We start from the raw sequence: 138,628 nt of genomic DNA on the forward strand, positions 1-138,628 counted from the left end.
AATCATTTGACATAACCTTGCGTTCTCCCCTCCCTCCGCCCCTCCCTCCCTTTCTTTCTCCCTCCCTCCCTTCCTTTCTCTCTCCCTCCTTTCTCCCTCCTTCCTTTTGTCCCTCTCTCCTTTTGTTCCTTCCTTCCTTCCTTCCTTCCTTCTTTCCTTCCTTCCTTCCTTCCTTCTTGTGGATGGAGGCTTCTATTGCTTCCCCTACATCTTGAGTAGGATGTCCACTCTTTCACTGTCATTGCAGCAGACTGTGAATCCTGCTGTGACAGTGTTGATGAGTGTTGGATCCATGCAGGATTTTTGCACAAGAACCCCTGAACTAAGGCATCAGTTGAGAAATACTGAACTGCATTATTTGTACCCGTGATCACATCCAGAGAAATGCATAATCATGTATTTACTATCATACTCTCTCCCTCCAGAATGAGATTAGTGTTGATTAACTCAAATAGGTGGGGAGTGCCATCTCTCACTCATTTGGCTGGAGCGACCAGTTGATGTGCCATTGTGGGGATGGCCACACCACTCTAGGGACAGATAGAAAGAGCAACATTGTGATTAGGAACTGATGGGCACTCAGGGTCCATACAATCTGTAATTAATCTCATAGTGAGTCCAGTGGTGTGTGTGTGTGTGTGTGTGTGTGTGTGTGTGTGTGTGTGTGGTATGTGTGTGGTGTATGTGTGTGTGGGTATATGTGGATGTGTGTGGTATGTGTATGTGTGGGTATGTGTGGTGTATGTGTGTGTGTGTGTGTGTGTGTAAGGCTGCATGAATGATGAATGTGTTTGTGTGTGCATGCCTGTGCATCCTGGTGTATGTGTGTGGGCATGAGTATGTGCATGCATGAATGTGTGTGAACTTCATTTTACTAGGGTCATTAGAGGGTCTCATGTACCAAGTCTAGCCTTGTTATGTATCTGGGGATCACATTGAACTTCTGATCCTCCTATCTCCACTCCTTGAGTGCTGGGGTATGCATATACCAGTCTCATAGAGTTCTGCTGGTGGAGGCCAGGGCTCCTGGCATGCCAGGCTAGCATTCTATCAAGTGAGATACTTTCCCAGCATTTTCAGCTACCATGCTTTGATGCCAAATCTCCTTCCCTGGGATTTGGAGACAACGCCAGACCTTGATTGGTTGAATGCCTCCTCTTGCTCACGTATACGTTCTATACGACAGATTGTTTCGTACAGATGACTTCATAGCAATGATTAGGACTGGAATAAGAACAAAAGTTTGGGCACAAAAGCAATGAGAATTACTTGTTACTATGTGCCCAGGTTCTAAATGCCATGGGCTAGAGGATGGAATGGAGGCTCTCAAATACAGGAGATGATTTCTGTCTGGTTTGACTGATACAGGTTGCTATTGCTACTGCGCCTGCCTGGGATCCTCATACCATGGGCCGTAGCCCTTTACCAACAACTTGTAGTGATATGGACAGTTTATAAGCAGAAGAAATAAATCGAAATAGTAAAAGCAGAGGGGTTGGCAAATGGGCAGTGACTGTGCAAATAGAGGAAATTCAAAGGCCCCACGGTTACCTTTCTCCTAAATGGTCATGCCCGGTTGTGAGCCACTGTGACTGAGATGGACAGTGCTTTGTGTGCAAAGCCTTCATTGTGCTCCAAAAGAAGGGCTGTCTTTACCCTGTTGCCATGCTCAGTGGGGCTCTTTTCACACACCGTTCCCGTCAGCTGGATGGGGACAGGGAAGAAAGGGAAAAAAGAGCACAAAAAACAAATCCAAATGAAAACACCCAGTCATTGCGGATGACTTCTTTAGACAGTGTAACTGAAGAAAACTTGTAGGAAGAGGTGATGTGTAAGTCGGAACATAAGAGTGGGCCAGGGGCTATAAAGGGAGAGCACGCTAAAGCAGTGGTTCACAGCGTGGGGGTGCGTTGTTAATGGGTTCTAACACAGAAACCATTTTTTAACTGCTAGCCATAGAAAACAACTCATACAAGGTGTGGATGACTAAAGATACCTCTGTCTCTATCAGTTTAGTTCCCAGCCCTTAGGACGTTTGCTACGTTTTAACTTGGAGCTAAAGAATAAAGTATCCGGTTTATGCCAGTATGCAGAGTTAGCCCTGTGGTGGAGGTGCTGGTCTCTTTAACTTCCTGCTAAAATAGCGAGAAGTCTACTGTGACTAAGCGATTGATCCTGACAGCTTATCCAGGGAGACCTTTCCCCTGCTGCAAGCAGGGCTCAGGAAAATGAGTCGACAGCTCGCGGCGTGTGGGCACACTGTGCTGAGCTGACAGAAATTGCATAGTTCAAACCGCAGTCTCAGAAGTTGCAAAATTAAGTTGCAGCCAGTCAGAACCACACTGACAAAGAGGGCCATGTTTAACTCAGCGTCAGCTGTTGGAAATAGTAACTAATAAAGACAAAGCCGGGCAGAAAAAACAAACAACAAAAAACAAAAACACCCCCCCCCCAAAAAAAAACCAAGCCTCAAAAATCAAGTAAGATGGTAAGAATTTGTCTTTTAAGTAAAACACTTTATCTAACTGGAAGATGAAAGGCAGGAGGTTCCCCTATTTGGGGAGGGGGGCTCTGTTCAAAGGTGGCTGGTAAATGCCTAAGGCCATGGAGAATTGCAATCCTGCATCCCCTGCCTTTTCCTGTGTGCATGCCCATGGTAACATTAATTTATTGTTTATGCATAGCTAACTAGTTTAGTTTAATGTAAGCAGGACATTTATAACAACACACTGTAATAAAAGTTATGAATATGGTTTCAAAATATATTATTATAACGGGCAGAGATCTCAGTAGCTTCAGCATACACAGTGTTTCTTCTCTTTGATCTTTTTCTTTTAAACTTCTTTGGAAGCAAACACGTTATGGTTTCTGTTCTGAATACCTTAATTGCCACGGTGACCACTGTAGGATCCATACATAGATGAGGTCATTTGAATATTAGCATTTCAATACTGAGGCGGTTGACCTGATGACTGAGGGTGGATAGAAGATTGACAGGTGGATAACCTACAGCCTGAATATGCCCACCAAGTCTACCTAGCCTGCAGCCTGGATACGCCCACAAAGGGCATCATTTGAGTCCTGGGCAGAGTAGATTAGAACAGGGTGGGATTTCATCATCCTATCCAATGCACAATTTATGAATTGTTGCTTCTAGAATTCTGCATCTGATAGTTTCAGACTGTGTTTGACCTTGCATAACGGAGCTAATGGGAGAAAGTGAAACCTCAGATGGAGGAGGGTTGGGCATTGCGCAATGTTTAAAAAAAAATAGTAGTAGCCTGTCGATCTGGGTACTGGGGGCTATCCCCAGAGATCTCTGGCCCAGCCCGGCAGGGAAGTTCAAGCAAAGGGGAAAGGACACAAGCAGGGGTAGGGAGGAAGTGCTCCTACTAGCGTTCTCTTGCTGGGCATTGTTACAGTTCTTACGAGACAGACGCTTTCAGAAGATGGAGTTATTCTCATATCTTTATTCCTTCTGGATAGGACCGTATATACAGTTTTTGGGTGGGTTGGGGATCTGACAGCAGGTCTGAGATGTTAGGGGACCCTCATCTACGTGTGGAGGGGCTTTGGGCATTGCTCCTACTTGACTGATGGACACAATTCTCTCTGTGGGGGGCTGTGGCTATGTGACAGGGGCCTGGTTTTAAGAGCAGGCAGAGCTCCTACCATCCCCTCTGGGTCCTGGGACTCCAAGCCCAGCTCGACCTTACCAGGCTTTCTCCCATGGTCCATCGCCCCACAGTAATCCTCTACTGCAGTAATTTGTCATCCCCGTTAAATGACCATGTGTTTTAGAGATGCGAAAGAATTTAGAGCGTTGAAAAATGTTTTATCAGTCTGTCTTTAATTTTTAGCATCTTCCCTATTAACATACAAGGGTGTTTAAAATTAAGTGGCTCTCGGGACAAAGATGAGTGCCAAGACTCCACTCTAGGTGTAATTTGATTGTCTAGTAAGTGTAGGGGGACAGACGTAATGCGCGGCATTAAATTCGTAAATTCCAATTTTCTGCCCACATTTAGCCAGCACAGCACAAACTGTTTATTTAATAGAAACTTTTCTTTTTAATCTTTTTTTATTTTTCCTTCGGAGCTGAGGACCGAACCCTGGGCCTTGCGCTTTCTAGGCAAGTGCTCTACCACTGAACTAAATCCCCAACCCCCTTTTTAATCTTCAAAGAAAAAGAAAAAAGAAAGAAAGAAACGTGTGTGTACATGCGTTTATGCACGGGCGAGTGCACATGTATGCGGGTGCCCATGAACGTGGCAGGCAGAGGCCAACATTGTATGCTATTCTGCTGCAGAGTACTCGACTTTGTTGAGGCAGGGTCTTTCACTGATCAGACCAGACTGCTTGCCCAGCAGATTCTAGGGACCCACTTGTTTTTGCCTTCCAACTGTTGGTATTCTGTCTAAGCTCCACCCTTACAACTACAGTCGCCTAGCAACAGTCAGCGGTGCCTGACTATATAAGGGGCTGCTTGCCCCCTCCTCCTTCTCTTACTCTCTCTTACTCCCCTCTTACCCCCTCTTGCTCTTTGTTCTTCGCTGCTCTTACCCCCTTCCCCATCCCCCTCCACGTGCCCATGACCCGCTGCCTATCGACTCTCCTACTCTTCTCTCATTAAACCTCTCCACGTGGAACCATGTTTGTCTGGGTATGTTCTATCTGCGCAGGGGGCTGAGATTCGAAACCCTAACACCAACTGTAGAATCATAAGAGTACCATAGGCTTAGCGTGTGTGTGTGTGTGTGTGTGTGTGTGTGTGTGTGTGTGTGTGCGCGCGCGCGCGCGCGCGCGCGTGCGTGTGTCCTGTAAGTTGAACTCAGGTCCTCATACAAGAATTTTAAAAGTTGTGCCGTCTTACAATCCTCTACATTACTAAATTGTAACCCGAGCTTGATTACAAGGTGTCCCACCCAATTGTCTTACTTAAATGCGAGAGCTTCAGAAAATGTCCCGGACCTTTATCCACTAAGCCCCTCCCTCTTTCCTTCTCTATTTAGGACAGGCTCTTGCAAATCTGTCTGGGCCTCTCAGGGGGCACTCCTTCTGAACCTTGCAGTGACAGCAGGGGCCCGGGAAGCTCTTCCTCCTGTGGCTCCTCCCTCTCCGGGATTTGGCACCAGCTCAAGTCTTCATTTTTTCCCTTTCCTTCTTGTTTCTTGCCAAGTATGAACATTCTTCTAAATCATGTTGTTACACCCTGTTCAATGCCTTGATTCCTTCATCAGCCAAAATATAAAAAACACACCTCATTAACCAAGTTTGGGGTTTTTAAGTAGAATCGTGGGACTGCTGACTTCCAGACAAAAGTTAAAATTTAGCAAGAGTCATCCGTGTTCTACCACGGCAGGCACCGCCTCCGGATGCGCCTTTCCATTCTCCCCACCCCTAGCCCCACTCCGCCTCGGCTGCTGGTGCTGGTCATCTGACTCATTCTGTTGTTTGCTGAATAAATCTTGGAATGCCAAAACAAAGGACAAAGCAAGTGGCTTAAATCACTGACATTTATTTTTTTCATAACTGTGGAAGCTAGCGGGCCAAGATGGAGATGTGGGGAGGGATGTTTCTCTTTGTCGTGCAGATGGCTGCCTCCCCCTTGTGTTTTCTTGGCCCTCTTTTCCAACATGCCTCTCTGCTGTTTTTATCTCCTCGTTCTGTAAGGGCGTGACCGACATGACCTTACTTCACCGTAATTACCTCTCGAAGGTAATTAAAATCGGAAACAGTCTCATTCTGAAGTACAGGGGATACGACTTTAACAGGCACATTTTTTTTTTTTTTTTTTTTTTTGGAGAGACAGAATCCATCCATGACAACTTCCAAGTCCTCTGTCTTTCTCTAGCCTTCCAATCCTTCAGCTCAGTCCAGCATCTCATGCAGAATGCGTAATCATTGGTTACTTCTCTATATGTTGAATTAAAAACGATGCCTACCTCAGACCTCTACACTTAGAGAAAAGCTTGTAGTCTCACTTTCTGATAAATGCATAGAAGTCAGTCCTACAGTAGGTCTCACTTCATGGTCACTTCATGGTCACTCCACGTGCACGCAAGAGTCAAGTATGGGGTCATGGTCTTAAAGCTCCCACAAAGCCATAGGGGAGACAAAGGTTCACTTTTGCATCTATGAGTGTATTTTTGCTTTTACTTATTTGAAATACAACAAGAATTTTCGGGGGCTGGAGAGATGGCTCAGTGGTTAAGAGCACTGACTGCTTTTCCAGAGGTCCTGAGTTCAAATCCCAGCAACCACGTGGTGGCTCACAGCCATCTGTAATGTGATCCATGCTCTCTTCCTGGTGTGTCTGAAGACAGCTACAGTGTACTTATATAGAATAAATAAATACAAAAAAAAAAAAGAATTTGCAATGTTGCTAATTTAACGGTAAAGGAAAATAAAACTTAATTTTTAGCGTTTTTATTTAAAATTAAATTTCATTCCATTGCACCAATAACCTAGAGAAATGTACTTGATTTTCTAAGTCTCTCCCTCCCTAGTCCCTCCCATCTTGGCCACTCTCCTTCAGTGTCCCTTTTGGGAACTTGTTGAGGTAACTTCTCCAACCCAAATAAGCCTGTGCAAAGGAAACCCAACTCAATTTATATGAATACAAGCTGTGCGCCTCGGGGGGAAGAAGCACCAGTACACTGCTGTATTCCGGCTTCCACTTCCTGCTCCTCGTCCTCTCCCCCCAACTCGTCCGCTCCACCTTCCCTTCCCCTGCCCAATCACTGCTTCTAACCTTTATTTAAGAAGTTAAAACGGGGAGATGGTTCTGAGTATGTGATTCACTCCTAGGCAACCCCTCTAGGGGAAGCAGAATTAGCATTGAAATACAAACAGCACCAGGGCAATCCACAGGAACCTTTTTTTTTTTTCAATTCAAGGGCACTCCCATTAACTCATCATTATTGAGGAATTAGATTTTCTTTAATCTTTGACATTATTCCTACAAGATAGATATCACCAAGTATTTTGTAGATAGGCATTGGTTAAGTCCCCAGTTACACTGTATTGACAAAAATCTGTATTTGACCCATATTTATTAGGTTCTTAGATTTACTATCCAAAACTAGTAAATGTACAATATGTTTTCTACTTTGAAACTTTGGAAGCTTTAGAATTCTTATGATTCTTATTCCTGCCCTTGAATGTGTGTGTGTGTGTGTGTGTGTGTGTGTGTGTGTGTGTGTTTCTTTCCCTCTATTCTTTTAAAATTAAAGAATGGGGGGTTTTCCTTGATCTCACGATCCCGTAGAAAGGCTCTTATTAATTAATTTTTCATTGTACCCAGACCTCCTGGTTGACACTGGTTTACATATTATCCAGCTCTTGGCCAGCCCTTTCTGCTTTGGAAAGGAAGAGAAGTTGTTCTTGCCAGTTAGGGTCATAAACAGTGGGCGGAGATGCTGCGCAGTTGGTGGGAAACAATGAAGGAAAAGAGAGCTGGGTCAGTGCCAACAGAGTCAATGATTGACATGCTGTTCCAGGAAGCAGGGAGCCATGAAGATGCTGGGAAAGCAAAAGAACATCCCCCATCTATGGACTAGTTCAGTAGAACATCTGTAATCTAGGGACTAGTTCAGTAGGACATTCACAATCTAGGGACCAATTCAGTAGGACATTTGTCATCTAGGGACATGTTCAGCAGGACATCTGCAATCTAGTGTTCAGAGGAATACTCATAATCTAGGGACTAGTTCAATCGGTAAACCAAGACCAGAAGCCTATTAGGAAAAAGGAAAAGAGAGTATAGGTTGGTATTTTTCGATTCAACTCTTTATAATAAGATATGATAAATTATAGGCTCCTAAGGTGAGCCCTGTTTAGTTTGAGTTTAATTTTGTTTTTCCTACCATTGTTGGGGAGATAGAAACAAGCATAAGGAGTGGGTGATTTGTATGCTGTACTCCTGAAAACGCTGTGGGTAATTATATTATTGTTGTCTCAACAGAAAGAGAGCACAATGGCACAGAAGTGCTACGTTCTATTTCCCCACCCCACCCCCGGCCATGCAAGGGTAAGTGACACAGCAAAAATTCGAGTTGATGCAGTATGGTAGAAAGTGACACAGCAAAAATTTGAGTTGATGCAATATGGTAGTAAGTGACACAGCAAAAATTTGAGTTGATGCAATGCGGAAGAAAACGAATGACACAATGTTAACAAATGAACACACAAACTCCACTTAATAAGGAAGCCAGCAACAGCCAGCCGCGATACATTGTTATTCCTCTTTACAGGTTATTCCAATATGAGACCACATAAAGTTTGCCCAGACTGCAGTCTAAATTCAGCCCAGATATTGCTCTTCTTGCCTGGACACCTAAAGGAATACATGAGCAAAGCCTTTTACCACCAGTTTTCTTTTTATGGAATAGTCTTGTCTTAAGGGCATTCCCATCTTACAGGGCAGTGTTGTTCTGTTCCAGCTCATGCTTTAAAAATTCCAGCTACAATCTATGAGGATTCATTGCTTGAGCTAAAATTTTTATAAGAGCTAATGGGGAGGAAAAATTGAAAAGACATCAGCGAAAGGATAAACTTCAGAGGAAATATTTTTTTAAATTGTGTCCAGAATGAGCATGTATACTGGTACATAGAGAATACAGTTGATTCTATGGAGATTGGGATGCAGAGGGAGATAAATATTCATTCTGGAGTTTACTTTTGATGTGAATGATAAGGTCCTAAAAAATCTAGAGTAATAATGGGTATACAATTGTGATTGTGCTGCAAGTTATTGGACTTTCCTCTCTAAATAGGTAAATAATGTGATAAATGAATTATAGTTCAGTAAAACTAGAAACAAATATTCATAGTTATATAGAAGTGAACCACTAGTTTACATAGCATATCAAGAGCTGCCCGGCAGTTAGGTAGCTGCTTTTTAGAGCAGGGCTTTCCTGTGACTGTTTATTCCTATGTGTTTAATCCCAGGTATGAGCATGACCTGGAAATAGTAGTTCAACTTCCTTTTCAGTGACTTGGCTCTTTACCATGAACATTCACAAGAGAAACACGACGGAATGAGGAAATAAGATTCACTTCACTCCCAAGGCACTTGTCCGTGAATACAGAAGGTCTAATTTCTCTATATTGTCCACTCTACATGAAGCCAAGGAAAAACTGTGGTTAATTCTGGTGCACTGGGAACATGGGGTTCTAGTTAATGGAGGATTTATTGAAAGTGCCTGTCATTAAAGTCCTAATGATACCTCATTACATCCATCTGTCTACAGTTGTGGCCAATAAAGGCACCAAAGTCAGTCATCAGCCTACTTCTGGTGGGCTTTAGTAAATGACACAGAACAAAAAAAATATAAAATAATTACTTTCATTTAGTGCTTATATTTTTTCTAATAATGCAAAGGGAGTTATAATTTATTATTCCTTCTCTCATGAATTAGGTAATTTTGGAGATTTAATTTTTAAGTTTTCATTATATTTTAATGACATTATAATTAGAGTTGGCAAAAACTCTCTACTACAAGTTTGTCTAATTACATTGAAACTCATCCCTGCTTGGGAAATGGAAGTCAGCCATGTGACTTGTGGAAGCATTACAAAGATAAATGTGTAACAGTGAATGCCATCAGTTCAGGAACGTGGGAAAGGTTTTTTGGATGTGAATTGCGTGTAACATCCTTGTCATGATATAAATGGTATTATGGAATGCAGGCTCTTACTTCCCTAAGTTCAAAATATTGGAACTGTAGTCCCCATGGGGATGATAGGAAGCAGAGGGGGCCATGGGAGGTCATTAGGTAATGACCATGGGGCCCCCTCCATAGGATTAGTGCCCTTCTACGAAGATGCTCCAAAGAGCAAACTTTCTCTTCTTTACTCTTCCCAAAGTGAGGACACAAGAAGAGGATGGGCATCTGAAAACCAGGGACAGATCTGCATCAGAACTGAAACACAGGAACACACTAATCTCAGACACCCCAGTCCCTGAACTGTGAGAAATGTGTTAGCCAGCAAACGTATGCTACTGGGACCTATAGCTTTGATAACATGTCTGTGTTTGGTGTATCCACAATATTTTTCTGGATTGCTGGCTGTGTTCTCCAGTGATAACTGTGGTTGCAGTGATAGCTTGCCTTCCATGTATGCTCCTTTCACGGTGTGATGTTGGCACAATTCTCAGCAATGTATAAACCCATTCTTCTTGGTTGTGAAGGTGTTCCTGGGATTGCCCTGGCTGAGAGTATGGCAGAAGTGGTGTCAAGCAATATGTAATACTAGTGCATAAAAATGTCCCGTAAGAATTCCACATGTGGGACACCTGCTGCGAAGAAATAAACAGTCCATTCCCTCTGAGCTGCCTTCCTAGAAGGAAGCCAAAAAATTTACTCTAAGAGATGGTGATACAAAGTGGAAAGTGTGTGTGTGTGTGTGTGTGTGTGTGAGCATGTGTGTGTGAATGTGTGAGCATGTGTGTGTGAACGTGTGTATGTGTGACTATATATGTGAATGTGTGTGGTATGTGTGTGTATGTATGTATTTGTGGTGTGTGTGTATGTGTGTGTGCATGTGGTGTATGCGTGTGCATGTATGTATTTGTGGTGTGTATGTGTGCGTGTATGCGTGTGTATGTATGTATTTGTGGTGTGTATGTGTGTGCGTATGCATGCACACACATACAGGTTTATATGCAGAGGTCAAGGCGTGGAGAAACAGGACCCGTAGAACTTCAGATCAGAAAGCCTGTAAATGTGAGTCAGATTCTACACTTTTCATGCAAGGATAACAGTGCTTGATCAAGCTTCTCAAAAAATAAATTGTATTTATTAAATACCAGTAACCACACGCAGCAAGGAGACATTATTCCCAATACTCTTACTGTTACTTTACCAGCATTTTGGTGGCGCTGCAGAGCATTTAGAACACTAATTATTACTCCTAACTATGGACCTGTGAAGCCTATAAATACTCCGGTGTAAATTAGTACTGAAAGCGGTGCATACATTAACCAGCTGCCCCAGGTGGTTGGTTACAGTTAACCGAGGCCCCTCCCACTCCAAACCATCACTCACTTCAGTACTGTAAACTCTGCTCCCAGTGATTTAACAGCCTGACTTGTATTCTATAATACAAAACAAAACCTCAAATCCTTTCTCGAACCTTTAATCAGCTATGCGATCTGTCTGGTACTAAGCTCTTAGCAATCTACACACATTCCTGACTCACTGGCTCCAATCACAGGCGTCTTCCCCGGTCCCTTTCTTGTCACTCCAGCCCTTCCCTGAAGATGGCACGTGGACTGCCTTTCACGTCATCGCCTTTCACATGCGCCTCTGGTCTTCTTCACAGATTTTACCGTTCCCTCATATTTCAGTGACATTAGTTAGCTGTCAAGCCTGTCTGTCACTTGAACAGACGGTTGTGTACAGACGGGTTTTTCTTCTTGGCTTTCACTGTATCCCTGGCACCTGACAAACCTGGCTGACGATAGTTGCTCAAAAAGACTTCCTGTTGGATAAGCAGCTCAATGTGCATCCTCAATCCACACACTTGGACCCACGTCCCGTTGTGCTGCATCTTTCCTCTGCACAACGCCTGCGTGCTGTTCCTGACCTATGCTTTATAGCTTTTGAGGCTCACTGAAACTCTGACAGCTGATGCTTAAGTGACTCCTTGACTGGAAACCTGTGCCACAGTCAGCTGGCAAGGAGCCGGGCTATTGGTAGCTGCCCTGACTATTGACAGCTCGCGCTGACGCAGATTTGACCCTTTGGTGTTAGCCTTCTGGTCCGGCTTGGGGTTTTAACAGCCTATTTCCGAGCACAGTGTGTCAGGCACCATTCCGGGAAGGTCTGCCTCAAGAAAGACAGGTAAGCAATTAAAATCAGCCACAGTAAATGCCATTGCTGGACGAATGTAGGATCCAAGGAGACAGCGATGTGATGAGCAGGCCTGACTGGTGTGAGAGTCGAATAATCAACTTCCAGGAATTTTGAAATTTCACTACGCACAGCCATTATGAAGTTGTGCACTGACTTATTATAAAATAAATTATTTTGAAAACAAAAGTAATAAATACTCGAAATCTATCATTTTTCCAGTTATCCATGCTCTCGGGGTTACTTATGCTCTTTGTGCAGTGTAGTGGAATTACCATAACAGGGCCTACTGTACATCTTTCTGCAGTCTTCAGCCAGTGGCCATGTATGGTGTGAGTATTTACTCCAGGAAAAGTGTTGATATTGTGTTTTTCTCCCTAGAGACAAACTTGTATGGTTTGTTTTTTACCAGCACATCATTACTGTTAGAACACACCAAGGACACAGAATATCACTTGCAGACATCAGGCTAAGGACCTAAGAGGCAAAGCAGGTGAGAGCTACAGAAGGAGCAGAAAGCATTTCTCCAGCACCACGGGAGACCAGGCGGTGCAGTTCTCACCCACACACGTGGCCACTTCACTTCTGCACAGTTTCTTCCCTTCAGGTTCCCTTCTCCAGACAATAAGTGACTAACATAGTAAATGGCATCCTTCAGTTTTAGCTGACATCCTTTAAAGAGTGCTGCAGAGAAAGCATATAGTATGCCATCTATGCTCATTGAAGTGTTGGTCAGAGAATACTGCACAGCTAACCACAGAAACACTGAAAACACCATCATTTAAGGCTTTCGCCCCTTTGAATTCCCCATCTCCCATCCTTTGCTCCCAGAAACCATCATTTTACTCTCTGTGCTGTGAGTACAGATAGATGGGTAGATAGATAGATAGATAGATAGATAGATAGATAGATAGATAGATAGATAGATAGATAGGCAGATAGACAGATAGACAGATAGACAGATAGACAGATAGACAGACAGACAGACAGACAGACAGACAGACAGATAGACAGATAGACAGATAGACAGATAGACAGATAGACAGATAGACAGATAGACAGATAGACAGATAGACAGATAGACAGATAGACAGATAGACAGATAGACAGATAGATAGATAGATAGATAGATAGATAGATAGATAGATAGATAGATAGATAGATAGATAGATGTCTTAGTCATAAGTACTCTTCCACAAGAACTTCATTTTATACAATGGCCTGAGCCAAGGAGAAGCATCCTCACGTCTATGTTCACAGATGTGCCAGATAAGGAGTTGGGATGTTGTTCTATGTACAGTGTGTTTAGCATACAGAACATCCTCAATTCATCTGCAGCGCCTAAGGGGAAAGTGCAGTAAACTAAGGGTATTGAAACCAGAAAACAAAAATCTGTGTCAACCAGGAACCAAGAACTCAAATATAGATTGGCAAACAATAGATACCATAAAACATCTCTTTTGACCTGTTTTTCTGTTTCTGATGAATTGATAGCCATTGAAGATGAACTTGTAATAAACATTTCAAATTACAGGCGAAAATGATTCAAACAGAATCAATGTTTCAGTGAACAAGAACTACTGTTCTCCAGACCAGAGGCAACAACGCAGTAGCGTGATAAGATGCATAGTAATGAAAGTGATGGAGAAGTGCATGTTTGAGGGAGAGAAGAGATCACATCTGGTAGTGGGCATAGAGTGGTTTCAGAATCTCTTCTTTCACTTATGTTTTCCATCTTCTTACTAAAGGAGCACTTTTCCCAGCTGTTGAAGTCTTTGCAGGTGACAGATCTCAGTGGAACTCACCCCTAAGGAGGGTGGTGGTTGGGGAGAATGGCTCAGCCAGCGTGTGCATACTTCCTGGGGGTGTCTACATACAGTCACTGGTTGGTTTGAGGTCACAAAGGCGTGGCTCTGTCAGCTCAATTCAGCACTGTTTTGAGGGGAACCGTTCTGTCTCCATGGCTTCCAACAGGGTCTGATGGGACCCAGAATTCCACTGGATCAGAAGGGCTTCTATTGCTCCCTGGCTGCCACCCAAATTCTCCATCTGTCCAGACTTGCTTCCTAAGCCCCTTTTATGGGTACTTAAAACCTCCATAAACAGTATCATCATAGCTCATTCTATGTTTTTGATTGGTCTAGTCTAGTCCTTTCCTTGTCCATTGGTCTGGTCTAGTCTTTTCTTTGTCCATTGGTCTATTCTAGTTATTTCTTTGTCCCTTGGCCTAGGCTAGTCTTTGCTTTGTCTGTTTTTCTATTCTAGTCTCTTTTTTTGTTCCTTGGTCTAGTCTAGTCTTTGCTTTGTCCATTGGTCTGGTCTAGTCTTTGCTTTGTCCCTTGGTCTAGTCTAGTCTTTGTTTTGTCCCTTGGTCTAGTCTAGTCTTTGTTTTGTCCCTTGGTCTGGTTTAGTCTTTGCTTTGTCCATTGGTCTAGTCTAGTCTTTTCTTTGTTCCATTATCTTCAGTTGCTTATAGTTTGTTTGATTTTTTTTCTTTTTGCTACATTGTAATAAGTTTACTTTAAAATCTTTTCAAAAATGCTCATTCTTTCATGTTGGAGAGGTCATTGTTGAGTGATTTGAAGCTGTACACTCTTATTTCAGAGTGAGACTCGAAAGGATACTTAATGGCACCAACAAACACTAGATACTCTTTTCATTTATTTGTTCACTTTACGTCCCAATATCAGCCCCCCTCCCTGCCAACCCCCCTCACATTACTCCTCCCCATCTCCTTCTCCTCTTAGACTCCCTGCCCCCCACCAGGCATCAGGCTACCCTGGCACATCAAGTCACTGTAGGACTGGGCACATTGTCTTCCACTGAGGCCAGACAAGACATCTCAGTCAGGGAAACAAGATCCACAGGCAACAGAGTCAGGAAAAACCCCCAATTCCCTCCCCTGCTCAGCCAATGGGGGACCTATGTGAAGACCAAGCTGCATATCTGCTACATATGTGCGAGAGGCTTAGATCCAGCCCAAAGCATTGGATATTTTAAACCCTTCGATAATCAGCACATTTAATCCTGTTGTGGGCTAACTTGTATCCCCTCCAAATTTACGTGTGGAGTTCATTACTTTTCTTGACACTAGTAGCTCAGGCTGGCCTAGAACTCACAAGGCAGAACAGGCTGGTTTTGAATTCATGATTGTCCTGTCTCAGGTTCCCTGTAGCTATAGGCATAATTCACTATACCAGGAGGTTCCAGGTATGTTCTGCGATTCTGTGTCTGGTTGTTCTTCTAAAGCTCGGGCCAAACAAACTTATTCATATCTTGGGAATATAGCTTTGGAAATAGACCAGAGAATGTTGTTTCCAGTTTCTAGACCATCTGAAATCTACAGAAGTCACCAAAATATGTTTAAAAAATTGAATTTTTATTAGTTTAACCTCTGAAAACCATAGATCTCAAAAGGACTGAGCCCGCTGTGGGATTTGTAAGCTCCTGTTGGCGGAAACGCCTTCACCACAGACTGTCCCGTCATCATCAGCCCACAGGTGGAAACTGAAAATAAACGGAAGTAAACTACACAAACTCTGTTTGTAGAGACTTTTCTTCAGTCATTTCCAGTCTTTTCCTTTCTCTTTAACCCCCCTGAGATGCTGTTGGTACCTAGCCTTCGTGTTATAACCACCATCGTTCTTGAATGCTTTGCGGTCATGAGTTAAATATTATTGGGTTTCTGTGAGCATCTTCCGAATGATGGAACAAATAACGCTTTCTTTCTCTTTTCTCATCGCATTCTTTTACTTCCCCCTCATTTTTCTCCTCCCTTTTCCTTCCTTCCTCTCCCCTCTGTTTGCTCTTGTGTTCTTGCGATGACTCAAAACCCAGAGCTCTGCGTTCTCCCTCTGAGATCCCCACCCTCTAACAGTAATGTATAGAAGAATGTTTGGACAGCACTGCAGTGCCGTACTCTTATTTAAATAATTCTTTAGAGATTCTTACGGTTCAACCCTACCTTCCACTGATCTAAATAAGGTGCATTTGTTCTGCCAACTAGAGAAGGACTATCGAATCTGTCAAGAAGACGTAAAATCCAATAAAGCAGAGCTTCCAATTTCTGCCTGAAGGGAAAAAAAATCTCCTGGTGGTTTTTCAGTCATTACACAACTGGGGAGCGACAGACACAAAATGCTCTCTTTGTGCTGGGGCAAGAATAATGTGGAAAACCACAGCCCCTGGGCAACTGCTCTCCTTTTCGAGCTGTGTTGAGAAGTCTGCATTTAATTAAGAAGTAATGGAGGGAGCAGAACTATTTTTACAGCCACAGTGATTTTTTAACAGCGTTCCTTGTGAAAACATGAAAAAAAAATAGCTTTCGTTTTTGTTAAAATAAGAGTCTACCGATCTTCTATTTGGAGAGTGGGAGGAAGAGCCTTGCAGCAATTTCTCCCTCAGAGAGTCCCCCAAGGGGACAGCTCTTGCAGGGAGATAAGCTGGTAAGATGGCTGTGAACAGACTCTAAAGGGAGAAGCTGAGGACAGAACTGGCAGCGTGCTCAGGAGAAACTCAGGACCAGCCATGGCTATGCACGCTCCCCTGAAGGCCTGCACTGCTCTCCACAGGTTTTGCTTCCCTGGCTGAGGGCGACTGAGCCTGCTGCTTTGCCAGTACATTGAGGCTCTTACCTGGGGTTCAAGAGCATTATAAACAATCTGTACTCTGCGTTCACTCTGAATTCAATCACCACCAGGGTGGGAATGCACCTCTGTGGAACAAGAAGAGATTTTTGGTGCCCTCCCCTTCCCCTCCCCTTCCCCTCCCCTCCCCTCTCCTCCCCCTCCTCTCCTCTCCTTTCCTCTCCCCATCCCCAGTATGACATACTGGCATAGACTTTACATTATATTACAAGCAGTTTAGAGTTAAAAGTGCATGGGGTAAATCTGCACAGATGCAAGTGCTATGTTATCTTATCTATTTCATTTGAGGACTTAGAATATGTAAATAGAACCACTTCCCATAAATATTGAAAAAGACCATCTTTTTATTTTATTTTATTTTATTTATTTATTTTTTTTATTAACTTGAGTATTTCTTATTTACATTTCGAGTGTTGTTCCCTTTCCCGGTTTACGGGCCAACATCCCCCTAACCCCTCCACCCCTCCCCTTCCTTATGGGTGTTCCCCTCCCCATCCTCCCCCCATTGCCGCCCTCCCCCCAACAATCACGTTCACTGGGGGTTCAGTCTTAGCAGGACCCAGGGCTTCCCCTTCCACTGGTGCTCTTACTAGGATATGCATTGCTACCTATGAGGTCAGAGTCCAGGGTCAGTCCATGTATAGTCTTTAGGTAGTGGCTTAGTCCCTGGAAGCTCTGGTTGCTTGGCATTGTTGTTCATAAGGGGTCTCGAGCCCCTTCAAGCTTTCCAGTTCTTTCTCTGATTCCTTCGGGGGTCCTGTTCTCAGTTCAGTGGTTTGCTGCTGGCATTCGCCTCTGTGTTTGCTGTATTCTGGCTGTGTCTCTCAGGAGAGATCTACATCCGGCTCCTGTCGGTCTGCACTTCTTTGCTTCATCCATCTTGTCTAATTGGGTGGCTGTATATGTATGGGCCACATGTGGGGCAGGCTCTGAATGGGTGTTCCTTCTAAGACCATCTTTTAACAAATGCACCAGCAAAAAAAAAAAAAAAGAAAAAAAAAAGAACTGTTTAGAATCTTACTGAATAAATACAATTTGTCTCCTCTGAAGGCGGTCTGCATGCCAGGATACTAAAATCCAGTATGATTTTACGGTCTCTGCTTTCCTTTCTGTGGTCTTGAAAACCCAGCCTCTGCTTTTGCTGGATTCTGACTGCCACGGAAGTGCCAGCTCTCAGCCCAGCTCTCACAGTCTACTCCGGAGGTGATGCCCCCCCCGCCCCCCCCCCCGCCCCCCCCCCCCCCCCCCCCCCCCCCCCCCGGCTCCTGAGCTGAGCCATGAGGGTTCTCACTGGCTTTAGTTTCACACTCCCACCAGAAATCTGCCAACTTCTAAGCAAAGCACAGGCTCTGCTTCCCTAGAAATTAGCACCTAATCATCCTTTAAGCTCAAGGAGTCCAACCCCCTCCTAGAGTAAGACCAGACCTGTTTCTGACCTCAAAACCTCAAATCTGCCACCGACCACTAAGAGGACTGCTTAACCTGACTCCTACCTTAGTTCTGGAACCTATAAGCTACTAACACGTCTCTGAGCTGGCGTGGCCAGCATCCAGGAAAGGAAGCCACACTATTTCTGTTTGAAGAAACAACCTTTCGCTGATGAGTTCGTTTAGCAATGTAGAAAATTCATTAAGATATCAATATTTTGTAAATAATTTTATGTGTGTGTATGTGTGTATGCATATGTGTGTGTGAGGGTGTGTGTGTATATGTATGTGTGTGTGTGTGTCTGTGTGTGTCTATCTGTCTGTCTGTCTGTCTGTCTGTCTTTTAGCTAACTGCATAAAAAGCAGTTTGCTTTCACGTGTCAGGGACAATAGATTACATTGAACCATGTGCAGACTGCTGCAAAGAGGGAGGTGGCTTTCTGAGTCCCTCTGGAGTTAGGAGACTGCACATGTCACCTGTAGAAAGGCGACTCCCACCGTTTGCTGGAAACCATCAATGCTGACAGATTTAAATAGAGGAGAGGCTGAGAAACACAGCAAAAGGCCTTCCCTCTGATTACCTCTTCTTGTTAGCTGTGATGCCCACTCCCACTGAACGCTTCTTCATTATGCAGAGCTCCTGGCAAGCTTGCAATGCAGGCCTTTAGGTGTTTGGAAATAAATACTTGGCTTCCTCAATCAGAGTCTCGATGGGAAAAAGAGGTTAGCGTCATCCTGGGTGTGGCAAAGGCTAAACACATGACCTTGGGATATAAGTGAGCATACAATATAAATTGGAGCATAGACACACCGTTGCACTAAAAAATGCAAATCGTGTGTGTGAGACATGAGACAGTGGCTTTAGCTTCCAGGCTAGATGCTTGTGTTTTATGTCAACTTGACCAAACTCGAGTCATCTCCCTTCTAGAATGCCTGGACATGGTCTGAGTGCACACTGTAGTTGAGTAAACAAACAGTAGTTAGTTATACCTCGCTGAGGTAATGAACTCCCAGCTTTTTAAGACCTGAGTTGTCATGGCTTGACAACTCGATATTCATACACTGGAATCTTTTTCTCCATCTGATACTCTGAACATCGAGATGCTATGAGAGCCACAACTAGGTGAGAAGGAGGGCATACACATGCTTGTTCTCAATGCATGTCGGGTGCCAAGCTTCCGTAAAAGTGATGCTGGCTCTCCTATCTGCTTAGCTTCTGGGTCTGAAAACAATTTCGTTTCTCAAGGCATATCCCGTTGAACAATTTAAGACGGTAGATGTTAGGAAATTCAGAAAATTCCACAACCCAGCAGCCAAACGATGTTGTTATAAGTGCTACATTGAGCACATCCCCTTAGTGTAAGAATCTCTGTAGTTCTTCATTCAAAAATTGATAATTCACAGGTGATAGAATGCCAAGCAAATCTAAACTTATTAGATAGAAAAAGCTTTTATTAGAGTGTTAATGTATCGTTTTCTCAAAGTCTTAGCAGTAGACATCATGTTGACAGACGGTTTTTTTTTTTTGCACAGTTTAATGATGAGTTATTGTTTGTGTGAGGAGAAGAGGGAGGTGTTTATGGCGGTGTCTTCTGAATTTCTTATGTGTAGCTCATTCAGGCTTGTGGGAGTCAATCTTTTTGTCAAGTTCATGTCTGCCAAGTTTTTGTTTCTCCAGTCAAGCCGTATGTTATTTTTGACTCTAGCTATTCTCGAGGGGTTGGAACATTTGAAAGCCTATTACTGCTTTCTTCTGTGCAGATCCAGACAATGTCTAAAGGAGGACGGTGGTTACTTGTCTCCTTGCTGCTGGTACAGTCTGTACTGTCCTTTATAGATGTTCCTCTGTATTATGACTTAATCCTTAATGATCCCAAGGAACGGAGAAGATTGAGCGACAGAGATGTTTTGATGAGCACAATGGTGCCTCGTGGTGGAATGTGAGTAACAAGGATAGTTTTCCCCCCAGTCCCCTGGAATTCTTGTATTAAAGTATTTTCTAGGGTGTAGGAAGAGTTCTACATATTGAACTAGCTGGCTCATTACCATAGACTTAGGCATGGCCGCCATCTTCCTGCTGCACCACCTTCCTTCTGGCTGCTGCAGTTAGGAGCTTCTCTGTTCCCTTCCACCTCCAACTCCACATCGATTCTCTGCTATTCTGGGCAACACAGTTTACAATTACAAAGTTTAGGCTGAAAAGGAAAACAAACAAGCAAGGATAACACAGGAGTCGCAGAATACTGTGCACTTGAACACCATGACAGCTTTTGGATTTATGGAAGGCTGGCCTCACTGGGAGGTGAACATGAGGTTCTGTCCCAGCTGAGAAACTCTGGGCAAATGCCGGCTGCTGGGAGGAAGAGAGAGAGAGAGAGAGAGAGAGAGAGAGAGAGAGAGAGAGAGAGAGAGAGAGAGAGAGAGAGTTTTTGTTAAGGGTGTGACTAAGAATATTTGGGCAACACACACTGGTCAGAGATAGAACACAACACAAAGAAAAATGAAGAGTAGGGAGGTGAGGGGGGATCTGGAAGGAGTTAGGGGCCCGGGTGTGAGTGTGGCCGAAGTGCACTGTGGGAAATTATCAATCAGTCAATCAATGAATCGATGAAACCCATTGAAACATACAAACAACGTGTGCTAATGAAACCCGAACTTTCTTATGAACATTATAAAAAGGGAGTTTTCTGTGAAGATAGCCTAATCTTCCCCCATTAGTTCAGTGACTTCCTGATCCTGCCCTGTGTCTCGGGCTCCTGCCTTCTCATGCACAAGCCTCCCCAGCACCATGATAATCCAGAAATGAAAACAGCCCTTTGTTTTATACTCTCTTTGCCGTACACACCAACGCTCCTTATCACATCACCTATAGCTCAGCCGACTTTAATGCCGAAGTCGAGAATCCCAAATATTCCAAACAAGAACCAACTTAAACTTACAACTACCTATCTAATTCTGGGTAAAGTGTGTGTGTGTGTGTGTGTGTGTGTGTGTGTGTGTGTGTGTGTGTGGTGTGTGTGTGTGTGTGGGGTGTGTGTACATGTGTGTGTATGTGTATGCTTGTGTGGGGGGGTATGTGTATATGTTTGTGTGTGTGGGGTGTGTGTGTGGTATGTGTGTGTGTGTTTGTGTGTGCATGTGTGTGTGGGGTGTGTGTGTATGTATGTTTGTGTGTGTATGTGTATGGGGTGTGTGTTTGTGTGTGCGTATGTGTGGGGTATGTGTGTGATATGTATGTGGGGTGTGTGTGTTTGTGTGTGCCTATGTGTGTGTGGTGTGTGTGTACATGTGTGTGTATGTATATGCTTGTGTGTGTGGGGGTATGTGTGTATGTTTGTGTGTGTGGGGTGTGTGTGTGTGTTTGTGTGTGGTATGTGTGTGTGTTTGTGTGTGGTATGTGTGTGTGTGTTTGTGTGTGCATGTGTGTGTGGGGTGTGTGTGTATGTATGTTTGTGTGTGTATGTATGTATGTGTGTGTTTGTGTGTGCATGTGTGTGTGGGGTGTGTGTGTATGTATGTTTGTGTGTGTATGTATGTATGTGTGTGTTTGTGTGTGCATGTGTGTGTGGGGTGTGTGTGTATGTATGTTTGTGTGTGTATGTGTGTGGGGTGTGTGTTTGTGTGTGCGTATGTGTGGGGTATGTGTGTGATATGTATGTGGGGTGTGTGTGTGTTTGTGTGTGCATATGTGTGTGTGGGGTGTGTGTGTGTGTGTGTGTGTGTGTGTGTGTGTGTGTGTGGCCTTGGCCACATGATCTGCCCACCTATGTTTGGACAACGCAGAATGGTTAGCTTGAGTCAATCTTTTTATTTAGAATAAGTAGATTAATATGTATGTGTATTGTTTTAAAAAGAATAGATGAATAACTTAAACTCTCTCTCTCACACACACATTATTAGAGAGCTAACTTGGCTAACGAATTGTAAGTTTAAGAACCGAGAGAAGAAAACCCACGGGGTGAGTTCAGCATGTCGGGCTCTTCCAGGGACACTGGGAAATATTGGAAAGGCAATGAAATATAAACTGAGTAGAACTTCGGAAGTATTCCAGCGCTGTGACACTCAAACTCTTAGACACTCTGATTGGAGTAAGATAGTCTCAAAGAACCTTTAATCTGAGGTTCCCTGACAACTGAGACGTTGAACATTAAAATAAGCATTTCTTATCCATTTGTATTTTCTCCTTTGAGAACTGTCTGTCCTGTTCCCTAACCCATTTAAACTTGCTCAAATAATCCCAATTATACAACACTGTGGTCTTCCCCACTTTTATGCCCCATATTTGCCTTTTAAATTATCTTGTGGTAAAAGTTAAAATAAATAACACATCTTTAAAAACAAACAACACTCCTGAATGCTCTTTATTACAATGATCCAATATCCTGTTGAGTCAGACATCTGCTCCCCGTGTGCCATCAGAAGCCCGAGAGTTCAATACTACTAAATCCATCCCCCCCTTTCAATTCTATAGCTGTTTTGGTTTTTGTTTTCAAAATGGGTGCAATCATGGGAAAGCAAAATAAACTGTGTACGTTTATTTATGATCGCTAAAGACTTTGTAACTATAAGCAAGCTAGACAGCAGATTTTATTTCATATGTAAGCATTAAACCCGTACCAGGGTACACACTTTATTCATATCTGCCTGTATGGCAGGCTAAAGACAGACAGTAGACATTCACTCAGACAGAGGCAGCTCTCCTGCAGCTGGCAGGGCCTCTAGAGCACAGATTGTAATGTGCTGAATGTATGTTTAGGGCCCGGGGCCCCTATTTGTTGTATTTTCTGCCGCTCACAGTTTACACAAATGCTAGTGTAGGAAGGTTTTATTGCTCTTCTCTTAAGACTGTTGCTTCCCAAAGTTTGTGAAGCCAGGCTGTTCCCTGTACAGAAGAGCAGTGCTTATTCTGAGGTGTGGGACTTGTCTGTCTCCCTTAAAATAAGGAAGAAAAAAAAACAAAAAAGAATGAGGAAAATCAGGTATGAAGGAAAGAAGGGAGGGAAGGAGGGAAGAGAGAAAGAATAAGAGAAGGGGAGAGAGAGGAGGAGAGAGGGAGGAGGAGAGGGAGGAAGAGAGGGATGGAGGAGAGGGAGAGAGGAGAGGAAAGGAGAGAGGGAGGGGATAGGGAGGAGAGCAGGGAGGGAGGAGGAGAAGGAAGAGGTGAGGGAGGGAGGAGGAGAGGGAGGAGGAAAGGGGGAGAGGGGAAGAAGGGAGGGGGAGAGGGAGGAGGGTAGGGAGGGAGGAGGAGAAGAAGGAGGTGAGGGAGGGAAGAGGAGAGGGAGAAGAGAAGAGGGGGAGGAAGGGAGGGGGAGGGGGAGGAGGGAGGGCGGGAGAAAGTGAGAGCATGATGTTGAAGCATACTAACATAAACAATATTTGGGCTTATTTATATTTTTGGGCTCAGGATAAAGTGTCTCATGATTACAAGATGAAAGATGAATATGGTTTAGAAGTTAAAACAACAGAAATTCCCCAAAAGGAAAAGGATCTACACCGTTTGCCATCAGCTGCATTATTACATTGAAATATTGTCTGTATTTAGCTGACTCCAAATTGAACATTTTCTTCACTTCTGAGATAACTATACCTGTGTATTTTATACGACTTTAATAGTTATTTTTCGTTTCGTGTGTTGATGTATTCACTGTACTCGCACTTGGTTTCACGATGTGGAAATACAGTGTGTTTTGGCCATATCTCCCGCCGCATGCTCTTTGACCCCTACTTCCATGCCACATGCACGCGTGTGACTTTATGCAGCTCCGTAAGTAAGATCCACAAACGAGAGAAAATGTGACATTTGTCTTCCTGAATCAGATTGAGTTCCTTTAAAATGACAATCACCTGTTGTATCTATTCTCCTGAAATGGCGGAATTTCATCCTTACGGCTGAACCAACTCCCCCATGCATACACCACACTTCCTTCGTTCTTTCCTCTGTCGGCGGACGGTTGCCGGTCCCGGGACTTGGCTATCGTGAACAGCACTGCAGCATCTGTGTAAGCTTCTCTGTGATCCACCGCCTCGCCATCCTGCAGGGAATGATTGTGTAACGTGTGAGCCGTGGTGAGCTGTCAGTGTGTTTAGTACCTGATGCAACTGCAGGGAGAGAGTCGATAAGCTACTGTACTGAGATACATTAATATATTTGTCTTGGGGTTGGGGATTTGGCTCAGTGGTAGAACGCTTGCCTAGGAAGCGCAAGGTCCTGGGTTCGATCCCCAGCCCCGGAAAAAAAAAAAAAAGAAAAAGTAATATATTTGTCTTGGCTAACAATTTCTGACCTTACATTTTTTTCTTCGGTTAAAATTTGGAGGTGGAATTAGGTCACTGGTTCCCAAATACCATCCGGATTAGTGTCGATTCTTGAGAAAATTCTACTAATCTGCAATAAAGGCACACTTGGGTTAGTTTCTCAGGTATGTACTTTATTTAAAGGTATTTTGATTTTTCGTTTATATCGACACACGGACATTATACATATTTATAGCATACCACCTGATACTTTAAGACATCTGTATGACGTGTTTATCAGATCAGGTAACTGGCACAGCATCACCTCGAATGTTTATTTCTTCTCTGAGGTGGAAACACTCTCGCTCTTCTCTCCCGTCTGTGTAGAAGTTCACAGTCAATGGTGTCATAATCACTCTGCTGTGTTGTAGGACATTACAAGTCATTGTTGCCCAATTAAAGTCTGTATTATGTTTATTGTGTGTTTGGGTGCCTGTGAGAACGGATGTATGCCTCTATGTCCATGAGTGCATCTGTGTGTGTGTGCATGCCTCTGTATAGGTGTGTGTGCCTGTGTGTTGTGTTTGTGTGTGTGTGTGTGTGTGTGTGTGTGTGTCTGTGGAGTGGGGGAATAGATGGATGGATGGACAAATAGATAGAGATGAATAGATGGATGGATAGATAGATAGGTAGAGATAGATAGATAGATAGATAGATAGAGATGGATAGATAGATAGATAGATAGATAGATAGATAGATAGAGATGGATAGATAGATAGATGGGTAGATATATATGGATAGATAGAGATGGATAGATAGAGATGGATAGATAGATAGATAGATAGAGATGGATAGATAGATAGAGATGGATAGATAGATAGATAGATAGATAGAGATGGATAGATAGATATGGATAGATAGATAGATAGAGATGGATAGATAGATATAGATAGATATGGATAGATAGATATGGATAGATAGATAGATAGAGATGGATAGATAGATATAGATAGATATGGATAGATAGATATGGATAGATAGATGGATAGATAGATAGATGGATAGTAGATAGATGGATAGATAGATGGATAGTAGATAGATAGAGATGGATAGATAGATATGGATAGATAGATAGATAGATAGAGATGGATAGATAGATATGGATAGATAGATAGATAGAGATGGATAGATAGATATGGATAGATAGATAGATAGATAGAGATGGATAGATAGATATGGATAGATAGATAGATAGAGATGGATAGATAGATATAGATAGATATGGATAGATAGAGATGGATAGATAGATAGATGGATGGATAGTAGATAGATAGATAGATCGATCGATAGATAGATCGATAGATAGATAGTAGAGGTCACAGAACAACTTACAGATGCCTGTTTTTCCCTCCCACTATGTGGGGTCCAGAATCAAAGTTAATCCATCAGTCTGGTGTTAAACAACTTTCCCAGCTGAGCCCCTCACTGGTCCATGCCCATCCCTTTGCCCACCACCCATCCTCTTTCCGCCTCTTATTCCCAGTGCGTTTTTCTCAACTTATCGCATCAGACAACACTCTTCTGTTTTCTTTTGGGGTGGGACTGGTCACAGTGATGTTTTGTTTTGCCTGGCTTTTTAAAATATTTTGGAAAAAAAGGAGTTATAATAGCTTTAGTTACTAAAACTTGGGGATGCTTACCAATCCTTATAGTTTAAAAATAACACCCTGGAGCTTCTGCTTTAGCTGATCACCCATCTGATGGGAAAATCCAAGAAAATCATTGACCCAAAAAATCATAAGGGCAAAAACAAAAACAAAAACAAAAACAAAAAAAAAAAAACAAAAAAAAAAGAAAGAAAGGAAAGGACGTGAACACAAAGAAGGGACTGTGTTTTAGAAAGGTGGTGCTCCATGACTAACAGTGCCTGCTGTTCTCCTTGTTCAATACAACCAGTTTGGTAGCGACCCAGAAGTCCCAGTTCCCAGCTGTACCACCATCCTGCAGCCTTGATTCCCGGTAGAAGTTAACATTTAACATGACCTTACTTGGGCCTTGACATTTTTCTCAGGCTAGATAAAAGCCATTATTTATTTAAGTCTATTTCAGTTGTCTCATTTTTAATTTGTAATGAATCAGGGGAAGCAGAAAGCGGGCTGTGGAAGGAGGTGGGGCATTTTTTTTTCCTTTTGGATCAAGTAGCTTTGTGTTCTCACATCCAGACAGCACAGCAGCTGCAAAGGCTCTGAAAATCCGACTGCCCCACACCACTGCTTAAATATTTATCTCATAAACCTGTTACTAAGTCTCAAGGAGGTGAAACTGTTACGATGTCTCACTTGCAGGCTCGCACATAGAGAGCTGGTACCCAGGGCTCAAATCACTTTGGGTGGCTGCAGTTCAGTAATCAGACGTCCATTTCCTGTCATGACACATAGAAGAATTCCAGACCAATGAACTAGGATGCTTGTGTTTTCAAAGGAGGATTAATAAAGAGCTCCTCCCTATTATGTATTACTGAAAAGGCAATATCAAGCTCTGGCTGGTGGCATTCTAAGTATTTTCCAGGAAGGAATCAGCGATACCAGGGTACCCTCTGGGAAAGGGACTTCACTTTGGTGGACTGCACTTCTGAATGACATCATGGTCATTTCTGGGTCTAGATATATACCAGCAAAATATAGTCGCTCTTCATTTAAAAGTTACAGGCATCCTTTTCTCATCCAACAGCGATTTCTTATCTTCTTACTGGCTTCTGTTTCTGGGTATGTGCCATTTAGGTTTTGATTTATCACCTCTCTCTTTCAAAATGCAGATGGTGGGAGATGTAAACTCAGTTCCTTCAATCCCTTACTGCCCAGGCTCTCCATCACTATGTTTGTCCATGGGCATGATAGTCACACTTAGATTCAGGGTACAAATGAACTCACTGCCTAGAAATGAGAACAAGGGTTGTAGAACCGATGGTTTGTGCTAAATGACGTCTTTGTCCAGATCATTCTTTTTATGTTTACCTCAGCTCCTGTCCTATTCTCATATCCATATGTTTACCTCAGCTCCTGTCCTATTCCCATATCCATATGTTTACCTCAGCTCCTGTCCTATTCTCATAGCCATATGTTTACCTCAGCTCCTGTCCTATTCTCATATCCATATGTTTACCTCAGCTCCTGTCCTATTCTCATATCCATATGTTTACCTCAGCTCCTGTCCTATTCCCATATCCATATGTTTACCTCAGCTCCTGTCCTATTCCCTGTGATGAAGTTGCAGGGCACTTTCATCGGAGGACACTTCTACAGAGATGAGCAGAGTTCAGAGACAGACTCAGGGGACAGTGAGATCAAAAAGAGTCACACATTTGTGCTCTGGCCGCCACAGCATGCGGGAGGCAGATTCCAAGAGTGGTTCCATTTTATCATCATTTAAGAGAACAAAGAGATGACAGAAATCTCCCCAGATTGGATTTCAAATCTGTCTTCAGTTTGCTTTGTATGTGGTAATGGACTGAGAGAGAGGCATGCTGAAGCTGTCAGCGATAATGTTCTGAGACAGTGTGTTTTGTCAAGAACTATGAATATTTGGGTTCTTGCAAAGAACACTGTCTAACTTAACTCAGATCTGCAGAAGCAGATGGGACAAGAGTACAGAGAGCACAGGAGATCACACCTGTGTTTAGTGTTCTTCTTTCTATTATTGTTTTGTCATGTGACGGAAAATTTTCACTTAGATTGTCTGTGACTTCAGGGCTGTGCTACAAACACCACAGAGTGTTAAACATTCAAGAACTATGTCCCACATGCTAGAAACTGAGGCAGCAGCACCAGAAACGTGAAAGACACACACCTGCCCGTAGGCCAGCAGAGCAGGAAGACTAAGAGATTTAAAGCTGAAATATCACAGAATGAGTGTTGCACATGGAAATGAGGAGAAACGCTTTAGGGAACCCAGTTGTCCTGGTTTGCTTGGCAATTTCTAATTTTTAACAATGAAAGTTCTGTTTGCACCTGGAGTACCTGGCAAATCCAGACAGTTGCCTGTGTGAAGTCCCTGGAAAGAAATTTCTCAGAGCAGAGCCTACATTTACATTATGTGGGAAAAGCTGGGGTAGAAGAAAGTAGATGCTGATGGTTAAACTATGGCCCTAAAGATACGATCCTTTGACGGCCAAAGGAATTCTCCAGGTGTCCTTAAATCAAGGATCTCAGGTAGAACATCCTGAAGGGTCTGAGTGCAAGCATCGGGGATTTGATAAGAGGAAGATGAAGACAGAAAAGGAGATAGGACAACAAAGAGTCGAGGTGATGACCAGAACGCAGAGTTGAGAACCCAGGATCTATTGAAGGAAGAGCTGCACTCTGCTGATGAGAACCTTCATCTTGGCCTGGTTCATGAAACCTGCTTCTCACTTCTCGGCTGTTACGAGCGACAGTGCTGCTTTAGCCCAGTAAGTTTGCTACTTGTTCATTTGCCAGAGGAAATTAATACAGGGGAGAATGAAGAGAAGGGCAGTCTAGGTGAGCAAATGGTGACAGAGGCTGGGAAGAGTAGAGGATGTTCATATACTTTGTGTAGCCAGTCTGGTGTCCCACAGCAAATGTGGGCACCAGAAAAGGAAGTTCCAGAGGCAGGCAGAGGCTGCACCATGAATGATCTTGTAACCAAGTTCTTCTCCTTTGAAAGCAACCACGCAAGTGTGTGTCACTTAAATCGGGACAGTGGTACTGTGACACTTAGTCTGTACAGAAGGCATTTCAGCTACACTGTGGACGAGGGTGATGGAATGGAAGGAGGTAGAGAAGCAAGGGATCCATCTAGAATGATTATATAGTTCAGGCAGGAAGGGAGGGGGTCTAGATTTTGAAAGAAGGAATATGTCCCTGGAAATTCACAGACTGCATTATAACAGATTTGTGCACTGAATGAGGAAGAAGAAAAGTTGAACTCTTTCAAATGCTGTGGAAGATAGAGCAGTCATTGTGAAGATAAGATACTAAAGAATGGTGTGTACATAATGTTTGCACATAGACTGTGTGCACATAGTGTGTAGGACATAGACTGTGTGCACATAAAGTGTGTGCACATTGTGTGCACATAGACTGTGCACATAGAGTGTGTAGGACAGACTATGTACAATACATAGACTGTGTGCACACAGAGTGTGTGCACATAAGAGACTGTGTGCACATAGATTTTGTGCACATAGATTGTGCACATACAGTGTGTAGGACAATAGGTTGACCTAGAGAAGGTCAAACAAGGGGTGCAAATTAAACATGTACGAGTGCATTCTGGCACTGCAATCTAAAAACGATTTTTAAAAAAGTGAGGTTCTCATCTGAGGTCTGGAGAGATGGAGAGTATGAATAGAGCCTAGATGAGTCACTGTAGAATTGACTTGTCCTGCATCACACAGTGCCTTTGACAGTGTGTCTCTTCTGCTTCTTGAGCATTTGATATGCAGGTCGCCACTGGTTGAGGTTCAGCTCCAAGTCCCAGAGCAGTGACATCATTTGGTCTCTTTGTCCTTTCCTTGTTAAGCTCCAGTCTGCTCTCATGACACCACCCCTTAAGGGATGCTGACACCATCCTTAAGAGGTGCAGAAGGACTCGCTGACCTCTCCCTTTCTAACCAACGTTTCCCATGAGATGGAGAACCTCCCTGTTCCTGGGGAAAGATGGTATTCTTCTTACCACATGGAGCCAAGCAGAAGAGAACCTCCTCAAACAGTGTTGGAATCACTTCTGTCTTCAAGAGATTTCCTACTCATTGGTCCACATTTTTTTTCTGTCTCAGCAGCTTAAAATCCTTTAAACATTTGCCTTCTCTTGTTAATAGGTACATAATATAATCTTGCACTCCAAGAATGTGTGCTCAAACTGTCAATTTTAAGAAGTATAGAAATTCTCAGCTCTAATCAGATCTTTCTCTTTCTTGTCAAGTTTCTTGTGGCCACCTGGAAGTGTCCAACAATCTCTGGTCATTTTCTCCTGGCAATCTGTGTTTTATTAGCTTAGTTCTCAGCCCTGCAGAGGAGGAGGGAAGAAGAAGGATCTCCCTACATCCACGTCTCTCAGTCACTGCTCAGTCAGGCTTCAGTGTGCTTTCAGCCAGGTCGCCATGATCTTCACGCTCAGTTTATAAGAATAGTTAAGATTCAATTCTGTTTAACTAGCTTCACAGACAAAAATTAAGATGCTAATACTAATATTAGAGCCATATATTTGATCTCCAAAAATATTTTAGAACACTCTGCCAACATTAAAATCTACAGCTGTCTGACCTTGGCTTTGTAGAGAAATGGTCAGGTACTGGTGACAGTCTCCCTCTCACTAACAGCTGCACACATGTTCCGTTCTCATTGGATATGTTAAATAGTACTTTTGTGACCAATTACCCATTCTTGAAGCAGTTCACTTTGTCTCTTGTCATTTTAAGAATTATAGGTAAGGGAAATATTTTAAAATGAGTCCACCTTTGTCCAGTGCAAACGTTTATTTACCGCTTATAATCACTGGATCCATCTTAAGGCGTTAAGCCTTAAGGAGAGACTACTTCCAACAAGCAGGTCAGTGGCAGTTATCTAAGCTTTGTTGGAAATAAGTACATCTGTTTCAAGTTTCTATTTTATTCTTTCTTACTCTTCAGAGGGGTCCATTTATCCTTTCTGTTTTCTGAAAACATCCTCTCACTGATTTTTTTTTAAAAGTTGATTCACTTCTTTTTACAGACAAAACTGTATGTTCTGCTCACTTTTGAACTTGCCTACTGCACGGTGTCTGCACATAGCTGAACTGGGTAAATGTTTGTGAACTCAACTGTTTGCTACTATTCTTCCTCATAGAAGAGCTGATCTCTGTTTCCCAAGCTCTTCTTGTTCCTTTCTCACCATACCTAGGTGCTGAAGTAACTTTGATATAAAAACTAAGACATACCTTTGGTCAGGATAAAAATTAAAACCCAGTTCAGCTGCATACCAAGAATCCGTGATGCATCTCCAGAGTTATTGGGTTCTTTCCAATGTCATGGAATTTTCCACACAGAAAGAGGAGGTGGAGGAAGAGGAGGAGGAAGAAAATGAGGAGAAGGAGGAGGAGGAAAATGAGGAAGAGGAAGAGGAAAAGGAGGAGGAAGAGGAAGAGGAAAATGAGGAGGAGGAAGAGGAGGAGGAGAGGAAGAAGAGGAGGAGGAGGGTTGATTCCTTTTTTGTTTCCCATTTTCTCACAGGGGAAGAAGTAGAGATGCAAAAAAGATAACAGCTGATGACTTAGAGTTCTGCAGGAGTGGGTCAGTGTGTTGTTAATTTATTTAGTTGCCAGTGTTGCATTTGGAAATAGAGACTACACACACACACACACACACACACACACACACACACACACACACGCACGCACGCATGCATGCACACACGCACGCACGCACACAGCACGCACGCGCGCACGCATGCGCGAGTGCTCTCCTCTTTGGCACTGCTCCTCTCCCACAGTGATAGCTGTCATACATCACTGAGACCGAGGTACGGTCAGATATGATCTTTGGTTTCAGGGCACCTTCAATATTTCAAGGAAGATAAATTAAACTAAATTGCTAGTTTTAAGTATATAATTGATTAGAGTCCTAGATAAATCTACTTTTCCCACAAGTAATCATCAGCACTCTTAACTTCAGCTGTTACTAAGACTGCCGTCAAACTAGTCACCTGAATCTGATGCACTTCCAAAGCCACAGGTTAGACAGAGTGTTTGCCACGTTAATAGTCAGGTTGATCCTTTCTCTGCCCGTAGCAGAAACATCTACACTTCGCTAGCTTCCTTTAATGTTGCACTATTAACATAGGCTTTTACCCTAAAATAGCTTGGACAGCGCATATTCTGTGACCCCCGTCTGCCTGGCATGCCACTAAAATGTCCCACAAGCTGGATGACAGCGGAAAAATAGGAACTTACCTGGACACAATTTTGTGGCCTCCCTCTCAAAAGCCGGTTTCCTCTCAAACCTAGAGTCCAGTGATCCTCCCAGTGTCCTGTCTAGACTTAGGACACCAAAAAATGTTTTGTGGCCCTTGACTTGGAGAAGCATTCCTCTAATCCCAAACTCTACGAGGCTGCCTTCCCTGTGATGTATGTGTCAGTTCTGCGTGAAAATGTCCACTTTTTGTGCGGAGACCCTGGGTGAGTCAGAGAACATACTGCTCTTCTGGAAGACCTGACTTCAGTTCTCAGTACAGTGTCACCTGTCAGTCATGTGCCATGGGTCTGCTACCCACTTCTGACCTCAGTCACCCCATACATAAAGGCGTTGACAGACACACAGACAGGCAGACACACACACTCATTCACTCACATACAAATAAAACAAGTTTTTTTTTTAAAAAATAAATACATCAATCAGATTAGAGCCCACTCCAGTGAGTACATCTCTCTCTCTCTCTCTCTCTCTCTCTCTCTCTCTCTCTCTCTCTCTCTCTGTGTGTGTGTGTATGTGTGTGTGTGTATGGAAGAGAGACAGACAGACAGACAGAAACAGAGACACAGAGAGAGACATAGACAGAATCAGAAACAGAGACAAAGAGACAGACACAGACACAGGCACAGACACAGAGGATTGAACTTATTTCTGCTATTTTCTTGTTACTTTCCCTTTCTTTGTTTCATTTTGAGTCAGAGTCTCGTGCAGCTCAGACTGGCCTCTAAAATTGTCTCCACCTCCTGGATTCTGGAATTGCAGAAGAGTTTTTCTTGTTATTCTGCCACAATAAATGGATATCAGTTCAATGTAATTCTTTTAAAAAGTTAGCAGGGTATGAATGCATGTGCATGTGTTCTGTATACATGTAGAAGCTTGCAAATACCAGAAGAGGACACTTGACCCCATGGTGCAGCTATGAATGCCGGCTTGGATGCTGGGACCTGAGCTAGTACCTCCCTCCTTACCACTGAGCCATGATCCCAGCTACTTCAATTTAATTCTTTTAAAAAAAGTAATATTAGGTCATATTTCAACATTGTTTTTGGCCTTTTTGGAATGGAGGTATTTTTATTCTTCAGGATGGGACTGTAGGCTGTGATGTGATCCTCCCCTTAGAATGTTAGTCATACTTTGCTATTTTTACTTTCTGAACAAAGTGTTCTCATCTGTATTCTCCGTCTTGGCTGCCTCTCCTGGTAAGTGAAGGGAGATATTATGGAAAAACAATTGTAAGCCAAACCTTGATGCTCAGTGGACACTGTTATACTGAAGAGGCAGAGTCCTGGAGAACACCCCAGCTTTGGAGTCAGAGAACGGGCTTGTGCTCGCTCTGCCGCCAGTGGGATTCGGCACTGAAAACAGCTCTTAAGCACAGTTTATCCTTCAAGTAAAAACATTCGACGAGTATTTTACGTGAGTTGCCTAAGTATGTTTAAGGTTTAAGTAGCTATGAATATCTGAGAAGGGATATATTTTCTTATAAGTAAAACAAACAAACGCAGGTGTGGACATTTTCCCTTGGAGATCGGCTTTAAGACAATAACTTCCACGTGCTTTAACACTATGTATATTGAATATCCAGAGAAGATGAAATTATACAGATGAGAGTCAGCCTAGTTGTTGCCAGGAGCTGCAGGGGAAGAGGCAGGCGGATGACTGCTGAGGGCCAAGTGCTTTCCCTTCGTTTGATGAAGCTTGGAGTATGGTGGGTATTGTGCAACATTAAACACTACTGATAATTACACTTTAGGGTATTTAATGATAGATGAATCATATGTCAATAAAATGTATTTTAGAAAAGAGTTCTTCTTCCTCGAAAACAAAATATTGCTTCCCCCACCCCATAGAATCCATTTCCAGAAGAAACCTTGCTCATTTACTGGTTTTAAAAGTACGTTTAGGGGCTGGAGAGATGGCTCAGTGGTTAAGAGCACTGACTGCTCTTCCTGAGGTCCTGAGTTCAAATCCCAGCAGCCACATGGTGGCTCACAACCATCTGTAATGAGATCTGATGCCCTCTTCTGGTGTGTCTGAAGACAGCGACAGTGTACATTAAAAATAAATAAATAAATAAATAAATAAATATATTTTTTTAAAAAGTAAGTTTAAAGAGTTAGGTAATCGGTTCAAGGGTTAAGGCCACTTGTTGCCCTTACAGAGGACCCGGGTTTGATTCCCAGCATCCACATGGTGGCTCACAACTATCTGCAACTCCAGTTCAGTAGGAATTGGCACTCTTTTCTGAACTCCACAGGCATCATCAGGCACACATGGGGTGCACTCACATACATACAAGCAAAACACCTACGCACATGAAATAATAAAATAAATCTTAAAAATAATAAGTAAAATAGGTTCAAGTGTCTTCGCATCCCAGATCTGTTCAAAGCTGTTTCCTGACAGACATGAGGCCGTGTGCCTGTAACCACTCATTCTGGAGAGACCGATGTGTGCGGATGCCGAGGTGGAGGCTTCCCTGGATTCCACAGAGAGAGCCTGTCTCAAAAACGAATCAAGTTCAGAGACACTTCTGAAAAAAATAAAAGCTGTTTCTCTCATTCGGCGAACTGTTTTTGGTGGAATATTGTCATATTCTGGGCACGAATTTGACACTGAAAATGGCTAAAGGTCATCGAAGCAAATAAAACAAGTGAGGTGTGACAGCCACACGGCAGACCCCTGATCCTCATATGACCACTTCAATGTTGACTTGAGGGGTAGGTGGGGCAGAGTCAGCATTTGCGGAGTAAAGACAGGAGAATTCACGGCTATGCTGACTCTGTGCTGGGAAAGAAACACTTCCTTTGCAGAGTGGTGGACTCCTCATAAAAGCCCCACTGCATTTTATCATACTCCTCTCTATGGGAGATGATGTGGCAGCTCTGAGACATCATTACAAAACTGTAGTCCAGGAAGTGAGCTTAAAGCACCCTCCATTTTCAGGCTGACTAGCTGAGTAGAAGAGGTAGTTTGGACAAGCACGGCACATCTTAGAAAAGCAAGAATACATGTATTTGTGCTTCTCCACTTAAGCTGAGCTCACCAAAGCACAGATGGAGATTCTCAGTGTTGGATACCGTGACATACCACAGATACCACAGCCTCTGTGTGAGGCTTCCATAATCCTTGAGGCATCCAAGGCCTCTGATGCAGTTGCCCATATTCATGGCCAGCTAGCTGCTCTCCTAAGTTTTGCAGTGGAACAAGAGTTCATTCCTGGGCCACGGCACCCCACCCCTGGAGAACAGCATTGAAGACTGATGTCCTCTGTGGTCTGAATAAATCCCCATCTCTTCGGCCTGGTTCTGGGACGCAGCTCAGTTCTTGTTTGCACATTTGAAACAGATACCTTCCAACCACCTTTCACCCACCAAACGTTTCCCAGCCTTCAAGTTCAAATCCTCCCAAATCCACACTCTCCTAAGACTCTGGCTCAGCTGACATGCTTAACGCCTCTAGACATTTGGTTTCTTATATCATCTGGATCCTAAGTTGTCACCATGCCATGGGTTTCAGTCTTATCCTAGTGAGTAATCACAGCTATTTGGATACAATTGTAGGATATCCCTCAAAGGTTTGTATCCTAGAAGCTTGGTCCCAGTGTAATGGTGTTGAAGTAGTGAGGCTTGTAGGAGAGAATTGGATGACAGGGACTCCATGTTCACAGTGACTCACGTAGTTTTCAAAAGGCTAAGCTTCACCTGCCCCAGTCTCTTGCTTTTCCTCCTACGACTCAATCCTTCCATTTGTATTGATCACCATTCTCATATCCATTCTGCTGTATTCCATCTGCCAAAGGACCCTTGCCACCACCACGACTGGGCACCCTAGCCACCAGAATTGTGGGCAAAAGAAACTTCGTTATACATTCCTCAGGGTCATGAATCATGTCGTAGCATATGAAGATATGCTATGAACATATGAAGATATCCACAGTATGGGAAATCTCCCTTACACTGAATTTGTGTGTGTCTGTGTATGTTTTTGTGTGTACATGTGTACATGTGTATGTGTATATGTGTTTATGTGTGTACATATGTATACATGTGTGTATATGTTTATGCATGTATGTGTGCATATGTGTACATATATACATGTATGTATGTTTATGCATGTATGTGTGCATGTACGTTTATGCATGTATTGTGTATGTGTGTACATATGTATACATGTGTATATGTTTATGCATGTATTGTATGTGTGTACATATGTATACATGTATGTATGTTTATGCGTGTATGTGTGTATATGTGTAAATGTATGTATGTGTGTATGTGTGTATGCATGTGAGTGTTATACATATATGTGTTTTATTTTAAATTTTATAATCATGTATATTTACTTTCACCATTTAACAAAGTTCTTCATTGAGAATTTCATATATGTATCCCACAAAATATAATCATGTACACTCCTTTACTTCTCATCTTTCAGCTTCATGCCCTATCTTTTCTTAATAGCCTACCAAGAAAAATTAATGTTTTTCCTATGTGCATGGAAGTGGGTACATCCATAAACACATGGCCACATCCACGAGGAAGAATGATTCTTCCTTCCCAGCAGATGTCAAATGTCAACAGCTCCTTGGGGATGGAGAATGCGAGACACACGTACACACACACACACACACACACACACACACAGGACATTTGGTTGGCTTGCTCTTGTGCAGGTCTGTGCATGCAGTTACGGCCACTGTGAGTTCTTGAGTGTCACCCCTCTGCTGTGATGATCCCTGAGGTTTGATGGAGGAGGACAGTTGACTTAGACACCCAGCCAAGTCATTTTCTCTCAGCACAGTCATGGATCTGCATTGACTGGCTCCTGCTCATCACCAGGGGAAGTTCCTCTGAGCAAGTGCGGGCATCACGGGTCTGTTGGTATGAACATAAACATTGAGAAGACAGTTTTATTACATTGTCATTTAGCAGAATAAAAATAATAAACCCTACTCTAAGACCTAGGACCAAGCGATGGGATTTTGACCAGGTTTGCAGTAGCAGACATGACTTCTATCCTGTGGAATAGTCCTCAAATGTGATCAGAAGCGGCTGCTTACCCCATAACCATCTACTTTATTAGATCAGTGGCAGTCTTGCCTGGCTGGTTGGCATAGAGCACGGGTCCAGCACTAGTTAAGACCATGGATGTCCTTTCACTCTCGGCAGCCTGCATAGCACCTCCTCACTGTGAAAGCTCACCAGTGGATAGGACGTTTCCCTGTTGTATGAAAGTGATGACTGGATTTTAACATATGCTTGCATACACTGACCATTTAAATGTCCTCAACATGTGACTAATCTTCTATCAATACTAACAACATATAGTAAATAAGCAAGACTTGCCACATAAGTCAAGGATGAAAGACTGTTCATTTGTAATAAAAGTTTAATGAAGAGCTGGCAAGGTATCTTGATGGGTAAAGGTGCTCAGGGTCAATCCTAACAACCCAAGTTTAACCCCAGGAGTCTCATGATAGAAGAACACCAACTTGAGCAATTGTACTTTGACTTCCAGTGTGTACACACACACACATACACACACACACACACACACACACACACACAAATAAATAAATACTTAAAATATTAATAAAGCACCAATTTCCTGGGAGAGATGTTTAAAGATTGTAGGCCATAGTTTCTGGAACTATGTACCCGTGAATACACACAGACAAACAGATAAGAAAAGATATTACAGTTATTTTTGAAAATATTTTCCCATAAACGTTGCATACCAGAAAATTGTCACACCAGATGGCCGAGTAACCTGTAACCCTTTCAACATCACGTGATCTGCAGAGATTCACGTGCGAATGTCTAACATCACAGGATTTGAGTTCAATTGTAAATCTCATTTTCTCAAGAGGAAAGTAAGCAAGGGAACAGAAGCTCCAGATTCAAGAGCACGGTGTTTTGACATGACATGCGCACGCTGCACGTCATGACATGTGCACTCTGCGTGAACGTGACATGCGCACTCTGCGTCAATGTGGGAAGACAATCCCTCAAGCAGAATTGAAGGGGAGAAAGACAAAGAGACTTTGTGAGTCTCTCACTTGACCCTATTTTAATTACTGCATAGGATTTAGATCCAACCATTCGTTACTTTGTTAAGCCATGAAGATACTACATTTGTTCACAAACTTTCAAAGGATGAGTTGATCAGCTTAATGCGTCTTTAGTGATGCCAAAACCAAAAACAGGCTGAGCGTAGAATACAATATAAGCAAGTCAGGGAGAAAGCTGAGCTTGAATTAATACCCAAATTAAAATGATATATTGAGATTGGTTGAATGGGAAAATGTGCCCCACTGGCTTGTGTATTTGAACACTTGGTTCCCTAGGTGGTCCTATCTGCAGACGTGATGCAGTTGCAAAAGAAAGCGTCCACTAGGTCCACTAGGGACCAGTCGTGAACGTTTATAGCCTCACACTGTTTCCAGTTCTCTGCCTCTCAGTTTCCTGCCAAGGCCCTTGCTGCCCTACCTCTGCTGCCTCTATGGACTCTCCCTATGGAACCGAAAACCCAGATGAACATTTTTTTCCCATGTGATTTCCTCAGTCATGGTATGTTATTGCAACAGAGAAAATAAACAATGCATATAAAAGTTATCATTTTCGTAAATTGTGAGGTAAATACTTTCTAAGTTATTGTGTGGCATAGCTGGCAAAACTCAGACTTCCGGTTCTTTCTTTACGTGCTAATCCTTGGGACAGGAAGGCACTTCTGAGGCACTGTGACCACTCTTTTGTGTATAAGTGGAGTTCATAAACGAAAGAACAACAAACACTGGGAACTCACGCTTACTCCATGGCATCTGTTCAAACCTCTTAAAATCAGGCTTGCTTTCCGGTCTGATGTATAAGCCACTCGTACACAAACCAAGAACAAATGGCCATGGTGTGGAGGATATTTATAGTTCAGTCTATGCTTCCCGACATCTCTGCTCAGCAGAACATCACGGAGGAGCAGAGTATTCTTCAGTGGTGAACAGTCCACTCTGGTACATTAGGATATCTCTGGTTTTTTTTTTTTTTTCTTTTTTTCGGAGCTGGGGACCGAACCCAGGGCCTTGCGCTTGCTAGGCAAGCTCTCTACCACTGAGCCAAATCCCCAACCCGATATCTCTGTTTTTTAAGTTGAGCTATGCATTTTCCTTGGCCGTGAAAATAAAAACGTGTTTTTTTAAAAGGAGCTTAAGTTATTTTTCTTACTACATGAGCTCTGATTATGCATTCACAAGGCTTGGTATGTAAATGAAAAGAAAGATGGAGGACTGTGGGTTAAATACGGAACTCTAGTTCTTGTCTGAAGTAGGGAGAATAGCAATGTTTGCTTAAAAAAAAAAGATTAGCAAGCAGTACTGTTTTAACTGGAATGAATACCCATCATTTGGATTTGTGTATTTTTTCTACCTGTGTGTGCAGTGTGCACGGGAGGTCTTAGGAGGGCTGAAGAAAGACGCACGGGCCACTGCTCTATGACTTCACTGAATTTCCAGAAAAGTAAAGTCAACTAGAAGCTGCCTATGTGTACACAGGAAACAGTAGTTCAGGGGGGGATATCTTAATTTACTCAGGTTTTATTCTTCCTCAATATTAAACACAAATAGTATCCTCTCACCCAGGAGTGGAATTTGAAACAGTGGGCAAGGGAAATGGGTTAATTTAGCTACTCAAAGCTACCCAACACCTTATTCTGACAATGAACACCAGAGGAGTGAGGGCCTGTACTGACCTGCTGTGTCTACTGAGACGCGTCTGCACCCCTCAGCCAGTTTTAGTTTCCTTTCTTCAAAATAGTATTCGCTCCTGCTAGCTCTTGAATGGTTTTGCCGGTGGCATTTTTATTCTTGGAGAAGATTTCTTACAACTCTCCATTTCCTTATTTAAACTTCAGCCCCCTCCGTGAAGCACGTGAAGCACGTCCCACTAAATAAAGGAAATAGCCCTGATCCTCCTTACCGCCCACAAGTGACCAGATGAAATCAGTGTGTCCTTAATTTCCCCTGCTTCCCTCCACACAGATGCTCTTAGAGTTTACGTGGTGAATGTGCGAAGCTGGTTTGTGTACCCTTTGCTCTTTAGTGGCCTTTCCCGTTTCTCCTGGCTTCACTAGCATTTCTGACAAGATACCATGAGTTCTCCAGCACACGGAACATAGCATTCACTAGAGCAGGTGACTGCCTCTGTGCTGATCCAGGATATGAATGAATGTGGTGCTTTGGGATACGTGAAAGCCAAGGTTTATTTTGACATCTAGAAGCCTCGGCCATGTTGAATGAGCAGGTCTCCAGTCTTAAAGTACAACGCAAGGAGTATCTTAAAAGATGAGATGTTTCAAACGTGGTTTCTCCATTGACTCAGGTGACTTGGTACTCTCCAGTGTCTTATTAAGTATGACTCAGTGCAGGAGAGAAGTGGGGATGGATGGAAGCTAGTAGGACCGTTTCCTACTAGCACATGTGACTGAGCACGTGACTGTAGGCCCCACATAACCTCCAGACAGCCGCACTCAACGCCTCCATCAAGCTATGAGCTGTCCTGGAAATAAGGTAGAAAAGTCTTCACAGCCATCTCCTTACCCTCTGCACACCAGAACAAATTATACCCCAAAGGGGTTCATAGAACGGAGAACCTTTGATTTATTCCCTTCTCTTTATATTAATTGTTACTGCTGCACTTGGCTTTATCTGATGACAGTTGCTGTTGTCTCTATCTGGGGCTGCAGGCTGGCTTGGGGGCACAAGGCCTTTGGTGCTATTGAGCCCGATGGCATGGATTTGATTCCCAAGACCTACATGGTGGAAAGAGAAAACCAAATCCCCAAACTGTCCTTGACCTCTGCCCACGCACATGAGCCTTGAAGTATGGGTCCCCTCACCCCACTGTCTTAGGGTTGAGGGGTTGGCTCAGGATCCTTCAGGGCGAGGGTAGAAACAAGTGGATTCTTAGGGCTCATTGGCTGGCCGTCCTAGCAGAATTTCAGCGTGAGAATCTGTTTCAGAGAATAAAAGTGGGGTGCAACTGAGGATGACTCCCAGTGTCGACCTCTGCCCTCCTCAGGGTGTCTGCACACATACAAAGAATTCCCCGCCAACCAAAACACTTGAAATGTTTGCTCTTTGGGTTAGAATCATAAAGAATGTGGATTCAGATTTGTGGGTTGGGTTGTTATTGTTTTGTTTTTTCGGGTTTGTTTGTTTGTTGTTTGTTTGTTTTCTGAATTGTTTGATCCGAAGCAATTTATTTAACCCTGGGCTTATTTCAGTTTTAACCTGTAAAATGGAAATAAAACACCATCTCAACACACACTCAAGGGATCTATGAATTCTGGTTAGTGGGAGCTCTCACTTTGGTATCAAGGATTCTAAAAGACACAGATGCATGTAGGGAACTGCTACAGCCGTACTCATCACTTCCTAGACGCTGCTGAAGCCAGGTGCGTCACTTCCTGGAAGCTGCTACAGTCGCATGCGTCACTTCCGGTGTCTAGCGTTGCTCTTTCTAGAGATGGATGCTTTAGATCTGTCTAAAGTCTCTGGGGTCTCAGTGAGGACACTGGCACAGTTCGATAAAGAGTATATCCAAGACTTAACGTCTGGAGAGTAGAGAGCTGGCGTTTAAATCTATGCAGCTCGGTCTTTGTTCTCACTCTGAGTCTCTAGAATGAACAGCTTCTGTATTAACACGAATAAATGAAATTTATTGTGTGTTTTCTTTGTGTCTGCACTGTCATAAAAGGTTGATGTGGAATGTTTTATTTATTCGCATCACCCTGTGAAGAAGATTATTACTTCTGTTTTTAGTTGAGAAAAATAAGTTTCTTAAAAGTCACATGTGTCTGGTGTGGTTCCATACAGTTTTAATTCCAGGACGCAGAAGCAGGTGGATCTCTGTGAGTCCCACCTGGACTACAGAGCAAGTCCCCAAACAGCTAGGGTTACATAATGAGACTCTGTCTCAAAAAACAGAACAAAACAAAATAAAAATTAAAGATTCAAATATTTTACCCAAAATCCAAGATCTACAAATTAGCAGAATCAATATTCCTAACTTCCCTAGCTGTAATTTGTGTTCAAAATCATGCAAGGTGTATGCTCTTAGCTTCCTCCAAACCGAATGGAAAATTACAATTAAGTCATTTCTGCTGCTTTTTATAACTTCTCCATTAAATCCTATCAAAAAGATAATCATGAAAACATTCAAAGGCAAATATTTTTAAAATTCAAATATTTGCCTTAATCATAACTGGTGAGAAAATATTTCCTGGGTAGAGAGGAATTTGTCATGTTCATAAACTAAAGTTTAGGGCAGGTGTGGAGAACACACTGAGCCATGTGTTTTGACTGCAGCCTTCGGGAGGGTAATAAGTTCTGAAATTGAAAGGCAGTGAGTCAGGAGAGGCAGGATGCAGACAGACGGTGGAGGGTGGAGGGGTACTCAGAGTTGGGTCAAGTGCCCCAGACTGCCAGGCACCCGCTGGGAACCGTGGAGGCAGACAGGTTTCCCAGGTGGCTTGGAGACATTCCTGGAACTATGCTGTGTCAGACTGAAACTAGAGAGAGCAGGGGAAAGCTGGAGCACAACATCATGTGACCCTGAAGGGGTGCGAGGGATTAATAGTACTTTAACCATTGTGGCAGTTTTGTTGATGGAATCCAGAGATTGGAAATATACGGTGATAAAAAGAGCAGGATACTGTTGTCCTCAAGGTGGGTGAAATCTCCCAGGCACTGTGAGAAGGAAGGCAGCCACAGCCAGCAAGATCTGGATTTGGATGGCCAGTTCATAAGAAGGGAAAGAAAGTCTGTTGTGGGGAACGTCAGAGGGGCGAGAACTGTGAGAGCTCCTGGTGCTAATGACTGCTGCACTGTGTTGTGTGACTTCGGTGGAACTGCATGGACACACACACACACACACACACACACACACGCACAGAGTAGATATATACCTTCATACAGAGAGGGTTGAGGTGTACACTGTGAACTACACACTCTCACTAGCCATGTTGTCATCTCATTTTTATTCCGTGAGAATTTCATGCGTGAGTGGAATGCATTTTGTTGAGATCCATGCCTTGCCCTCACACCTTTGATTTCTTCCCATCCATCATTTTTTCTCTCAACTTCATGTGCTATTGTTAACCTTTCTTCTAGGCTCCATCCCACAGTTACCTGGCAACCGCCAGGTGTGCCTGGCTCAGTATAAAAGGTGCTGCTTGCCCTTTCCTCTCTCTCTTGTTCTTGTGCTCTTCTCTTGCTCTTGCTCCCTTAGCCTCTCTCCCCTCTCTCCCCATCCCCCTCCCCCTTCTCTCCCCATTCCCCTCCCACCTCTCTCCACATGCTCATGACCAGCCTCTACGCCTCCCTCTCTCCTCCCCTCCCTCCATCCCTCCCTCCCTCCTTCAACTCCCCTTTCCATGTCTTAAATAAACTCTACTCCATACTATATCCATCCTGTGGTTGGTACCTCAAAGGGAAGGGATGTCTCAGCATAGGCCCACAGAGACACCCCCTTCCACCTCACCATACTGCCCGTCTACCAAACATATTTGTGGTTCTTTTATTTCTTCCTTCCTTCCTTTCTTTTTTTTATAAAACACAAAACTCTTTAAAAACAAAACAAAACACCCACAAAACCAGACACAGACAGATTAAACACCCAAACGAGTCCATTGGGGACTGCCTTTATGTGCATGGGTGTGGGGGCATCCCCCGGAACATGGTAGCTTCTCAGGGCCTGTGTCCATCTCTTAATATTACCAGCTCAGCTTTATGTTCTGCTACTCTAAATATAGAGATCGCAAAGATGTGGAAAGTACCACTGGGATGAGGCTGTGTCGCTTTATGCTCCTGCGAGAGGGGTGCAAGCAGATGGACAGGCAGATGGACAGGCAGAAGGACAGGGTTCTCAGACTTGTTCTCTAAAGACTGGAGGAATAATGTTTATATAAAGAGGCTAATGTCCTGGACATGCAGGACATAACTTATGCTTTTTATAGTCTTGGGGTTTCTACTTATACCCTGTCTGTGCCTCGGGCCACTGCGTTCTGCACTTGGTACTGAGATCTCTACATATGTAACAGCTGCTTCTATGCTTGGCTAGATCAGTCCAGGTCAAGAATACTCTGTGTGTGTGTGTGTGTGTGTGTGTGTGTGTGTGTGTGTGTGTGTGTGTGCAGAAGTTGAGGGAAATCTTGGGGAAGCACCTGTAGCTAACTCCTGAGTCTGATTGTTGGTGCACACATTCTTTAACAGCGCCTTGCATGTGGTGGGAACCCCTAATGGAAAAGTCATGGTCTCCCTGCTTTGTCTCAAATGTATGGCAATGGTAAGACCATTTTTAAAATAATATTATTGCATGAGTAAAACAGCTCTATTAATAACTGTAGAAATTTCCTAAATGGAGAATTCTTTTATTTTTTCCTATAATTTAATACAAATAAAAACATTTCTCTTCTTTGCTTGAGTTCAGACTTTCTTCCTGGTGGGTTGATGATGTGTCTATGACTCACGGAGTCAGTGGCGTTGGTGGTGGGATTCAGTCAGAGGCGGAGAGAGGACAGAGGCTTGCATCTAAGGTGACTGCACAGGGGAGGAAATGATTCAGCTTCCCCTTGTGTGATGGAGGGTAAACGGCTCCCCAGATAGGGGTGGCTCTCTTCCTTTCCAAAGATTTCAACACAACTCCTCTGCTTCCACTCTGCCACCATTGCCATGGTTCACATGAACACCAGAAAGGAAGCCAAGTGATTTCACCCACTTGCACACAAAAGAATGTTTTGAACTCAGAACCATAGGTGATTTTCATGTAGTGCACAGCAGTTTTCTTATAGTTTACAGGGGAGGAAAAAAATCACACACATGTGTGAGATTTATATGTGAGAAGCAAGCTGATTTTCTTCTGGATTTCTGGCCCTGGCAACCTATAGCTCTCACACAAGTGCATGTGCTCTAGAAGGCATGATGGGTGACTTCCTGACAAAGTCATTGCTTAACTGCAAATATTATGAATCAAGCACTGTTAATATGTCTAAGCTACTGAGCTTCACAGCTTAGCGAAGGAGTGCACAATAGAGTGTAGGCTGCTGACCCTCATGATAAATATTTCAAATTCAGCCTCAACTGTAAGCAGCTTGCTTCTCCATCATGGTAAGCTCGAAAAACAGAATAATCCTACGTTGATACCATCATATAGCCGAGAACTTTGGTGTAGTTCGTGGTTAACTGGTGGTGGTGCAAGTGGGTATATTTATTGAGAGAAAGGTGCTGAGTATTAGGGAATTCAGACGTAGATGAATGAAATTCCAACAGACAGAGATAACCAAGGGTCTTTGGGAGAAGAAGGGTTATGGTATGAATATCAGTAGCTACCATTCATAGAATACATAGTACACATTTCTACCACAACTTCATGTGCAATGTTAAAATGAAAGAACACACCCAGAAGACAAGGATGTTATATGTACAGAGCACTTAGAGTAGTCTATGTACGGACAGTATGCTAGTCCTCCGTGCTAGCATTCTTTATTTATTTAGAGACTATCTTTGTAAATTGTCCAGAATGAACTTGAACTCCAGGGCTCCATGGACTCTCCTGCCTCAGCAGACCAGCTAAGACCACAACCATTAACCACTGTACCTGGTTGGAAATTTCGAAGACTTTTTTATGATAAAATATGTATCCCACGGAGAACTGGCAAAAGATGGAGTGAGAGAGCTTAGAAGCCTTAATCCGGATAGGATCAATATATATAACCTCTCTAGCAGTGATGCCCTTGAAAATAGATTAGAAGTGACGGGATTGAAAGCAGCAGGAACAGTGAGTGCTGACAAACAACAGAACCAGCGGAAGCGTGCGTTGCTTACTTACAGACGGTTGTACATTAGACCAACAGGAGTGTTTGCCCTCAGGGCTGGGGAAGGAAGATACTTTGGATGGAGAGAGACAGTAGCAGGTACTTTGAGAGAATAACTCTGGACTGGGCAGGACACATACATTAAAAACATACATACATACATATACATATATATTACAAACATACATATATTACAAACATACATACATTATAAACACACGTACATACATGACAAACATATATACACACATTACAAGCATACATACATACATTACAAACATACATACATTACAAAAATACATACATTACAAAATATATACATTACAAACATACATACATAAATCACAAACATACATACATAACATACATGCACACATTACAAACATACATACATTACAAACATACATGTATATAACATACATACATGATATATTACAAACATACATATATTATAAATATACATACATTACAAACATACATACATATACCACAAACATACATACATAACATACATACATGCATACATTAAAAGCATACATACATTACAAACATATATACATACATTACAAACATACATATATATCACATACATACATGCATATATTACAAACATACACATATTATAAATATACATACATTAAAACATACATACATATATCACAAACATACATACATACTTACATACATTACAAACATGCTTACATTACAAATACATACATCACAAGCATAAATACATACATACATACATACATACACACATACTTAGATTAGGAAGAAAAATCGTTTTGAGGAAGATTATGGATGACTTTAATGGTCTGTTATATAACTGGTCTCCTGAGGATTGACCTCAAAGAAATTTGGCAGAGAAGAACTTGAAGCAGAGTCTATGGGTTTCCTGGATGCTGTGAATTGGCAATATTGGTTTTAGAATTGTTTGCAAGGGAAAAAATGGCTTTAAAAAAGTAATTTTAATAATTTGATTTTTTTCGACTGTACTTTTACATGGAAATTTCAACGATGTCTTAAAAGCATGCTGAATATTAGTAAACTGAGAAATTTGGTATTCTGAGCCAAGAATAATCTATATAAAAAATGATAGGAGTTCTAGTTATGCATCTGAATTGTCCCCTTTTGTATGTTTTCTTATATGAACACCGAGGAAAGAAGAAGCCACTTTTCTAGAGAGTCATGTGAAGTGGAAACCTGAGGGTTCCTTGGAAAGTTGTCTGGACGGTGTTTGTTGGAGAAAACATGTGAAGGAACGTTTCATTAAAGTGGACATAGGTGCGAAAGGCTAAGGCAGGCTCATGAAGGAACCTTTCTCTGAAGCAGACACGGGAGAGAAGACATTCTGCTAAAGCAAGCAGGTGAAAGGACACGTGGTACAAGACTCTTTGCTACTGACACACATGCACTGCTCGCCTTACATTGCACAGTTGAGCTGCATTTGTCAGGACTCCACAGAGAGAAACGCACCAAAAAGCTTCTGGTGGCTGCAGTTGGTTGCTGCTTCCAAGGACTTGGCTGACTGGATGCATGTGTTGAGGGGGTGCTGAGGCAAAGCACATGGAGGACACCTGATGTTTGGGTATAAATAGGACTCCATAGAGCAACAGAGACAGAGCTTGGCTGGGCAAGGCTTGTGGGTCTCCCATCTTTTCTGACCTTCACTTCCCTGAGAAAGGCACAACTGAGAACTTCTCCTGGTGCCCTGGTCCCTCCTGCTGACTGGAGCCAAAGCCGAGGCCCGGCTGTCTCCACTAGGTCATGTTACTGCTGTTGCTAACCTGACTCTACTGGACTGGATTGCTTGGTGTGACCGTGAGGTGTTGTGGGTGGATTGAGCTGCCGTTGTCTGCTAACCTGTGAGCTGAACTCCTGATTTCCATACAACACAGATGGGAGACAGGTCCAATCCCCCATAGCCTTTCTTTTTCACTACCTCTGGTGGGTTACAAGGAAGGTTAAAGTGTTTAAGAACAATCACTAAAAATAGGATTTCAAAAAAATTATAGTTATGGCCATGCTTTTATATTTTAAAATGGACTAAAATGAAAATGAAATATAGGTAGAAATAGTACGTGTGTAGAGGCAGCCAGGGCCACGGTTGGAAGAGGTTGTAGAGTGTTAGAGACATCTGAGTCTCTGTGTTGATAGTGGACACGTCTATATCCAGTGATCTCATGATCTAGTCTCTTCCCTGGGCCAGGGCTCTGTAGTATTTTCTGCCTGGCTTAATCAAACCCAAGTGGTGTGATAAGTCACTTGGAGTTTTGCTGACAGCCGTGCAGTCTTCAACTTGGGCTGCCTGCCTTGTGCCCTCAACACCTCGACGTCTCTTGGCAAGACTTCCAGCTCTCTGGTGGAATCTTTTCTGCTCTATACAAGGCATGTTAGAGGTTTTGAATTCCTCTTACATGTATGAGAACTAGGTGTGGAGAGCAAGTGAAGTTTGGACTGTGCCCAACCAGACCATACCTCGGAATCCCTGCCGTGCACCCCAGAGCATCCCCACCATTCTCGGAGAGCATCCGTATGGATCGTGAGTTTGCTTGTAAGGTCTCGTGCTTCCTTGAAGGTTCCTTGCAAAGCCCAGTGATTACTGCTTCTGCTCTAGGAACTACCGACCCTCCTGCCTCCCCCGAAAATGTGGAGCTCATCGAGGGTTTCTGTCTATGTCTATGCCTCCTACCAGGTTGAAGTCCGGGGATTGAGCTGTGTGAATTTGTTCCTCTTCCTTCTGTTTTTCCATATCACCTTCCTCCCCCCGTCCTCTGAAAGCACAGGTCTGCCTTTGTGTTTCTTCTTGTGTACTCTACCCCCATTCTTAGCTTTGAAAGCACATTTGGTGTGTAAGTGCAGATTAAAGGACCAGAGCAACATAGTGTCCATACGGAAGAGTATCTGTCAAGGATGCTGTTCAGTCAAATAGCCATTCATCACCCTTGGGGGAGCTACAGGACTAGAGACACTGGGACTTCATTCCTGCTTTCCTAAGGCTGGCCAGAGAAGGTGTGAAGAAGGTGAGGGCAGATGGCATCATAGAAGTGTAAGAGGTTTGGGGAGCACTGGGGAGCATATTCTACTGGAGTGGAAGGAGGGTCAATGTGGAGATTTCTAGAAGGAAAGAGTAGATATATGGGACAGCATGGGGAGGGGTGAGCAAGCCAGCAGCAACACAATGTCAGAGAAGGGTGTGTGTGTGTGTGTGTGTGTGTTTCCATGTCACCAGTTTACCTGATACATAGTTCAGTTCCTCATTGATAAGAGAGGACTTACCGCCTGCTGTGTTAACTGTAATTTTGTGGTTCTGATGAAGATGAAGAAGTGAGCTGGGACTGGGCATGGAGGGTCCTAATCATACACAGTCTGGCATGCAGGAACAGGGGGACACACCCCTGGAAATGTCCCTGGCCTGCCACTGACCTGTAGATGTGACCATCTGCCGTGTGAATCCAGCTCTATCTTACTTAATATGGAGTCCTACAGCGTTCTTTTCTGCTGTGTGGTTTCCTTCAGTAACTCATGAGCTTTTTAAATGTTCTGAATGAGCTGCCTGGCTTCTCTTCTCTTCCCTTTTCCCAACAGCAGGCAGCACATTTGTGTATGACCAAAAACCATTACCTTTGATGCCAAATCCAGTGTTTTACCTAAAAGAAAGACTCCTACCATAGACAGTAAACAAGAACTCCTGTGCCACACCCACTCCAGTAGAAGCTCTTGTGCTTCGTTTCGATCCAGACAGAGGCGTGTGCCTGGAATGGCTTGGCCTCCTGGAGGTCCTGGCAGTCTCCCTACAAAAAGATGATGACGAGGGTCTATGCTTGTGGTGGAGGTGCCTTCTGCGTTTTAGACTTGGTGATCTTAGCAACTTTAAGCCTGTCAACAATATCTGATTTTAAGAATATAGCAGTGTGGGAAGATGGTCATGTACCTTTAGAAGTCTCGGGAACTGAAAGTTCAGAGACGGAAACGTCTCACACCACCATGATCCTGATGAACTCAACGGCTGCGATGAACTCAACTACTGTATCCATTAGCTCCCAGTAAATAGGAGAGAAATTAATTGCAGTTACTAAGAACATGACTACTCCAGAAAAGCCTTTCTCCCCTTTTGGGAAAGTTTTGTTTAGCATGATTCAGAATAGTAATGATTCTTTTAGAAAGATCATGGACAAGTTCCAACAAGTTGAACAAACTTATCAAGAGTTAACTATGGTTACAAAAGTTCCCTTATTATTCTGAGGGGCCATAAATATAGAGTTTAAACTTTATTATGACAAAGATAAATGATACATACATACCTGGTGCCCACAAATCTGGCAGTATAACTGCAGTTTTTTAAACTATTGTTTGCAGTTGAGAACTGTTTCCTAGACTGTATGTTTAGCTTTCCTCTCTACAAGGGACATTTGGTGTGGTAATGAATAAGAGCTGGATGATTGCCAATTATCATGTACCTGTTATAACTGCTTAAATATACGCCAGGAAGTAAAGCTTTTTGTAGCAGCACACACTTCGAGTTTGTGTCTGTCTGTCGTGCCAAATCTGTTCTCTACCTGAAATCCAAGCCTTGGTCCCTCTGCTGACACACTCCCCTGGGTGGTCTGCGGCAAGTGGTACCTGAACAGGGACCCTTGGACAGGTAATTCTTCCTTCCCCCCTACTCTTCTTTTTTCTCAGAGAACGGATAGGCTCTCACCGAGGGAACTGCAGTCCCGCCAGCGAAGGTCGGCTGGTTAAGAGTGAGAAATCAAAGTGAAATGGGGCAGTCTGGCTCAAAAGGTAAAAGATTATTTTTATCAGTCCTAAAACACATGTTGGCAGAACGGGGGCTGAAAGTCTCAGGTGACACAGTCTCGGAGTTTTATGACTTTCTTATGAAGGTTTCGCCTTGGTTCCCTGAGGATGGAAGTCTCACTCTCCCTGATTGGAAGAGAGTGGGAAAAGAGATGAGGAAGTACACCTTAGAAAATGGGGGAGGGCTCCATCCCTCGGCAAGCATATCCACTCTGGTTACAAATCAGAGATATTTTAACTCACAAAACAGATTTGGAATTTTTAGTAGAGGAGACAGCTTCGCTGAGCCGTGAAGCTGTACCCTCGGCTCCTGTCACCTCCAAGTCAGATGGCAGCAATAAAAGAAAGGATAAGGAGAATGAAATCTTAGATACAGAAGATGAGGAAGACTTGGAGGAGGAGGCTTCTAGGGATGAGCCCCATGAGGATAGGGATCATCATCATGACAGGACAGCTCTGTCCATGAAGAGGCCAAAGCCCAAGCCCGCTCCTAGGAAGAAAGGTTTACTTACTCCTATAGGAGCCATTGCTCAGGCTAGGCAAGAAGGGGATGCTACCTTTGCCTTCCCTGTGATACATCATTTGAACAGTGAGGACGAATAGCTTGAGTGGGAACCTCTCCCTCTTAAGACCCTAAAAGAATTACAATCAGCTGTTAAGCAGATGGGAGCTTCTGCCCCCTATACAGTACAGATTGTGGACATGGTGGCTAGTCAATGGTTGACTCCGCATGATTGGCATCAGACGGCTAAAGCTACATTGGCCCCAGGGGACTATGTCCTCTGGAGAACAGATTATGAGGAAAGATCAAAAGACACAGTGAAGAAGTATGATAATGCTAAGAAGGGTCCTAAGGTTACCATGGCTGTGCTACTTGGGACTGGGTCCTCCCTAGCACCTAATGCTCAGGTGGCAATACCAAAACAAATATTGAAGGAAATTACTGCTAATGCCGTCTTGGCATGGCAGGCCATTCCTCCTCCTGGGACCAAGGGAATTACCTTATCAGGGATAAGGCAATCTAATGAGGAGCCTTATCAGACATTTGTCTCACGATCTGAGGAGGCAATAAGTAGGATGCTGCCCCCCCCCCAGTGAGGGGACGGACATTTTATTGAAACAATTAGCATGGGAAAATGCCAACTCATTGTGTCAGGACTTGATCAGACCTATAAGAAAAATCAGGGAGTCTTCATGACTATATAAAGGCCTGTATGGACACCTCACCAGCAGTGGTACAGGGAATGGCCTATGCTGCAGTGATGAAAGGTCAACAGTTCGGTGCCTTTGTAAAACAGACATATGGAGGTGGAAAAAATAGACCTCCACCCACATGCTTTGACTGTGGGGAAACAGGACATATAAGGAAAGACTACAAGAAAGGAAAACCCCCTTTCATAAAAACTGAATCAGGGACTATCAGCACAGCAAGTAGAAATAATTGTTGTAATAATGGCCTTGGAAGAGTTTAATGAAGCTTTTAATCTTTATACAGATTCTAAATATAGTTGGACTTTTCCCAGCTATAGAGACAGCCTTGCTAGTTGGAAACTCAGTTATTTCACCTCTGTTGATAAAACTACAAAAGTTGATACAGAGTAGAACTTATAAGTTCTATGTAGGACACATAAGGGGACATACTAAACTACCTGGACCCCTAGCTCAGGGTAATGAGCTGGCAGATTCATATACTAGAATCTTTACGGCCTTGGAACAGACTAAGGATAGCCATATTTACATAATCAGAATGCTCTGGCTTTGAAAAGAGCCTTTGGCACAGCTGGAGCACAGGCCCGGCAGATTGTTAACCAATGTACTACCTGCCCCCCTGTGGGGGCAGTACAGAAAATGGGTGTTAATCCCAGAGGCTTAAAGCCTCAAGCGTTATGGCAAATGGATGTTACTCACATGCCTGAGTTTGGAAGGCTTTCCTATGTGCATGTCACTGTAGACACATATTCACATATGATTTATGCATCAGCAAGAACAGGGGAAGCAGTAAAAGATGTTATTCAACACTTATGTGCTAGCTTTGCTTATATGGGAAGACCCAGAAAGCTGAAGACAGACAGTGCTCCAGCCTATGTGTCAAAATCCTTAAAGAAATTTTTGGCCACATGGGGCATAGAACATAGCACTGGAATTCCATATAATCCTCAAGGACAAGCAATTGTGGAAAGAGCACATCAGACATTGAAAGCTCAAGTACAGAGATTGAAAAAATGCTAACTCATATCTCTCTCCTCACCACTTATTAACTCATGCTTTGTTCTAAATTATTTGACCACAAGTGAGGAAGGAGTAACTCCTGTGACAAGACATGGTGAAACAGGAAGTACAATTCCAGAACCTCTGGTTCTGTGGAAGGACTTAGTTTCAGGAGCCTGGAAGGGCCCCGATATTTTATGTTTCCACAGGATGCAGACTCCCCAATCTGGGTGCCCAACAGACTCATCAGACTGGCCCCGAGTTCAGCTGTCGAAAAGAAGAAGGCACAGACAGAAACAGACTCTGTGAAAAACCCAAGCAGCCTTATAGGGACTTTCCCTAGAGGAGGTCGCAGAGAAGAGAAAGTTCCCAACTCTGATGCAGCTGAAGAATTTAACTAAAGAAGCGAAGGATATCGTAACATCTGCTCATTCTGAAATGATTGCTACTAATATTTTTCTTGTCTTATCATGTAACTTGTGAAGCCTGTATTTTGTCCTACTGTGTTTCCTCTAGATTGGATAAAAAATTTGCTGTTATGTTGATTGTAAAACGACCTGCTTATGTTATGCTGCCAGTAGATAGATTTGGGCTCTGATCCTTGGTTTGATAAATCTGGATTACAAGCTTTAGAAACCATTAATGACTTAATTAGAACTAAGAGATTTGTGGCCGCCTTAATTTTAGGAATTTCGGCATTGATTGCTATCCTAACATCCTTTGCCGTATCCACTACAGCTTTAGTTAAAGAGATGCAGACAGCTACTTTTGTTAATGAAATGCATAGAAATATTTCTGTGGCCCTCTCAGAGCAACACCTTATTGACAGAAAATTAGAAGCAAGAAGTAATGCCTTAGAAGAGGTGATTTTAGAATTGGGACAAGATGTTGAGTCTCTTAAGACCAGGCTAGTCACCAGATGTCATTCTAGCTTTCATTATATCTGTGTGACTCCTTTACCTTATAATGAATCAGAGAATTGGAGTAGAACTAAAGCTCATTTGCTAGGAGTTTAGAAGGATACAAATATTTCTTATGACATACAACAATTACAGGAACAGATTACAGCCATGAGTCAGAGACGTTTAGATGCCTGGAACGAGGATAAACTTGCAGCATTGTTTACTAAAAGCTTAAAAGCTTTGAATCCTATGGATTGGATTCAATATTGCATCTTCCCAGCCGTAGGGTTAGGGCTTGTGATTGTTGTTCTATTAATCTTCCCTATTCTTAGGCTGATCCTGAAGTCCCTCCATACTGTCAGGTGAGATATCCTGGAGCTTCGTCTTAAAAACAAAAAACCAGGAACTGCCACACCCACTCCAGTGGAGTCTGTGCGACATGAAGCTCTTGTGCTTCGTTTCTATCCAGAACAGAGGCGTGTGCCTGGAATGGCTTCCCTCCTGGAGGTCCTGGCCATCTCCCTACAAAAAGATGATGACGAGGGTCTATGCTTGTGGTGGAGGTGCCTTCTGCATTTTAGACTTGGTGATCTTAGCAACTTTAAGCCTGTCAACAATATCTGATTTTAAGAATATAGCAGTGTGGGAAGATGGTCATGTACCTTTAGAAGTCTCGGGAACTGAAAGTTCAGAGACGGAAACGTCTCACACCATCATGATCCTGATGAACTCAACGGCTGCGATGAACTCAACTACTGTATCCATTAGCTCCCAGTAAATAGGAGAGAAATTAATTGCAGTTACTAAGAACATGACTACTCCAGAAAAGCCTTTCTCCCCTTTTGGGAAAGTTTTGTTTAGCATGATTCAGAATAGTAATGATTCTTTTAGAAAGATCATGGACAAGTTCCAACAAGTTGAACAAACTTATCAAGAGTTAACTATGGTTACAAAAGTTCCCTTATTATTCTGAGGGTTCATAAATATAGAGTTTAAACTTTATTATGACAAAGATAAATGATACATACATACCTGGTGCCCACAAATCTGGCAGTATAACTGCAGTTTTTTAAACTATTGTTTGCAGTTGAGAACTGTTTCCTAGACTGTATGTTTAGCTTTCCTCTCTACAAGGGACATTTGGTGTGGTAATGAATAAGAGCTGGATGATTGCCAATTATCATGTACCTGTTATAACTGCTTAAATATACGCCAGGAAGTAAAGCTTTTTGTAGCAGCACACACCTCGAGTTTGTGTCTGTCTGTCGTGCTGAATCCGTTGTCTACCTGAAATCCAAGCCTTGGTCCCTCTGCTGACACACTCCCCTGGGTGGTCTGAGGCACTCCCGGTTCATTACAGTTCATCCTGCTTTCTCTAAAGGTGTAAGTACATCCAGGTCCAGGTTAGGTCCAGTTTCCAAGATCACCAAACCCCACACATGACAGAAAGTCTACTTCTCTCTCTTATTCCTTTGGGCACATTATAGATTACGACATACCCAGGTTTTCTTTTGCTTTGCAGGAGATGAGATTGTATTCCAGAATTTTTAAGTAAACAGGAAACTGTTATGAGGATGGGAAATCTAAAAGGAACTCCATTCGACAGGCCTTTAGAAGTCTTGGACCTCTGCCACATATAGACATAAAAAGTTTTGTGTTGAGGCATTTTTCATGTGAATGACTCAGATGAAACGACCATATGAGGTCCTCCTCTCATGACATCTCTAGGTTTCCAGTACCAGGCAAGATTAATCAATCATTCAGACAATCTTTGCCTTCAAAACTCTGTCAAGAACTTATCCAAGTAGCTGCCTAGAGTGCTGTGCTCTGAAAACAAAGTTCTAGTGACTTTGGAAGGAGTGAGCTTGCGTCTAGCTCACTGACTAGCTGTAGAGCCTCCTGTGTTTTATTTCATTTTCTAGAACATGGTATCTAGTCTTGTTAGTTGAAAACGGTGTATTCCTGGATAGATCACGCCAGCACAGTTCCCACAAGAGAGGTCCTTCATTGAAGGGGGTTGGAGAGCGGGGTGGGCGTGGGTGGGTGCTACGGTTGCCATGGCAACAGAGGCAGGGGGGGGGGTTCTGTGGCCTAGGGATAAAGTCATCACTGGACTCAGAGGCTGGCTGTAAACAGCTTCTGATGCTAACAAGTCTTCCTTGACTAAAGCTACCAATTTCCTGTGTGACCCAAGCAAGTTATTTAGTCCCTGCTTTCTTAATTGCTAATTGGCTACCACTATTATTCCTACTTCATGGTGTTTGCTGTTGAAGAGGGAATGGGTAATTGATTTAAGGCTTTAACCCAATGCTTGATGCATAAAACAAACAATGTTTGAGCATGGATGGAGATTGTTGGTAAGTTTCCTCTGGTCTGGGTCACCAATTGTCCGTGCTTTCCATAAGGATACCATTTCTGGGTGTTCAAATTGAGGTCAATCCCTTTTCCTGCTGCTTTCAAACTGTTTGTAACTTTAGCCAAAGGGCTCAGCTTTCCTGTGCCTCAGTTTACCCACCTGCAAAGCCAGAGTGGAGGACTCCTACCCCACAGAGTGTTAGGCAGATTAAATAACGTAATCCATGCAAGGACCTTCATAGAATGTCGGGTTCTGCGATGCTGCCTCTCTGCTGGCTTGCTTCATCTTCCTTTCTGGTCCCCCGGCTGTCACTAGTCTGAATGGAATCATTATTGTGAAAGAATCGCTCTGCTAGGGGATGAGGAAACATCTAAATGCTTACAAGACTGAAAAAGACTTCCAGGTCAATCAGTCAAGTCCAGTATATCTAACTCTCTCAGATAAATATTTTGCTGAAACCAAAAATTACACGTTTAGGCTAAAGAAGAATTCATGAGGAGAACAGAGACACTCTCGGGAATGTCCACACAAATAGACAAGGATGTGGCTTGCTGCATCACCTACAGAGATGAGCTTTCCTGACCTTCTGGCTGGCTCCAGTCAGCTCTGAGTCACAGCCATACCCTCCCCCGTCCCTGCCCAATGCCACTTCATAGAGCAGCTCCAGTCTCCTGACAGTTCCCGGGATGTAATGACCTTGCGATCTCACAGCTCCCCTAGCAGGAATATGATATTGTGAAAACAGCTCCCACACGGGAAATTGGATATTTGGAGCCTTGCCCTGACTCCCATCCTGATTTACCGGCTGACCTTGGGCAAGCCTAGCTGTGGTTCCAGTTCTGTGAGCGTGAAATAGAGGGAATAATGTCTGTTTCTCCCAGTTCACGGGGCCATTACTGAACACGTACAGAAGTCGCTTGGAAGTTGTAAACACTTTTACCCTTTTTTCCTTTTTTTAGCATGAGAAAGCAAGGGAGTAAAAACAGGAAAACTTGAGATTAAGTTCCCTCTGAACCCTGCTGACCTTGAATCTTGCATAACTCCCTCGTTCTTTCTGAATCCTGGTTTCTTTAGTTAAGAAGGTAGTGTATGCCAGCGATTTCAGGTAAATCAATAACAGTATGATTGCTTCTGTTCTTGACAGACTTCCTAATGTCATTTTACCCTCCTCCTTTCCTCCCCGTCTGTACTTACCTCACTCCCCCTTCCCAAATAAAGCCCTCTGCAGTAGCCCCTCCTCACTGCATGATGTCCCCTCCTCACTGCATGGTGCACCCTCCTCACTGCATGGTGCCCCCTCCTCACTGCATGGTGCCCCCTCCTCACTGCATGGTGCACCCTCCTCACTGCATGGTGCCCCCTCCTCACTGCATGGTGCCCCCTCCTCACTGCATGGTGCTCCTCCTCACTGCATGGTGTACCCTCCTCACTGCATGGTGCCCCCTCCTCACTGCATGGTGCTCCTCCTCACTGCATGGTGTCTCCTCCTCACTGCATGGTGTACCCTTTACTTTCCTGGTACCTATGCTCACTCCAGTTTATATAATCTCATATGAAGATTTGGAGCTAGGGATTATAGATGAAAGAGATGTAGCATTTGCCTCTGGGCATACGTATAGATATAGAAATGAAAGAGAGAGAGAGAGAGAGAGAGAGAGAGAGAGAGAGAGAGAGAGAGAGGTGTACATGTACACATACATATACGTACACAGTTTAAGTGATGTTCTAGTTGGGTTGATAATGATTTACACACACACACACACACACACACACACACACACACACACACACAAAGAGTCATTTGCAGCAACCCCAAACAATACAGGCTATTGTTATTGCCCTTGCCTGCGTCCCAGAGGTGGAAGGTAAGTCCCTATTGCTGAGGACACCATCCATGTCAGACACAGGCCTTAAGGAGTTGAGCTGGATTTGACCTGGAGGTCTATTCCCTGAGGACCAGATCTCTTAGAAATGCAAGGTGCGGTGCAAGCTGCCAAGGTGGAAAAGCAAGTAATAGTCCTACCCAGGAGATACAGCCGTGTCCAGTGTGGTGTGATGCCCCTAATGGTGCAATACAGGCTAGTTACATCACAGATCTTAGTGAATGGTCATTATATAAAATCAGCGCGGTTTCTATCTGAATTCTAAATATGAATCCTTCTGCCCACAGATAAGTGTAGCGCTCACCCCTCATCAAAGAGATTCCTCTTTGCAACAGATGGAAACTCTTACAGGAAACTATAGTCAACCAAAATGTAGAGCCCCAGTTGATACATCTGTAACAGAGTTCCTGAACCTAAAGCCCCGGGCCCATGAAGAAGAGGAGGCAGAAACACTGTAAGGGCTGAAGGACCAGAGAATTAATCATCCTAGAAATAACAGGGATGCTTTACCCTGCAGTATCATTGATACTGCAATAATACAGCTTCCTAAACAAGACTTGGACAGCACAACACAAATAGACATACTAACACAGAAGAGGTAAATCTCCTGGGGCCCCACCCATAAACAATGAATGCTGAGAGGGGAAGAAATAGTTTTTCTCAAGGAAGAAAGCCCTTAATTGGTTATCCAATAATAAGTGGTCAGCCCTGAAATTATATAATACAAGTAACACTAACACTAAGTGGATTGTGCCGTGTGTGTGTGTGTGTGTGTGTGTGTGTGTGTGTGTGTGACTATAGCAAAGAAAATGAGGCCATGAATTTAGAGGGAATTGGGGGTGGGAAGGAGATGGAAAGGATTAGAGGAAAGGGAAGGGGAAATGATTATAATTATAATGAAAAGCAAAATGAATGAACAAGGAAAGTGTATAGTTACTGTTCCTTATGTTGTTTGTGAGTAGCAATGAGATGAAAGTTATACAGCGCTGTGCCTCACTTCTCCTGGGTTGGGAGGAGTCCAACTTCAGGATCCACATATAGTGTCCACTGACATAAAAAAGGTATAGAGCCTCCTTACCGACTGCTGGGGACACAAGTCCTGGCTCTCTCCTGTCTTGCTTACCACCCACCTCACCTGTCCCGTGTCACAGTTTACATGTTATCTGCAGGAAAGGCCCAACTAACCAACTGGCTAGAAGTTGTGTGTTTAAAAGGAAATATGATGAATAGTAGTTAAGCAAAGAAAATACGTTTTCGTTCCTTTGGTACAAGTTGAAGGGTACAGAGAATGAAGTAGAAGAGGGAAAGGACCCTCTCAGGAAGGATGTGGTGAGATGGTGTAACCAGGACAAATTCCATGTGAAGAAGATGACAGATTCTGCTCTGGGATTGTCCACAAGAGCACCCATTTGTCTGGGCCAAAGATTACACGTTTGTGTTGGAGACTATATGCACGCTTCCTTCCCAGTTCAAAAACATTGAGAAAGCTAAAGAGGGCTGTCAGTTCCTTCAGCTAAATTACAGCTTTGGTTTGGCTCAGGAAGCTACTTGTAAGTATGTTTCCCATACCATGTGGCTACTGTTCTTGCGGTTGCTTAAGATCATTGGCAGAGCTGAGAAGCAAGCCCCACCCCCTCATTTGCTGAGTTCGTGGCCATTGCCTGAGAGAATTCGAACTTCCTAAACTCAGCCTCTTGAAATGGATATTTGCAGTTAACAAAGCTCTAAAATGCCTTATTCATTTTTTTCTGTTGTGAAATATTTGATTGTGAATTTCAAATATATACAAAGCATAGACTTCATAATGAACGGTTGTCTACTTCTTGGCCAGCCTCACCAGACAGTTTTTGCTGGATCTTGTTTCTTCCATACTTGAGCTTTCTTGAGGGTTCACTTCTCCCACCCAGATGACTAACACATGTTCCAGGCCTAAAGGCACTTCTGCAATGGGGATTCCTTTAAGATTTGGGGCATTTAAAGAACACCTTGTTGTTGTCCTGAGACTTCAATGTATCCTTCTAACGTCTTCTATTTCCTTCGTTCTCCTTTCTCATCTTCATTTCATGCTAGGATAGCTGGCTCCCAAACCCAACTCCAGAAGAAACTCACCTAACCACAGCTAGAACAGGCAATATGCTCCCGTCGTAGGCTACCGAACCGCACAACCCGTCTAGGCTTCTATCCCTTCCAGACTTCCGGACTCCCCACTTTGGTCCCTTCCCAGCATGCTCCTGGAGCTGCTGTCGGAACAGGCTGTAAAACAGCGGTTATGCAGGCTGCCTCTCTGCCCGATTGACCTTATGAAATGCAAAATCCTTCCTTCCCCACAATTTCTCATTTTGATAAGTAGTCTCTAGATCAGACCTGAAATGGCCAGAGTCAAGCCTCTGTTCTGGGACTCTAGTAAGAGTTTTATTTATATCTTATTACATATATATATATATATACATATATATATATATATATATTTACGAATAAGAACAAGTAATGCCATTGTTATATCTGGAAATGGGAGCAACTTAATTTTCTGAATTACTTAGTAAATAGTAAATTTCTTCAACCGTCTTATTTTCATTCCGTTTGAAATAAGACCCAAATACCACTCCTGCACCTCTGCAAGTCTCCTGATATGGGGAATTTTCTCTCCTTTCCTACTTTTTAGTTTCTTGGGGTTAAAAATGAAGACTTTTTAAAGTCCATGTTTGCTGACTGCATCTTCATGATCTCATCTATTTCTAAATTTCCTGTGACTCTTGGTGGGTTGTAACCACTTGCTCATGACTGTTTGAGCAGAACTCTTCCACGGGTGATTGACGCATTTTATCAAGAAGGATATCCATCCGCTCCTTCACGGCTTTCACACCTATTGATCTACCCAGAGTTTAGAATGGTGACAGTTTTCATTGACCTTTAACCTCTTTGGCAACAATGTAACTTACACTCAGTTTCTCTTCCCCTAACAAGAATTACTCGCATCTCCTTAGTCACTGTGTGGCCCAGTTTTTATCAGCCTTCAACCGCAAATGAATTAACACTCATAGATTTCTACTAAGTTCCTTGACACCTCTGAATGAGTTCAGAGTCAATGCCCTGCTTCTCTAATAGAAGAAAAAAGTAATGTATTTATTCTTCAAGTAACAAATTAATATTTTAACTCATAGCAAGAGTTCATGAATCAATTCAAGTAGCATTCACCTCTAGGGATTTACACAGTCATAGCTGCTGTGCATTCCACTGGTTAACTATGGTATGAAACGTAGACCTACAGTATAAACAACGTTATTAAGACAGCCCGGTGTGCTCTGTCCCTCTCCGGGATTGGAGATGATTCTTAATGGATACTTGGTGTGTTGATAGTTTTTTAGAAAACTCAGGCAGACTCTAATTGGGGCAGGACTATTTTAGTCTTAACCTCTGGGTGTGAGGATCTTCCCACCTTTGTCTGTGAGCACCTGTGGACTATGTGTGTGCAATGTGTTATGTGGATGTGTGCGCATGTATACATACATATGTCAGGTGTCAGCTGTCTTTCTTAATAATCTTCCACCTTATTTCTTGAGCCAGGATCTCTCACTGAACATGGAGCTTACCAATTTGACTAGACATGCTGACCAATGTGTCCCAGATGGTTGCTTGTCGACTCCCTCAGCGTCAGTAGCAAGTATTTTATTGACGGCCATTTACTGACTGTCTCCGCCGACCAGGATCCTCTCCATGCGCTGACGTCAAACATTGTTCTTCTGTCCATCTTCCCTAATAAGTTGGACTCTTTGAAGTCCCTCTTGCAAGTATGTCTGCCTCCTTCTCAGGGCCATTGCATGTTTCCATCTTTCTGGCTGGTTTTCATTCCCCAAATCTTTCTGAAATGCTACTGAAATAAGTTGATAGGTCTCTTGTAGAAGAAATAATTAGGTACTTTTGAAGCAGAGTTGTTTGGCCTATTTTCTCAAAACTGAGAGCCAGGCTGGTAAGAAGGCTTAGAGGGTGGCCCTGGCCACCAAGCCTGCCAGCTACAGCTCAGCGCCTGGCACCTGCACAGTGATAGGAGAGAACTGCAAACTCTCTACTGGTGTCCACATGCACACTGTGGCACATGCCCCTGCACAGGCACACGTATGATAAATACCTTAATGCAAGGAGAATATTTAAAAACCCACTGAAATTCCTATATGCTAAAAACTCTACTTGAAGAAAATCATGTTTCATAGATAGATTTCCGAAAATGCATAAACAGAATGTTCATTTAAGTACTATGTATAATTTTTAAAATTTGAAAAAAAAACTCAGTATTTTTTTTATTAGCAAGAGACTGTCTAGATAATGTTTGATTCCAGACCGTAGGATTTATCCCATGGGCCGGCACCAAACCCTGACACTCTTACGGATGCCATGTTTTGCTTCCTGACAGGAACCTAGCACGGCTGTCCTCTGAGAGGCTCTACCTAGAAGCTGAGTGAGACAGATGCAGATACTCACAGCTAAGTATTGATCTGAGGTCAGGGACCCCTACGGAAGAGTTAGGGGAAGGTTGGAAGGAGCTGAAGGGGATGGCAACCCCATAGGAAGACCAACAAGACCAACAGTGTAACTAACCCAGACCACTGGGAGCTTCCTAAAACTGAGTCACCAATCAAAGAGCACACACGGAGTGGTCCAAGCCACCCCCTCTTCCTGACACATATGTTTCAGAGAGCTGCCTTGTCTGGCCTCAGTGGGAGAGGATGTGCCTAATCCTGTAGAGAGTTGATGCTTCAGAGTGTTGGAATTCCTGGTTGGGGGCAGCCTCTCAGAAGCAAAGGGGAGGAGGACATTTGGGATGTAAATAAAGAAATAATTAATAATAATATATAAAAATCCTTACAAAAGTTTGATTCCTATAATGGATCAATATGGAGCTTCTACACAGTATGAAGTAAATGCCTATGTATTAAAGCTGAGAGGTCTTTTATCAGGTAAGAAGAAGAATTGTCAGACGGTGAGTAGTATATAATTCTACAACTAACAGACAGGGATGGGAGAGAATGCAATTATTTCTTACACAACACTACAATGGGATAAATGTATCTACAGCTTTACATCAGATGGTGAGGAGGAGTTTTATGTGAGTTCAGTCTTTCCACAGGGATCTTCCTGGCGGCTGGTGTCAAATCACAAGGAAAGTCCTTCTCTTGGAGGTGCTAACTGCAATAGACCCGGGTCAGTAGGTAGCGATTCGGAATTTTATATTTTTGACCCAATGACCTCTGTCAGTGGGAAAGAGATCCAACACTGGGCAGGATACACATTATGTAACTGATCCGGGGGACTAATTGGGTCTCGCTGGATCTAATGAACAGCCTGGCAGAAGGGAGACCTGAGCTGTGCTTTGCCAGTTGGGCTGATGAGGGGTGAGAGAATTCTTCAGGTAAAGTTGACAGAATATGAACTGTGTCCTCAGACAAAGCTCTGTGGGTGCTTTTGTTAGCACAAAGACTTTTTATAAGGGAGAAATGTGGGCAAAGTCACAAAGACACGCCTACACACATAATGGAAGCCTGTTCTATAGCTATGCCACAGAAACTTGCTAAAAGATGGCCGTGAAGAATCCCTTAAAGAAGCGACTCCCTGAGCTGGATTAGACTCAGGAAAGGGTCTTGAAATCACATTGGCAAGGTCCACAGGTCTGAATAAGAAGAAAAGGAATCCCCCCTATTGGACTCCAACCCAGCAGGCTTGGAGTTACTACACACACAGGGAGACCGTAAGGGACGTCTCCTGCACTCGCGTGTCACTCTAATGAGCTGTTTTAATGAACTTCGCTGTCACTCAGCGCCTCTCATTGTCATAAATTTTCCACAGAGCAAGGAGCGCGGTCAGCTGACCGTCTTATTCATCGGGTGACGGTGTTGTTAGCTTTCCACCTTCATAATGAAATTCTCCAGTCAGCTGCGAATGAGCAGGAAGCCAGCTGCTATATTTAGCAAAGGCAAGAGAGACAAGTCTCAGGGCCCCGGGGAGAAGGAAACAGAAGCCTGGGTTTCGGTTAGCTCAGCCCGCAGCATCGCTTACGGATTTCCAGAGTTCGTCGTCGCTGGCCGAAGCAGAGGGTTTTGTTTGTTGTTTGTTTATCACAGAAAGCGAAGCCCAATAAATCAATGCTGAGGATAACCTTGTGTGTATTTGGTACCAGCTTTCTGGAAGATGTCAACTCCTTTACCTCTAAAGTCACTTCATTTCTATGACTTCCAGACACGGCAACCAGGGTCAGCGTTTTTTGAGTTGTGGTCCACAAGACTTAATGAGGTTGACAATTTGACATTTCAACTTAAAAGGATGACCCTCTAGATCAAGTAGAAATATGAACTTACATATTAGTCATTCAAACATTTCAAGTTATCGTCCCTTCCACAAGGCCACCTCCCTTCCTTCACCCTAGACTTTCCAGCTCAGGGAGGAGCAGGTATGATCTATCTCAAGTGGGTGAGTATAGCACCCAGATTCCTAACCACACCCCACTTTTGGCTCGTGTTTTTGTCAACTTGCTCCCCTAGATTCGAAATTTAAGAAGACTATTGTACCGTCAAAGTGCTCAGTTGCGGGAACAGAGAAGACATGTGACTTCTTCCTACAGCTCTCTTTTGCTGACTAAAGCACCTGGCTCTCTGCACACTCTCAACCTCTCTCTCTCTCTCAGACTCACTGACAAGAGCTTGAACTCACACACATTTCCTCGTTACTTGTATTTTTTTTCCCCTGCTGAGTGTCCATAGTAAATGACTAAATTGAAAACCAAACCAAAACAACAGACCATATTTACCCCAAGGCCAACAACTGTTAATTGATAGTTTGTCTAGTTATTAATATCTGTACGGATACCTCAGAATACTTTCAGATACAAACATATACTGTGTTGGACTGCAAATGATCCTCCTAAGCTAGGATATGTTAATTCTCCGAATCATTTCCTTTTTGGTGGACTGCAGAGTCCTGAACCTCAGGAGAGTAACGAAAAATTGGATCAAAGGAGAATGCGTTTTTAAAAGTCAGTAAAACGAGGCTAAGTCATTGACTTCGGCTTCTATTACTCTTGTGAGACCTTCAGATGTCGCTGGGGACAAACATTTTTCAATCATTACCCTGATTCTGTGAAGCCCAAAATCTTTGCTGCAGACATTTCTTCTCTTTAAATGTTTTAGCCCAAAGCGAGAGCAAGATTTGGCAGAAACATGTGGAACAGATTTTGGGTCTTATAATAGATTTAAATTATGTTTGTGAACCACTGGCAATTCCACTGTTCGTTTTACTACTGAAACCTCTTCCTTCCTTTGCAACATTGTGTGTGTGTGTGTGTGTGTGTGTGTGTGTGTGTGTGTGTGTGTGTGTGCTTTCTTAATTATAACTGGGTGTTTTTAAACAATCCACCAGGAAAGATTTGTGTCATATTTTAACATGCGTCTAACCCAAAAACAACCACTATATTTAAAAAGGGAGGGAACTCTGTGGAGCCTAGACGGATGCCAGAGTGGCATCCTCAGACTACCAAATATACAATTCTTCTCTGATTTATAAACAACTGGAGGAAGTCCCCAGAAATTCCAAATGGTTTGTTGTCCTATTATGTCCTATGTTCTTCTAGAATCCTAGCTCATGGTGAATACTTAGGAAACCTTTAGCTAAATCCACCTAGAGGAAGGATATCCTGGCTTGGGCCAGACTGTCATGGTCCTTGTGGGGTACTGGGGAGAGCAAGTAATGCTGTATTAATAACTTGTCTCATTGCTATGAGAAGATACCTGAAAAATCCACTTAATGAAAGAAAGGTCCATTGTGGCTCCCTGTTCATCACTGCAGAGGAGACAAGACACAGGAGCTCAAGGTGGCTGGCCACATTGCATCCATAGTCCGGAAGCCAAGAAAGGATCTGGTCCTCAGTCAGCTTTTTTTTAAGTAGTCTAGGACCCCAACCTATGGAATGGTAGCACCCTCAATTAGGACAGGCTTTCCCACATCAATTAACTATCAATTAACTATTCTGGGTAATCCTCCATAGGTGAAGTTTGTATATGCTCGGCCCAGGGAGTGGCACTATTTGGAGATATGACCTTGTTGGAATAGGAGTGTCACTGTGGGTGTGGACTTTAAGACCCTTATCCTATCTGCCTGGAAGTCAGTATTCTGCTAGCAGCCCTCAGATGAAGATGTAGAACTCTCTCAGCTTCTACTGCACCATCCCTGCCTAGATGCTGCCATGTTCCTGCCTTGATGATAATGGACTGAACCTCTGAGCCTGTAGCCAGTCCCAATGAAATGTTGTCCTTATAAGAGTTGCCTTGGTCATGGTGTCTGTTCACAGCAGTAAAACCCTAACTAAGACAGAAGTTGGTACTGGAGACTCGGTTATTGCTATGATAGGCCTCATCATGCTTTTGTTTGGAAGAATGTGGATTTGGGGACTTTGGACTTGGAAAGCAGTAGAATGCTTTAAATGGGGCTTAATGGGCTATCCTAGTAGGAATGCAGAAGACATTGTTACTGAGAGTGATTTGAATTGTGTTGACCTGGCCCAAGAGGTTTCAGTGGAGAATTTCAGTATGTGGCCTAGAGACTGTTTTTGTGGTATTTTGGTAAAGAATGTGGCTACTTTTTGCCCTTGTCTGAAGAGTCTGTCTGAGGCTGAGGTGAAGAGACTTAGATTAATTATACTGACAAAGGAAGTCTCAGAAATGCCCATCATAGACTTCGTTCTCTGGTTAAGTCTCATGAAGAACATTTTAAACAAGTGCAGTAAGCTGAGAAAGGAAAAATATAAAATATATGGTTCAAGTATTAAAGGGATACCAGGAAGTGAAATGGAACTGAATTTTATGTTCTAGGAGATAACAGATTAAGGAATTTTGGAGCAAGATTATACCCAGCTAAATTTAGATCCAGGAATGGTGGTGCACACCTTTAATCCCAGGAGACAAAGCCAAATAGATCTCTGAGTTCAAGGATAGCCTGTGACAAGGCAGGTTCTAGGTGAAAATAAGCTTAAATCCAGGCACGGTGGTATATGCGTTTAATCCCAGCATTACAGGAGACAGAGCCCTGCAGATCTGAGTTCAAGGTCAATCTACAGATCAAATACCAGGAAAGCCATGCTTAGGCAACGAGGGAGTGAGAAAAGAGAAAGCTGGTAATAGAATAAGGAGAGCCATGTTCCAGCCCCAGCAAGCACCAGAACACAATAGCTTTGGCCATAAGGCTCGGGCTTTAGAGTGAGAAATAGAAGGGACTATTGGGACAATTGATGCTGGTCAGCTAGAGCTAAGATATTAGTGGTGATTAAGAAGAGACCAGCATCACTGAGGTGAAACCTTCTGGGAAGTGTTTTCTGAAAGCACAAAGAAGCTGTGTTCTAGAGATAGCCAAGATTATACCTAGTGTTGCAGCTGTACTTGCTAATGTATGAGTTACCCAGGGCCTACTGGTTTTGAAGGCATGAAGAACAGCTGAGACTTGGCACTGTGAGGGGCCATGGAAAGCCACTGGTGAAAATTAAGCCTTAATTGTAATTGATGTCCCAGAACAGAAGGGGTCATGCAAAGGAGTTGAGGCTTGGCACCATAAAGAGAACCCATGAGAGGCTATTGGTGAAGCCTAGTTGCAGTGGAAGACCCCAGCATATTGGAGATGCCAGTACCATGGGATGATCACCTAGAACAGCAGCAGCAGCGGAGTGGACCAAGTTGAGCTTAGAGTGCTACAGAGGGCAGAGCTGGAGAAGTGACATCAACCCTTTGAAGGAACCCAGAAGATCATGTGTGGATCCCAGACACTGAAACAAGAAGTTGCCCTGGAGATCCCAAGATGTTCAAGATGCCAGAGCTGTGGGCTCTCTGCTGAGGGAAGCTACTAACAGGGAGTAGAACCAGCCCAGAAGAAAGAAGTCTGTTGCAGTCAACAAAGACGAAAAGGAGTTGGAGATCTGAAGACCACTTTGACATCAGACAAGGGGACACAGAGTTTGGAGTCTGCCCAGCTGGTTTCCTGTCTTGTTTTGGGGATTGCAATTAAGTGATTAGATGGGTCTCAGAAGAGACCTTGAACTTTCGACTTTTAACACTGTTGAGACTGCTATAGAACTATGGAGACCTTGGAAGTTAGGCTAAATGTACTTTTTATTGTGTAATAGCCAGATATGGCCCCCATAGACTCATGTCTTTGAAAAGTCTGTGGGGGGCCAGGGAGTGGAATGTGATGGTTTGTATATGCTTGGGCCAGGGAGTCGCACTATTAGAAGGTGTGGCCCTGTTGGAGTGTCGTTGTGGGTGTGGGCTTGACACACTCATCCGAGCTGCCTGGAAGTCAATGTCCTCCTAGCAGCCTTCAAATGAAGATGTAGACCTCTCATCTCCTCCTGCACCGTGCACCTGGATGCTGTCATGTTCCCGCCTTGATGACAATGGACTGAACCTCTAAACCTGTAAGCCAGTTCCAATTAAATGTTGTCCTTATAAGACTTGCCTTGGTCATGGTGTCTGTTCACAGTAGTAAAACCCTGACTAAGACACAGCCCAGAAGCTTGTTTCCACGGTGAGTCTAGATCCATCAAGTTAGCAATCTGTAGCCATCACAGGTGTGAAGTCTTGAATTTTAATTGAAAAGCTCTCTCTGGCCATCCTTATTCTCAGCAATCTCTGTGTGCTTTAGGGACTATCCAATGTTGTTCGCAGAACCGTGCGTCCTCCCCGTGTTACCTCTCATATTTTATCGCAGCCTCTGCTAACTCATTTTCGTAGGTACTCTGCCTCTGTTTTAAGGGTTTCTACTCGGGTATTAAGTTCTTAAACAATTTAACTCCAAGTCCTCTGCCATGTTTAAGCACGTGGTGTATAGTTCTCAATTGCAATATTTCTAGCACAACAGGGATATCTGTAGATAGGCTAGATTTCGGTCGCTGCTGGTTTTCTTACTGGCTGTTTTAAATGACTTCATAGCAATGAGCATTCTTCATAGAATGCAGTCTATCTTTTTTTGGGGGGGCTCTTTTATTAGATTTCTGAGAGCAGCAGTCTAGAGATGGTATTAGCTGGGCATAATGGCTCACCCCTGGAATCCCAGGACATGGAAAGCTAATGAAAGAGCACTGGCATGAGTTTGAAGCTGACTTGGTGTCCAGAGTGAGACTATGTTGTTTTTAGGTTGTGTTGCCATTGACCATTTTTGTACATAGGTTTGGAACACCACTTCCTGAATTATGGGGAAAGCAAGTAATGAGCACTTGTTTTTCTAACAGTTTCACTCTAAGTGGCCCTCTGGAAAACACTGTGTTTATATGGTTTGGAGTTCACATATTTTAAGTTATTCCTTGGGAAGAAGAAGTCCATATTACTAAAATGAAAACAAAATCATCTAAAATGAAAGTTGTCCATTATGTATGCAAAGTCACATAAATATTTTCCCTCTCCACTCTCTGGCTTATTTTATGCTATCCTTTTTGCTATACATGACTTGAAAAAAATTAATAAGGGGAGCTGGATGAATACTTTAATAATAACGCTAAACTCAGTTCTGAAACAGAGACTATGCTGTAGAAGGAAAACTCATGGTCAACCTCAGCCTCATACTCCATAGATATCTTTACCAGGACACAGTCGAGAAGATTTGCAGAAATATGGTTATTTGATAAAATAAGAAATAAGTCTAGAACATATTTGGTTTACAGTGAATAAAGACAAGAGTTCCCATTTACTAGGCTGCATATCATATGACTTTGTGAAACCTTTTATTTATGTGCACAGAGAACTGGGTAACAATATAAAACAAGGTGCTTCTTCTGCTTCAGAGGCAAGATTTTTCAAACCTAGAGTCCCGCTGCTCTGCCTACCCTAGAAATCTTAAGTCCATGGAGATGACATGCGGTTTACTTTTCTGAATTGATGGATGGAGATTGAGGACCAGAAGCAAGATAGAATTATTTATGACTTAAAAGAAAAACCCACTTGGAATAGAGAGTTCGGTTTAGATTTACTGACTGGGAACATCCTAGAAGGTATTGTGCTCCGTGCATTGGTTGGCATTTAAAGATAATGAAAACAGCAACCAACAGATTGGGAAAAGATCTTTACCAATTCTACAACAGATAGAGGGCTCATATCCAAAATATACAAAGAACTCACGAAGTTAGATGGCAGGGAGACAAATAACCCTATTAAAAAATGGGGTTCAGAGCTAAACAAAGAATTCACAGCTGAGGAATGCCGAATGGCTGAGAAACACCTAAAGAAATGTTCAACATCTTTAGTCATCAGGGAAATGCAAATCAAAACAACCCTGAGATTTCACCTCACACCAGTGAGAATGGCTAAGATCAAAAACTCAGGTGACAGCAAATGCTGGTAAGGATGTGGAGAAAGAGGAACACTCCTCCATTGTTGGTGGGATTGCAGACTGGTACAACCATTCTGGAAATCAGTCTGGAGGTTCCTCAGAAAATTGGACATTGAACTACCTGAGGACCCAGCTATACCTCTCTTGGGCATATACCCAAAAGATGCCCCAACATATAAAAAAGACACGTGCTCCACTATGTTCATAGCAGCCTTATTTATAATAGCCAGAAGCTGGAAAGAACCCAGATGCCCTTCAACAGAGGAATGGATTCAGAAAATGTGGTACATCTACACAATGGAATATTACTCAGCTATCAAAAACAATGACTTTATGAAATTCATAGGCAAATGGATGGAACTGGAAAATATCATCCTGAGTGAGGTAACCCAATCACAGAAAAACACACATGGTATGCACTCATTGATAAGTGGCTATGAGCCAAAATGCTCGAATTACCCTAGATGCACAGAACACATGAAACTCAAGACGGATGATCAAAATGCGAATGCTTCACTCCTTCTTTAAAGGGGAACAAGAATACCCTTGGCAGGGAATAGGAAGGCAAAGATTAAAACAGAGGCAGAAGGAACACCCATTCAGAGCCTGCCCCACATGTGGCCCACACATATACAGCCACCCAATTAGACAAGATGGATGAAGCAAAGAAGTGCAGGCTGACAGGAACCAGATGTAGATCTCTCCTGAGAGACACAGCCAGAATACAGCAAATACATAGGTGAATGCCAGCAGCAAACCACTGAACTGAGAACGGGACCCCCGTTGAAGGAATCAGAGAAAGAACTGGAAGAGCTTGAAGGGGCTTGAGACCCCATATGAACAACTATGCCAACCAACCAGAGCTTCCAGGGACTAAGCCACTACCCAAAGACTATACATGGACTGACCCTGGACTCTGACCTCATAGGTAGCAATGAATAGCCTAGTAAGAGCACCAGTGGAAGGGGAAGCCCTTGGTCCTGCTAAGACTGAACCCCCAGTGAACATGACTGTTAGGGGGAGGGCGGTAATAGAGGGAGGATGTGGAGGGGAACACCCATATAGAAGGGGAGGGGGAGGGGCTAGGGGGTTGTTGGCCTGGAAACCGGGAAAGGGAATAACAATCAAAATGTAAATAAGAAATACTCAAGTTAATAAAGAAAAAAAAAGATAATGAAGAAGAAATTGGAATTTAAAGATAATGAGGATGGCCTTAGCAACTCCCATCCAAGTTTCCAGTATGTCAGAACAGGGAGCGCTTAAAAAAAAGAAAGAAAGAAAGAAAAAAGGAAAGGAAAGAAAAGAAAAGGTAGGGATGTATTACCTGCATTTCCTATTGTTGTTATCACGTTAGAATATTTGAAGAAATTTTTGTTACACATCACCCTGCTCATTTTCTATGTTGTGTAAACCTTCTCTCCCCAAAGGGTGAAGTCCTTTAAAAAAGGAAGGCGCTGTTTTAATATCCACGTGGTCCTCTAAGGAACACAGCATCAACTCTGAAGTGTGAGTCTTTCATGTACAGCAAGTGCGAGGATTACAGTATTAAGCCGATAGCACTTCCCAGCTCAGGAATAAAAAGAACGCTCAAGTTGGGTCAGAAGAAGCATGTATTATCCGGCGGAGAAAGAAAAGCTTAGATTTACTGACTGGGAATCTTTATAAGTGAAGCCAGTCTAGAGGTCGGGTGTGTGTGTGTGTGTGTGGGGGGGGGGGGTTGATAGTTGTTCCAGTGCGCAGAAACGGAAGCTGAAGGTGAGAAAGAGGGTGGAGTTACAGCTCTGAGGACTCAACCTGCAGTTGGCCTGGCTGATGTTGCTGGCCATCAGTCTTGATTCTTCCCTGCTTATCCTGCTCACATCTCAGACCCCGTGTCTGTATTTGATCTCAGACAATGGGCAAAAAAGCCACAGGTACAGCTGTTCTCACACATTCCCCCAATGCGTACCTCGCAAGCTCTGCTAAGTAGCGCCTATGTGACCACTGAGAAGAAAAAAAAATACTATTTAAATGCAAAAGGTGCAAGTTTAGATTACATAAGTAACTGTTACATCCAGAGGAGCATTTACATTCCAAAACCGCCTAGGAAAAGAGTTTAGATACGTATCAGAATACATGTATTGATTGGTGAGTAAGGGAGCAACCAACCAACGACTGACCCAAACCGAGACCCACGGCCAAGAACCAATCCCGGACACTGTTAATGATACTCTGTTACTCTACCAGAAGTATCCTCTGAGAGGCTCTACCCTGCAGCCAGTGCAAAGAGATACAGACACCCACAGCCATTTATTAGATGGAGCTCAGGAGGTCTTATGCAAGAGTTGGCAGAAAGATTGAGGGACTTGAAGACAGCGACTCCAAAGGAAGTCCAAGAAAGTCAATTAATGTGGACCCTTGGGGGCTCCCAGAGACCGAATCACCAACCAAAGAGCAAGCACGGACTGGACCTAGGCCCGCCACGCAAATGTAGTAGATGTGCGACTTGGTCTTCATGTGGGTCCCCCAGTAACTGGAGCAGGGGCTGCCCCAGACTGTAGCCTGCCTGTGGATCTCGTTCCACTAACTGGGTCACCTTGTCTAGACCCAGTGGGAGAGAACGCACCTAGTCCTGCAGTGACGTTTTGAGGTGTGTGTGTGTGTGTGTGTGTGTGTGTGTGTGTGTGTGTGAGAGAGAGAGAGAGAGAGAGAGAGAGAGAGAGAGAGAGAGAGAGAGAGATTCAGAGGAGGGCTTCCCCTTCGCAGAGGAGAAGGAGAGGGGGAAATGGGGTGAGGACCTGCATGAGGTGGTACTGGGAGGAGAGGGAGACTGATACTGGGATGATGAGTGAATAAATAAATTAATTTTTTAGAAAAATTAAAAAGAGAACAAATGTCCCATTTTAGTTAACAGGGAACGCATTGTCAGCCATAAATACACACCTCCCTGCAATCGGTTTTCTAAGTTAAAGAAGAACTTAGCTAAAAGTTGTAAATACCATCGAGTGCTCTCATGCTTCCCTGAGCGACCTCTGGGCATCAGTAAGTTAGTTGTGGGGGGCGGGGGGGGGGAGTAGCAGGCAGAAGAAGGCATGAAATAACCCTTGAGGGCAGGCAGGCAGGCACTTTCCAGAGGTAGTTTGGAAATACTCCAGTTAAAAATAAATAATGCTTTCTGTAAATTTCTTTCACAACCCTGCTGTAAGTTGCCTGATGCGATCATAACTTTGTCAGCGACTTCTATTTTCAGCGTGACTGGAAAACCTTTCACCTCAGCCTCACTTTGGGAAACTACTTAGTTTTACTGTCGGCCTTCTTCCTCTCTGAGTTTGTCTCACTGCTTTCCCCCCCCCTTTTTTTTTAAATAAGAAGTTTCGTAGAAATTCCAGCTCGTTTGGCTAAGTGCCTGTTCCTCGGGGTCATTCCAAATTTCCACTGGATTAGATCTCCATGTTCCAACCAAGGTTGAGATGGTATTGGTACGGCTGAGGGAGTTACTGGCAGGAGACTTTTATGGACATTAAAGGCAAACTGTTGTTTTAAATGGTTTCATGACATCTTGCTTCTCTCTGACTTCTAAGTGCTTAATATCAATTACAACAAGGCTGGCTTTACTTGGGGAACCTTTAAGAATGCCATACGATCTTTTCAGAAAGTATGATCTAAGAACGTTTTGGTGTGGTAATGGATTAGAAATAGGGTAACACCACTGCAATACAATACAGGCGAGAGGCAGATTTAAGCAGCATTACAAAGACCCTGTACTATAAGAGGGACGAGAAAGCCTCCAGATTAAAACTTAAAACTGAACCCAATGTTACTTCTGAAAAAGGAGGCGTTTACACAGTTCCTCCACCATGCTCCCCATTTGATCGTTTTGGTGCATAGCTAGACCAACTAGTTCGGTTCCTAGTGCTATTGTAGCAAGACATAAATGAACGAGGGAGAATGGCCGTTTTTGAAGTTGCTTCCGTGAACTTGAGAAACTCAGTCAGAGCTAGTATGCACCTTTAAATCACCACACAGTGCCCCAGCAGCACATGCTAAGAATATAAATTAACCATGGGTTGTCTAATAACCGATGTTTTTCTGAGTGTCTATTGAATAAAACGTGGCAGCCACAGGAAGCAAGGAAAATGGGGTGAGGCAGAGGAGTAGGAGTGGGTACTGGTTTCACCCGCTGTTTCTGGGAAGGTTTGTACACAGTGTCCTTTACAGTGTTTGCTGAAACCCACCCACGGGAGAAATACTCTGTTCTGTTTGAATTTGAGGGGGAAACGGGCTGACGTTTCCAGGACTTCCTGGTCTGCTTCTCCAGTCCGGAAGAAGCCCTATCCCTCCGTCTCTAAGCCCTGCTCTGCCTCTGACCCACTGTGGCCATACTGCTTTGCGAGCCTGAAGAGGGGATTCTTTTCAACATTTTCTTATCCTTTTTTTGTAGAAAGGAAACATAATAGAAAAGTATGTTTCCGTTGCAGAGAGGAGGAATGAGGACCAGTGAGGCTGGTCCTGCGCATGCCTGTGAGCCGCGCAGGGCTGCCTTCGGAAGTCTGAGGGCTCAAACCAGGCTCGCACGCGTTTAGAGTTGTGACTCGTGAGTGTTTTAATTTAGAAAGATATTGGAATATATATATTATATATGTATGCTAAAGCTTTATGCTTTATACATGGCTTATGGAATATATATTATATATTTATGCTTATGGAATATATATATATATATATATATATGGAGAGAGTGTGTATATATAAAACTGATGGTCTTATTCATGTTAGCAAAAGTGTTCTTCCAGCGAGCTATACACCAGCACGTCAACTTGAAGTTCTTAATAGTTATTTTGAGCTGTTGATCGCATAGAGCCACAATGGATGCCCTGGACCACGTACTCCTGTAGGTGAAGTGTGCAGAGCATGGGGCGGAGTGGTAGGTATGTAGTGCTTTCCCCAGCCATTTGAAAGTGAAACCCTGCGTTGCTTGTCCCCGGAGGCCCTCATTATACAGTAGGTCCTGTTTCTATGTGGGTTTCTACAGATTTTCATCCCATGAATAATAGCGTGCCTGTGTTAGTCAGAACTTGCCAGAAGAATATAACCAGTAGGAAATATGTAGATTTGGAAGAAGAGGCTTCTTATGGGAACTGGGTCACTTAATTTATGAGATCAGAGAAATGCCCTGGTGTACTTGTACACTGTATATTGTGATGTGATTCAGTCCAGCTCTGAGGGCCTGAGTCTGAAGGTCAGAGAATTCATGTCCCAGAGCATGGCTGGATATCTCAGAGGGAGGGTGCCCATTTCTTACACACTTCTGGACAGACAGGCCACACATATCCACACACACACACACACACACACACACACACGCACACACACACTGGCATTCAGTGTATTTCATTATCCTAATCAAGATTGTTTTTAGCTTGCTCATTTAAATTCTGTTCTCTTTCAGAAATACTTCCACAGACCTGTGATGGCCGTTCTTCGTTGTAAACTTGACGTAGCAGAGAAGAAAACCCCAATTGAGAAACTGGCTCCATTAGGTTGGTTTAGGAGCATTTTATTGGTTGTCCATTGGTGGAGGAGGGCCTAGGCCACTGTGGCTGGTGCCATCCTTCCGGGGTAGTCCTGGGCTGTGGAAGTAAAGTGGCCAAGCCAACCTGAGTGTGCAAAGCATGCGTTGTTCCTCTATGCTCTCTGCTTAGCCCTGATTCCACGTTTGTGCCGTGCGTTCCTTCCTTAGATTCCCTTAATGAGGAACTGTAAGTTGCTTTTGGTCCTGGTGTTTATCAAGTAGCAGAAGTGCCTAAAACAGACCCATTCATCAATACTGTTTATAACCTATCTGGGCGTCCGTTATCCCTGACAAGCTGACATCTAGTATTAATATTTGCTACACCCTTTGAGAGTTTATAACCAAGAAGTGACCATGGTAGTGTGTGTGTGTGTGTGTGTGTGTGTTTGTCTGTGTGTGTGTGTGAGTGCATGTGTATATGTGTGTGTACATGTGTATGTGTGTGTGCATGTGTATCTGTGTGTGTGCATGTGCATGTGTTGTGTATGTGCATGTGTGTGTGCGTGTGTGTGTGTGTGTGTGTGTGTGTAAATATATAGCAGCAGCTATGCTGTAGGAGTTTGTTTATAAAGAACATGAAGTGCTTCTATCAGTAGTAGATACATTAGCGATTCTAAACTGATAAACTTCCTAAGAGAATGAGGAAATCATAGCTGAATGGAGCTGCCATGAGTTCTGAAGGCATTTCTAAAACACTTTCAGGAATGTATCGTTAAACTTTCTAACATACAAATTCAACGAGATTTCACTAGAGTAGGTGTGTAAGTGTTGGTAATAAGCAGTGCTGCAGCATCTATTCAAGCGTCTCCAGAGGCCATGCGTAAAACGCTTGGTTCCCAAGGTAGCACTAGTTGGGGGTGGTAGGCATTAAGACCTGGGGTCCAGTGGACTACCATGATGTGGTCTCAAAGATGATCAAAAGCAATGAGCTCGCTTCAGCATGGACTGGAGTGTCCTAAACTGTAAGCCAACCTAAGCCTTTTCTTGTTATAAGCTGATGGTCCCAGGTGTTTGCCATTATTGGCAGCAAGCATGCACTAATTAGGAGCAGCTGAGACTGAGTCAAAGCGTGCCCCACAACTTTGCCACCATGATGCTATGAACAAGGGAGACCCAGTCTGGCTGAATGTGGCAACACGCTTATCTGACACTGACGGCCAGTCTCTTCCTTTGGGAACGGTGAAGTCTCCATTCTCTGTCCTTTCTTTTTCCCCAACAGACGTGCTGCACAATTCACTCTCCGGCAAATGCAGGAGCTGCTCAATGACAGATTTTCTAACTGTTTCCGTGGGCCAGAGACAGAAGCCTCCATTAACAGGGAGATCAGATAACCTTAGTCTAGAAGAGTGGGTTCTGACAGAGACAGGTTCTCTGCTCAGACAGGAAAACCCACGAGACTTTTGAGCGATTGGGCTTTCTTCTACTTAAGGTTTGTTCTACTCAATAAATATATATTTAGGCCCAGTGTGGCAGCATAACACTTAGGAGCTCGAGACATGTTCAAGGCCTGCCGATACAGTGAAACTTCGTCAAAACAGACAAACAGCAGTAGACACACCCCCTGGATCCTTTGTTTTGAATTGACAGATAATAAGAACTGCGCACATTCACGGGAATCAAGCACGGCTCTTGAATACATGTTTAAAGAGTCACCATCACTCATGTCTCCGCGATTGCCGTAAGCATGACCTCTAGTGTTTATCATTTGCTGATGTTAACAATGTTAAAAAATCATCTCTGCTTGCCAGCTGGAAATTACCACGCAGCTGCCAACTGTAGCCTACCTTGCTGTTCTCCGGAACCTTCCTTCTCAGTCCTAGCTGCATCTGCTGGCCATCCTCTCTCCTTAACTCCTTCCCAGGCCCTGGACAACACCACTTTACCGTCGGTGTTTCAAGGTCAACTGTCTAGCTTCTACATGTTCTAAGTGAGATCCTGCAGAAACTGTGTCTCTGTGCTTGAGTCATGTAGTGTACACACTGGTTGGTTTCGTCCATGTTGTGGGGAATGACGTCATGCTGTTTTTATGGCTTCTTCATATTTTCTGCTGGCTTCTCTGTGGACACCTCAGTTGATTCATGCGTTGGCCATTGAGAGCAATGCTGCAGTGAGAATGTAACTGTGTGCATGTCTTTAACACGCTCGCTCCTTTCAGCTCCTTTGGATACATATATGATCGTGGGATCCCTGGGTCACATGACAGTCCTGCTTCTAGTTCTTCGATGAAGTTGCTTTCCACAATGGCTATTCCACATGATAGCCCAGCGATGGTGTGAGAACTCCCCTTTCTTTGTGTGCTTGCTAGCATTTGTTATGTTCTCCCTTTTCCCCTCCCCTCCCCTCCCCCTCCCCCCTCACTCTTCTCTTTTGCCAAAATTGACTGCATGTTTTGCCCATTATTTCTTCAAATATCTTTTCACCTATGGCCCCTTTTCCTGCCTCTGAAACCTAAATGACACAAACATTAGAGCTTTTGCTATACCCCAGAGGCCCCTGGGCATCTTCGCCTGTGATGGCTTGGGTTCTGATTGGTTTCCACCAGTTTTGCCTGTTTTTCAGGATCTCTCTCTGTTGAGACTTGATAATGTCTCTCATTCTATTTTCCAGGTTCACAGTCCTTTCCTTGACTCCCATCTCTCTTCTTGTCCACTGAGCTTTCAAACTTTTCAGCCATGTTTTTAGATGCCAACATTTCTGCGTGGATCTTCTGCTTCCGGACTGACTCTGTCTATACGACAACACCTTCTCCCTGGAGCCTTTTTATGATTCCCATGATGTTCTGGGTGCTAAGATTCTTCATGTCAGCATTGATGTGTAGTGCTTACTGCTGTCCTCACGGGATTATGACAGCTTTTCATTAGAGTCGTGAATACATATTCCAGAACATATTCTGAGAGTGTGGCTGTGTGTGTGTGTTCGTGTGTGTGTGTGTGTGTGTGTGTGTGTATGGTGTGTATGTGTTTGTATGTATGTGTGTATATGTGTATGTGTGTATGTATGTGTGTGTATGTGTGTATGTATGTGTGTGTGTATGGTGTGTATGTGTGTATGTGTGTATGTGTGTACATATGAGCATGCATGTGAACACACACACAGGTCTTCAGCTCATTGCACATTATCCTTTGAGACAGGTTCTCATCGGATCTAGAACTCACTGACCATTCGTTGCCTAATGAACTCTGAAGCCCCATCTATGTCCACTTCCTCTAAGCTGGGATTATAGAAAGACATATGCTGTCGTGCACGTCTTTTTATTTGAATGCTGGGAATCTGATCCCAGGTTGTCAAAGTTGCACAGTGAGCTCTTTACCAATGGAAGCATCTTCCCAGAAGCCCTGCATTCTGTTGAACTTCTGTTTGGGGGTGGCTTTCAGTGGAATCAATGATAGGTAGGGTTAGGGTAGGGATAGAAGCCTAGGCTCCCTGCTAGCACTCCCTTGACATCCGCGTATGGACATGTGTGTGATTGTGGAGTGAGCTCCTCATTACTCCAGACAGGACTGGCATTTCCAGCTCCCAGCACAGTCCCCACTGGCACCATGAATAGGTGGTATCATTACTTTTGGGCAGTGGTCATATCCTCTATTCTCCACCAGTCCTCCTAATACAGCAGGGTCTTGCCAGGGTGGGTGGAGTTCAGACTCCTCACATGTTCTCCACTGATGCCACACAGCCAGCTCTTTGGCTGGGATAAGAGTCTTGGCCACTTCCTTAGCAGTTTGGCACAACCTAGGTGCTGGTGGTGATGGAGTTGGAGCACCTGTATGGTTTCTTAAGGGTGGAAAGTCTAGACTACCCACAGCCTTGGTCTACATAGGTGGGGTCCCTTCCCTCTGTGGTGTCTGGCTGCAGAGGAATGGTTATGGCCTAAAATTTCCAGTCCTTCTCTGCTGTCCCTTCCCTGTCTCCTTGGGTGATGGGTGTAAGTCTTTGCTGGCTTTTCAGTTTTATTTTATTTCTGTCTGTGCCGGCTGTCACATTAGCAGATGACATAGCTTCAAATCTGGGATACATAAGGGAAAGAAGAAAGCTCAGTCAGTCACTACCTGTCACTCCTGGATCTTAAGGTTCTGGCCAATAATTCCGTTCACTTTCAGGATGGTTCTTCGTTCGTTTTTGTTTGTTTTAAATATATCTAGGTATTTTAATTGCAATTACTAAGAAGTTTGTGGACTAGGACCCCTTCTTTCCCAGGTGTGAAAGTTGTCTATTGTTCCTTAAGTCTTAATTAGTCACATTTTAATATTATTTTGGAGCTATTCTGACTTTATTATTTGGTAATAATACTGGTGTTAAAGACTTAGGGAGTGTTGAGAGCTCAGTGTGTAGACCTGCTCTCTCTCTCTCTCAGAATAATAACAGAGACCTACTTACATGTAGCTACACTCAAAAGATAGTGATTGACAGATTAGCTTCAGCCAACATCAATGTGGTACATGGCACTGCCCCACCCGATCCCTGTGTGGTGAAGATTTCTACAAATAACTGAGATAAACAGGAAGTAAGTGTCTGCATATTGAAAAGTGGGAATGATATGTATAGGATATGACAAAACTAGAGCTCAAAAACCACTGGGATGAGGCAGCATTAGAAACCCAACCATTTCATTTTGCTTCAGAAAGTGCATGGCATCCCATGGTCTCAGGACAGAGCTGGTTCAATACTGGGCTCTTACAGAGCAAGCACATGTGAAGAAATATTAAACCATGTTAGACTTGGCCTCAAACTTCCTCTGCGTGTGTTTTATGTTTGGCTTAATGGTTTCTCTGCACACAGGGAACCGTACCCTAACCTGCTATCCTAACGGACTGCAGCCAACCCTTGTAGCAATGCAGTCACAGATGCTGAACTCAAGTGAGCTAGACAGCCAGTCATGCCAGGTTAAACACAGCAGATCGCTGCTGGGCTAAATTAACGTCATCTCTACTTCCTGCAGGTCACTTCTCCTCCCCTGTATAAAGCCAACCAGCACATGTGGTGTGGGGCCTTTCAAACCGATTCTGAGTTGTCACAGCCTGATGGCGAAGCTGCAAATAAAACCAGCTAAGGTTTGCAAAGTCAGGTTTGCCTTAGTTTTCTCTTTTGTGAGAGATTGTTCATTTTAAAATTAGAAGTTAAATAGAATTAAGGGAAGCTGGTATTAGTTCAAACTGAATTTGGGGCCTTGGCACAGGCAGTAGACAGACTTGTGGATGTCAAGAAAGCAGGGGCTGCAGAGGCTTAGAGCAAGGAATTCTACAGCAGAGGACCTGAGTTTGGTTCCCAGGACCCACGTGGGTGGCTCACAGCGCCCTCTTTTGGACACCACATGCAAATGCACTCCTACATAGGGAGACCTCATTCCCATATATACACAATTGAAAACTAAAATACATTTTTAAAAACTTAGGGGGTTGGGGATTTAGCTCAGGGGGTTGGGGATTTAGCTCAGCGGTAGAGCACTTGCCTAGCAAGCGCAAGGCCCTGGGTTCGGTCCCCAGCTCCGAAAAAAAGAAAAAAAAAAACTTAGTACAGTTCACGATTATTAACAAGAGTGGACAAAATAAAGGAAGTAACCGCCACGCTGTGCGATGCCAAAGAACGTTTGGAACACTGCGCTTCCCCAACTGGAGATGACAAGTGTATTTGAAGGTCACATGAAAGGTGACAGAAGCTTGTTAAGGAAATGAGGAGAAGGAAAGAAAACCGATGACATGAGTGGAAAGAGAATGAGTCACTCTACGCAACGCCACACATGCGCAGTGCCACACATGCGCAGAGCCACACGTCCAGACATCTCTGTAAGAGTAGAGACATGGGCTAGGGAGAGGACTCAGACAGTAAGGGCACTGGCTGCTATTGCAGAGGACCCAGAACGCACAAAGTGGCTCACAATTACTTGTAACTCTAGTTTCAGGAGATCCAGTGCTTCCTTCTGACGTCCACGGCTTCTGCACGGAGGTAGTTCACTCTATACACTCGGGCACATTTTATATATGCATATATATATGTGCATAAATAAATAATTATTATTTATATGATATATAATGTATTATATGTGTAAATAATTAAATAGATATTTCAAAATAAGTATGAAAATAGAAGAATTGGGAGCAATTGGTGATAGAAGAAGGTGCTTGTGGACCAGATGACTCTCAGGTTCCTTTAAAAGGCTGCGTGTCTCCAAGGACTGAATTGTAAGGACGAAGGAACCGTGGAGATGGGGTGAGAGGATAGGGTGTGGGAGAGGGGACCAGCATCCCCAAACTGAGCATGGTTGGCTTGGTTTTAATGAGATCTGGATATTACTAAGGAAGAAGAGATATTTTCAATTAAAATAAACCCATCATTTATATAAAGAGACAGAAAATGGAGTTTCCTAAGGAAAGGTACATGAAAGAAAGCTGGACAAAATTCCAAAGCTTGTTATTCTAACGGAAGATTGTGGAGTCCAAAGATGATGGGATTTATAAAGAGAAGCACCTGCTTGCATTTTTAAAACTTACTTTTTAAAGTTCATGCATGCGGGCTCTATTTTATATATTTTATATATTGCTCCTCTTCCCTTAGTCTCTCTGGTGCCCCCTCAAATTCATGGCATATGTGTGTGTGTGTGTGTGTGTCTGTGTGTGTGTGTGTGTGTGTGTATGTGTACATACACATAATATATATATATGTATGTACGTATACTATGTGTGTATGTATGTGTATGTGTTTGTGTATGTATGTGTATGTGTTTGTGTGTGTATGTGTACATGTATTATATTATATTTATGACCACTTGATAGGGAACCTAGAAGTGAACCCCCTGCTGTAGTTTCCCAAACCAACATGACCTTTAACTTCAGTCTTAATACTTGCCCTAATGCCCACAGGTAAGTGTAGCTCTCACCCTCATCAGAGGAACTTCCCTTTGCAGCACACAGAGGCCACTACAGAGGGCCAGGTCAAAGGACAGAGAACAGCTGACAGACTGTGGGGGGCCCAGCCTCAGGGGGACACATCTACAACCCCATACCTAATGCCCAGAGAACACGGTAGAAGGAGACCAGGAATTCTGCTGTGAGACTTCTACACCTGACCGGGAAGGGAAGCTTCAGCCATGAAACAGCAACAGCATGGTAGCCTGAAGAAGCCACGAACAACAACAGCACCAGCGGGCATGCCAACATGGGAGGAGGAAATCATATGACCCAACCCTTAGATGAAGAGTTACAGCAATCAAGAAATGGCAAAGGGAGGGAGGGGAGCAGGGAGGGAGGGAGGGAGGGAGGGAGGACAAGTGTCTGGGGGTGAGTATGTTTAATGTTTTAAAAGCAAATTGTCTATACTGAGATAATTTCCAGATTTAATAAAAAATGAGAACAAAACTCGCAGGGCATTTCAAAGCACTTCTTGAGAAGCGAGTGTTTGCCACCTCCTGACCAATCCCTGGCTGTCAGCTTTAGAGCTCTCTGGGACTGTTCTCGGGCCAGCTGCACACTGCCATCGCCTGGACACTGCCATCGCCTGGACACTGCCATCACCTGGTCACCGTCCTGAATTATAGATTCCCAGGACAACTGTGCAAGCACAGAAGGTTTGGGGTGTTGTTTGTTTTGACTAGAAAGTGCCAGGTGATGCACGTGGACCAAGTCGGCCACCAACATTTGGGGCCTGGGTAAGAGGCAGGGAGTGTCATGGAGGTAGATTCGTCCATGACAGATGATGGACTTGCATAGCAATAAGCCCCACGCTGTAGTCTGAAAACACCAATCAGGATGCGTGTGAATTACTGAGTGCACACCGTAGCTTGGCTTACCCTACGTTCCTTACGATGCTCACATCAGCCCGTAGCTGGGCAAAGACATTATCGTAAATCATATCCTACAGTAAAGTAAGCAGTGGGGATGCCAAGAGGAAGAGCAAGTCTGCGGCTGCTTCGTTACATGTCAGTATCACGCAGACGAAGGGCTACAAAACAACGTGGTGATGTAGTTTTCCCTTTGCCTTTTCCTGTTTTTACAACTTTACTTTTTACACATCTGCGTTTTAAATTTTATTCCACGGCTTACGTATATTTATTTCTTATTTTGTTTACTTTTATTTTACTGATTTTACATATTTACTTTCAGAACTTTACTTTTGCGGCCAGAGATATTATTTTATGAAGTGGATCCCTACCAGCAGGTCGAAGGCTTATTTTCTTAGCTTTTTAGTAGGTCAGAGCTTAACAAGCAAGAGTGAGCTGAAATAACGAAGCCACTCCATTCACTTGGGGCTCTGGGAAAGCTTTGTGCTGTGTCCCAGAGTGGGAGAGGGACTTGTTTCCAGTGGTTGCGTGTGGTCTTGGGGAACGGGGGAGCTTTCACGGGGACACTCCATCTTCCTCCCTCTGCTCTGCCCTCTTCAGCCCCTGCTCATCACAATGCCTCCCAGGCCTCCAACTGAAGTGACCTTTATTAAACTCTAAAATAATGCCGGACGATCTGAGGTCTTCATTTACAAAGTTCTTATTTACCTGCAGAGGTCTGTCTACCTCTGTAACTCTTACAGGGACCCCTTTATCGCTTTTTAGTGTTAAACTAGCCATCTCTGACTCTTGCTCTCCCCCTCCGTCTCTCTCGCTGTGTCTGTGTACATCTATGTGACGTATGTACATGTACATAGAGTGTACGCGCGTATTAGCAAGGGTGTCCGTGCACATGGTTGTGCGAGTAGGGCAGAGGTTAACTTCGGGTGTCTTGCTCAGTTGTTCTCCATTTTCTATTTTTGAGATAAAGTCACCCACCTTACTTGGAACTTCATCAATAAACCTAGGCTGGCTGGGATTCACTTGTTTTGAATCCACCCACTCGTTGCTAAGGTAGCTCAGGACCTCACGCATGCGCAGTAGTCCCTTCCAGTCTCCTGCCTTATTCTTGGTCACTTTTCTCTTTCATTACATTACTCAGTAAAAGTCATTAACATCTCTTCCCTTTTAATCTTCACAGAATTTTGTAAATTGTGGTCATTTTTGTGCATTGTGTTCAAGCTTAGGAAGCTGAACAGGATTAGGTAGTCTTCCCTGCTTTTTTGGAGAAATGCAGGCAAGTGGCTCAGCGGGAGTGCGCTGGCCGCAGGCAGTAAATGGTGGCCCTGGATTCTCCTATGCTGGGAGATGGCAGTTTTTCTTTTTGGGCACAAGGTGGCAGGCTGCATCTATGTTTCTCATCTTTCCAAAGGTGACTAGGAGAGGCTAAATTTATCCACGAGTTTAAACGTTTGGAGACCATGCACACTTAATTCTCAGTGAGGATGGTCCTGCTGAAACAGGAGCGGAGAGGAAGCATAGCCTGTTGGACTGCGGAGGGAGCTGTGGGCTTCTGCAGGTCTGGATCTGTACCAGTGTCTGTCTCCATGTGTGTCCGGGAAACCTTTCTAGTTCCCTTGCAAGGCAGCAGATATAACCCTTGCCGTGCCTTGAAGGACTGTCCGTGCGTGCTCACACATGGAGAGAGGGAACACTCTAAGAGGTGACTGTCCCCTAGAAAACAGAGGAGTCAAGAGGCTTTTAGAGTTAAACCGGATCTTGACTGTTTCCCCATCCCCCGTGGCACTTCCTGATGTATTTATAAAAAGATAGAGGAGGTGATATGTTTTATGGATGTGGATGTGTGGTGAGGTATGGGGAAAGGGAGCACCTCAGCGGGCCCATGCTGAGGCTTCCCCCTTGAATTTATTCAGGCATGGGGAAGGGAGTCAAGAGGGTAGTAGAGGCAGAGAAAGGGAGAGGAAGAGGGAAAGGGGGAGGGAGGAGGGAGAAAGAGTAGGGGAAGGAAGGACAGGGAAGAGAAGGGGAAGGATGGGGAGGAGAGAGGAGGGGAAGGGAGGGGAAGGGAGGGGAAGGGAAGGGAAGGGAAGGGAAGGGAAGGGAAGGGAAAGAGAAGAGAAGGAGTAGAGGCTGGCCATGAGCATGTGTAGAGAGATGGGGAAGGGAATGGGGAAAGCAGGAGCAGGAAAGCAAGAGAGAGAGAGAGAGAGAGAGAGAGGAGAGAGAGAGAGAGAGAGAGAGAGAGAGAGAGAGAGAGAGAGAGAGAGAGAGAGAGAGAGGAGGGGGAGGGGGGAGGGGACAAGCAGCCCCTTTTATAGTGAATCAGGCACATTTGGTTGTTGCCAGGGAACTGTAGGGTGGAGCATACCTGGCTGTTGCCAGGTAACTCTGAGGCGGAGCTCAGACAAAATGCTAACAGTTCCTACATCCTATTCTCTCTAAACGAAGAAAGAGCTAGCAAAAAGTGATCGACATTTGATATGCTTCAGAAATTAAACTTGACTCATAGGACACAGTAAATGCATTCAGATTAAAGATCACTGACAACCGTGGAATCCCAGGTAGTGCAGAGTGACAGCTTTCAAGTTTTGTCCAGGGGATTCGGTTCACACACCTCAGCTCTCTGCTGGAGGCGGACTAACCTTGTTACCTCTGAATTCTTCCCCTTCCCGCCAGCAGTCGCCTGTAGATCACATAACTACACACCGTCATAGAGAAAGCCTCTTTATTTTCATGTCTGAAGAGCAAATCACATATCAAGGCACTTGTGACATCCATAGACTATTTTAATGGGCCGCCTAGTCAAATATTACCTATTATATAAATTCTTATGAAAATTTTTATTCAGAAAGCATTAGAACTTTGAGTAGGGATTCTTATTACAACCACTAAAACAGCACAGTGTCCTGGAGGTGACCAAGTCTGGTACCTTACTCAGTCCCTGCTGTGTCCTCTCCTTCTCCAGGACCAGAGCTGGGAACTGATTCAACCCCGGGGTCTAGTCACCACTGCTCTCGCTAGAACTCCCACTGGATGATGACTCACTACTGTCTCTTTGGCGGGTGCTTACGCGCCGGTGGGGATGGGGTCTTCTCGAGGGCCAGGAGCCTCTCCGCTGTGACATCCCCCTATTCCGTGTAGGGTGGCTTGTTCTCCTGTGTGCTATTGCAATCCCCTCTCTACTGAGACTATTAGAAGAGTCTTCTTCACTTTTAACCTCATTACCAAGACTGTGAGAAGACTGGCCTTTGCCTTTGCCTGGGAACCTTTGGCTTTCAGTCAAGGTTACTTGGTTCCCTTTAGATTCTTCCGCATCCTTGCTAGTGCCGCCCTTGCTGCTCTTGGGGATTTCATTGTAACCGGCTTTCCCTGTGTGCTCCCTGCTGCCCCCTTTTACCTTCTCTTTTGAGGGCGCTTGTGGGTAGTGAAATTCTACTTTTCCTTGATGAGCATTTTGGCTGCTGGCATCGACTCTGTTTCCTTCTTTTCCAGGGAGCTCCCTAAATTTGGTACTGCCCGTGATTTCATTGCTGCCCTCCACAAGGCTCACATCCGCGGAACCTGCCCCCTGCGCAGTTTTTCCTCTGGTTGCATAGGCACCGCCTATGTGACCTTCTCTCCCTGGGATCTCATTAGAGCCCAGTCCATTCGTGTGTGGGTCAACAATCTCGACATTGCTGGAGCCTGACACAGGGTGACCAGCTGAGCTTTCAGGATCAGATCCAACAGCACCTCCTCTGTCGGGAGTGTGCATAAAATGTTGTCCATCTCCACTGAAAGGAGGGACATCATTATCCCCCCTCACTAGAAGGTCTGGGGAAGCACTGTCCTCGAAGTCACTGAGAATCTTTCTGATTTGGGGGAGATGTGTTAGGTAGTGCGTGCTTCGTCGGGCCCGAGGGGTGTGTTTGCTTTGTCCTGGGCTGTTCTGGAGTAGTAGATCCCTCTGTTGGTTCTCTGTATCTTCGGAGTAGTCGTTAGCATTGTGGACATCTGTTGGAATTACGCTTAGAACACTCTGAGGTTTCTTCTCTTTGTTTCTGTCGCTCTGTACTTCAGTCCCCGTCACCAGACTCTTTACAGGCTGAGTGATATTTCTGAGGAGGGTGGCACCCTGCCTGTTCTGGTCAGGCAGGTGAAGGGGAGCATCTCGCCCACCCTCTGTTCCTTTACCCACCGTGGGCTCAGGCTTCACGGATGCTAAGTGGATGTTGCCTTGGTTACCGCCGCTGCTGCCATCTTCATTCAGCTTCTGTGGATTGACAGAAAGAGTTGGAGTTTTACTACTTCGGTTATTTTCATTGCTTCCAAAAAAGGGATAAGTCATATTCTCTCTCTCTCTCTCTCTCTCTCTCTCTCTCTCTCTCTCTCCCTCTCTCTCTCTCTCTCTCTCTCTCTCGTGGATAATGATTTCTTTCAGTGTTAACTCATATTTTCTTGTCAACATGGTGAAGGGCAATACTGTCTTTGCTTTATTTTCCTTTTGAATAAGGTAAAAAATTAGCATAAAGTGAATGTTTTGTGTTGTTTTAAAACCCAATAATTCATAAAAAAGCATTAAAAACCTATTTAATATATAGTATATTTAATGTATAAAATGTATTTAATGTAAAGTCTACAATTCAACAGGAATGGGAGGAGGAACGCGGGTTTCGTGGAACAATAAGACTGAGGTAGATTTGAAGGGCGTATAAGAGTCAAATACTCAGAAGCGAAACGATGTGGACATTTTAAGACTACGTGGTAGGATCAATCTATTTTTGACACTCTTCAATATGCTAGCTGCCCTTGAGCGTGTTAACATCTTGGTTATGATAATAAAGACATGAATAAATTAAACCTTCTATATGGAGAAAAGGAGGATTCAGCTAGAAGCTTACACCTTCGGGAGATGAGGAAGATCGCGAAGATGCAGAAGCAGTTCAGGCGAGCCAGGGCCATGGAGAAATGGCCAAACGTTTTTATTCTTATTTTTAGTATGTGTGAGTGTGTTGCCTGTGTGTGCGCGCGAACCCATGTGTGTGTCTGATGCACATGTGAGCTGCCTTGTGATCAGGAAGCAAACCCTGATCCTCTGGGAGAGCAGTAAGTGTTCTTGGCTGCTGAATCGTCTCTCCAGGCCCCAAATGGTTCCAAAGCTCTCACTTCAGTGCTCACTGAAGTAACTGTGCTACAGGAGGGCTCAATATCCCATCAGCTGCCAGCTTTCTTTGGACTGGGTTAGCTGGCCAGACATGTGATCCACGGAAGCATGTGGCCGGGGGAGGCACGTGACTCAGGGAAGCACGTGACCTAGGGATGCTAATTTGAGCATCAGATTTTTCACAACAAAATGAGAAAACGCACACATTTCAGGACTTTAAAAAGACATATTCTTGTTAAGTGATACAATGTAGATACGGCATCTCGCACAGTGTCTCTCGCTAACCAAGTTCTGTGTAGATGAAGGCAGCTGCCATTTGTGCAGGGCCCTGTGGGGCCCTCGGTAAAAAGGCCCCGGCTTACTTCCCTACATAGTGACAAGGGCACATAATTCCTCATAAGATGCTCAGCTGTCCTCTCAGGCTCTACAAATCCTTGAATTGTGTGTAGTGGCAGAAAACCGTGGACTCATTCTTGACTGAGTTCTACAATCTGTGGCCTCTGACCAAATGCCGTCTAAAATAGGGGTTTGATGTCCCCAATCTCTAATTAAGAATACTGTGTGTACGTGCGTGCATGCGTGTGTGTGTGTGTGTGTGTGTGTGTGTGTGCGCGTGTGTACATGAGTGTGTGTGTGTGTGTGCGTGTGTGTGTGTGTGTGTGCGCACATGCGCCCACTCGTGCCAGTGTTGAAGAGCAGGGAGAACTTGAATGAGTCACACCCACGATTCAATGCTAGAGAATAACTTGTGAGAGTTTGGTCTTCCCTTCTACCATGTCATTTCTGGTGACAGAGCTCAGGATGTCTGGGTTGGCAGCCATTTCTGAGCCATCTTGCTGTGCGTCCTTTTGCCTCTGCCTGCTTTAAAATGCACCTTATTAAGTGCTGGGAGCTTTAAGACTGTTGGCTCTGCAGACACTTGAACTTCGGGTAAGGATAATGTGTGAGTCCCTTCTAGTCTGGGAGAATGTGTTAGCATGAAGTCTCCAAAATCTCCAAAAATTCTCCGTTTGTTCTCTCTGTAAGATAAAATTATTAATGGACTTCATGTGGGAGCGATGATACCACTGCTCACTAACTTTTATAGCTCCAAGCTTATTCTGAAAATAGGTAGGATCGTGTTATGAGAAGAAAAGGAAAAAAGATTCGTACTGATTTGCTTCTGAGTAGAAAATATTCTAAATGCTTGGCTTAGGTTAAGCCATCGAGCTTCAGAAAGCTCGCCTTGGGCGTTTGTTTCTGTCTTCTTACTTCCCTTAAGCCATATTGAGCTGAACGGATAGGTTAGAAAAATCAGTATACTAAATTAAATGTAAACTTACACATTTTTTATCTTTTCTCCCTACCCTCGGAGGAATTTTTGGTTAAGAACAATGGCGTCCTTACTAATGACTGACTCCCTCTCCCGCATGGGCTCAGGAAGTGATCTCCAGTTCGTCCTTGGCTGTGTGTGAGTCAGCTGGCTGCTCTGTCTTCCGCATCCTGCCTTAGCTCAGGGCATCCTTTCACTGCACAGCAGCCTCTCCAACCCACTTCTCCGAACACCAGCAGGGAATTGATTTTCTACTCTCGGCACCCAATGTGTGATTGGGGGTTGGGGGCACTCACGTGACACTTTCCCCATCCCGTCTTGGGTTCTCTGTGCTCATTTTCTGTCTTTAAATTCTGAGAGAGAAGGAATTGCATTCGTCAGTTGCTTCAGTGTGCACTGTGTCTTACTCAGCAGAGGCACCGAAAACACATGCCACAGCAAAACCACAACGAACTGACTTTCATAGGCAGAACGGTGCAGCCTTACAGATGGCCCTGCTAAGGATTTCTAGCAGAGGAAAACAACGTTTTATAGAATTCTCTCTTCCATTGGAAATGAAGCCAGATTTAGGAACGTAAATGGCCCTTTAGTTAGAGGCCTTTGGAGCTCTTTACAGCACTTTGGGCAATGGTTCTGCAAGAAGCCACCGAGTGAAAAGAATTATTGTCATCCCAGTGACAAGGGCCTCATTCCCTCTCTTCAGTGTGACTGGACAAGGATGAGGTCATCCATGGAATGACTGTAAGAGACACGTGTCACTCTTTCCGGCCTGTAACCTCATTCCCTGAGAGTCTACCCTGTTCTACATGGTATAGAATATGCTCAGAAATCCTGCCTATGAAATACAGTGCTTTGATGCACAGCAAAATGACAGTTACTGGCCCCCAAGGTCCATCATGGCCACAGTTGCAGAACATGGTTGGGCCAAAGGGATGGGTGGAGATAAGGAAATTTCTGGAACACAGAGTTGCACTGCACAGTGACTTTAGGACCTGGGGAATGTGGGGAAGGGAAGAAAGGCAACATCCACGCTGGAAACCAGAGCACACTGTCTCCTCCCATCTCCCCTGGCCAGTTCGCATGGGAGGAGTCTTCTCATGGCCACTCACCTTCAAGTCACGTTCAGTGTAGACATGGGTTTTTCATTGTGACCCTTATAAATGACACACAAACCATTTCCATTATATTAAGATGGTTTTGTCTTTTAAGAAAATTTCTTGATTTTTTTCCTAATACTATTTTTAACTTGAGAGAACTCAAGTTCTCCCTCTGACAATAGGTAGTACCACCTAAAACCACAAGAGGGCGCATGCCATCCACGGTAGAAGGCAGTCAGCTACAGGGCTCTCTCACACTAATCTCGAAATATATTTTTTCCTGCATGCCACTGTCAAATGTTTGCGTTCCTCAGCCTGTCAGTCTTCCTACCACATCTCAGTGGAATTGCAACACGAGGGGATATTTCCAGAGCAGAAGGAAGATGCCATTAGAAGAAAGATAGGTTTTACTTTGCCCATGGCTAAAATCCAGCCGGCAAATGCTAGCATATGAACCTTCTGGCTTTGAAGTTTGCCATTGGAACCTTTGTAATTTTTAGCTAACATTCAGAACATAGACCTGGGATGGCCAGGAGAAACCATGGTAGAAATAATCTGTGTTTTGGTGACATGCAAATCTGACAGAATATATGCAGAAAACTACTTCTGTGTGAACCCAATTCTGCATTAATGCTGTTGACCAGCCCCCTCCTCTCTTTAGTTATAAGTTTGCCTTCTCATGCTGTGCACAGGTGAGGAACAGTGCTTGCTAATTACAGTGTCCCAGGATTCTTACTTATCCCTCGAACGTTGTGTAGCAAGCCACTGCTTCATTGGAAGGACGAAATCACACTGAGAAAAAGCAATCGATACTTGGAAATTTTCAGTCATCTGTTGTAGGGATTAAACTGAACTAGAATTCGTCACAGTTCTGCTGGGTAGGGAGCACTTCTGGCCTACGCACCCAAGAACATGTCAGTGTTGAATTTTTCTCTTGTTGCTTTTTTTTCCTTTCCAAAGATAAAATTATTTGAGAGGAATAACTCTGTTTACCCTCTGTCCCTCCATACACCCTTACTCAGTTTTCACAGTCTGTGGTTGAAATGTCTGCAAGGAAACAAGGGAGGCCACCTCACCAAACAGAAATTCTTTCATTCATTTCTTCAAACAACAAACTTTTTATTTCTATGCCTTTCGCTGGAATTGTATGAACATGGAAAAATCATTCTGACTGAAAGAAAGATTGGGTCACTTTTTCCTTAAGTACTTATCTGTCAAGGAAAAGGAAATTCTCCCCACTAGATGGCAATGCTATCTCTGTGAGAGAATCCATTTCTAGTGTGGAGAAGTGTCCTGTGATGTGGTGGGGAGATATGTTGGCCTCAGGGTTCCAGTTGAGGAGAGTAGCCATTGAAACCATAGGAAAGACACATTCATTGGCGAACCTGAGGTGGTAAAATGAAGGCAGCCAGAGCTGGGGCTGTTCTGTGATAGTGTAAGTCAGCAGCTGTGCTGTGCTGTGGACGCTGAGGACACATGAGCTGCGGGCCTCTGTGTAAAGGCCCTGTGGTGCCTCCTCACGTGCAAATCATTTTACCAGGGATCACACGATCTCTCTGACCTGTGTGCAAGTGTCAGTAGGTGACTTGTCTGCCAAGGCTTATTGAAACTCATAAAGGCCAGCCACAGGAATAGACATAGGTAGCTATTTCAGGCCTTATGAGATAGCACACAAAATGTCACCCAAAATAGAGGATATAAGAACACTGGGGGCAAGTTTTCTGTGCACAAAATGGTGTGGCAACTCTTCAGATCTTAGTGTTTCTGTTTTCTTTGAAAAGTCGTTGCTTATTTCTGATGTGGTGAAGGGGACAAAGAGTGGGTTGTGCTGGTGTCTCATGTGTGGTAGAGTGGATTAGTCACAGGAGTGGGGTGTACCGGTGTCACGGGTGTGCTAGAGTGGATGCAGGCACCACTGAGAGTCACAGAAGAGGAAGAAATCTTACAAAAGAAAGAAAGACAGCAATCTAAGGACTTGTCTACCTGTCCTGTTGGCCTAGAGCAGCGGTTCTCAACTTGTGAGCCATGACCACTTTGGGGTTGAATTAACCTTTCACAGGGGTCGCCTAAGACCGTAGGAAAACATAGATATTTACACTACGATTCATAACAGTAGCAAAAGCATAGTTATGAAGTAGCAAGAAAAATAATTTTATGGTTGGGAGGAACCACGTTACAGGGTCACATGTTAGGAAGGTTGAGAACCAGGGGCCCAGAGGGTGCTTTTCCTAAACTACCCTCAAAGCCATTGGTTTCTTTCTGTTTCTGTGGCTCTACACTAATGGACAAAATCTTCACAGAGGCGTAAACTCGATTGGTTAGTGAAAGCATCCCATTATGTGGACCGCAAGGATTTGTCTTTTGTTTCATTTCATTCTAGAAACAATCAGTTTGCCAGTAGCACCTTATTTTTCTAGGGCTCGATTCACTTGCAGAGAATTTCAGAGTTTGCAAGGGGCTTTTGCATAATAACTTCACTTGTGTTCCATAATCACCACGTGAGATGAGTGTAGAAAAGAGAGTGCCTACTCAGACACACTGGTGAGAAGAAGCAGAGTCATTCTAACCTCAATCTCCCGCTTTAAAATCCCAGGACTGAAGTAATAAGAAAATTACAGTAGCTTTGTTTGAAAGAGTGCTTGCTAATGTGGAGAGATGTTCCCGAAGTTTCTATTAAATCTTCAAGATACATTGCTTTATTCTTTACTGTACCTACCTATGTTATTTCTTCCAGGATTCTGTGAATGTAAATTTAAACTGTTACCTCATTGTTAGTAATATCAAATTAAGCTGTAGGGAGAAGAATGTAGAAATAACATGGATAGGTTTCAAAAAACTAATGTTGATCGCATAATGCCTCTAACAGAGCAAACATGCATGCGTACCCATACACACACACACACACACACACACACACAAACACATGCACATTCATGCATGCACATTACATTTAGCATTCATGTTAAATACATTCTGCTGACAGAGATGAACCCAGCGCAGTTCCTGATACATTGTTACTAAGATCAAAGCCTCCCTCATTTGCATAAGATGGGTATTAATTGCATTGTGCTGCTTAATCTTCACCTTCTAGTTTCTGACACTTTAAAACGGGATGGATTTGGCTTATAGTTGCAAGGCACATGCACACACCTTGCTATACACTCAGACAGACCACAGCCTAGGATTAAACAGTTAAGGTGATTGTTAAGGTGGACTGTATCTGTGAGAAGAGAGAACGCTGCAATTCTTACAGCCCAATGTCGTCCCTGTTCCCCTGCTAAGACTTCTCCATTTGAAATCTGCAGCCCTCTCTGCTCCTCTGACGCCCACTTGGCAGTTGCCCTGGACTTGACTGTGGCCCTGTAATGGATGTGACATCGTCTGCCCCCTAGCAGGAAAGCTGGCAGCCTCCTCTGACTGGTGGTCACTGGCCTAGCCCTTTACTGGAAGCTGGTTAGAAAGGACACTTCGGCTGTTCCCTGGAACTGGCTGCTCAAAATAACTCCTCCTCAGCTGGTTGGACTGAAGCGGGTCAACGAGACCACCAGATAGCTTCAGTGCATCCCTGCGTGCTTCTGACTGACTGCCCTGTGGAGGGGGTGGGACCAACTGGTTCACTCAGCACAGCCCCTACCACTGTATAAGGATGTGTGTGAGCAGGGGTGGGGTGGGGTGCGGGTGAGTGTGTGTGTGTGTGTGTGTGTGAAGCAGGGGTGAGGGATGGGGTGGGGTGAGTGTGTGTGTCTGTGAGTGTGAGTGTGTGTGTGTGTGTGAGACCCAGGGGTGGGGGATGGGGTGGGTTGAGGGTATGTGTGTGTGTGTGTGAGTATAAGTGTGAGTGTGTGTGTGTGTGTGTGAAGCAGAGGTGAGGGATGGGGTGGGGTGAGTGTGTGTGTGTGTGAGTGTGTGTGTGTGAGACCCAGGGGTGGGGGATGGGGTGGGTTGAGGGTATGTGTGTGTGTGTGTGTGTGAGTATAAGTGTGAGAGTGTGTGTGTGTGTGTGTGTGTGAAACAGAGGTGAGGGATGGGGTGGGGTGAGTGTGTGTGTGTGTGTGTGTGTGTGTGTGTGTGTGTGTGTGTGAAGCAGGGGTGGGGGATGAGTTGGGATGGGGGGTGGGCATGACTGCATATGCATGGGTATTTCTGCTCCTTCTTCAGATGCCATGGTTCACCCTTGTGGGTCCGGTTACCCAGCTCCTCACCCACTTGCTCGGGACCTATATTTAAACACGGCCAGCATGGAATGAGTACATGTCTCCCTAGTTCCCCAACCCAGAAGGTTTCTCCGAGAGCTAGGGTGTCGTCGGTGAGACGTTATCTAATTTGCCTCCTGTCTGAATTGCAGAAAACATCTTCAATACTCGATTTCTCACGGGATAATTGGGTCACATCCCGAGAGCTCAGCTGGGTGAGTCAGAGGAAGAGAAGACACAAGAGGCAGTGGGAGCTTGATCTGGGTTAAGTTCGTGAGCATCAGCTCCATTTTGGCCTCACCAAAGAAGGGAGCATCTTCGAGGGGATCCCACTCCGTCAAGATGCTGCCAGAGTGCAGAGACATTCTCGTCCCTTCCCAGGGCCATCTATGTATTTAGTTAGCTTTACATATTTGTGTCAAATTCTTCAGGGTAGACTATTACACGGCTCTTTTGATTCACTGTGGCTTCTGTCTTTGTGCAGACTGCACTAACCTCTGCTGCCTTGGAATGCTGTGCTCCGCTACTGGTTTTCTCAAAGACTCTGGAAAAGACAGCACGGTGCTCTCCTATAGTGTGCATACTCTAAGTGGCAAGCTTCTGAGTTTCAAGCTTCCTGCTTCTTCAGCTCTTAACAAACCTGCTTGGAAGCTATCGAGAAAGATTATGGGACATGCGAGTGAATTTGCAAGTGCTTACTGGTGCCGCCCAGGTCATACTGAAGAGGAACAGTCCAACAGACACAGCCTGCATCGTCACACGGCTCTCTGAAAGATAGCAAGAACCTGTCTGAGCAGTGCCAGCTATGCATTGCAGACTCGAAGGCATGTACATGCAGACAACCCTCCCGCATAAGTTCATTTCCCTTTGATATATAGAATTACATCCCTCATATGTACATCCTATCGAATTAGCATTTGCATAAATGTATGTGCTTTTCACAATTAGTTCATAGTCAGGGTTAATCTATTAATCTCTATTTCATTGCTGATTACTCTCGTGCAAAAATAAAAATATTGACTATAATTAATCCAATAATCAATTCATGGAAATTAATTTTATAGACACATTTATTTATTTACTCTACTGGTGACCTGACATTTTCCCTTAGAAAAAAAGCATTGTTAAGTGCTTTTATAATTGAAAGTTACAGTAAGGGAGCCTACCAGGTCATACCTGAATCACTAAGTGTGCCAAATGGCAGATACAGAGGTGAGGAATAGAATCTTACCAACACCAGGCTGGTACCCCAATGTATATCATTATATTTGTTAGCACAATGTCTGAACTAGTCACTGCGTAGGGGACAAAGGAAGAAACTGCTGAAGCAAGCTTTACTATAAGTAAAAGCATTTACTAAGTATTTAAACGAGCTGAGCACCATTCTACGTTTACTCGTGTATTTATTTATTTGCATCCTGCCACAGCCTAATGAACCAGGTGGCTTAATCGTTTCATAGACTAGAAAACATACTCAAAAAGGTCACATGACACGCCCCACCCTTCATGAATATGAAGAAGCAGAACTGGGTTTGGTATTCCGGCAAAGTGACTGCAGAACCAGTGCTCCTGACCCAGACTCTGCATCACCTCAAGTAAGTTCCCACTCCTCTGTCTTATTAAAGAGAAAGCTACGTGCAGTCAACCTAAAGAAGACCCTATGGTATAGAACGTTCAGCAGACAAATCTTTGGAACAGTAGCATTTGGTTGCTGATTAAAGCAGGCCTGGTCTCACTATGATCTCAGAAGCTCGGCTAACTCAGGTAGCCATCACACTGAAAAATTACCAGCACAACTCTGGACAGCATCCGTTGGTCCTGATGCCAGTGCTTACTTACCGCCATAGAAACACGCAAAACCAATATGAAAATAATAATAATAATAATGCGGTTTGTTGGAAGAAAATCTACTCAATGAGGAAAGGCAGTTTTTACAGCATTCAAACATTTCATAGGAAGACTTTCACTCAGCAAACAGTGTAGTTAAGGTGTATGGTAAAACTGTAAGCTCTAACCGTCCTCCTAAACGTTATCTTTAGGATCCACATCTAAACTCAAGCAATAACTTTGGCCTCTAAGTATTGCAGGAAGGGCAGTCTTTTATCATTCATCAAATAGCTCAATGCTGGTAGATGCATCAGCGGAGGAAATATCTGTAAAGAAAACCGCAAGTGGCTTGTCCTGCATCTGGTTTGTAAAATGATGCAGTCTCAGTTAATACAGATCTTGGTGATACTGGCTGTCAGCTCACAGGACACTTGCAAGGCATGGAGTTCCAAGAACGATCTCTAGTGTAGAGTAGCTCTCCCCACCTATTGTACAGAATAGAGCTCCAAATCCAGACGATCATGTAATTTTCACTTATTTTCAATATCCTTAGCAGGATGGCGAGGCTCCTGAAAGCTTAAAAAGCTAGCACTTCTGACAGAAAGCAATTCTCCACGAGGGGCAGCGAGAGATAAATTACCTGGTGTCGTTCACCTTCAAGGAAGCTTGGCTTCTTCGGGTTTAGCAGTCTCTGGGCATTTGCTGAAATTTAAAGATTGTTAGAGCCTCCGATGTCCAATCAGCATGACTCACTCAGTACCAGCACGGAGTCTGTCACAAATGCCCACAGATGACCACAGGGGGTAAAGTAATTTTAATCTAAAAATGTTTCTGTGGCGGAAAGCTGCTATCAAATGTTCCAGAAAGTAGAATAAACAGAAAAATAAAAATATCTCAGCTTGGGCATTATGCTACAAAATAATTACAATTGATTTCAGAACTATTAACTAGGACTGGGTGAATGGCTTGCATATTAAGTAGAAAATATTCGTAAACCAACAAATTTATAAATGGAAAGTATTTTTATTGTTTTATTTAGAAAATGGACAACATAAATTATGTCTGAATCTTGTTCAGACAGCAATGGTGTTTGAGCACCGACTATAGGGCAGCCATTAGAGAGGCTTCAGCAAATTAAAGAGAAAATAATCCTGTCTCATGGGGCTCACTATCTAATGAGGAAAATAGACCGAGGACTACATCGTGTTAGACAGTGACACAGATGAACTTCAAGCAGATACACTCAGGAGGAGATCTCAAGCACTGGGTGTAAGGACACTCGGCTGAAGTTTTACACAGAGAATCCTGGGATGGCCTCACTGAGAAGGTGTCTTTTCAGTAAAGTCCTCGCTACGGCTTACATGTGTGTATTGCTCCAAAATCCATATCTTGCAAATAAAACTCCCACGTGATGGTATTAAGGCAGGGCTTGTGCAATCTAAGTCGTTGGGTGAGAATCTCCATGAGCAAGAGTAACAGCTTTAGAAAGGCTAAAGGAAAAGACCTCGAGCCTTCTGCATTCCGCCGCTCTGCCATGTGAGCGCACAGCTTTCACCCCACCCGACCCAACCCCAACTACTATGGCAGCCTAAAGATGAAATAACAAGCAAGACGCCATCTTGGAAGGCGAGTAATTATCTTGTTCCAAACAGTGAACTTTATGTTAAGCTTCCCAGCCTCCAAAGCCACAAGAACCCAAGACAGTGAAGTATCAACCTTTGCTCTCTCTAGATTACCACCTCTGGGGGATTCTGTTACAGTAGCATAGACTAAGACAGAATGTAGCCACATGGCTCTACATAGGGCATTCCACAGAGAAGTTCTAGGAACAGCCAGCTCCGCTAACAGGGGCCTGATGGCTTATTCCAGCAAGTAGCCAGACAGCAGTTAGCCTGCTCAGGGCCAGGCGCCTGCAGGGTGAAGCCCTGAGTGGTGAAGCCCTGAGTGGTGAAGCCGCTGCAGAGTTGGGTACCGAGCTGAGGGATGACTCACTTGCCAACTTTACATAAGGCCTGGGATTCAGTCTCAGCACTACTAAATAAAAGCAAATAGTTAAAAATGAACGAATTAATTAATTTAATTCAATTCCAGGTCGTGAAAACTACTAGAGGTTTGTGCAGAGCTGATGTTGAAGGAACGAAGCCGGGACAGAGGAGCAAAGGCAGCCTGGAGAGGCAGAGCCCGGGTGAACAGCGTTCTATTCCGCGTGTTTTCACGGGAAGGCAACAGGAATGGTCTGCACCAGGCAAACTCAGGGCAGGGAGACTGCAGTGTCAGGATGGACTCAGGATTTCGCCTTGCAATGGGAAACCTAAAGTTGCTCTTTTATTGAAATAGGATAATATTCAAAAGATACTTTTGAGGATGAGTTTGTGGGTTTGAATTTGGATGAAGATTTTTATTAAATGGTCAACGTAGGGCGCTGAGTCCTTTTTTTCCTGTGGTAGGAGCTAAAACTGAATTGCAATTCGTGTTTGTAATAGTTAGGGAGTGTTCATCTGGTCTAAAAATATAGTCGCGCCTACTAGGATGACTCACGCTAGGCTTACGTGTAAATCGCCCAATAAAAGATTATGAAAGTTTTAAAACACACTTTATGATATGGGCTACTTAAGTGTAACCAGCTTTATGACTAATTATAAATAATATGTAATAAATTTTAACTCTGATTTCCCCCAACTCAAATAGGATGGGCAAAATTAAAATAATACAAAGATTTAAAAGCAGAAAATAATGAGTAACATATTAGTGGCACAGTTCTGGTTTGGGGAACGAGAGCTTGTCTAGTTTAAGCCAAATCCTCCTTGTTTTATTCAATTACATCGGCTTCTCTTCCGAGGATCCCGAGCTGACTTTAAAGACTTAGAAGAATTTCAAGCCGCTGTGTAAGAACCACAGTTGACTCAAACCATGTAGCTGAACTTTACAATACTGGATCTATCGTTGGCGGTGAAGACTTTTAACCGGAAAAGCCGTGTGGTCAGGAGATCAAACCCAGCTCTAGTCGGGGGATAAGTTGTTTTAACAGCTAAACGGAGGCTTTTCAACCTCCTTTTCTCAAACCAAGTGTTATTCTAAGAAATTTAGTACTTGTAAGAATTCTGATGTGGATGATATTACTTTCACCATAGCTTTTGGTGATGAAGCACAGAGTGACTCTCTTTAGACGTTTCTTAAAGTCACATAACCAACAAAGAAAGGCCAGGAGTAGCACAGGCAATTTTGGCTAATTGAGGCAGGATGCTATACGTCAGCATGAACATTGCCAAATTCTGTGAGATGCTTAGGCCACTGTCTGCTGTCTCGTCTGTTGTTACCATTACTAACAACTGTCTGGGACCCAGGTAGAGTGGGCATGCTAATGTTTCTGACCCATCCTGCTGGTTCCCTTATTCTACGGTTTATCTAATAAGAGCACAAAATCAGACAGACAGGGGAGGGGGAAGGGGGAGAGAGAGACAGAGAGAGAGAGAGACAGAGGAACTGGAGGTATATTTCTCTAGATATTACACAATCCATGCTTCCAGCTCCATCAGCACTGAGGATCTGGGTGACAAGAGACAAAATTAATAAGGAAATGGAAGTCAAAACCAGAAAGGCAACAAGCAAAAGAAAATCAAATGCAAACAGCAAGGGGAGAGGAAGGGGGAAAGAGAGGTAAAAATGCACATTTGGGACCTTAGATGTTTTGCTAAACCAACGATCAGTTCAAAGATTTTACAACTAACAGGTCACTCAGCATTTCATGCTTCTACACCGGGTGTAGCATTGGTGATTCATGCAGGATGCTCCACTTGTGCCTCGTATATAACATAGACATAAAATGGCATTTTCATTGCTATAACCTTATAAAGAATTCCATAGATTAGCAAATGTTTCCTTTGTTTTGTCTTCCTTTCAAAAATGTTCCCATCTATTAAATAAATTATATACAGTATAAAATATTATATGTTAATATATAATATAAATATTTTACATATAATAACATGCATATATCATTGTAATCTGAAAGAACATGAGTCTAGGCAAAGAAAGTTCATAGAATTTTAGGACTTAGGACTCAGCTTCTTGTCCTACCAAGGAGCAAACTGAATGGAGCTAAATATACATGTTCTCAAAGCTGAAATGAATTCAAAGAAGTAACACTCAACCCAAGTCTTAAATTTAGAACCTACAATTGACAAGAGCAAAAATAGTGAGACCCCATTCTAGCTAGAAGTTAGGAGAGAGGCATTCTGGGAAGAGGCGTCTGGGTGATTAATGTTGCTGTTTGGAGACGGACACTTGGTTTCTCTTCTTTTGGACCTGCCATCTTTGCTGAGTTTAAAACAAATGAACAAAAAAATGGCCTAACTGTCTTCTGTATGAAATAATTATAAAATAACCCTGGAAATCTTCTTCTGTTTCAAAAGAATAAGATGTTTTTATTTTAAATATACTCACTCATAAGTATCAATATTCATCTTAAACTACAAAATGCCACTTTCTAAAATATCACTGACAACCAACTTCTCCTATTCCTCCAAGTTATTTTTATCTCTAGAAAGTATATTTTTTTCTCTCCATGTTGGGCATGTCACTCAATTACAGTACTATGGAATGCCTCAGAACAGCACGAAGCTAGTTTTGTCAATTTCTCTAGGCTGCATACCCCCTCAGACATTACTAGCAAAGAAAGGCTATGCCAATAGAATTTGCCTTTACTTTTATATTAGAAAGAAGTTTTATTATAAGTTGAGATGAGGACATTGTGGATGTAGTTAAAATATAATTAGAATGATAAACCAGTCTTTTCTTCAGGACATGGTGACATTGCCGGAGGTGGCTACAAAACTCTGTTGTGTGAGCTCAAGGGAAAAACACTGCTTATTCTCGAAACAATGTTACCTTCAGGGGCTGCCGTTCTACAGCTGCAAGACCACAGGGCAGCTTGTGGCTTTTACCCGCTGTTGTCTGTGTGATGGGCATATTTTAATACTTGCGGACCATATTAGGGCATTTGTAGTTTCTCTGTCTTTTAAATTCATGTGTCTCTGCACTGTGTTATTCCAGCTTTTCTTCAATGGCTTTCTTAACTTTCATAGATCCAGCGTCATTCCATCCGTTTCTGCTCTAGGTAACTTTTGCTATTTAATACGTTATCTCAAAACTTAGTTTCAAATAATACACTAATTTCTTTCAAGGTTGTATGCGCTGATGTGGTTTAACCTCCGTTCTCACTGGATATCTCTGGCAGGAAAAGCAGAACAGTAGATGTGGACACTGCTTGCAAAGGAACCCAGGCGGATCACCCGCGATGGTGCCTTGTGCAGCTGCACATATATGACCTTGCTCTCTAGTAGAACAAGCTGGACTTCCTACATGGCGGCTCAGGGCCTTAGAACTAAGTCTGGGGTTGCAGTAAAAGAGACCACAACCCCATAGAAGTATCGGGACAAGGCAGCCTTACTCTTGAGCGAGCAAGTGGGTGTGCTTGAAAAAGCAAACACACAGGGTAGCATGGGATTTGGGTTTTACTCTAACGCAGGTGGTGCCTGTATCTTTTCTCCACTTCTTGGGTCTAACCTCACAGTCTTAACTTACTTGGCTAGTGTAGCGGAAAGTTCCCTTAACTGATTAAATAAAGAAAAGAAGCCAATCACTGGGCGAGGAGGAGGCGGGACTTCCGGGTCTGGAGAGGAAGAGGGAAGGCAGGAGAGAGGAACTGGAGTTTGGACTGCAGGAGCAAGGCAGACACGATATAAAAGGCCAGAGGCTGTTAGTTCGGGTGGCAGATCTCAGATCCGCCACCAGAAGATTTCTAACGTAGAATAGTTGATAAATTTAGGATGCCCCCAGCGATTGTGTTATCTGTTGATTCTAAACTAAGATTGTCCGGTGTCTTTCTTCTCTTGGAGCAATTCAACTGAGCTCCAGGGAAAGGTAACCAGGGCAGAGTGTGTGTTTGCAAGAGTGCACCCCAGCTAGCGGTGGAAATCTGGGAGTGCTGAGCGGGCTAGGCAGCAGCCAGCCACAGGGTGGAGAGAGCAATTTTGGAGCTCTGGAGAGGCAGAACCAGCTTTGGCAAAAAGGGGGAAAAAATGTAGTGTCGGCCTATGTGCCTTGCTGGAAACAGACTGAGACTGCCGGCTTGTGCCTAGCTAGCATTAGCGTGGGTTGTTTAACATTTCATGCTACAGGCTAGTTGGACAATAATTGGTACACAGGAAGTGACGGAAGGGGAAAGAGTCCATTGTTCCAAAGAGAAAAGAGTCACAGCTTCAGGTCACCAAATTTCTGGAATACAGCAATAAGCCTGTGTGTAAACAAACATTTACATAAAATCTTAAGAGGTGGAAGAAATAAAAGTATTTGAATTCCTTCTTCTAAACACAAGCTTTATGGGTTTTGATAGAAAAAAAATCATATTTGACATTTCTTACAAGGTTACAAGATACCCTGCCCTGGAAACTCTTTAGCTAGACCTGTGTTCCATGAAGATTACGTTGCTATTTTGACCTTCCCCGGAGATTCTCCTTTTCTTGTTTGAGAGCCCTGGTCTCCAGAGCAGAAAGCAGAGAGTTCCAGGCTGGTTTTGTGAATTGAGCTGTCAGCGAGTCAGACTTGGTCAGAGTGGGCCAGGATGAGTGGGGTGCAAGACTAGGTCCCACACCATGACCGTGGAGTGCTGGCATCACACTGCAGAAGAGCTCGTGTCCTCCAAAGTGTATATCTTGTTGTATCTGGCAGAAATGTGGAGAGAACACCGGATTGGACATGGTGTTGACAAAACTAAGAAAGACGTGAAAAGAGCAGACAAGATAGGGACAAGGAAAGGGACAGGGTCCTCTTTCAGAAGCAGATACCTATCTATGGACCTATTAATATTCTCAGGTCATCAACTCACAGACAGCCTGCCTGGCTTTCCCCCAGTTTCAGTTGAGCGAAAGTCTTCAACCTTATCTCCTTGATACCCAACTCCAGCCTTCTGTCCAGGTCTATCTGCTCAGCTCTGACTAGAGCTAGCTCTTCAGTAGCAGAATGTCCGACCCTCTGTCACCTAGCACCTCTGTTTCACTATCATCTTGAAATGCTAGGAACACTGGGAACCGACCTTTGGCTGCTCCTGTGTGTTGCCTGTCCTCCTGCTTGTGGAATTAATATAAATAGTGAATGCCAGCCTAACAGCAGCACTGAGGGCCTGCTACAAACCATTCTGCTGTTTAGGAACCACCTGACGCCCAACAAGGTCTCGGGGTGTCGTCCTGGAAGTCTACATTTTGGTAGAAATGAAGAGTGATGAAACTCGCTTAATTATACAATTTACCAAAACCTACCTGGGTTATTTTGGACAGTATGATGAGTAAGCTGACTTGGCTTCCTGGTAGCTTAAAAATGTAAAACAAGCAAACAAAAATATCCTGAAACTAAGGATTGAGGGGTCAGTGGGAGGACTGAGGGGTCAGTTGGAAGATTGAGGGACCAGTAGGAGGACTGAGGGGTCAGTGAGAGAACTTGAGGGGTCAGTGAGAGGACTAAGGGGTCAGTGAGAGGACTAAGGGGTCAGTGAGAGGACTAAGGGGTCAGTGAGAGGACTTGAGGGGTCAGTGAGAGGACTAAGGGGTCAGAGGACAAGGTGGCAGGTATTGTGACGGTGTTTATGGACTAGTCTTCCAACTTCTCTGTTGAAGTCAATGAGCAGGTGACTGCACCGGAACTGAAATCATAGACAAGGCCCTACATTTTCCTGTGCTGGATGTCTAACTATTGATTATGGGGGCTCATATTAAATCTTATAGAGAATAAATTAAAGGATGTGTGACTTCTGGTCATCAAGCATCTTCCAACTATCTACATACAAATTTGAATTTCACTTTTAGGTTTATATTAAGGAGTCAGTGGTCAAGACTGTAGAATAAATATGTGTGTGTGTGTGTGTGTATGTGTGTGTGTTTTATCTACATTTTCATGTGTGTATGTACGTGTTACTTTGTGTGTGTATGTATGTGTATGTGTAGTTTGTATATGTGTAGTTTTTGTGTGTGTTTGAATTTGTGTATATTTGTGTATAGTTTGTATGTATTTGCATGTATACATGTGTGTGGGCAGTTTGTGTATGTGTAGTTTGTGTGTGTTTGTATGTGTGTAGCTTGTCTGTATGTTTGCATTTGTGTGTGTTTGTATGTGTGTGTGGTTTGTCTGTTACATATGTGTGTGGTTTATATTTATGTTTGCATGTGTGTGTCTAAGAGTTCAGTTACCCCATTGTAGGTCCTACCCCATTAAAATCAAATTTTGTAGGGATAAGTTTACCACAAGGACACAGGACACCCAGTCACAAATGAATATTAGATAAAGAATAAGTCATTTATTTAGCATAAGTTTGTTCCAAATGTTTCACAGAGACAAATTATCTGTAGGGGAGGGGTTGTATTAAAAACCAGCCATTGTTCATCTGGAATTCAAGCTGAGGTGGGCGTCTCACACCGTGTATTCATGTTTGGTAAATCTGGCAACTCTAAAAGGGGTCATTTACTCCCTCCTGTATACAGATGATTCTGCCCTCCGTAGTCGAACCTTAGCCGTTCAGATGTACTGAATAAAGAGTGTTTCCGGATCCTCTGAGTTTTAAACCCTGATGGAGATAAGCGTTTCTTTTTAGCCAAATTGTTCCCTGCTCCTTAGACCCACACTCATTCCAACACTCTCCCTTTCTTTTTAATTATAACACACGTGAATGATTGCATATTTATTTATGATAAAAACGCATGTGCACAAGTCACGTAAAATACATGAGGATGAAAATCAAACCTAATACAGTATTAGGTAGGGGGTGTGATAAAGGAACTACACACATCGTATACAGTGTTGTTAATAAATCTCTCGTTAGGAGTCTTCTTGTACAGGGTATGTTAGGGTGGTTAGCAATGGTGTACACAGCACAAACACTATAGAAAAACAACCTCGAAGCATTCCACCTGGTCCCAGCTCATAGATCTGTGTGCTACTTGATCAACAGCCCTGATTTACGATGACCCTTCAATGACGCACCTGGAAAAATTAAAAAAAAAAAAAAAAAGGCCGCTACAAACGGAAGCATTTGTGGAAATCACTCTGAGACCGTAGCACCATTCCACACTATAAAATGCACATCTGTTATATATATATATTGCACCTTCCTGAGTTGAGCTTTGAAAATGGTATCCAGATGCAAAGACAGAATGGGGAGTCCTCCCCGGAGGGGCCTTCACTGGTGGTAGTAATAATCCTGACCCTCGTAGCCTTCATAGCCATGCCCCTTGTAGTAGCTGTATTCGTCCTCATAAGCTCGGTAAGTGTCCCCGCGAGGCTCCCCGTTGTTCTCGTCATAGGTTTCATACGCAGTGTTGTACTCGTTGCCTATTTGTTCGTATTCTTCCCCATACTCAACCGTGCTGCTCTTTCTGGCTGGTGGGGAGGTGGTCCCATAGGCTTCGGGTGGCGGGGTCGTCTGCTGAAACCCGTTCAGAAGGACAGCTGTCGTGGTGCCATAACTGGTCAGCTCCCTGGCCCCTGCTGTTGTTCCTTCTGCACCTGCTTCAGTGACGCTTGCCTCCTCGGCTTCTTCTCCGTTGTCTCCTCCGCTGGGGCCATTCCCCCCGTCCACCTCCGTGGAGTTGGTGCTGGTGCCGTTGACGACCTGCTCATTTTCATCCACTTCTGCTTCTTCGTTCTCGTTTTCTTCCTCCTCTTCCTCTTCCTCTTCCTCGTCGCTTTCCTTCATTTTTGGAGCCTTGCCCTCTGCATCTCCAGCCTGGAAGGGAAGGTTTGAAATCATCCAAATCTAGTTATGGAGAAACTCAAAACTTCCGTGCGGACGGCCTAGCAGCGGATGCTGTTTTGAGTTGAACGTGCTTTAATTTGTGAAGGAATTTGTGATGACTTAAAGGAATTCAGAACAGGCACCTTCGGGATGGGTTTCAACGGGTCGGGGTTGGGGGGTTGTACCTGACAATCTTGCCCTGTGTGCTGAGATTCCTTAGCTCCATCCACGTTCTCTGCCTTGGAAGGGGCACATTTGATGTGAGACCTAACTGCTCTGGCCCTTTACGCACTATGCCGATGGCCATATTAGCCTGCTGCTGTCCTCTGTTACGATGTAAATTGTCAAGTAACAGCTTGGGATGGAAATTTGCAGAGTATCGTCCCTCGTTTGTAATCAGTGAAAATATATCTATTCTTGCTTCTTTAAGGAGGTCCTTTAATAATATATATATTCTTTAATATAAATAAAGATGGTATCCAATACTATGTGGATAGCGGGGAAACCTGGATACTAGCCGAAAGAGGAAAATGGAATCCATTACCTTCTTGGGTAGCTGGAGCGCAGCTAACTCCAACTTTCCAGCGTCAGCTGTGGTCTCTACCCCGTAGCTAGCGGTTACCCCTGAGAGTGTGGCGTTCTCTGCCTCCGCCTCCTGGTCTTCATTCCCCTCAGAGTCTTCGTTGTTTTCCTCTTCATTTGAAGTCTCCTGGTGAAAATATCCAGAGTTCAAATTTTACTACGGCTGCAATAGAGCTCAAGGTTTACTGGGGCTTTCCTAATTGGGATCGCTCTCAGCTGCCTCTGCTGCCCCTGGGCGCCACGGTCCTTCTTATTTCTGAGAACTAAACATTATTTAAGGAATCCCATTTATCAGCTGGGGGAGGCTTCAGCTTCTCACTGTAGCAGATCAACAGTGCTTGTGCTGTAGACAGTTGCTGAACAATTGTTTCAAGCATCCACAGTATGGTGCAGTGCTATTACATGAAGATGATTGAAAATTAAGTCAAGGGGTTGGGGATTTAGTGCAGTGGTAGAACCCAGTGCGCAAGGCCCTGGGTTCAGTCCCCAGCTCCGGAAAAAAAAAAATTTCAGTCAAATGAATGTACATTTTAGCATTTAACGTTGCAGTCCTTTGTTTAGCTGTGGGATATTAGCTTGCAAATTGAGCTAGTCTGTCAGTGTGATTAATACCTACTAGTAAAAGTCTGTATTTTGTTTCCTTAAATGTATATGTTTAAATGCGCACTGGACAGTCGAATTTACTTGACAAACTAAATCTGAGCTTGGTCTCACTCATGAAAACAAGTTGTCTAAAGCAGGAGTTTTCCTGTCACGTTTGTAAGTGATCTAGATTTAGTGAAGGATCTGGTACAGCCAAGTCCACCTTTCCAAGCAGGTGTGCCCAATGTCATGAGTGCCAAACTGTCCAGCTTTAAAAGTATGACTCATTCAAACAAATTATGCTTTTTAGAGTGAAAGGAGGCATTACTAACATCGTTGGGAAGGTTCTGAGACTGAGAGGCTATGGTGGTTGGTATTTGTACCCACGTTTCATTGATAAAGTGACACAGTAGCTCGTATGAAATCACAAGGGGTGACAATTCATGGTACCACATTGGTGGCAGGGTCAAGACTGAAGAGGGGCCAATATCCCAGTGTCTACAGTTCCCTTCTTTGGGATCCTTTATGGGTTCAGAAATTTAACTGAAGAGTGTTCTTGTGCAAACTAACCAAAAGGGGAAGAGGGTTGAATGAGTGCTCTGTCTGAGGCTTCAGATGCCTTATAGAAAAGCTAGACACACATTCCAGGTTTATTGATCCTCTAATGGATGAAATGAGCAGCTGTCGGCGAGAGTTGTGGAGCAGTAAACTTCGTATGCTGAGGGCAGGACGCTGCTTGACTGCTCCTTCTTCAGAAAGCTTACTGCATTTACTAGAGCTGAATATATGCTCATCTTCGACTCAGCAACCACACCTTTAAAATAGCCCCCTAAAGTCAAAGTGTACCAGCACTTGAAGACCTAGAAGGCTCCCAGCGGGACATGTGCAGCTGACCTATCAAAACGTCCGTTTTCAGACAATCATGCCTTCCAACACACTGATACAGTGCAATGCTGATAGGAAGTCTGAATACTTAGTAAGGACTAGACGATAATCTGAAGGTCAGAGCAACAGAAGCCTCTTATGAAGAAATGTGTACTGGGTCATCCTATACATAGATCATGCATGTATACAGTACATATTAAGTAATATATATACATATATATACATACATACATATATATATATACATATATATATATATATATACACATACATATATATGCCAAACAGAAATCTTGTATACATCCAACTTACAGCAGTCCGCGGTGGGGTTGGCTAAGGCAGTATTCGCCACTTTTTATATTAGTGATGATTTTACCTCTGTGTTCAGTTTCTGGAATTTCCGTGAGTTGATGATGTTCTCATGTACGTGGCTATGCAAAATTAAGCAAGCCTTACATAGTTTAAGGTGTCGGGGTGGGGGGGATGTTATCACCCAATAGAAAATCTTCCCAAGTATGAATCGTGTGACTACGATTGCAGAGGCTGTGGAGGTAGCTGAAACTATAAATCAAATCGTAAAGAAGAAAGGAAGATGCAGGCACATCAGGAATCGTGCAGATGCCAGACTCCTGAACCCACCACCTTTCTGTGATGACTCAGAGGGGATGATCTTTGGAGCATCTATTCCTTTGACATTTCAAAACCATATCATCAAATATTCACTGGGCAGGCACCCTATGTGCGTCAGAATTAGTCAGTATGAGCAGTTGCAGAAGTGGGCACGGGACAGTCCCTTCCTTAAACAGAGTTTAACATGGGGGTCTTGGGTCTTAGGGGATGTAGACGGAAGAAGTGGGTGGAGTCGCGTATACAAAGATGGCGGACAACATCGTGGGTGTGGGGTGCATAACTGTGCCGGAGACCTGATCCTTCTGTATGCACCACCATGTCCACCGCAGCAAAACAAGAGCTGCTGCCAGAGGTGAACTGTACAGCAGGGATACGCAAAGGCCACGTCACAGTTGCTGCACAGAAAACAGCTATAAGGAGATGGATGAGTCTTCCTTAGTTCGGGGTACGACTGAACCGCGGCAAGATGGTAAAGGATGCAGTGCCCACATGGTTTCTGGGCCAGGCTTGGTGCTATTTTAAGGCTGCCCGTCAAGCTGTCAGTGTTGCTGTGGCACCGGAAACGTTACTTAACCAGAAGAAAAAGCCTAATCTTTTGTCACCTTTCAGGATACCACATCCTTTGCTTTCAGGATAGCTGACACAGATGCTCCGGGTTGGGCTGCCATTTTCTGTTCATAAATACCACCCAGGAATACCTGGATTTAGAAGGTTCCCAAGCCAGAGTAACTGTAACTGACTACCCAGAAAAATATATCCTAATTGGTATGTTTCCTTAAGCAAGGATGTCCGTTATAAACATGATAGCACGAATTACGAGCTGTTGTTAAGAATTTTAGCCATGACTATAGTAATTTTAACTGTTTAGGAAGATGTCTGTATGTCCTGAGTATTTTAGCTTCGGTAATCTAATTATCAGACAAAACCTGTTAAATTACTATTAAAGAGGCCAACTGTAGTCTGTAGATTAAAGCACTATAGAGGTTTCGCTTGGCCTCATGCCATCTGCTGAGGGAGGAAGATGAGTCACAACAAGCTTAGAATTACTTACTTCTTGCTGCTATCATGGGCACCAAATACAAACACACTTCCTGTTGCTCTTCGATGGATTTCGCACTTCCCTTAAAATTGCAGACACCTTTGTTTTTCTGTACCATGTCTAGGTAGCTTTAACCCCAAATTACAGTGGTGTTTGAAGCAGATTATTTTAGTTGTTTCTAATTTAAATAATACTCCACCTGCCCAAAATACCAGGTCCCGAGTAGCCGGCAAGGCGGCAATGGTTATTTGCTGAGTCTAGAATTCATAGAGTAGTTTCCTATCAGTTCCCTGTGCTGCCTGGCTTATTACGGAAGAAATACAAAACGTCTTACCTCTTCCTCCCCCTCCTCCTCCGAACTATCGCCATCTCCATTTTCTTCCGAAGAGTCGCTGCCTCCCTAAAATATACAGAGAGCAAGCGTGCGCGTGTGTGTATGCACTCATATAATGCATAGATACTCCACGACGATGAAAGTGTAACACACAGCTATTTCCTTACACTTGGGGTGATCAGCTCGACTGATTTACTAATTACCGAGGGACCTCAAGCTGAAGTGAGGAGAGGTAGGTTTGCACGTCTATGAGGAAACAGAAACAGCTGTCTCAGGAAGAGCAACATATGGCTGGGGATACTCCCTTTCGACTTTCCAAACACAGGTAACATGTAAAAGCCAGAATAAAAACAAATCACAAAATTGCTTCGTTTTTGAAGGAATGCGGGAACTGCTGAGTGAATCTCTCCATGAAGGAGCGGCTCAAAAAGGTGCGACTTCCCTAACCATTTCTAAATAGATTTCATAGTCCTTACATAGTTTCCTTATGAAATTAGTGATTTAGCTTATTATAAAGAAAAAATTGTTACTTGACAATTCTCTTAAATACTGCAATCTAAATTATACTTTGTTTTTAAAAAGTTAAATTTGTGCCCCTAGCTTCTTGATTTAATTAAAACTAATTTTAAAATAATTGATATATACACCGTTCAGTTAGATGAAAGGTTTTTTTAAAGCACTTACAATTTGGTGTGGTGAGGATAAATTAAACCAAGTGCTCTACACATAAAGCATGGGGCAAAGAGCTTGCCTGGGGTCTTTAATGTTGGCGTGTTTATAGTTTTTGTTGTATTCTTGCAGTGCTGTGGCTCAAAGTCAGGGTAAATGCTCTACACGTTAGACTTATCCTAATTCTGAGATTTTTAAAACTAAATATAAGTCTAACCTTGCATCAAAACCTCTAACACCTGAAAGGAAATGCTTGCTCTTTCTACTGGAGATAACCCAAACTACATCTTCCTTCTTATTCTGCACCTAGCCCCAGTGACCTTAGGAATTGAATCCACACCTAGACCAGAATCTGTTATTTCCTGCCTGTCAATCTTAGCTTAGATTCTGATGAGCTGAAAACATTCTGTTTGGAGAACATTATTTAGAAAGACCTAGATCTTCTGCGTTAGGAGAAAAGACTCATACTGCTCCCTGGTCCCTGTTGGCCTCATTCTTCAGGAGGCTACGTCATCTTGCCAAGGAAAGGGAGCATGTGTTGTCTTCGGCCAGTAATAACTTTGGGTGGAAAAAGAATCATTAGACCTTCCCTGCATTGCCATGACCTGGTAGTTGTGCTGTTCCACACCCAGAGGGGTATAAAGTAAGCCGTTTATTGAATCAAATATAGAGAGGGCCATATATTTATATAACCAGAGCTGTTTGTCTCAGCTGGGAATGTGTTGGGTATTTTTCATGGTTCCTTCCCTCTAATTTCCTCCCTAACTCAACCAGCATCTACTGTTCGTGTGAGTGCTGGGAACCATTTAAAAGTTATATGAATGCCTTAGGGCGTGCATCTTACTTTGTTATGGTTTTCAATCACTTTCCTTTCTTTTATTTAACATCAATTTATCAGTCTTATTGATTCCTCCAGAGTCTTCAGTGAATGTATAGAGACATGAAAGATGATACATAGATAGATAGATAGATAGATAGATGATTGATAGATAGATGATTGATAGATAGATGATTGATAGATGATAGATACATAGATAGACAATAGATACATGATAGATAGATGATAGATAGATGATAGATAGATGACAGATAGATTATAGATATATAGATAGATACAAAGATACATAGATAACAGATAGATAGATGATAGAAAGATAGATGATAGATAGTAGATAATACATGATAGATGATACATAGAAAGATAGAAGGCAGATGGACAGACACCTTAATGGAAGACAATTCTGAAAACCACCTTGGTATGCTTGCTAAATATGATAAAAGATAAAAAATTGAATCTCATCCTCTACAAGTTGGCACAGTATTCAATATCATCTTAATCATAAGATGTGATTTCTCATTGAAACATGCTAGGATACTAAATTAAGATGGTTTTGCTTCTATGGCAGCAGAGAAACAGTCGTTAGCTGACCTGTGGGTGGCCTTGCCAGCCATCTGATGCATTATGTGCTGGCTGATATTTATAGATGACTGCCCTTAAACAGATGTATTCACCAAAGCATGAATTCCAAAGTCAATGAAATGCAGTGCACGGGTTCAGGATGACAGCTTTGGATGATAAATAGACACCATTATAAGTCAGGAGAAGTGAGACTTTGTAATACAGGGGCTTGTCACAATTGTCTCAGAAGGTGTGTTAGAAGACATTCTATTTTTTACTTTAAAACAACTATCTCACAAGTTCTACTTAACTTATCCAATATTCTATGCATATAATTTGCAACAACAGTATAGTTGACTTCTATGGACTTTGAGTCTATCAGGGATAAACAGTTGTCACTTTACCAGTGTCAGTACACTGTGGATACATACCTATAAAAGAGAAAACAGGAGGGAATGGCAGTATCTAAATCTTAGATATTCCAGAAAAGTTGCCCTGCTACGTACAAACTAGAATTTATATCATTTCTGTTTTAGGAAGGGAGCAAGATTCCAAATGGACCCTGCTTATTTCTGGGCCTGAGGTGAACCAAAGAATGGTAGACAATTCTGAAAACCCACAACTCTTGTATCATTCATGCTCATATTTCTGTGGCCTCACAAGCTCCCTATCATTATAATGGCGCTAGAAATACTTGAGGATTATGATTTCCTATCATTGCATGAGTTAGAGAGGGGTTAGCCTGACACATGGTGAGATTTGGAGCCAAGCACTGCCGTGGGGTAGAATTCTCAGCAGTCTGCTGCTTTCAATGCCTTGGAAGTCCTGGGTCAAATGCTACATAATTGGTGCTCCGGACCCAAACTGTACAGTGACAAAAATAGTGTCACCCTAGCTTGCCGTGAATTTAGAACCAATACCACACCCTGCAGTATTCAAAGGCCCTTTTTTCACAAATAGCCCGTCAAAAATGGGATGTCTCATTTTTAACTTCGGTTATTTCCCCTTCTAGTTTACAAATTTTAGGGATGTGTTTCCCCGTTGGCTTCTGACATTTGCCTGTCTGTGGCCTCTGAAGTGCTTGGGTCAGGTTCCATCACTAAGTTCCATATAGACCTACAGCTCTACCATCTACAAGGTAAGGGTCCCGGGGATCAACATCATCACTGACACTGAGGGACTAAGGCCACTGTCACCTGTGAATGTAGCTTGCCCCATGTTCAGAAGATGCTTTAAGGTCAGAGGTGATCAGCTGGCTGACAGCACTGAATCAACCAATGACAATTAGTGATCTTATCACTGGCTTCATTGACAAGGGCTGATAAAATGGTTCGCTTTCATCAGCAGACTGGCTGAGCACTTGAGCTCTGCGTGTCCCAATGCTTTAACTCTGTGTGCTGTCTCTCTTGTGTTGAAAAAAAACGTAGGTGTTTGTTTGTTTGTTTGTTTAATAGTAAATTCAGGCTTTCATAGCAAGAAGTCTGCCTGGGTGGATTGTGTTGAGAGTGAACCCAGATGTTTGAGTGTTAAGTCTGATCCCTGGGATACAAACTTCACAAGTGGAAAGGAGAATTAAGTTTTGCACTGACCTGGACTGGAAACCGTTTCAGAGGAGGATAAAAGTAGGCATGCTTATAAAGAAAGTAGCGTGGCCGGTACTTAAAGACCTGCACAAATAGAAGGATGGTATCGCCATGTTTAGTGTACAGTTACACTGGAATGGGCAAAGGCCAGAGAGGCTGACTGTCTGAAATCACGTACCCCGTTTTCTTCAGAATCCTCTGCTTTGATTCTTCTATGGAAATTTTTCATCTGTTGGCAACAACATTTTACGGTTACAAACCCCGTTTGCCCAAAAGTGTGTGACTACTGAAAACACAGGTTTTTCCACGATGAACTTACCGAGAAAGCACTCGCCATCCCCAAAATGCAGAGCAAGATTAAAGCAGTCTTCATTTTGCAATTTCTTCTGCCATTGAAGAAGGGATCAAATTAGCACATATTAAAACACAGCGCATGGTTTGCTCATAAATGATTCAGTTGATCTTAATTTGTCTAATTCTCATTTGAGATGTGTGAGTACATGCCTGCCACATGTGGGGACCGGTGTTTGACCCCGCCCCCCAGCCCTGAAAAACTCTGTTTATTTTCAGAGTCCTTCTGGTTATTCTGTAGATGTGTCTGAACACTACTGAGCTCCATATTTGACTTGTCTTTCTGTGGTTTGTCAGGTAAGGACATTGGATCCCTGTACCTAGATCTAAACACTCAGGGTGCTTCACACAGGAGTGCATGAATCCCAAGTAGCACTAACAAGGGGGCATCAGTCACACCAGCCATCTTGAGACTGCAGCTGTGTGCCCTGTTCAGTTGCTAATAATTAAAAACCAAGCAAAGCTCAAATGTTTTGAAATGGTTCATTTACACAGTGGACTACAGGAAGTTTCCAGTTCCTGTGCATGGATTTCTAAACTGAAAGTTAATTCTTAAAATAGGTAGCAGGAGCCTTTTTCCTATGAATGCCTTTGGATACTTCATAGTTGGCTTGGGGCCTACAAGAGAGAGGGAGGGAGACAGGGGGAGAAAGGGAGAGATGGGGAGAGGAAGAGAGAGAAGGAAAGGGGGAGGGAGAGAGGAGGGAGGGAAGGAGAGAGGTGAAAGAAAAGAGAGGAAGGGAAGGGAGAGATGCAGGAAAGAAGAGAGAAGGAAAAGGGAAGAGGAAGAAGAGAAAGGAGGAGAGGGAAAAGCACATCATAATCTGTGCAATACCACTCTTGTAGTGTGAGGAAGAACTCTTCAGAGTCTCGTCTGGAGGTGTCAGATAAATCTCCTCCAACTGGGTTTCCTCAGCTCTATTTAAGGTTTTCATCTATTAGGCGTGGAGCACTGTGATCAGTATAGACGTTCTAGGGAACAACTCTCGGTGGGTGGACAGTCTTGGGGTACAGCAACAGTTCCCCACCTCCATACAGCCCCATCATAAATAGAAGTGACAGTGAATGTTACCCTAAAATTCTATTGTAAAACTCCTTCCTCTAGAAGTTGAACAAACCTGGCTGGAACCCGACAGCTCGCACACTCTGACAGGGGTTGCTTCATACCTGGAGACGATTCAGTGATGTAATGGGGATGGCAAAGCCCATGTCAGGCATTGTACTCTGTGAGGGATTCTTTTTTTAAAAAATCCTGGTCACTAATGTTGACTACGTCTACCCTGAGTATTAGATACTAAAATATTCGCTGTGTAGAGTAAGGCATGAGGCACACTGATGTGGGAATTTTGATTTGATGTATATATTTCTTCACACTCCTCTCTAACTTGAGTGTTGGAATCATTCTTATTTGCGTGTAAACAAAAAAGAGAAAGGAGGAAGGAGAAAGGGGAGAGAGAGAGAGAGAGAGAGAGAGAGAGAGAGAAAATAGTTTAACAAATTTAGAGAGCAGAGGGGTTCAGTCCACCCGTTTAAGAAGATTGATGTAGCCAGTCCTGGTGCAGTGCTTATACTTAGGAGGTAGATGCAGGAGAATCCAGAGTTCAAGGACACCCTTGGCTACTTACTAAATTTGAACCAAACATGAGCTATATGAGATTCTGTATAAAAAAAATAAAACAAAAACAATAGCAATGAGGAAGGAGGAGGAAGAGGAAGAGGGGAAGAAGAGGAAGAGGGGGAGGGGAAGAGGAGGAGGAAGAGGAGGAAGACAGGGAGGGGAAGAAGAGGGAGATGGGGAAGAAGAGGAGGAAGAGGAGGAAGAGGAGGATGGGGGAGGAAGAGGGGGAGGGGAAGAGGGGGGAGATGGGGAGGAAGAAGAGGAGGAGGAAGAGGAGGAGAAAGGGGAGGAAGAGGAGGAAGAGGAGGAAGAGGAGGAAGAGGAAGATGGGGGAGGAAGAGGGGGAGGGGAAGAGGGGGGAGATGAGGAGGAAGAAGAGGAGGAGGAAGAGGAGGAGAAAGGGGAGGAAGAGGAGGAAGAGGAGGATGGGGGAGGAAGAGGAGGAGGAAGAGGAGGAAGAGGAGGAAGAGGAGGATGGGGGAGGAAGAGGAGGAGGAAGAGGAGGAGGGGAAGAGGAGGAAGGGGAGGAAGAGGAGGTGGAAGAGGAGGTGGAAGAGGAAGAGGAGGAGAAAGGGGAGGAAGAGGAGGAAGAGGAGGTGGAAGATGAGGAGGAAGAGGAAGAGAAGGAGGAAGAGGAGGAGAAGGAAGAGGAGGAGAAGGAAGAGGAGAGGGAGGAAGAAGAGGAAGAGGAAGAGGAGGAGGAAGAGGAAGAGGAGGAGGAACTTGAAGAATGTTGCTTTATAGCTTCCTAAGAATGTGATATAATATTGAAAGAACTAGAAACTTAAATATATAGAACGGTAGGCAGAGCCGTGATTATAAAATTTCTCACAAGAAAGCATGACCTAACGGGAATGAAAGCATGACCTGGATGATCACATTTTACACACAAAGGCAGCAAGTGAGAGCCAAGAACCTCAGAGGGCCACCATGTTAACCTCGCCTTCTTTATGCCTTGGTTCCTCACACACCAGACTTCTGTGGTGGCCGCTGCTGACTCGGGGAACTCAAACACTTGCAATGGATCACAGTAAGCACTTAAATATACATGAGCCGGCAAAATCACTTACATCTGTAGCAGTATACATTTCCATATTGATTTTAGAGCTATAGGACATGAGCGCTTTGAAACTGAACACAGAACATATTGAAAAGATGTTGTGTCTTACCGAAGTACACATCGGGCATAATTTACAGCAAATGCATATATGCGAGCAATTTACAGACGTAAACAGCACAGCAGTTAGGTTACCTTGAATGCATCAGCGTGAGAAAGAAAACAACAAAGCAGGTGGCCATGATGTGCAGAGATAGAGGAAGACACACCATTTTCTAGTTCCCGGTACCAATCTGAGCAGTTTAACTGCATGCTTACGTTACCCAGCCTGGTCTTTGGAAAGAACCTAAACTCAGAGGTCCCATTTCACAGCAAGCAAAAGTTCAACCAGAGCCATTGTGCACCAAGCAGTAAGATCCATGCTTCAACGACAAATTCCAAGCCAAAGCCACACAGGAAGCCTGAGGCACCTGGCTGTGAGGTGCTGGCCCATTACCTTACCCTTCGGCAGTCCTGGCTGGAGAGAGCAAGTGAGTGAGTGGCACGGATTGTTCTCCCGGCTGCCTCTCACCCATTCACTCGCTCTTGCTGACCTATAAACCCTTCTTCTCCTCTCAGCAGCCAATCACGGTCACGGCCGGTGCGACGTCAGGCTGTGGGTTCTCACCAGAAAATCCGTAACTACAACACGTTTTCAAGACTCAGCCTCAGTTGAATAAACATGAAAGGCGCGCCTGCTGCCAAGAGGTCGCATTGTGGGATTTAATTGAAGGCTGAGGAGAAGATGGTAGTTAGAGTTCTGAATATCTATAATAATACACTGCATTTCAAATAAACTAAATGGCAAACGACTTAAGCATTTAAACTTTCACAATGATACAGGTTTTTACTATGTTGAAAGAAAGGAAAACTAGCCTCTGTTAAACACAGCACTGCCCGAGCCTAAAAGCACTGAATTAGGAAACGAGTTGATGACAAGAGGTGTTTCAGTGAAGATCCCTTTATATTCCTTTCTGAAATGCATTTCAGAGGCTCGTAAGTCAGAATCGGTATTGTAAAGCCAGCCGGGCTGTCAAGGCTTTGCTAACTGGGCTGACTGTGAAAGCTACAACATTTGAGGCTCAGACCAAGAAGCTGATTTAACTCTCATCGAACAAAGTAGTTGGCATCATCCGGGACATGGCCTTTCGTTGTGCGAGTGAGGTCATCAAGCGCTGTATACTCTCAGGCTTATTTCTAAGTTCTCTTCCTATGTATCTTTCCCTCTGAGGAGAGAAGAATTACTAGCACTGCCAGAAAGCAGTTCCACGGCCATTGAAAGGATCACTGGAAAATAAACTTCCCGCGTATGTTGGCAGGCTGAATGTTCCCTAAGCTTGCGAAGGGAAGTCTGCCTTCGTACTTTGTACATCTTTATACTGTTACTGTGTTTTTCTCCGTTGGCCTTTACTTTACAGAAATCAATAAATGCCATTGTTGCCCAGGTCCTAGTGACTCAGCTACGTTCTTCAGATGGTTCTTTTTTTAGTTGAAGAAAAGTATTTTGGCATTTAAAAAATGAGAGAGAGAGACAGAGAGACACAGAGAGAGAGACAGAGACAGAGAGACACAGAGAGAGAGACAGAGACAGAGAGACACACAGAGAGAGACAGAGACAGAGAGACACAGAGAGAGACAGAGACAGAGAGACACACAGAGAGAGACAGAGACAGAAAGACACACACAGAGAGACAGAGAGACACACAGAGAGAGACAGAGACAGAGACACACACAGAAAGAGACACAGAGAGACACACAGAAAGAGACAGAGACAGAGACACACACAGAGAGAAAGAGAGAGAGAGAGAGAGAGAGAGAGAGCCACAAAGGAGGAATTGGATAAGAATCTCTCATTCAGTTCAACCCCATAAGCTCAGTTGAGCAAGGTTAGAATCGCTCAGTTTTCTACCAAACCAAAGTGTTCTATAGGACATGGGAAGCTAAACAAGAGACCCAGCACTTGCTTAAGAAGGCTCGCCATTGTGTGTGGAGAGAAGTGTAGGTGGAGGGCACAGAAACTCAAACACACACAAGGTCCAAAGGTGTCACGAGGGGAAGTATGTTAATGAAGGTGGAATTGCTCATGGTGCTAAGAACCTGAGACCAGGCTGGTTGTGAGCTCCAAGGGAAACCCACTACTAATATTCCGCTGAGTGACTGACATGGCTTCTAATGATGTCTAGTGAGTGGAATAATGACCCTCCGACCAGGATACCTAACTAGGCTCACTCCTCATCAGAAAAGCCTAGTCTTGCAGTAGATGAGAAACAATGCTGAGACCCACAGCCAGACAATACATAGAGAATGAGAGACTTCAGAGTGCTCAGTCCAATGGGGATGGTTTTATCACAACCCTTTCCCCCAAGGCTCAGGGATCTGTGTGGAAGAGGGGACAGCAAGATTGTAGGAGCCAGAGGTAGTGGGTGAATTTTACAGGGCAGAGGCCCACGTGACTGTCTTGGACAAGTTCAAGCCAGAGAAAGTGCAAGCACAGAGGAGAGAACACGGGCACAGAGTCCCACTCCTAACCAAGAAGCTGTCTACAGATATTAGCCCATAGGAGGTGGTAAAATCAGGTTTCTTCGAGAAACGATACTGGGTATATCGACCACACTGTAGACAAAGAGCAGCTATTCCATGCAAACCAGACTCTGTTTTTAGTGGCCCCACCACTGTTCCTTTAAGAGAGAGAAAGAACATGAAATTGGATGAAGAAGGACAGGAGGACCTAGGAGGAGTTGAGGAATGGAGAAGAGTATGATGTAGAGAGAGTAGAGTCCTAGAGAGACCGGGTGCGCACTGACCATTGACCCAACCAACGTGCTCCTGCTTGAACAAAAGGGGGAGACTGAGAGCCAAGACTGGGGTGCTACTTTGATTCTCCCACAATATTGATTTTTATTGTGTAAGCACTTGGGGGTTGAACAGGTATTTTCAGGAAAGTTTTTTAAAGTATCATCTCTTATACTCCCCTGTCACTCATAAAGTATCCAGTCACTTAAGTCTAGGCAAACCTCTGTACCTACCAGCTCAGAAGAAATGGAAGTAAGGACAAAGACACGAAATCACACCATTGAGATGCACTTAGCAACATCCGGGATATAGAAAATATTATTTCACATATTACCTGCTTAAATAGCAGAAAAATAAAATAGAAGGAAGGGAACACTATAGATCACCAATCACTTTGGGGGGCTGGAAAAATGGCTCAGCAGTTAAGAGCACTGACTGCTCTTGCAGAAGACGGCAGCTGAGTTTCCAGCACCCACTGGGTGTTCACAAGTGCTGTTAAAATCAGTTCCAGGGGACCTGATGCTCTCTTCTAACACACACACACACACACACACACACACACGCACGCACGCACACGCACACGCACACGCACACACACGCACACACAGGGGCGAGGGAAAGACAAAGAGAGAGTGGGAGGGGAAATGGGAGGGGGAAGGAGAGAGAGCAAAATAAAATGATTAATTAAGAAAGACTTCCTGGGAATATAGCCCCATGAGTGTGAGTAGGGCACTTGCTGTCCAAGCACCAGGACCTGAGTTCAGATCCCCAGCACCCCTGTCTATAATGAGTTGGGAGGTAGAGACAAGAGAATCCTGAAAGCTTGCAAGAGGCTGCATGGTGAACACAGACACTGCCTGCCTCAAAGAAGGAGAAGGAGGAAGACAAAGAACACCACCCCGGGTTGGTCCTTCTTCACCACACATGGGCGCTCTCTCTCTCTCTCTCTCTCTCTCTCTCTCTCTCTCTCTCTCTCTCACACACACACACACACACACACACACACACACATTCAGAGAGAGAGACAGAAAGACAGAGAGGGATGTAGACACATAATTTTTTTATTAAAAATAGATTTCAATACTATATATTCTGATTACAGTTTCCCCTCTCACAACCTCCTGAGCTTCTTGCCACCTCCTCTCCCATCCAGATCCACACCTTTACTGTCTCTCCTTAGAAAACAGACATTTAGGAGAAGGGGAGGGGGTTGGAGGAGGGACTCTGTGAACCAGGAAGTGGGGGGCAGCTATCGGGATGTAAAATTAATAAATAAATAAATTAGCGGAGAATAAAAGAAAACAGACATCTAAAGAATAGAATAAAGTCAGATGCAATGAAAATAAACGAGCGGGAAGAGGGTGAAACAAACAAACAGAAGGAAAAAGGCCAAAGAAGTAGCAGAGGAAACAGGGGTTCAGAGACACAGGAATCCCATAAAAGCACAAAACTGAAAGCCATAATACATAAGCAAAGGACCTGGAAAGTATAAATAAATAAATAAATAAATAAATAAATAAATAAATAAATAATCAAACAAACAAATAAATAAATAGTCCTAAAACCTCTTTGAGCTCATGTTGTGTTGTCCAGTTCCTGCTGGGCATGGGACAGACCCTTAGGAGTGGTTCGTGTCACCAGTGAGACGGTTGGAGAAAACTAATTTTTCGTTTGTGAGTGGTCATCAGTTGGAGATGGTTTCCGGGTTAGGACATGGGGGCCTGCATCTCCTCCTCCAGCACTTTGATTCCTTCTGGCACAAAATATGTATCTATCTCATAATCCAGAAACAAGCGTGTCTAAGCTTGTACTCAACGAAATCTCTTACTTGAGACTGTCCTGTTCTCATGACACTGTTTCCTGTGGGTGGCGGTGGCAGCGGACCTCTGCCTCTTTGCCATCTGTTCCTTGTTGTTCTATTCTGGAGGACAAGGGCTGTGCCCCTATTCCAGTCGCTTCACGTGCAGACTGGGAAACATCTATGGCTACTTACATGAGACTGGAAGTCCTTGTAGGGTTTGACGTCAGTTGAACATTCGTGAGGGGCATCCATTGATTCTATTCCTATAAAATGGTGGGGGAAGCCTTGTTGGCTAACACACAATGCTATTTGTGGGTGACAGACCCAAGGGCAAAGAACTCGTGGATCGTTGTTCTTGATGCAGTTCCTGTCTCAGAAGGCAAACTCTTGAATTTCTCTCTGCCCTCCTAAATTGTCATTATTCAAAATTATACAGGAACGAACAGAGTTGACATCTGTTTGATCTATTTACAGATTTCCTGGGCTCCTGTATCCCCTACGGTGCCATCAATTCTCACTTCTTCCCACTTGGCTCGTTTTCATTGCCATTTAAATTTCAAAGCTCTTACATAAAAGAAATACATAGGTCTCCCCATATACATCTATCTATCTCTCTATCTCTCTATCTATGAGTGTATATATGTATATATGTGTGTGTATACATATGGATGTATATATGTATATATATGTATGTGTATATATATATATCCAATATTTTCATTTACATGTACACCGCCTATATATATCCCTACCTAGATCTTCCTATATGGCTCTCTCCAAGTTTCCTGAGAGTTAACATTGCCTTAGCGGTTTGAATAAGAATTGCCCCTTATGGGCTCTGTCATATGAACACTTGACTCCCAGTTGGTGCTGCTGTCTGGGGTAGTTGTGGCCTTCCTGGAGGAATTATGTCACTAGGGGGCGGGGTTTAATATTAGAGAACGTTGCTCTATTTCTAGTTTGCTCTCTCTGCTTCTTACTTGCTCTTGAGGATGGGACCTCTCAACTTCCTGCTCTGGCTATGCTGTTTCCTGCCTCCGTAAGATGGCCTCTTACCCCTCCGGAAGCAGATATCAAAATCATAACTTGCCTTTGGGCACGGTGCTTTCTCACAACAACAGAAGAATGACTAACGCAGTTGCCGATTCAATGTCTTTCCCGTCTGCTCACCTTTCAACCTGCCCCGAGGCTGCCTTTGCCTCCGTAGCTCCGGGAAGCTAGCTTCACAGAGGCCATTGACTTTTTAACCACTGTGTTTTGCGTGTACAGTGGAATGAACACTTTTCTGTCTCAGTCTTATGTGGTTTCTAAGGTAACCGAGGCCACCATTTCTCCTCTTTTCAACCCCGTGGCGCCATGCCGAGGCTCTGCCCACCACTGCTCAGGTTCTCCTCTCGGCCACGCTGGCTCTCCTGCCACTTAGATTTGTGAGCTGTGAGGGGATTCTGCGCCCCTTTCTCTTCTCTTTCTGCACTCTCAGGTCATCTACGACTCTGGCACCATCCTTTAAGCCAATCATGAATAGAGCTACCTGGAACATTCGACTGCCCTTTCCTCTGCACTCCTTGGCCCTGCTCTTCAAGATAGGAATCCGAATTGTTTCCTTATCTTTACTCACCTGGATCTATTCCTTCAGCATCAGTGTGGGGATGCCTGGCTGTCAAGTCGATCCCTTGTTGCTGTCCACCGGCCCCTGCTCTCTTGAGACCGTATTGCCTCGCCTAGGTTGGTCCGGGACCTCTTCACTGTTTTCTTACGATCTGCTTTTCACATCATAGTCTAATAAAACATGAAGATGATTAGAGTCTCTGCGGAAATATCCCACTACTCCAGTGTTCTCGAGATAACATTTTGACCTTTCAGAGTTGTGTAGAAGGCTGGTAGTCAACTGGCTCTGGTTCACAGTTCACTCCACTCTCTCCACTTCCGGTTCTCTCCCCTAAGCATACCCAGGCATCCTCAGTCACTTCCATCCATTCCCTGGACTGGGATCTTTTCCTTAAGACTCATTCGGTAAACCTTGAAATAATCCCCATCGGTGAATAAATGAGAGATTGCCACAGTGTTCTCAACTGATTTTTCAGTATCATTTTGCTACGGACCAAAACTTAATTTAATGTATCATTTCCCCGAGAAGAGAAGCTGATCACTAGGGAACCAGAGTGTTTGGGGAGCACTGCACTAGAGAGCCTCAGTATCTGTAATATCCAAGATGCTTTTGCAACTGTAGGATGCAAACAGTGCTGTCTCTGAGGTAGTAAGGTCTGTTGGCATTGCTTTTGTTGTAAGAGATTGAATAAGGAGTTCAGAGATTATCTGTTGCAATAGAGCCACGTCACTATCCACGGTTGCTGCCCAGAGTTTCAGTTACAGTCAGAGTATGAATAGAATAAGTAAATGGAAATTCTAGAAAGACACAATCCATAAGCTGTCGGTGGTATGCCATTCTGGGTGTTGTAATGAAATCTCACACTGGCTCCTTCCTTTGAGATACAGATTATCAATTTACCAGCATTATTCATTCATGTCAATGCTTGTTGGTCACTTAGAATTATCTCTACTGAAAGATTTGCTTTTCTACTACTCCAGAGCTTGTGTTCAACAAACTAAAACACAGTAGCCTAATGCTATGTCACGATGCCTATGGCATGGAATCCCATCATCATTTCCTGCAAAGCTAAAGTTGTATTTCGGAGTCAGATGACCTCAGGTCTTAGGTAATGTTGTAATAACAAGAGGGTCTGTTCCAGTCCCAGCAAGCAGCAGAACTTGACCGTTCTGGCCATGCAGCTCTGGCTTTGGAATGAAGAGGAGAAGACTACTAGGGCAATCGATGCTAGTTAGATGGAGAGACCAGTAACACTGAGGTGAAATCTTCTGAGAAATGTTTTTCTGAGAGCACAAAGAAGCTGTACTCCAGAGATAACCAAGGTTGTACCTCGTGTTTCAGCTGGTCTTGGTAATAGATAAGAATCACCCAGGTGGTACTGGTTTTGAAGGCATGAAGGGTTCATAGAGAGCAGCTGGGGCTGGGCACTGTGAGAGGCCTGGGAAAGCTATTGGTGAAGGTGCAGCCTCAGTTGCAGTTGAAGGGGCATCGTGAAGAGAGCCTGTGAGAGGCTATTGGTGAAGCCTGGTGGCAGTGGAAGACTCCATCGAATTGGAGATGACAATATTGTGGTATGAACAAGAAGAGCAGAAGAAGTGTATTGAGTCAACCAGAGCCTATAGTGCTGCAAAGAGCAGAGCTAGAGAAGTGACTCAAGCCCTTTGAAGGAGCCCAAGAGATCCTGTGTGGATCCCAGACATTGAAACAAGAAGCTGTAACACTGAAGTTGCCTTAGAGACTCCAACGTGTTTGAGATGCCAGAGCTGTGGGCTATCTGCTGAGGAAAGATGCTAACAGGAAGTGGAACCAGCCCAAGAGAATGAAGTTTGTTGCTGCTGAACGCCAGATCTGCCAACAGCAGTCAACAAGAACAAAAGGAGTTGGAGATCTGAAGAGCGCTTTGACATTGTACATGTAGACACAGAGTTTGGAAGAGGTTGACCAGTTGGTTTTTGGTCTAGTATTTCCTCATTGTGACATGTTGGAATGGCAATGTATATTCTGAGATGTTGGAAGTACATGATCTGCTTTTTGATCTTCTGGAGGATTTCAGTTAAGTTATTGGATGAATCTCAGGAGATCTTTGAACTTTGGACTTTTAGCATTGTTGAGACTGTGATACAGTATGGGGACTTTTAAATTGAACTAACTGTATTTTGCATTGTGCTATAGATAGGTATGGCCCCCACAGACTCATGTGTTTAAACAAGCTTAATGGGGTCAGGGAGCAAAATGTGGTGACTTGAATATGCTTAGTCCAGAGAGTGGCACTATGAGGAGATATGGCCTTGTTGCAGGAAGTGTGTCACTGTGGGGACAGGCTTTGGGACCCTCCTCCTAGCTGCCTGGAAGTCAGTATCTTCTCCTGACTGCCTTTGGATCAAGGTGTAGAACTTTTGGCTCCTCTAGAACCATGTCTGCACTTAAGCTTTTTATGGCCACTATGCCTCAAGATCTGGATCAAAATCCTGTGTCTTCCAGCCTCAAGATCTGGATCACAGTTATGCCCTCCATTTCTGGTTTGTTGTTCATTCCAAACAGAATCAAGTGGACAACTGGGTTAGCCGTTCTCATTTTCTTATTAGTTCAATGTTTTTAGTTTTCCCAATGCACCATTACATCATTTGTTCACAACTCTGGGAATAATAGTGACAGAAGTCTCCTCCAAGTGCTTTAGATGAGGAGTAGATAATACAGGCAACACATGAGCAAATATGTGGCATTAACGCATGAGGGGATAAGTGGGAAAAGGAAAGGAGAGGTAGAGGAGTCATCTATAGCCTTTTAATGTATTACAGTGATGCTCGTGTGTGCTTTCTTGAACTGTTGTTTGACTGTGCTCCCTCAGAATATGTTATGTAATTAAAAGCATTATTAATCTTATGCATTGAAAAACAAAACCGAAGTGTGAATGCTAGTTAGCATCAACTGTCAGCTCCACACAGCCTGTTGTCACCTGAGAAGGGAGTCTTGTCTGAGGAATTTCCCAGACCAGATTGGCCCGTGTCATATCTGTAAGGATTGCCTTGATTCTTTTTCTTTTTTCTTTTTTCCTTTTTCTTTTTTTCGGACCGAACCCAGGGCCTTGCACTTGCTAGGCAAGCGCTCTACCACTGAGCTAAATCCCCAACCCTGCCTTGATTCTTGATTGACACAGGACATCCCAGCCCACAGCATTCGGTTCCCTAGGCAGATAGATGGTCCTAGGACGTGTAAGAAACTAGATGAGTATGAACCTAAGTGAACCAGCAAGCTGCGGTCCTCCACGGCTTCTGACTGAGTTCCTGGTTGAGTTCCTGCCCTTGGTTACATCAAGAACAGATTGTAACCTGTTAGACGAAGAAAGCCCCTCTTCCTTAAGTTGCTTTTGGTCTGAGTTTCATCACAGGAACAGAAAGAAGAATGGGAGAATATGTTCTTGAAACTGTATTGTTTTACGGCTGAGTAGACGTCTATTGTGTGTGCGTGCATTTTCCCTGTGTGTTCATCCATTGAAGACATTTAGGTTTATCCTTTCTCCTGGATCTTATGAATAGAGCTGTGAGCGAGGTCAGTATGCAGGCCTCTCTCTAACTGTTATCCTAATAACATACAGTTATTTAGAAATAATCCCAGGCGTGGTGTAGTTGGATCTTGTGGAAGTTCTATTTCCGCCTTTTGAGAAACTCCCACACTGTTTTGCATTGTGCCTATGCCAGGCTACACCTCCACCAACAGTAACAGAGGGGGTCCCTTTACACACAACCTCACTAACATCTCAATTCAGATTGCGGCGAGAACAAATGAGACTGAGGCCAAGGAGCACGTGATGCATTTAGTGGCACACTCAGACAACCCAGCCTTCCAAAAACTACTAATTTCTTCCTCATCCTGTAACTTAAGGATAAAAATTAAGAAGAAAAATTTTAAATACCCTTTCAGAAGTACAATACTGGTGATTCTATATGGGATAATTTTCTTCGACTCTGATTTTTCAATAAGAAACTTTTGATTAAGAAAAAGGTTTCACATGGTTACTCTTCATTCAGTCAGTTTGTGATGGGCCTGAAGGTTTCGTGACTGTCCATTTTGTTTTGTTAAAAGACCCAATGTCCTTTTCTTGGGTCAGCACATTCTTTGGTGAATAAGAAATCTGTTCTCAGAAATCTTCTCAGGGATTCCACAGCCAACAAATATAGGCTTTAGTTACTAGCGGGGTTGTATTTTTGGTGTTTCCTGGGCCCTCCACCGCCTGGACCTTCTGCAACAACCCACAATAATAATAGTCTGTGACTCTATAACAAGTAGGTCATGGCCAGCCCTCACTTATGGTGTTGCTGTAATTCTGTGCAGTAGGGCTCATTCTGTTGCATCAACCATAAAGGTTACAAATGTTGATAGAGCATCTGAAGCCAGCTGGCCACGTAGTCAACATTTATTGGGGACTACATTGGCACTTCCTACTTGAAATTGCACAGTACAATTGTCAGGGATACCCCTGACCTCTCGCATTCCAAAAAAAAACCCCACGAGAAAACACACCCTCTCCATGTGGTACATGTTCCTGTCATGATTCTTTTGTGATGTGAGTTTTCATACAGGTCTCCTGTGTAAAATTTTTGGATTATCTGATTATTCTACACACACACACACACACACACACACACACACACACACACACACACACACCACTTAAACATCTGATGGCTGACTGAATGACTAATTCCTTAGACTAGGATCTCTCCCCACTACTGTGCATGAGCTCTTCTAATTAACCAGTATATGAGCTAATGAGATAGGTCTGTCCGTGTCCCACGCCAAAGATGAGAATATCACTTATTTAGATTGAAACTTAAATACTTACAAAATTGATGCTTGAAGAATTTTTAAAGTCAAAATAGTTATCTCTACTTTTGTACTCTAGGCACAATCACACTCTAGGACAAAGGAAAAAATGGCATGTCTCTGCTCAGGGGTTACTAGTTCAGTGTAAATAGTTTATAATTATGGAATAAAGCAATGGTGGCTTAAATCATAGGTCAGCGTCAGAAATGGATCAGGTTGAGTTGGAAACTTGATGGCTCTGGAAATCCTGGATTTCAGTCACTCCGATGATGTCACTATCACATGTGCCAAAAGTGTTCACTTTGACCTGATGTCTGGCAAGTTCTCTGTCTTGTGAGAATAAGAATCTCTACACTTGAAATACATATATTTAAGTATGACATCGAAATATCTGTAAATGCGGCTATAGTAATTTTTTGATAGAAGATTTTAAATTTTATAATAGTCAAAATAGACCAAATTCTGTCTTCTGTAGTGTGAGGGTGACAATCCAATGATGAAGCGTTTCACTAAACAACTTATTGAAATGTCAAGTCCCTTGACATAGTTCTACAAAGTCATAAAACATTTAGAATGTATGGGTGTCCTCATTTTTCTTTCAGTCTGATGGGTTGGCACTGGGAGATGTCCTCCCTTGGTCTTGTGGCTTTACATCAAGGGTGGGGGTCAAGGGAATCTGCCTACAATTTCAGGCTGATTCAAAACCAGGGCCAAGTGCTCCTTGTAATTATGTGTTCCTGTAATAGCTCAGACTCTGCTCCCTGTTCTTGTTCATTCCTAAGGTAAATGAGAAGTGTCCTGGCTCCTGTTGGCCCTGCTGTATCAAACAGTGAGAAAGCCACAGGCCGTGAGAAGCCAGGATTGGTCTTTGTGGTAGAAGGAGTGTTGGCCACATGAGAGAGAAGCTTCCTATGGATTTGGATGTTTGAAAACTGGAAGTAAATTCTATACAACCTCCAGGCAAAGCCTTATAAAGAAATAGGTCATCTGAGAGAAATTAAACCTGAAGGACCCCAAAGGAGCCAGAAAAGTGTGTCAAATGAGACACTATGTCACCTGTGAATCACATTCCAGCTCAGTGTCCAAGGGGAAAGGTGGCACAAGCATAATACCAGAGAAAGCTGAGGTGTGGTGTGAAGAATAGGAGTGGCAAAGCGAGATGACTGCGTTGGGGAAGCCTAACCAGCACTGTGCCTAACCCTATAGAAAGACACAGCAGATTCAAAGCCTTTCAGAGTACTAGTGAATGGCAGAAATGCTTTGTTCAACAAGGGAGAACTCTGATTTTGAGAAGAGGGAAGAGGGTGGGTAACTATGGCCCATTTGCTTCACCATCCAGAGAAATACCACAGTTTTCTGAAGCGCCCCTTCAATTCTTCTTTACATCAAGGGTGGGGTTTCAATTTCTTCAAGTTCCCTTTATGCACAACTGATGTAACTGTTTGGTGAGGAAAAAAAAAAAACCCCAAAAACCCTGTGTTGTGTTTTCAATTTCTTCAAGTTCCCTTTATGCACAACTGATGTAACTGTTTGGTGAGGAAAAAAAAAAACCCAAAAACCCTGGTTTCCTATTGTCTACTTTCTCAGCTAGCATTCACCTTATAAAAGGTTAAAAATGGACATTTGAAGTTCTTAAGTAGTATTCTTTATAAGTCAGGGGCATTATCTTATCCTTAGTGAATACCACGTCAAGAATAGTGTCCTTTAATCACTCCATCATGACAGAAAGACCCGCCATCGTGCTGTGAATCTGTCATCTGATGCGTGTACTCATCATTGAGTCACCCAACTGCAAGGTCATTAATTTACCATTACCGACATGACTGCTAGTTACTCTTAGCAGAATAACGAAGTGTATTGAAAGGCTTGTAAATTGTTTTTCTAGATGTCAGAGTAACATGGATTCTAGTGGTACCTTAAGAACACTAAGAGATGCCACTTCCAGAAGCGAGTGGGCAATGGAGTTGTGACTAAAGCTGGATGAACAGCTACTTACATTTTCTAGTTCACGCTCATTTACCCCGCTGCCCTGCTAAGTCCTAGACCAGGTCTAATGCTGTTGTCAACATGTTGTCAGCACTGTGGTGAGAATCACTACTGGATGAAGATTCTTGAACTTAGATGCTCAGAGAGTAATACTGAATGATACTGGCACGGCCATCTTGATTGCCCCCTCTACAGCTGCAGTTAGTAAGTGCGGCCTCTCAGGAATGTAACAAGGAATTAGTGGGAGTTTGCATTTAAAATATTCACGTTTCTCACCTTACACAAAGTGCTTACATTGGCTTGAAACACAGCACTTTCCCAATAGAGCAAAAACAATGGGACTTGCTCCTCTCACTGCTGAACTGATCTGCAGGGCACCGGGGAATGAGGTCAAATAAAGACAAGTAAATCTTGCATAATAAGGCAGTCTTACTTGATCATTGTCAATTTTCTCCTTATTGATAATTCATAAATCTCTTAGGTAGAGCTGACTAGAGAAAGCTGAAAGGAGAATGGGAAGAGAGAGTTGCCTTTGTGTATCGTAACACGATTGTCTTTCCACTTGAAAACATCTATGACTCCTACCGGCATTGTTCAGGACATTTGTGCCACCCAACAGAACACCCATGTCTTCCCTAGTCCATGTAAGTCTAGTCTAGTCTAGTCTGTTACTAGACACCTGATTCTGTTCCTGTGCGCTGGACAGGCCACGAGGAGAAGGAAGCTGAAGAAGATGCAAATTTCAGAGTTTTAAGAATTGGTCCAGTTGTGGGGTTGGGGATTTAGCTCAGTGGTAGAGCGCTTGCCTAGGAAGCGCAAGGCCCTGGGTTCGGTCCCCAGCTCCAAAAAAAAAGAACCAAAAAAAAAAAAAAAAAAGAATTGGTCCAGTTGATATTCCTACAAGTCAGTAATAATCCAAATTGTTTTTTATACCTCCATGCCACCACAGATAATAGATGGCCACTAGTCTTCTTCCTGGGTGTAGCCTGGGCTGGTAGCTGTGGTCTTCTAGAACTTAGAGTGCACAGCTCCAGGCAGTCAGTTTGGGAAAGTTTTCTCCTATGATTTGCTAAAGATCTGGTCTATGCCATTGTCTTTGGATTACTTGGTCCCTACAATTGGGAGATATGGCATTTTGATGGTGTCCCATAGTTCACATTTTCCCCTGTGCTTTATTTTTTAATATTATTTCTTTATTTCATCTAGAACCCCTACTTTATTTCCAAGTCTGGATCTTCTAGCTTGTTCTTGATCCATTCTACTCGTGAGACGTCCCCTGAGTTTCCTGATTCAGATACTGAGTCTTTCAGTTCTGTCTTCATTTTGACTTGAGTTCTCTTCCTTGCTTCTATCTTTTTATTGGATTCTGTTTCCAAATTCTGAGTTACCTTCACTATTCCGTTCATGTGTGTATTTGCATTTTCTTGGGTCTCATGCATGCATTGGTCATTCTCCTCTAATGTTTGTCCACATCTTCTCACTTAAAATCCTTGATGATGTTTATGAGTGTTCTTTTAAATCCTGTGTCCTGGGGTTCGTCTGGGTAGTTTTCATTAGAGAACACTACTACAGAAGTGGTTTTATTGAGAGACATGCTGCTTTAGTCATTCATGCTGTTTTTGTTTGTGATTTGACCTGAGTATGAGGACTCTTTTCTTTGGTCGTGTGTCTGATATGATAATCTTGCCTTCCTTAGACTGGACCAATGTGAAAGATCTGTGACCTGAGCTAGGCCAGGTTAAGCTGGTAGCTGAATCATGGAAAGTTGACCTTTAAATCGCTATAGAGCTAGGTTAGGTAATGTGAAGTCACAGGTGGACAGATTCACGGATTCACGGGTCTGGGACTGGAACTGAGGGTTTGCAGATGACAGAGAGTTGGTGCAAAGGCTTAGAAAAGGAAAGAACAGTAACGTAGGAAAGAAGGCTTGTGCACAAAGAGCACAGGTCTTCCCAGTCCCTGTCTGTTCACTCTTTGCATTCGTTTAAGGTGTTTAGGCTCTGAATGGAAGAAATTTATCTCAAAGGTTACATTTAAATGGTCATCTGGGCATTATGGTCTGCATCTGACAGAACTCATTATAATTCCGACCAGTTGGAAAATTAAGTTTTCTTTGGGGATTTTCTTTTATGCTAAAAGGTTGCTATTTAGTTACACACAATATCATTTAAGACACTACTCAGCTCTTTCACAATTTTAAGCCTTAAAAAAAATCATCCAAACAAGTATAAGGTTTCTTGTCAGGGATATCTCGTTCCAACCTGTGGGGACCTAGTGACTGAGTGTTCTGAGAACACAGACACTATTGACCAGACTCATCGAGCCTTGGATGTTTACAGAAAGCTTTCATTTTCTGATTTGAACTTACTATTCAACAACAACTATAGCAAACACATTGTCTATGTTTGGGTGAATTCAGTGCATGCAGTCATAATTAAAGCTCTATGAAACTGAATCTATTAACATTAAGGGAGAATACTTGAAAGTGGTATAATTACTTACATATAGATTGTTCCACACTGACCCATATTTTCAAACTGTATCATCAGAAATGCACGGTCTCAACAGAGTTTTTATACAGTTGAAACAATACCATGGAACTTATGAATTTGGTTTTATTCTCTAATTTTTCTTTTGCTCTTTTCTCTTTGTGTAACTGATAAATTTCTCTGGATATTAGAGGTAGTTTAGGGAAAACTATGGATTTTTCTGTTGTTACTATATTCCCTCAAGAGGCGTGCCTTAGTTCCTATAATAATAACAAAATGCTGTAATAAAACACCATGACCCAAAAAACAGGAATGAAAGGGGTTTCTTTCACCTTACAACCTTTGGGGTTACGCTCTATCACTGAAGGAAGTCAGGGCGTTAACTAAAGGCGGGAACCTGGAGGCAAGACCTGAAGCAGAGACCGTGGAGAAGCACTGCTTACTGGGCCACTCTCATCCAACTCAGGAGCACCTGCTCAGAGCTGCCACCACCCACAACGGGATGGGCCCTCCCTTATTAATCATTGATCAAGAAAATACCCAACAGATTTGCCAGTAGGTCAATCTTAGGAAGATACCGTCTCAATTCAAGGACCCTCTTCCCAGGTGACTCTAGCTTATGCCAGATTGACCTACACAGGACAAGCAGGATGCAAATAAAGCAGCAAAACTGTCTAAATGAAGAAACTTTTAAGTGGACATAGACACTTTAATGCATTTCTTCCCTAGGCTTGACGGGCATTTTTTTTTTTTTTTAAAAAAAAAGGGACTGCCTTCAAAATTGAAGTGATATAATTTCCCAGTTGTCTTCTTTTCTTTCAGTGCACATATCAGCACCGTTCCACAAACACATCTACTAGAAAGAAATGATCAGAGATGCATATGGCCATGCAAAGTGAACACCTAGATCCTCCCTCCAGGCCTTAGGCTTACTCACCCCACCACTGAGAGTGCAACTGAAAGTTAAGTCCCCCTGGAAGCCATTCCTCAGGGAACTGCCCACGCCAAACAATACTAACAGGGACTACACACATGCATAGACCTATGAACAAAGGATGGGGCACAGAGACTTAGACCTCTTGCCTAATTAAGGGTCACAGCTGCTTTAGTGTTTCCACTGCATCTTCCTCGAACTAAGGCATGGCTCAGCCTTTCTGTCTTCATTCTCCTGTTTACAGGTGTCCAACCCTAGAAAGCACCTCCCATGTGTCTCCCAAAGAACAAGCAGAAGGGTGATAGAAAATGGGGGGAAAATGCCTTGCGTGTGTGTAATTGAACTCTTGGAGAGAAAATAAGGTAGAAGCGACATTCAGCAATAAAATAGTTGAGTTATTTCCAAAAAAGACTGGGGGCTAAAAATCAAGAAATGTATAGGAAGTTAAATTAAGATGTCGACATACAGTATATAAACCACAAACATATAAACAAACATAAACATAGCATTATTTATTGGTATATTAGACTTGAGCCATTCTTACTCAAACCACAGCAGTACTCATCCATTAAAAAATTGAAATGCTATCATCTGTAGAATATACTGGGCTGGAAGACATTGTGTTGAGGGAAATACGTCATGCTCTCACTCAGAGATAGACTCTCAAAAGTTTGACCTCTGGAGTTGGAAATGGAGTAGTGGTTATCAGAGGCTGAGGGGAGTAAAGAAGAGAGGCTAGTCACAGCATTGTAGTTAAGCCTGGAGGAAGAACTTGTGGTACTCTATCACCCAGCAGGATTGCTATAGATCCCAGAATCCTAATTTATAGATCGCGATGAAAAAATTAGTGAACACTAAAAGGAAACTCAAATGAGGAAAAAAATCAAGAGGAAACTCAAAATGATTCTGAGGGATTTCTGGCAGTTCTTATCTGTGTTGCCTCAAGAAAATTCACTGAAGTCTTGAATCTAAACACACAACATGCATACTTTGCACTGTTCATGCCTTCACACCAGAGGGCCAAGAGATGCTGCCTGAAGCCCATGAGTGCAGAGTCAAGACTTGTGTGCTATGACCTTCAGTGCTACTGTGAATACATCTGCCTTTATAGAAATATCACGGCTTTTGTGCACATTCACTGGCCTGTAAATATCAGATTATTACATCTTTGGGTTGTAGTGTCAGGATATTATGATTTTTCAAAAATTGCTGTTTGGCACTGACAAGCTGATCTAGCTTTTAATGTGCTGGTGTTTATGGTTTATGTCTATACAGATATAGATATAGATATAGATATAGATATAGATATAGATATAGATATAGATATAGATATAGATATAGATATAGATATAGATATATATCAGAAAGACCATAAGAGGGAGAAAATAGGTTTTAGGAAAGGGGGAAAGGGAGCAGTAAGTGTACTTGAAGTGATAGGTAGGGAAGAGGATAGGTAGGGAAGAGGATGGTCAACAAAAATAAATTATATCTGGCAATGCGATAATGAAACCTAATGCTCTGAACACCAACTTAAAACAGAACTATTAATAACTATTACATAAACAGTTTAATAGAAACTTGTTAAGTTGGTTTGGGTTTGGGAGTTGGACAGACTTTCCAATGATTTCTAGCACGGCCCTACCTATACTTCCGCCACTTGGTACTGGCTATTTATGCAAAGTTGCCTCAGCCTTGACAATTATGAAATCAAAATATCAGTCCTTGTGTGAACTTTTCCTAGGGAGATGTGAGCAAATGTTCACTCACCTCAGGCAAGGCTCCGGTTGACCAAGGCAATGGTTCCTCAAGTCTACTTGGTGAGCTGGTGAGTTCCCCGAGCTGACTTATAGGAGCACAAGCAAGAGATTCTTTAATGGAGCACAGGAGAGCCCAAAACAGCCGAATCGATGGAAAATCTCTGCCCAGCGAGGATGGCAGCTACCGCCGCAATGCACAGGTAAACAGCCGAATCAATGGAAAAATCTCAGCCCAGCGAGGATGGCAGCTACCACCGCAATGCATAGGTAAAGTCTTTGTTGCCGTTTTACATTATGGCGCCGTGTTGTAGCTGGTGCAGTTACAGCCACCAAGACGAAGTAGCATTTTGAGTGAGCTGGAAGAAAACAACTGGAAACTTCAAGCTCTGTTTGGAAAGAAAATATCCGTCAAAGTGAAAATTAAATAAAGATACTTCAGGTGATAAATTCATTTTTTCAGCCTCAGACCTACACTGACAAGCAAGAGTTCTTCAGGATGGACAGTGAGCCTGTGTTTAGACTCAAAAATGCAGCAGAAAAAGAGTAAAATAAAAAGGAAAAAAAGTAAAGCATGCAAGCAAAGGGAGCTTAATATTAACGATAATATAAACAATACCAGTGTTAAAATGATATAGTTCATATGTATTAGATAGAAATATGAGAAAATAAAGACAAAGATAAATTGATCTCTATTGTTCTACAGATATAATGTTATCTGGGAAGGTATGAAAAAAATCAAGTTTTATTATGTTGGGAACCTGAATGTTAATTTTGTAACTACCTAAAAATATCAGATATAAAATTAGGAATGGATCTCAGTAGTAGAGAGTTTACATAAAAATGAAATACATATTTTTATATATTATTATATTATGTAACACACACATACATATAGATGTCTGGATACTAATTTTTCATTATATCATCACCTTTAAGTTGTGCTATGAGAGCAAAGCTAAACTTAGAATCTTATAGCACAACAACTCTTACACTTTTTCTTGTAATTAAAACTCACTTTAACTTCTCCAGGTCTTAGTTTGTCCATATGTAAAATAGTGGTAATACTATTTACCTATCAAAGTCCTAGTGAGAGATAGGATAGTATGGATAGATGATAGATAGATAGATAGATAGATAGATAGATAGATAGACAGATAGATAGATAGATATACACACAGAGATATGCAGATACACAGATATACAGGCAGATAGACAGAGACAGACAAACAAATAGACATATAGATAGATGATAGATATATACATACATAGATAGATAGATGATAAATACACAGATACACAGACAGACTGATAGAGAGACAGACAGACAGATATACCTACGTAGATACATAGATAGTTACATACATACATACATACATACATACATACATACATACATACATACAAACATAGGTAGCTCTGGGTTCGTCTGGTCTGGTCTGGTCTGGGCTCTGAACACCTTCATATCAATCCTTAGATCTTAAATTACCTAATGTAACATTAAACATGCTTTGACATTTTGTGCTCATACATTGATTCTGGAACACCTCCAAGAAATTGATGCTCATGTGTCAGTTACTTTCCTTACGCCCTAAAAAAAGTAACTATATGTTTTCCTGAATCCCAGTTATGTACATTTAGAGTACTCCCTAACTATATGCCTGAATGTATATTTATGTATGTGTATATATACCTAAGTATAACAAGTCCTGTATATATTTAAGACTCTTCTCCTCTACTGTTTTATTATTTCTATAAATATGTTGCCTTTTCACTAATTAAGCGTTTTGGCGAGAAAATGAGGGGAGGAGGATGAAGAAAATGTCAGCCAGCATTCCCTGAGGGATGTCATTGAGAGACCAGAGAAAAAGAGCAAAACAGTGTGTGGAATGCTGTAGCCCAAACCCAGCCATTAGCGAACCCAAAGGTCCCTTGGAGGGGATGGGGAGATGGGAATCTCTGGTGTCCAGGAATCTTAAGAGGGACACCCTAGGGACAGTGTTTTCTTTGTAACACTGTGTTAACCCATGCACCACAGTTTGTACTTAAAATGTGGTTAAAATTTTAAGTAGAAACCTGTAATAAGTAGCTTGGTGTTTTACAACCATATATTTGGCCAAACGAAGGTGTGGCTGCATAGGATGTCTCTTTAGGTGCCTCAGTTTTTCAGGGTAAAGGGTTAGACGTGCTTAGCCATCTCTCGTGAGTGTGTGGACCACTTTCCCAGCTTGCTGAAGTCGGGGTCACCTTTTATGTCTGCCACCTCTGAGTCTGAGGACCGTGGCGGTTGTTTAAATAACTCAGGAGTATTCATGAGTCTTTCCACCCTGGAGCTACTCAATATGACCACAGTTCCAGAAATAAGCAAGGAAAACACAAAATAAATGACTATGACCCGTCGTCGATTGCAGTAGTAGAGTTACCAGTAAAGTAATCTCTGACCTTGCAAACATGCTTCCCTGTCTTTAGCATGCAAATATAATTAGGCATTATTTTTG

General features: G+C 43.4%; 2 protein-coding genes and 2 long non-coding RNA genes across 9 annotated transcripts; 2 read left to right on the top strand and 2 right to left on the bottom strand.

The window, feature by feature from the left end:
• The first annotated feature begins 60,379 nt into the window (after nt 1-60,379).
• Nucleotides 60,380-64,924, top strand: LOC134481890 (uncharacterized). The gene is made up of 3 exons (XR_010057774.1): nt 60,380-60,549; nt 61,711-61,934; nt 62,555-64,924. It is a non-coding gene; the product is annotated as an uncharacterized LOC134481890 (long non-coding RNA).
• A 20,313-nt stretch (nt 64,925-85,237) lies between these two features.
• Nucleotides 85,238-101,264, top strand: LOC100910198 (uncharacterized). Of its 4 annotated transcripts, XR_001841054.3 has the most exons (5): nt 85,238-85,377; nt 94,677-95,019; nt 95,530-95,779; nt 96,049-97,159; nt 99,483-101,264. It is a non-coding gene; the product is annotated as an uncharacterized LOC100910198 (long non-coding RNA). The 4 variants fall into 4 exon arrangements; XR_005493114.2 differs by having other exon boundaries at nt 96,049-101,264; XR_001841056.3 differs by having other exon boundaries at nt 94,677-94,902; nt 95,717-95,779; nt 96,049-101,264.
• Nucleotides 86,528-98,078, bottom strand: Mepe (matrix extracellular phosphoglycoprotein). 2 transcript variants are annotated; one of them, NM_024142.1, is given in 3 exon segments: nt 86,532-88,071; nt 96,264-96,331; nt 98,032-98,078. In NM_024142.1, coding segments are annotated over 2 exon segments (1,308 nt in total). In that variant the 5' UTR covers nt 96,318-96,331; nt 98,032-98,078; the 3' UTR covers nt 86,532-86,817.
• Nucleotides 101,265-105,716: 4,452 nt separating the features above from the next.
• Ibsp (integrin-binding sialoprotein) lies at nt 105,717-118,462 on the bottom strand. Of its 2 annotated transcripts, none has more exons than NM_012587.2 (7): nt 118,403-118,462; nt 115,195-115,261; nt 115,054-115,104; nt 114,882-114,959; nt 111,225-111,290; nt 107,717-107,881; nt 105,717-107,163 (listed from the first exon to the last, which is right to left on the bottom strand). In NM_012587.2, the coding sequence occupies exons 2-7, from the start codon at nt 115,246-115,248 to the stop codon at nt 106,618-106,620; spliced, it is 960 nt and encodes a 319-aa protein (NP_036719.2). In that variant the 5' UTR covers nt 115,249-115,261; nt 118,403-118,462; the 3' UTR covers nt 105,717-106,617. The 2 variants fall into 2 exon arrangements, with proteins under 2 accessions (NP_036719.2, XP_017454565.1); XM_017599076.3 differs by having other exon boundaries at nt 105,719-107,163; nt 118,398-118,453.
• Nucleotides 118,463-138,628: the final 20,166 nt, after the last annotated feature.

The sequence above is a fragment of the Rattus norvegicus genome, chromosome 14, assembly GCF_036323735.1.
Source record: "Rattus norvegicus strain BN/NHsdMcwi chromosome 14, GRCr8, whole genome shotgun sequence".
NCBI lineage: Eukaryota > Metazoa > Chordata > Mammalia > Rodentia > Muridae > Rattus > Rattus norvegicus.

What these genes read in the sequence shown, in the direction of transcription:
- Ibsp (NM_012587.2), bottom strand. Translation starts at nt 115,248, where the DNA reads ATGAAGACTGCTTTAATCTTGCTCTGCATTTTGGGGATGGCGAGTGCT. An exon ending in AGGATTCTGAAGAAAACGGG is followed by an intron (nt 114,960 to 115,053) that starts GTACGTGATTTC and finishes CTATTTGTGCAG; the next exon opens with GTCTTTAAGTACCGGCCACG. An exon ending in AGGAGGAGGGGGAGGAAGAG is followed by an intron (nt 107,882 to 111,224) that starts GTAAGACGTTTT and finishes TATTTTCACCAG; the next exon opens with GAGACTTCAAATGAAGAGGA.
- Mepe (XM_006250635.5), bottom strand. Translation starts at nt 90,648, where the DNA reads ATGCAATTCCTTCTCTCTCAGAATTTAAAGACAGAAAATGAGCACAGA. An exon ending in CGGGATGGGGAAAGTGTCAC is followed by an intron (nt 88,072 to 90,570) that starts GTGAGTGCCCCC and finishes GTCAATCCACAG; the next exon opens with AAGCTGAATGAAGATGGCAG.